The 117078-nt window shown below is 41.5% G+C and overlaps 2 protein-coding genes across 5 annotated transcripts; one reads left to right on the top strand and one right to left on the bottom strand.

The window, feature by feature from the left end:
- The first annotated feature begins 394 nt into the window (after positions 1–394).
- On the top strand, positions 395–59543 carry UBP1 (upstream binding protein 1). Of its 4 annotated transcripts, XM_054595480.1 has the most exons (16): positions 396–749; positions 12715–12866; positions 30725–30801; positions 35313–35418; positions 36172–36278; positions 37921–38073; positions 38160–38270; positions 38729–38836; positions 43730–43833; positions 45549–45603; positions 45867–45960; positions 48802–48892; positions 49651–49769; positions 51839–51981; positions 52667–52718; positions 56529–59543. In XM_054595480.1, exons 1-16 carry the CDS (start codon positions 637–639, stop codon positions 56564–56566), a joined length of 1623 nt encoding a protein of 540 aa, XP_054451455.1. In that variant the 5' UTR covers positions 396–636; the 3' UTR covers positions 56567–59543. The 4 variants fall into 4 exon arrangements, 3 of the variants coding, with proteins under 3 accessions (XP_054451454.1, XP_054451455.1, XP_054451456.1); XM_054595479.1 differs by lacking the exon at positions 56529–59543 and having other exon boundaries at positions 395–749; positions 52667–53466; XM_054595481.1 differs by lacking the exon at positions 38729–38836 and having other exon boundaries at positions 397–749.
- A 325-nt stretch (positions 59544–59868) lies between these two features.
- FBXL2 (F-box and leucine rich repeat protein 2) lies at positions 59869–101817 on the bottom strand. Its single transcript, XM_054595742.1, has 15 exons — positions 101783–101817; positions 94819–94880; positions 84139–84193; positions 83797–83871; positions 78601–78695; positions 69644–69712; positions 69448–69543; positions 69095–69221; positions 68869–68943; positions 67295–67425; positions 66019–66079; positions 65263–65307; positions 64724–64780; positions 61236–61448; positions 59869–60486 (listed from the first exon to the last, which is right to left on the bottom strand). The coding sequence occupies exons 1-15, from the start codon at positions 101783–101785 to the stop codon at positions 60379–60381; spliced, it is 1272 nt and encodes a 423-aa protein (XP_054451717.1). The 5' UTR covers positions 101786–101817; the 3' UTR covers positions 59869–60378.
- Between the last annotated feature and the right edge of the window lie 15261 nt (positions 101818–117078).

Here is a 117078-nt window from a genome sequence, read left to right on the forward strand (position 1 = left end):
CGGGAGCGCCCCGAGCGCGGGACCCTGAGGGGCGGGCCTGGGCGAGGGGCGATCTCGGGGGCGGGGCCGGGGCGGGGCCGCAGGAGGCGGAAGCGGCGAGTGAGCTCGAGCCGGAGCTGTATTGAAGCCATCGTCCGCGCCCGCGAAGCGGCGTCGGCGGGGTTGGCCGGGGTGGTAGAGCCTGGGCGGGCGGGCCGAAGCCCGGGGATCGAGGCCGAGGGTCGGGTGACGGGCGGGCTCATCTCCACGCGGTCGTCGGAGCGGGCTGAACTCCCGCCCCCGCGCAGTCCTGGGGAGGATGCAGCCGGGGGCCCCGGGGTGGGGCGGGCGGCGGCGGCTTCAGCGCTAGCGGCGCAGGGGGTGGGCGGCGGCGGCATGAGGCGCGGGGCCTGCGTCCGCGGGAGGGAGGCGCTGCCGGCGGCCCTGCCGTTCCCGCTGGAGCTCCTCGTCTTGCCCTGCCCGCGGGGCCCCGGCCGCTCTCGTCCCGGCAGCCGCCCGGGCCGCGGCTGGTGACCACTCGTCGCGCCGCCGGAGGCTTCACCCGCGCCCTCCCCCAGGACGCTCCCGCGGAGCTCTGGGCTCTTCGCCCCGCTCGCGGAGGCAGCGCTGCGTGCCGGGCGACGGCGAGTCCGGAAGATGGCTTGGGTGCTCAAGATGGACGAGGTGATCGAGTCCGGGCTGGTGCACGACTTCGATGCCAGCCTTTCGGGCATCGGGCAGGAGCTGGGCGCCGGCGCCTACAGCATGAGGTACCTGGCGCTCTGGGTTGGGCGGGGGGCGGAAGTCTGTGTCCCCTTGGGAAAGGCCTGCGGGACCCCCTGTACATCTGCCAATATGAGCTGCGATGATCGGTTCCCCGGCCTACCTGGCTTGGGGTCTGGGCCCCGCCGCGTGGCCGTCGGTGCCATGGAGCCTCGCAGGCCTCTGCCCACCCGGGTGGCGGGCGTGGAAGGGCGGCCCAGCAACCTTCGGCACGGGAACCGCGCTTGAAGGCTTCATTTTTGCTGTAAAATATGCCCGGCTGTTATGTTGGTTTGAGTTGGTGGGGGCAGGGGTTTCATTTCCTTGCAAGTGATTTACAGGCCACTTAGATCTGGAAAACATTGTGCGAGATGATAGGACTTATACTGGGAAAGTACTCTCCAAAGTTTTGGTATCAGCTCCTACTCCTGTACATTGTAGTCTTTCCTACTTGCAAATTTTAATCACTTGCTATTACAATAGTAGTTGTCTGTGGAAATAGCCACAGGGGAGAAAAGCTTATCAACTTAGTTAAGGTTTTGTGATGGTCTCCAAGCGAAATTTTTCATTTTGGGAACTACCCTTATAGATTGTTTCCTTTTAATGAAGGCTTTAAGATGCAGTGATTGCACCACAAACAATAATTTGTTTAGTCTTCACTGCCTGTACCAGCAACCATTCATTTTGTTTAATTTTGAGGGGTTTAAAACATCTTGAATTTAGTCTCTGGCCTTTCCACGGAAGCATACGGTTTGTTTGTTTGTTTTTTTTAACGTCTGTCAGCTTGGCAGCTCTTTATTTCTTAGCTTTTATGAAATATAGTTTACATACTATAAATTCATCCAGTTATTTAGAGTATAAAATTCGATGACTTGTTAGCTTTTCATTAATGCGAATTAAGTGAGATTTTCCAAATATGTTCCTTAAAGTAACGCCTGGTAAGTTTGAAGTGCCGTCCAGTTTCCCGGTGGCTGCCATGCATCTCACTTGCAGCTCCAGGGGAGGACTGGCCGGGCGCTCCGTGTCCTGAAGAAGGACTTCTGGGTCAGGGTGGGCCTGGGTCAGGGAGCTGCTCGCTGAAGTAATTCAGCTTTTAAATCTTACAAAGAAGAAAAACTCAAAAAGATGAAGGTGTTACTCAGGGTGAGGAAGTGAAGGAAAACCTTCGTTCACCAGGCTCTGACCCTGATTCGGTCTGTGCTGGTCTCTGAACTTGGCACTTCCTCTCCCTGCCGTTGTGCAACGCGGTGCTGTAAGGTGGCTTGTTTTCTGGAACAACTGTTTCAGTTGTGGAGGAAATTGAGCTGCTGAAAGTCACAGGGTCACCCCAGACGGGATTACTAGAGGCAGTGATTTCCTTGTGAAGAGGTGGGCCCCTGCTTTTCCAACAGACCTGGACACAGGAGGAAGGAGTAAGAGGGCACGTGAACCAAATTCTGTTGCTTCTCAGTTCTCTGTTATGGCAAAATGAAAGTTTGCTGCTGAGAACTTTGCTTATTGAGAATTATTTTGAGCTTTTACCCCCAGCCCCCGAATTCTGTTTGTTTTAGTGATGTGAGCCACTAATGAACTTTTGTTTACAGTTTATTCTGTGAAAAGGAAATAAAACCTTGATGTTAAACCTTTCCTTGACCTTTTTCTTAAAGTGTGATACCTTTTAACACTTTGTGTGGGGAAACTTTTGCCATTGAATGCTTTTGGTTATTGGTTATGTAGTATGCATCATTTAATCCAAATTTTCAAATATCTTTGAAAGCAAATGCCATTTTGGTTATTATTTCATCTATTCTTGGTATCAGTTTGCTCCTCAGCATTTGCTCCCTAAAAGCTAAGAGGAGCCCATGAGAGCCTTTGCCCCTTGCAAATTCAAGACCCTTTGTTTGAAATTCATATTTAGGAAATTGCAAAGTTGACTGGATCTGGACAAAGACTAGAGAAGGAAGGGGTGTCAACCTTTTGGCATTTCTGGGCTACACTGAAAGAAGAGGAGTTGTCTTGGGCCACACATTAAATACACAAACACTAACAGAAATTAATGAGCAAAAGAAAGGTTTTGAGTAAATTTACGAATTTGTGTTGGGCTGCATTCATAGCCATCTTGGGCCACAGGTGGGACACCCTTGCATGCTGGCCTTTGATTGCACTTGCATTCCCCCCACCTGGACCTAGAGCTCTGAGAGGCTGGCTGGGTCTCAGGAGTAACCAGTGTCTTTTCCTCTGGTATCAAATGGGAAGTAAGGCTGTTGATGCTTTTCGTCTTCATTTGTTCTCTGAAGTTCAAGAAGTAAACTTGAGGTGTAAACTTGAAATTATTTGAAAAGTGACTTCTTGATAAAAGTTTACTTTGTAGGCAGGTTTGCATTTTTCTTTCAAAGTGAAGTATGCATATTATATTTGCTTTTTGGATGACTTAAAACGAGGGAATTTTAAAGACTTTTAGGAAATGTTTTTGGGGGTTTGGGGGGTAGTTAACTTGAAAGAGACAGTTTCTCTCTGTAGCCTAACTTAAGAAATAGCTGCGTTAAATTGTAGGTTGATACTATTGGGATACATTGAGGCTAGTTTCTGATACTACCTTTGTTCTTTCTCTCCTTTGGCACCTTTGCCTTTGTGTTCTGTGTGTTTGGCAGTACCCCATTTGTATGTGAGGTATGAGCAGCTTCAGAGAGTCACCCAAAATGAGGCAGGTAGGTCATAAAGGGTTTTTCAGATCTTAGATACATATCAGGATTCCTTAGGTGGATGAAGAGACCTCAGAAAACCAATAGGCCATTCCTTAGGAGCGAGTAAACCTAAGCTCATAGACATTACAGTGGTCGGTTCGAGCGGCGTGTCAGTGGCACTGCCATTCCAAATGGAAGCTGAGTTCCCACTCACCAAATGAAGGCTGAATCTCATTGTAGCTTGAAATCTGGGTCATTCATTTTTTTCTGAAGTAAGGACCAGATAAAACTAACAGGGTCTTTTGGACCGCTGGTAAATTTCTTTCCATCTTACTGTTCACATGAAATTTATAATCGGTAGCAAGTTAATTTTCAGAATTTAAGAAATAATGCAACTTATTTTGATTGCAGATAAAAACTTTGATGTTAAGTCATTACCATACAAAGGGTATTGGTCTGAGCCCTGTGAAATTTCCCTATAGTATAAATCAGTTTCGAAAGTTATGTGTTACATATTCCATGAGAGGTCCACCCACAGTTTACATATAATATGCTAGATTTAAACTGTGTTGAGCTGAAAACAAATTTCCTATATTGATCAATAAAGTGTGAGTCTATAAAACTTTTGATTTCAAAGTTTAAACAATTTTTTCTGGATTTAATCTTGGCCGAAGTATAGGAAAAAATTTAATAAGTTGCTGATTTAAAGCACGTTGATTTCAGATACCATGTTAGCGTTGATGTTTAAAAATTTATTACCTTAAAATGGGTTGGCAAACCTTTTCCATACAAAGCCAGATAGCAAATATTTAAGGCTTTGCAGGCCAGAGGGTTCCCTGTCACACTTTTTTGTTTGTTTACAACCCCTTTTAAAAATGTAGAAACTGTTCTTACATCATGGTTATACAAAAACGGGCTGGCTGGATTTGGCCCTATATGTCAACCCTTGATCTGAAGGATGGACTCTAATAATAAGATGTGATTGATTGCCTTGGGGAAAGATTTGCTGAGTACTGAAATCTGTTCAAGAAGTAACTTTTATTGGGTTGGCCAAAAGTCTGTATGGTTTTTCCCATAAAATGAAAGGCACATTTTTCATTTTCACCAATAACTTCATTGGTTTGGATATTTTGAGTATGCGAGCTATCTCCTGCTATTGGTTTCTAGTGGGTGGAGGCCAGGGGTGCTGCTAAACATCTTCCAATGCATAAGACAGCCCCACAGCAAAGAATTATTTGGCCAAAATGTCAATACTACCGAGAACCTTCACAAAACACATTTGGCGCGTTCAATCGTTCAGTCACAGCACCTTCTCCATACACTACCCAGATCTTCTGCGTTTCAGTTGCGTTTTACCTTTCTTGAAATGGTAAAGCATAATTTGCCGAAAATGTTGCTTATCTTCCATCTTTAGTATTAGAATGGCTGCACAGAAATTCACTAATTTTGGTAAGTGTGATTAAAAAATGCACACATACGACAGCTGCCACAATGAAGTCTAACAAATTTGTTTCAAATGAAGTTATAGACAATTAAGCACTACTAACAGCCATTGTATGGGAAAAAAACTAAACAAACTTTTTGGCCATCCCAGTATGTAGATGAAGACCTCTCTCAACTAAGTGACACGCATTTTATTGTTTGCCCATAGATTCTGTGTTCGATTTTAAAGATTAGAGTGTTCCCTCCCCCCACTAAAAATAACACACAATACTGTTTATACCCTTCAATCAGGGCTGTTCAAAACTTGGCAGTTTATTGATATGGTCTTGTAAACATGATTGTATTTCATTACAGTGACACCTGTCAACTTGCCTGGACGTACTTAAACATTTGCTGCTGGTGGAAATACCATTTGATATCTCATCTTTGTTCGCTTTAGGTTGTGAGACTGAATTTAAAAGGAGCTCTGAAATATTTATTTTGCTTGCTTTGGGCCATAACTAATAGATGGCTATGAAATGGTTTTGTGTTGAACCTTGGTAGTCCTTTTTTGTTTTTTTTAAGATTTATTCATTTTTAGAGGGGGGGAAGGGAGGAGAAGAGAGAAATATCAGTGTGAGAGAGAAACCTAGATCAACTCCCTCTCGCATGCCCCCAGCGGGAGACCTGGACTGCAACCCAGGCAGGTGCCCTGACCAGGAATCCAGTGACCTTTTCAGTCTGTGGGATGACGCTCAACCCACTGAACGACGCCAGTAAGGACGTAGTCTTTTCTTTTGAAACTTTCTGAGGTTTTTTTGGGGTTTGTGAAATTGTTATCTTGAGATATGAACTATGACAAAACTTGTATGTATGTATGTATGTATGTGTTGGTGGTTGAAATTTTTAACTTAAATTTTTTATTTTAAAATAACTTTAGGGTTATAAGTTGTCTATTGTCTAGCAAGTTGACATGAACCTTTTACCCGGCTTTTCCTACCTCCATTGCCAGAGTACAATTTTCAAAGTTGCCTTGGTGCAGTACTGTTACATAAACTATAAACTTTGTTTAACAGTTTTTCATCTATTGTCCTTTTTCTAATTCAGGTTTCAATTTCGGATGCCATCTTGCATTTAGTTTTTGTTGCTTTGAATGATAAGTCCTTAGTCTATCCTTCTCTTTTATGACTGACAATCTTAATATGTAGTGGTCAAAGCTGTTGTTTTTAAATATGTAAAAATATTTGGAAACAAAGGTAGACTATTCCTGTGGCTACTATTTAGCTTTTAAAAGATCTATTATTTTAGATGACTGAGTAGAGTAGGGCCACGGTTGGTGTCATTTTCATTCATTTATGGATTACTTTGTCTCGGTCTCAAGTTACTTTGTCCCTGAATAGAATAGTAGGCTGTGTTTTTCTGGTTGTCCTTTCATGTTAAAGAAATTTGAAAATTTATTTAATAATTATAAGCCATTATATATTACATTTTCTACTTAAGACACTGCTTTACTAAAAAAGCAGTGAGAAAGAGAGGCATTAGCTTAGTCTTTTTGCAAATCTTTTTAATGTCTAGCTTAGAAAAATAAATGGATTCTTTTATCTGCTATTGGAATATATTGTTTTGGTTGACACTCATGAAGAAAAGCCAGGTTCATATAGAGATATGGTTGGAAAATGGAAGATTATTTTAATAGCCCTTTTAAATAATTTTGGATATTCTTTGATAAAATACCAGCACTTGACAAGTGGTGGTTTCTTAAAGTTGCAACTTGGTGTCGGCAGCCATATCGGCGTGCTTTTTGTACTGTTACATTAGAATCAATTGATGTGTCTTGGACTTTGGATCTCTTAACCTGCATAATTTTGAAATATGCGTGCATTGTTCATTAGATACAATGTTTTCCTGAGTTATGCAGATCTTCTAAATGTTGACACTTTTCACTCTGCAATATCAAAAAATCACTTTCCTTAGTATTGCCACCATCTCATCAGAGAAAGCACAAGGCGGAGGGTTAAGATTTTGTCATTGGCAACAAATGGTATTATAATTGTAAATGATGGGCTCACTTAACTCATTTTTGAGGAAATTTTTGTCAGATACCTACATCTGAATAATCATAGTTTGTCAGTTTTTCTCTCAAGTAAAACTGATACTCTGAGAGAAGCTGCTAGTTCATCTCACAGATCACAGTTACATAAAATCTTTTCCTTGAGACAAGCATTGCACTTAGGTGTGCAGCAGAATACATTATGCCTACCCAAGGACTAGTACATAATGACATTTTTATACAATGACTATTAGTACAGTTGGTGCCACTGCCTTGATTCATGCCAAGGCACCAGCAGTTTTAACCACCATTGGTTTTTGTGCCATGAGTACAAATGTCAACAAAGTAAAAAGGGCAAATAACGTGTTATTCTGAAAATAGGTTTGGCCTCCTGGACCCCCTGAAAGAATCTCGGGTTTCTCAGGATTACACGGACCACACTATGAGAATCTCTGATCTAATGTGTGTCTAGAGCTTTGACACTTAACATATTTTATTCTAGATCAAAAACAAATCCATTTAAGTAGCCTGCCATAGTGTCACTCAACAAATAATAGAGCTGGGATTTGAAGCTCCTGAGTTGGGGTTTGACCTCCACTTCATTCCACTACACCTTTTGGCTGCATACCAATTAATAACTGAGAAGTTTTCTCAAGGTACAAGAATATGATTGTTCTGGATAGGAAGACTCAGTTGGGAATGCCATATATATATTTTTTTTTCTTATTCTTGTTGTATATTGCCCTTTTTTTTTTTCCCTCCAAGTCCTTGTTGAACTTATTCTAGGTTGTATCTTTAAATAATAATAGATCTGTTTCTTCCTGTTAATCATTACATTTCATTTTCTTGCCTTAGCATGCTACCTAGGGCTTCACTGAGCTGTCATTGTGAAATCTGCCTTGGCCCTTTCTCTCTTAAAGTCTCTTTTGTGTTTTCCATCATTTTTCTCTCTCTGCTGTCTTCTGGATAACTTCCTTTTACCTATATTCCAGTTTTTTTTTATTTACTCTCTTTTTTCTTTTATTTTTCTTTATCCAGTTACCCATGGCTGTTGACAGAGGAACCAGAGCGCCCAGGGAAGCTCATGTGTGGGCACTTCCACCGTTTTCTTATTTACTCTTCATTTCTCTCTGAGCTGCTCTTAAACCTGAGTTTTTAATTTTAGCAATTTCATTTTCCAATTTTAGAAGTTTCTGCAATTTTTTTCAGTCTTGCTGCCCCTTAAAATTTACTGTCCCTTGAAGATTTTTTTTTCAGGCTTCTCTTTTATATATCTTTGAGTAGAGCAAGCATAGTTTTATAGTGTGGGTCCAATAATTCTAGCATGTTAAGTCTTTGGGGAATATCAGTCCAATCAGAAAAGTAGAAGCCTTTTAGATGTTTCAAGCAGAATTGGATTTAGGAAAGTGTTTGATCGCAAAGGTGCCAAAAGAGTTTGGGAGGAGGGCCTGTTAACCTGATTGCTCCTGGGCTCCCAGCTACTGTCTACGGCTGCAGGCATGGCTGTTGCTGCCCTGAAATCCCTGCACTGCAGTCTGTGTGGTTGCCTGCCTCGGCCCTTCCCTGCTCCCTTTTAATTTCCACCGGTGTTTCCCTTTGGAGCAACCTACCCAGACTCCAGCGGGCAAGAAGGCCTGTAGCTTTCAGGCCTCTCACTCTATGTAACAGAGGAAGAAAAGAGCTGAATACCAGCAGACAGAATCTGGAAGAGATATGGTATCTGTTGTTATTGCAGTTGGTTCTTGTTCCTCGAGCCTTGTTTGACTTTGTGTGCCCGGATATTTTGGGGTACTGGCATTTAAAGTTACTTGGAACAGTTTGAAGCCTTGAGGCTTTTCATTTGCTTGTCAGATTGCTGGGAGCTCTATGGTTTAGCTTAGTAGAAATTGTGAACTTAAATGATCTGGAGACCTCGTTTTCTATTTTAGTAATAACTGATAATTGATGCTGCAGTTGGTTCATTGATTCAGCAGATATTTGAGCTCCTTCCATGTGCTAGATGCTGCGATCAGTCAGTGAAGAGGAACAAATTTGGGTGTGTGTAACTACCACGTTTTGCCATGTATAATGTGAACTGTGTTTGCCCAGATTTTTAAGGGGAAAATAAAGATGCACATTATACATGGGTAGTACCTGAAATACCTCATCTGTTCTTGTGTTTTGTAATTATTTGTCACATAAAATTTCTTGTACCATAGTATGTTAAAAAATAAATGCTGGGTTTCCTTTATAATACAAAAAACAAGTGTCTAAATATAAATAAATAAATTTAAAAAATTTTAAAAACTTTTTCCTGAAAGTTTGGGCCAAAAACATGGGTGTGCATTATTCACAGGGGCGCTTTATACATGGCAAAATACGTTATATACCTGTGGGGAGTACAGACATTTAAGTCATGTATACTGGTTGAAAGTGACTGCTTTACTGATAAATACAGCAGGAAGAAGGAGATTGGATGTGTGGCTAGGAGGATTGCAGTTATCAAGTTGTCACCGAGGTCACATTTGAATTCAGTGAGCCAGTAGGACATGACCAGGAGAGTGGAGCCGGTGCAGGAGGCCCTGCGAAAGGCCTGGAAGGAGGCTGATTTGGCTGGGGCAGAGGGAGTAGAAAAGCAGGTTGAGTAGGGCCTTGGGAAGACCCTGGTTGAAAGTGAGCCAATGGAGAGTTCAAAGTTATGAAATGATCTCACTTCAGTTTGAAGAGAATCACTCTGGCTGCTGTGTTGATTAGAATGTGTTATCTTTCTAATTAAGTAAAAAATTAATTGGTGTCCTGGCTGGTGTGGCTCAGTGGATTGAGGACCGACCTGCAAACCAAGGGGTCCCTGGTTCAGTTCCCAGTCAGGGCACACACCTGGGTTGCGAGCCAGGACCCCAGTAGGGGGCACTGGAGAGGCAGCCACACATTCATGCGCCTGCCTTTGTTTCTCTCTCCCTGCCCTTTTCTAAAAATAAATAAATAAATAAATACCCCCCCCCCAATCAAAGAAATTAATTGGTATTTCAGTAGTAAATGATCTTTACACGTTTATTTGTTAAGTTTGTTTAGGAACCATTTAGGCCCTGGCTGGCTGGCTCATTTGGTTGGAGCAACATCCCATACAACAAAAGGTTGCAGGTCGGATCCCTGGTTGGGGTGCATGCGGGAGACAACCTGTCAGTGTTTCCTTCTCTCTCTAACCCTCCCTCCTCCCATGCTCCCACATTTCTTCTCTCCCTCCTCTTGCCCTATCCCTCCCTGCTTCCCCCAACATCTCTCTAAAATCAATAAACACATCCTCTGATGAGGATTTAAAAAAAAAGAATCATTAGCATCCACCATGAGTATATATATCCTGTGTGGATCATCCAGGCTAAATCGAAGTGAATACAGTGGTGGTTGCCTTCTAGGATCTGAAACAAATATACTTTTATTTATCATGTGTGAGTTTATTTATAAGTAGCCATTCTTACTCAGTTTTACGGGTTATTTTGATGATGTGTATTTAATGATCAACCCAAGCAGTTAGCATTGGTATTTTAAAATTATTCTCCATGTCACCTTTCGGCGTAATTAGCTAATGCTTCAGAGTCATAGCTCTCATTCTTATTTTCCTTCTCACTAAGAGGACTTTAATTGCTTACATATATGTGACATAGGAATATATATATTTTAATCTTCTGTAGAGCCATTTGGACTGCTGTGGCGGTTTTTCATAAAGACAGCTGCTGTGCGTCTTTGTAAGTCTCCTGAAAAGTTTTTAAATCTGCCACAAGGCTTTTTTCTCTCCTCCCCCGAAGTGGGATCAAAGCCCCTAAGTCCCAGTGTTGAACTCCAGAGGAGGGCTGGAGGCCATTGCTGACTGTGCTTCTCAGTTATACTGTGTGCTGAGGAGTGTTTTCAGCATTCCTAGGTATAAATGAAAGAGAAGGAGAATGAGTGATAATTTAGTTTCTGAATTATCAGTCTAGTGCTTTAATAAACATGAATGTGAGGAGGAGGGCACGCAGGGTTTCCCTCCCATTTCATCTGTTTCCACATTTGGTTTGTAAATTAAATTAAAATAGGCCAGCCAAATATCGGAGTTAGTCATCAGCTTGCAGAAAACAGGAGGGGAAATAAGCAATTCAGACAAGCCTTTGATATTGGTGTTACAGTAGTTAATCATATGGATATCTTATTTTACTTTTTCTTGAACAAACAGCAAAATTAGCAAACTGTAAATGTACAGCTTAGTGAATTATGTCAGTTACTTCATACATTAATAATGGGAATGTGATGGTGTAGCTACTGTTAAAAACAGCTTGGCACGTGTCAAAAAGTTAAAGGTACCGTATGACCCAGTAATTCTACTCCTACGTGTATACACACACACACACACACACACGTACATGCACATATACATACACATGTACATATATGCCCAAGGGAATTGAATGTATATGTACACAAAAATATACGCAAGTGTTCATAGCAGCATTATGCATAATAATCGGAAACAATCCCAATGTCCATGATCTGATGAATGGATAAACAGAATGTGGTATATCCATACAATGGAATATCATTCAGCCGTACAAAGGAATGAAGTACTGATAAGTGCTGTAACACGGGAGGACCTTGAAAACAGACTAAGAGAAAGAAGCCAGTCCCGAAAGGCTACATGATTCAATTTGCATTAAATGTCCAAAACAGGCAAATCCAGAGAGACAACTAGTTAGTGGTTGGCAGGGGGAAAGGGATGGGGCGTGACTGCCAACAGGTATAAGATTTCTTTTCGGGACGATGCGGGTGTTCTGGAAGTAGTGATGATGATGACTGCACAGCTCTGAATATGCTAAAACCCACTGAATTTACACTTTAAAAACTTGGGTTTTATGGTATGTAAGTTATATTTCAGCCCTGGCCAGTGTGACTCAGTTGGTTGGAGTGCTCTCCTGTAGTCAAATGGTTGTGGTTCAATTCTTGGTTGAGGCACATACCTAGGTTGCGGGTTTGATCCCTGATCATGGCACATGTAGGAGGCAACCAGTCGATTGCTTTTTCTCATATTGATGTTTCTTTTCCTTTCTCTCTAAAACAAGTAATGAAAAAATGTCCATGGGCGAGGATTAAAAAAATAATAATTATATCTCAGCCTTTCTTTCTTTTTTTTTTTTTTTAAGCAAAGCAAACATCCTTCCAGGTTAACAGAGAATATAGACAGTGCCCCAGAGGACCGCCCCCTGCCCCCAATCAATGCCCCATGTTATTCTTGGGAGAAGAAAGTAGTAGCTGTTTTTACTGCTGTTTGCTTCTCAGAAGAAGCCATTGTTTTAGATTAAGCATGAAGCCTTATGCTCTCAATACTTGCCAGGCCTAGCAGGAAACTTCTTAAAGTACCATTTTAATCAAATGCTCCTTTGTGATTTCATGGTGCTAATGTGACCTACCTTTGGCAGCAGTAATAGTTGCTGCCTTTCAAAACAGGTAGCTATGCACTCTTCACTTGCTCTCCTTTTGTACAAACGATACAGAATTTAAACTGTTGAAGGGATTTTTTGGAGAAACTTTTTTTAAAGTACCATCTTTACTGTTAGTCTAGTTCTCTATCAGTATTAACTATTAAATACTTATTTTATCCATCTAACCGTAGCTTTCCCCCCTTCTCCCCACAGCCACGCTAGAGATACAGGTTTAATACTGGCATTTGGGGAAGCCAGGTTAGCATTAACAGTCCTCTTATTTAACATACCATTTCTGAGCTTAAATTTGAGAAGAAACTACCCCTAAATGTTTTTTTATGCTTTTGAATATTTTAAACCCAAAGTTTTTCTTTTCTCTCTCTTTTTTTTTTCCCTTATTTTTGCTTTTCAGTGATGTCTTGGCATTGCCCATTTTCAAGCAGGAAGATTCCAGCCTTCCATTGGATGATGAAACTAAAAACCCGCCCTTTCAGTATGTGATGTGTGCCGCAACATCTCCAGCAGTAAAACTGCATGACGAAACGCTCACTTACCTGAACCAAGGTTAGTATGGCTATCTCATATTTTGATACTAGAATTTACAAGAATCCTAAATGAAAGTTTTGGCATTACAGCCTTGGTCACTGGCAGTTAATTTTGAGTTCGATTTTTTTTCCTTAAGTTTCATAGTTTCAGTTCATAAAAGTGGTAGGAATTTTACTGTGAGCCAACAAAGTTATAGTTTGTGGAAACTGATTTGCATAAAGAGGGTCTGTGGAACAAGATTTATTATAGGGTTTTTCAGACAAAATCCAAAGGAGGAGCAAGTAGGAAAGGATGTCAGTTATTTTTAGGAATAGTGGTTTCAATGTGGAACTTGAGAATGAATCAAAAGTCCAGCTAGCAAGGAACCTGGGTCTCAGGCGTGAGGCGGGTTCCTGCTGAAAATAGACGTAAGCTGTACCAAGATAGTCTGTGGCTAAAATAATTGTGTCAAATTTTGTCTACCCATACCTTGTTCATACTTTATGAGAATATTATATTTTGGTGATAGAAAAGTGAGAGTGTGCAGGATGGAAAATAAAGATGGGGCTGTAGAATTTAACATTGGGAAGTACAAGGCGTTTTTTTTCAGGTGCTCCTAGCAGGTTGGGCAGAGGCCAGTGTAACTGACCAGTGTAAACAAAAGTTCTTTGTTATACAGGAATTCATTTGTTGGGTACATATACTAAAAGTGTGTTGAAGTCTTATTTTTTAAAAAAACTTGAGTATTTTATAAAAATAGCACATACTCATTGTAGAAAAATTGGGAAATAAGTCAAGGGATAAAGCTGAAATTTGACTACAGTGCATTCCACCAAGACAATTAATATTTAGGTATATTTCCTTGTATGTATATGTTTTTCCCCCCAAAAATTGACATTAACATCTATTCACTTAAGAGTATATATTGCAGTTATCTAAAAAACTTTGATTTATCTTTTATTGATTATATTATTACAGCTGTCCTGATTGCCCCCCCTTTGCTCTGCTCCGCCCCACACCCCACTCTCAGGCAATCCCCCCACCACTGTTCATGTGCAGGGGTCATGTGTGTACGTTCTTTGGCTCCTCCATGTCCTATACTGCACTTTACATCCTCATGGCTGTTCGGAAACTACCTAGTTGTACCTCTTACTCCGCTCACCTCTTCACCCGTTCCCCCGTCCCGTACCCCTCCCATCTGGCCACCATCAGAATGCTCTCGTATCCATGATTCTGTCTTTGTTCTTCTGTTTGCTTGGTTTGTTTTTTAGATTCAGTTGTTGAAAGGTATGTATTCTTGCCATTTTATTGTTCATAGTTTTGATCTTTTTCTTAAATAAGTCCCTTTAACATTTCACAAAATAATGGTTTGGTGATGATGAACTCCTTTACTTTTTTCTTGTCTGGGAAGCTCTTTATCTGCCCTTTGATTCTAAATGAAGCTTCGCTGGGTAGAGCAATCTTGGCCATAGGCCTCTGCTTGTCATAACTTTGAATATGTCTTGCCAGTCCCTTCTTGCCTGCAAAGTTTCTTTGGAGAAATTAGCTGACAGTATTATGGGAACTCCCCTGTAGGTAACTAACTTCTTTTCTCTTGCTCTTTTAAGATTCCCTCTTTATCTTTAACCCTTGGCATTTTAGTTATGATGTGTTTTGGAGTGGGCCTCTGTGCGACACTACCCTCGTCTTTTTTGGATTCTTATTTCTTGTTGTTCTGCATGGTTGTTTTTTGCTTCTGCATGTTCCAAATCATTGATTTGATTCTCAGCTTCATCCACTCTACTGTTGTTTCCCTCTAAGTTGTTCTTTATTTCAATGAGTGTAGCCCTCTTTTCTGACTGGATCTTTTTTATGCTGTTGAGATCCTCACTAAGCTTCTTGAGCATCCTTATACCCAGTGTTTTGAACTCTGCAGTTGATAGATTGCTTACCTCCATTTCATTTAGCTCTTTTTTGGAGTTTTATCTGTTTTCATTTGGGCCATGTTTCTCTGTCTATTCATTTTGGCAACCTCCCTGTGTTTGTTTCTGTGTATTAGGTAGAGCTGCTTTGACTCCATGTCGTGTAGTGTGGCCTATTGTAATAGGTGTCCTGTACGGTTAAATGGCACAGCCTCCCTGAATGCCGAAGCTCGGTACTTGGAAGTGTACCTTTTGTGTGGGCTGAATTCACTTTCCTCTTGTAGTTGAGTCTTGGTTGCTGTTAGAAGATCAGTGGGAGGTATTTACCCAGCCCAGTCAGCCACAAGGATTGGCTGTGACAACTTACCACCAACCTATACCCTCCATGGAGGAACAGCCATGCAGAGGCATGGTGGTGGTGCTCTGACGTGATCTGTAGCTGTCCACTGGGTGCACTGGCCCTGGCGTGTCCCAGGTGGTGCAGGCCAAGGTCAGCTACCACTTGTGTTGTGCCTGGGACCGCCCTGCCTGACCTATAAAGCAATCAGAGATGGCTACTCCTTGTGCTGTGCTTGGAGATTCCCAGGTGAAGCCAAGCTGAATCTAAAGTTGGCTGCTGCTAGTGCCAGGCCTGGGGCCCACTGAGGCGGCTGTTGCTTGTTTGAGAGGATTTAGGAAGTTGTGCAGCGTCAGCCAAGACCAGCCCTTCATATGGAAGAGCAGCTTGGGTGGGCCAGTAACTTGGGTCGGGCAGAGTCTCTGGGGATCTCGAAGGCCTTTCTAACAGTGTTAAGGCAGGTTGATGGAGTGTCAGATATGGTACCAGCTTGCTGGTTCTGTGGTTCAGAGAGGGAAGGGTTTAGAAAAGGGACAATGGCGTTTGCTCACCCTGATGCCAGACACTTCAGTTTCTCCTATTTGCCACTGGTGCCTTTCAAGCTGCCGCCCTGGTGCTGGAGCTCAGGGGCAGTGAGTCTGAGTACGTGAGTCCGTATGTGGGTTCTTAAAGAGGGACTGCTTGGAGCTCAAGCAGTTTCTTCCCAGACTCAATCCCCACTGGTTTTTGAAGCCACAAGTCATGGGGATTTTTCTTCCTGGCACTGGAATTCTGGGCTGGGGGTCCTCGCTCCCAAGATACCCTTCCAAAATTTTTATCCACCAGTTGTGGGTGAGGGCCCATTCTGTTCTGCGTCTGCTCCCTTCCTACCAGTCTGGATGGATGTAGTTTCTTTAATTCCATAGTCGTCGGACTTCGATTCAACTCCATTTCTAACGGTTCTGAGTGATTGTTCTATATTTTAGTTGTAATTTTGATGTGGTTGTTTAAAGAGGCGAGCCGTGTCTGTCTGTGCCATCATCTTTTCCAGAAGTCCCAGCTTATAAAAATCTATTGTGATTATTTATCTGTTAATAAATAGAAGCTTTAATTCCTTGAACTGTTAGAGCTACAGATTTTAGACTATTTATTATACTTGTGATTAATATTCAGAAATGTGAAAGAATAACTTATTTCTAACTTTTCACTCATATATTTGTGTAGACTATGAGGTTTTATTACAGGTAATTCTGTCTGCAGCACCTGTGGCCATACCCTAACTTTGTTATTAATGTTGATTTAGTATAAGGTTGTTAGTATTTGTCTGGGTAGACATTTGGTTATTTGATACTTAAGTTTCATTTTTTGAAAGAACTTCAAGTGTTTATATGGTAGTCTGTTTTAGACCAAAAAATTATCAGAAGAAACAATGTAGGGTCAAGTATATTCATTGTAGCTTTATGTCTAATGATAATGAAGTAACCTGAAATTTTCTTACTTGGGGAATGGTTCAGTGTTTTGTTGCATGCGTACCATGGGATGAATGAGTACACATACATACGCACACATCCCTGTTTAAAGGAACACTTTGTGTGTATCTGTCCATTAGCCTGGGAAGGAGATCCGTAATTTATCACTCTTCTTACTAAGCCAGATAAAAGTAGTGCGCATTGACAAAAGTGGCAGTCTACCATCTCTAGTGATGATTTAATTGCTGGCACTTACTGATTGCTTACTGTGTATGAAGCATTGCACTAAATACTTTACTTGTGTTATCTTCCACAATAACACCAGGAAGTTTTATTAATCCATTTTACAGATTTAAAAACTGAAGCTTAGAGTAGTTGATCAATATCAATTCGGTCTAGTTTAGATCTTAAAAAAGTTATATTGCAGTACATATATAGCAGTATGCACAAGTCTTGAATGTACAGCTAAATAATTTTTACATTTGTCATTCCCTTCGAACTACTCCTTATGTCTGATATGTCCAACACCCCAGCAGGCTCCCTTCTGTTCCCCTCCAAGGTGATAGTCTAGCTTGATGCAGGTGGTTTTCTTGCACTTGACTCTGCTCACTTTAGTATTATTGATGAGTAATTTCTTGGCTGTAAAATTCTGTTCATTTATCTCGTAATTTCTCCCAGTCTTTTAAGAAAAGAAATTGATAAGTGAAATACATATGTGGACATACTTACAGGCTGTGGCAAAAATAGGTTTACAGTTCATATGGAAAATAATACAACAATTAATAAAAATTAGTACAAGAACAAACTGTTTCACATACTCAAAACTGTAAACATACTTTTGCCCCACCCTACGTAAGTCAACAATCAGTAAAAATGCATTTGAGTAATCATAAAGGAATTCTACTTTGACATACCTTTTAATTTTTTATTTTTTGACTTTGAGAGTATGTTTATTAAAGCTGCGGACAATGAAACAAGGAAGGGTGTGGGATAGAAAAAGCAACAGGAGAGAGCCTAGGCCGACCTGCTTTGGTTCTCTAAAAATGTTATAGGGAAGAAATGAGTCTAGGTGGGGCCGCTTTGGCTCTCTGAGGAGTCAGAGAAAAGGCCTTGGAGACAGGTTCAGGGTATTAGTCTGGGATGAGCTGCTTGCTGCCCGTTGCTCCCCTGGTTGCAAGCCTCGTGGAGTCCCTTGGAGTTTAGAAGAAGGAGAAGGGGGAAAGGGAAAGGCGTGGGCATGCTCCCAGGAGGGAGAGTGTACCTTTATACCTTTTAAAAAGAAACTATACCTTTAATATCAATATAATGCTTGCACGATTATCAAATACGAGGTCTGTCCAAAAGGTATATAGCCATGTACTATGAAAAATAGAGACGTTTATTGAAGATACAAGAAACATTATACATAGGACAATGACGCCTCAGTCCCCTTCAAAGTAGGTACCTTGGGACCTCACGCAGTTCTCCCAGTCGCCATCAGCTGTCCTGTCATATTTTCCTGAATCTCATGGACAGTGTGAAATCTCTTCCCTTTCAATGATGATTTTAGTTTTGGGAAAAGCCAGAAGTCGCAGGGCCCCATATCTGGGCTGTAGGGGGCACTGAATCACCTGGGTGATCTGATGTTTCACCAAAAAACTGCACAAGACATGATGCGTGTGCAGGTGCGCTGCCGTGATGCAGCTGCCAGTCACCAGGTGCCCATCGCTGTGTCCTTAGGAATCATCCCGATAGTTTCTGCAGAGGAATGTTCGAGCTTAATGTAAAATTTGATGCAGTCAAATGGTGGTGGAAACACACCTATAGGACAGCGCTAGGAGTCCTATAAAAGTATAACACGTACAGCTATGCACAGAACATAATGTGTAAACATGATAATAAATGACTTGTTGGCTGATACTGGTTTATGCAGACACTGTTTATCATTTTAGAATGTACTCTTTCTACTTGTTGAAAAAAAGAGTTTAAAACAGTATGTTGTGTTACCACGGCAACAGCCTCATACATCTCATGTTTACCATGTCTCTTAGTCATATCATTTTCTCTTGTGCTTGATTTAATCTCATGTTCTTTTGTTCCTCATGGCCTCTAAGTGCAAGATTCACTGTTGCCAGTAAGAGGCCATGTCAAGTAATTGGCCTGGAAATGAAAATAAAGGTGATTAAGGACTACAAAGGTAGAAAATCAGTGGTGGTTATTGCTCATCAGTCAGGTGTGTCTCATTCCACCATAGCTACCATTTTAAAAAACAAAAACAAAGTGACAGGCTATCAAAGGATCTGCTTTGCTGAAAGCAATGAGAATAACAGAAATTCCAGAAAGGTCTATATGAGACATGGAGAAACTTCTCATGACCTGGATTGAAGATGGGGAACAGAAATGTATCCTTCTCAGCACCATGATGATCATGACCAAAGCAAAAAGTTTATTTACTTTTTAATTAGTTGATAGAAAAGGCCCGACCCGAGCATGATGTTTAATTTACTGTTTGCTCTGGGTGGTTTAAATAATATAAAAACCATTATTTATTACATAATGTAAAAGTGAGTGTTGAGTCTGCAAATGCTGATGTGAATGAAGTCAGCCGAAGAATTTTTGGAAACTGTACATAAAGCTGATTGTAGAGGGAAATTACTTGCTAGAACAAATATTCACTTTGGAGGAAACCTTTGTACTATGAAAACAGATGCTGAAAGGACTTTCATCCATAAGGAGGCCAAATCATTGCCAGATTTTAGGGGCAGCAATCTTGCTTAGAGGCAGTGTTGCAGGCTACAAACTGAAACCCTTTGTGGTCCAGCACAGTGAGAATCCCAGGACCTTCAAGCATATTGATAAGCATACAATGCCAGTGTATGGCAGGAGCAATAAGAAGTCATGGATGACCTGACTTCTTCTTCTTCTTCTTTTTTTATTTTTTTTTTTAAGATTTTATTTATTTTGGATGGGGGAGGCGGGGAGAAAGGGAGGGAGAGAAACACCAATGTGTGGTTGCCTCTCGCACGCCCCCTACTGGGAGCCTGAACCTGGCCCACAACCCAGGCATGTGCCCTGACCAGGAATTGAACCTGCGACCCTTTGGTTTGCAGGCCAGCTCTCAATCCACTGAGCTACACTGGCCAGGGCATGGCGTCTCTTCTAAGATGCCTCCCTGGCCAGCAAAATGGAAAAGTACTATTTGGAAAATAACATACCTTTCAAGGTTTTGATTATTGTTGATAATACTGCCAGACATCCTCCTTTTGGTGATCTTCATTGAATATCAAAGCCATATTTCTCCCTTCAAACACCACCTCTTTGATCCAACGAAAGAATGAAGGCATTATAGCAGCTGTTAAGACCTAGTACCCGAGGAGGACCTCTTTCTAGGCCATGGCTACCACTGAGGAAGACACTGATGCAGTTCTGGAAGGATTACAACCTCCATGACTGCATCAGGGACCCTGCTTGGGGGGGTGTCAACTAAGGAGTGTATGAAGGCCACCTGGGAGACGATACGCAAAAAGGTTGTCCATGACTTCAGAGGATTTGCCAATGAAGAGGTTGCAAAAATCAACAAGGCTGTGCTTGAGATAGCAAACAAATTCCACCTGAGTGTGGATGGGGATGGCATTGAGGAGATTCTAGAGGAGGTTCCTGATGAATTGAATAATGAGTGTTGGAACTAGCATGAGAAGGCATAGCTGAAGAAGAGGCAAGAGAAAAGGAAACTACAGGAGAAGAAAAACAACCCCTCACCCAAGAAAATCACAGTGAAGGTTTAGCAAAAGCTTTTACAGACCTCAAAAAACTCCTTTAAATGTTTGAAAACATGGACCCCCAACACCAAAAGGTTTTCATTAATATAGAGGAATATTCATGGTGCATTACCTGCCTACAAGCAAATCTATGGTGAAAAAAAAAACTAAGCAAACCACCATGGACATATTTCTGTAAAGAGTGATGCCTACTCAAGAAGAGCCTCAGGCAGGTCCGTCGGGAGGTGTTCCAGAAGCACATTGTCACAGGGGATAACAGCTCCAGGCATGTTATGGCGGCTGAAGATGCTCCAATGGGACAAGATGTGGCGGTGGAAAACAGTGATACTGGTTATCCTGGCGCTCTGCCCCCACCCCCCTTATTTTTTTAATCAGACTTAGGCTTCATTTTATTTACTAAAGATTAATTTTAGACCACATGAACTTGAAAAACATTTGGGTTAGTTTCTATTTATGAATTTAAATTAATTTTGATAGTACCATCTGAAGGTAGAAAATTATCTCACTTTACAAAACACACACAGACATACACAAAGATCCTTTAGCCATGGGGCAAACGCACTAGTTTATAAAAGAACAGATTTTTCCCTGGAGGCATTTACAATTTATATCTGTATAACTTGACAAGTCAAGTTACAAATAACCTTCTCCCCTTTAAAAATAAGGACAGCCAATTTTATACCTTGAAGAATTGAGTTGACCCTAAATGACCTCATAAGTTGATCTATTTTTCTAAATCTTTGAAGCTTTAAGAAACCAGTCAAATGTTTTCCATTCATTCTGCCTGATTTTATAAACAGCTTTTTCTCTTTGTGTGCACAGAAATTAATTTAAAGGGATTAATTTAATACTGGGAGGTACTATTTCCCATGTTAATTTTGAGATCTGTAGAGTCAGGACAAACTTCTGGGAAACCCTGCCTTTACATTCATATCTCCAGACAAGCTAATGCGGTGAATATCCCTGTAAGACTGCTTTAAACCCTAGGGGAATTCTATTTCCTCAGGCAACCCCCCAAAGATGCTTAATCATTTAAGAAGACCTGAGCAAGGGCCACTGAGAGCTGGAACCATGACACTCTCCAAGGCATGGTCCCCCACCTCAGGCACCTTTTTCAGGGTGAGCCCATTCCCAGGTGCCCTGCCTACCCTCCTCCCTGCAGGGCCCCTGCCGGCTTCTCCAGGATCAGCTGTGCCACCACAGTGGTCCACCCTGGCACCCGTCTCCGCCACTCTGGATTCAGGGATCTGAAACAACTGTCATGACCCCATTGGCTATTCCAGTTGGGGAAACAAGGGTCCTTTCTCTTTCTGAGCTAAAGAGGGCTCAGTCTCATTTAACCAGCAAAGATTTCGTTCAGACTCTCAGTAAGCAATCCAATTAAAAAGCCAAATTAAAAGCAGCAACCCATTCTTTTTTCCTTTTTCCTGTGTTATCTCTACCCTACCCACCTTAAGGATTTTCAAAGAACAGCTCAAATAAAGTCATGGCCTGCTACTTACAGCAAAGAGGCCCCAAATTTCAAGAGGAACTCACCCGGTGGGGCACAGTGGCCTTTGTACCTAGCACCAGGTCCAGGTCTGCAGTGTGGTCCTGCGTGGGCAGCCTCGGAATCCTGCCAGTTACACCAAGTGTATGGCAACGTAAGAACATCCAAACCTGCAGAGAATTTTAATGAGTTTATTTGATCCAACCTGATGACATGCTGGGGAGCAAGATCTCAGATGTTCCCTGTGTATCTTTGTTTGTTAACAAAGAGTTTAAAAAGTGAAAAAATAAAATTTAAAACCAGAAAGAATCTTACAGGGTAAGGATATAAAAATATTTTTGTACAGTTTTACAGTGTGTTTGTATTTTAAGCTAACTTATTACAAAAGAATTGAAAAATTAAAAAAATTAAAGTTTATAAAGTAACAATGTCATAGTAAGCTAAAGTTAACTTGTTGTTGAAGAAAAAAGTTTTAAATAAATTGCTGTAAGCGAAATGTACAGTGTTTTTAAAGCCCATAGCAGGATATAGTAATGTCCTAGGTCTTCACATTCACTCACCCAGAGCAGCTTCCAGTCCTGCAAGCTCCATTCACAGGAAGTGCCTATACAGGTGCCGTTTTTTATCTTTTATACCATAATTTTACTGTGCCTCTTCTATGTTTAGATACACAAATACTTACCATTGTGTTATAGTTGCCTGCAGTATTAAGTACAGTAGCATGCTGTGCAGGTTCAGAACGTAGGTGTATAGTAGCTCTCTGTCTAGGTTTGTTTAGGACACTAATGGTAGCCCAAAGAAAATCACCTAGTGGTGCCTTTCTCAGAACTTACCCCACTTGTTAAATGACACGCATGACTGTGCTTGAAAATAACAGTGGCCATTACCAAAAGCATGATCATCCTTGTTTTCTGATGGTATTACAGCTTTAGAGGAAGTAATTATTCCTACAGTTATCTATTTAGATTATTGACTATGTTTTTTATAAAAATTTAAACCCAGAGTTTTCTGATTCCAAATTTCATTTTCTTAACCAATAAGTCTTGTTACTAGAATATTTCCTTTGTTTTCTAAGTTAATTGTAACATTTTAAATTGAGCATTGTGTTAAAGTTTTGAAAAAAGATTTTATTTATTTACTTTTAGAGAGAGGGGAAGGGAAAGAGAAAGAGGGAGAAAAACATCAATGTGTGAGAGATACATCAATTGATTGCCCCTTGCATGCCCCCAACTGGGGACCCGGCCCACAACCCAGACATGCGCCCTGACTGGAAATCAAATTGGCGACCTTTTGGTTCTTAGGCTTGCACCAAATCCACCGAGTCACACGAGGCAGAACAAATTTAGCATTTTAAATAGGTGACTTATAGTCACGGTTCATAATTGAAAAGATATAAAAGGGTATACAGTACCCTTTCCAAAAATCTCCTTCCCCTGAATCTTACTTATCTAGTCTGCTCATCTCAGGTAGCCACTAAATCAGAACGATTTTTTTCCTAATCAAGTTTTATGACAGTGATTGTATAACAAAAATATTCTATAGTTACTATTCTATTGAGTTTATTCCAGTACGTTTATTTGTTCGTGTAATGAGTGAATTATATGCTTAAATGTGCTTGTGGTGAATATAATGGTCTTGTCACCACAGGGTGAAATTTGAAAGAGAATGTCCATCTCTAAAGTGATGCCTGGTAGAAGCTATCGTACATAGTTGCCAATGAATGCCCAGGATTTATGCACCTCTGCTGCATATTGGATGTCCTTAAGCATGTTATTTAGATAACTTTATTCCTTTTCATTGTTTCAGCTAGTTATGGTTAGTAGTGATTATCAGCAATCTCTAGCCCCAGGCTGCCTATGTTTAGATGCCATTCTACCACTTGCTAGTCTAGGCAAGTTTCTTTCTTTTATTTTCTTTTTTTAAAGATTTTATTTATTTATTTTTAGAGAGAGGTGGGAAGTGATGGAGAAAGGGAGAGAAACATCAGTGTGTGGTTGCCTCTCATGCACCCCCTAGTGGGGGCCTGGCCTGCAACCCAGGCATGTGCCCTGACTGGCAATCAAACCAGTGACCCTTTAGTTTGCAGGCTGGCACTCACTCTACTGAGCCACACCAGCCAGGGCTTTTTTTTTTTTCTGTTAAATTTCTTAATCTAATACCCCAACATAAGGTAGAGAATTAAATTAACATGTGATGCACTTATTATAAACTGGCCAGCACAACATGAGGCTTTGTTGCTGTTAGTATTATTAATAACTACGTTGCTTTAATGATTCCTGATTGTACTGGAAGACCAAGTATTTAGACATTGGTTGATACATTATTTCTTGTTGCAGTTGGAGGAACAATTTTTACAAATCCTAGGAGTGCAACCCTGGGGCTAGATACCTGTGTAATGACTCAGGAAGATTGCCCAGTTTGTTGGGAAATATGATTATAATCTTTTAAATATGCCTGTAACAGAGTTTTGAACTGTAGAATGGTATGTTTACTCCGCTTAGCAACTGGTAGGCAGAAGAATCACTTCCCAGAGATGCCCACGTCATAATCCCCAGAATTTGGGAATATCTTACTTTACAGAGCAGAGGGACTTTGCAGATGTGATAATTTAAGGGTGTTGAGATGGCGAGATTATTCTGGATTATCATAGTGAGTACAGTGAAATCACGCAGGTGAAAAGTGACAGTCAGGCAGGAGAGTCAGAGAAGTTGGAGAGAGTTGAAAATGCTGTATGCAGCTGGCTTAAAAGATGGAAGAAGGGGCCATGAGCCAAGGGTTGTAGGCTGCATCATGAAGTAGAAAAAGGCTAGGAAATAGATTCTCACCTAGAGTGTCCAGAAGGAACACAGCCCTGCCAAAAGCTTGATTTTTTTTTTTTTTTTTAATCCAGTAAAACCCATTTGGACTTTGAATTCCAAAACTGTGTAATAATAAATTTGTGTAGTTTCGAGCCACTAAGTTTCTGGGACTTTGTTATAGCAGCAGTAGGAAACTAACACATCAAACAAGCAAATGTGTACTAACCAGGTGGATGATGTCCAAAGTGGTTCAGGATGAACCACTGTTAACGTGCATCAGAGTCATTCCCATAGGGTGACCACCATGTCCTCTAATAAGATTTTAGACAAGGACACTCTGCTTCCTACAGAAGTGAATCCTGCGCCCCTCTTGGCATGTATAAAATGTGTGACACTTGTATATTCAGATATGTGGACTGTGCCCCTGTAAGGTAGTGTATGTGATGTACAATCAACACATCACGGATGAAGGTAATAAATACGTGAGCATAAGTATATTTGTGGAGCGTACATAAGGAATGGAGTGAGAGCTGCCCTACACCGAGGCAAGGTGTGTAGTCCTGTCAAACAAGTGAACGCCTTGAGTGAATTTTGGTTGCTTGTAAAGGAATCATAATGCAGTGTACTTTAAACAGCTTTAGATTTACTTAGTAGTTCTTCATCTTAACATAAACAAATACTTTGAACTAAAAAGGACTTTTGAAGTCTTATAACCTGTGATACTGTGTAGTGTTTCATATAACATTGTATTAAATGAACCGTATACAAATCGAAGCGAATGTGTAATCAGCCATCCCAATCGGGCCATTTTTCTCTTTGGACGAGTGTTTATCATCACATGTCCTACAGTATTTGCTTAGTTTCTGAGAAAAGATGGTTAATTCTGTCCATTTTACTCGGAGCTTTTTGAGTATTCAGTTATTCCCAGGAGAAGGTCCTAAATGCTTTGAGGTGGATAGTATGGACTGATTGATGTTTGCAGCCTCTCAGACTTCAGCGCGCATTGGGGTCACCTAGAGGGCTTGTTGAAGTGTGGTTGCTGGGCCCCCTTGAGTTTCTGATTGAGTAGGTCTGTAGTGGGGCTGCAGAACATGCATTTCTGACCACTTTCCAGGTCATGCTGAAGCTGCTGGTCTGGGAACCATGCTGAATTTTTTATTATTTTGAATATTCAGACAAATATGTGAACTTCCCCATATCAACACTTTCTTAAGGGTTTGTTTGTTTATTTTTAGAGAAAGGGGAAAGGAGGGGGAAAAAGAGGGAGAGAAACACCACAGTGTGAGAGAAACATCAGTCAGTTGCCTTTTGCACGCCCCCAACAGGGGACCTGGCCCACAACCCAGGCACGTGCTCTGACCGGGAATCACCCAGCGACCTTTCACTTTACAGGATGATGCACAACCCCCTGAGCCATGCCGTTCAGGGTCCACTACCACCTTTTATAGACATGTTTCCTCAGAGAAGAGGGATGGCACATAGCAGGGGCTACGCACCATTATTTGGCCATAACTTGGCCACTCCTAATAGCCCCCGCTTAAAGCTCATTGCTCACCTCTGCCATTTGGGCAGCCATTACTGAAGACCATTTGCTGTTGTGTAACACCATAAAGAAAAAAGTAGATTCTGTGTGGTCTTAACTTCATCAGTGAGGTAGAAATTGGAACAAGTTTTCCAAGTTGTATTGATGCCCTTGAGGGTCTGATTTTGTACTATTTTGAACAATAGAAGTACAGAGTTTTAAAACTTTGTGTTTTCCTGGTTATGCCTAAACAGCTGTCATCTGTCCGACTTTGTGGAGTAAAAACTATAGTCCCAACATGGAAGCATAAGAGGGTGGAAAAAACCCAGCCGGCTCTCCCTTTTAGCAGAGATTTAGCTGGAATAGGCTACCCCTTGTTTTACAGCTCAGGCTGAGTCTTTGATGCTTTCACACCTCATGCAAACAGGTTTTAGGCCCTAGGAAATACATGCCTGTTGGATTAAAAATATTGTTAAATGACAGAAGCTTCAAAAAAAAATATTGTCATGTGTTTCTTAACAATGGATACGTTTTGAGAAATGCATTAGGTTACTTCATCATCATGGGAACACCATAGAGTGCACTTACACAAACCTAAATGACAGAGCCTACAACACACCTAGCCCATAAGCCTACTACTGCTCCTAGGCCACAAACCTGTATAGCATTCTACTGTGCTGAATAGTGTAGGCAACTGTAGTACAATGGTAAGAATATGTGTATCTAAACATAGAAAAGATACAGTAAAAATACAGTATAAAAGAGAAATGATACACCTGGATAGGGCACTTACCACGAATGGAGCTTACAGGACTGAAAAATTAGCGCTAAGTCAGTGAGTGAGTGGAAAGTGAATGTGAAGGCCTGGGGCACTACGGTGATGTACTGCGCTAGGACTTGGACGGACCACGGTGCACGGTGATAAGAATTTTTCAGCTCCAGTATCATCTTTTGGAACCATCCTCATATATCAGTTTGTTGTTGACGGAAACTTCATTATGAGGCACGTAACTGTCATTTTTTGTTAATTTTATTGCATGTTGTAGATTTCCTTGAGGTTAGCTTTGGTACTTGTTTTAAAGTTGTATATGAGGACTTTTAAAATAAATGCTTCGAATTCAACCAAGGTAGGGCTGTCACATCTTGGGTTCCCTGTTGCTTGGGATTCATCCCATCTGAGGAAGCTGGACTTCGGAGATTTTAGTCAAAGGTGGTTTGGGACGTGAACTCACAATGGTTATATTTCTCAACTCTGTCGGTGCTTTTGCATTTCCGAGCCAGAAAAGGAAGTGAAGAATCAAAACATGAAAGGTACATTCAGGAGATAAAGCTAAAAATAGGACTAGCAACTAGTATACTATATACATACCAAAAACCAGCTGTACACTTTAATAAAATATTGCTATTTATGTTAACTTTAGACTTCATTAATAATAGAACCTTCTTTAATGTATTTCAGTTAGAACCTAGACTGACATTTCAGGAAGCTGTGTTATTAAAAGAATTATGAATGGGGATTAAATAGAAGAGGAAATTAAACGAATAAAAGTCTAGAAGTTCACTCAGAGGTATTAGCATTGAAATTGTTGGTGGAGAGGAATTTCTAAATGAGTTGAGGACATAAATAGTTTCTAATAGGGAAATCATTTGAAGAACAAACGTTACAGGGTCTTTAAGGAAAAAATGCCCCAAACACTTGACTTTAGAATAAAAAGCTACAGTCGTTTAATACAGAAACAACAAGGCTTGAGATCTATTTATGGAAACAGATTGAACTTTATATTTTGTTAGGCTGACTAGGAAAAATAATACAAAAGACAGTAAGACCATTGATTTTTTTTTTTTTTTCCTTAATTTGACTTTTTTTCACTCCTGAGAATTTTGAGTTTTTGGAGATCACAAGATGATCCCTGTGAGACAAGATTCTGCTCCCTCCTTGGCAGCCAAATGAAAGGGCTTCCAGGACACTGTGCACGCTCTCCACCTCCCATCTCACTGGCTGCTTGCCCTTTTTTGGGGGGGGGCGGGGAGCTTATTCTTTGCCCCAGAGTAGTTTACTCAGTCCCTCTTTTTTTTTTCTCCACTCACTCCTTAGGTGATCCTCTCCTTAAATAGCTTTACCTAACAGTTGTACCCTGGGAAGCCCCCTATTAATATCTCCATCCTGGATCTCTTCTTAGTTCCATCTTTGTGAATCAACTCAGTTATCAACTTGGATGTTCAAAAGGTATTCAGGCTTAATGTATTCAATTGTACTCTTTAAAAAATATATTTATTACTAATTTTAGAGAGAGAGAGGAAGGAAGAGAGAAAGAAACATCAGTTTGTTGTTCCACTTATTTATATATTCATTGGTTGCTTCCTGTATGTTCCCTGACCGGAGATCAAGTGCACAGCCTTGGCATATCGGGACGTTGCTCCAACCAGCTGAGCAGCCTGGCCAGGGCTCAGTCGCACTCTTGATTTTCTCCACATCAACTCCTTGTGCCCTTCCCCAGGTCAAGAAATTCCTTGGCAAAAAATCTTCAGCTTTTCTCTCACACTTTATATCTGATACACCAGAAAATGCTTAGCTTAGTTAGGCTCTCCCTTCAGAATGTTCCCAGAGAGTTCCTGCCTCTTCCATTTCTTCTCTCCTGTTGTCATAACGTAAGTGTGACTGTTTCCCTTTAGCCTCCACAACTCCAACTAGAGATTTATGTTAACCTGACAGGTGAAAAATGATTTCACTGGTTTCAATGTGGATTTCTCTGATGGAGGGTGAATGTCTTTTGGTATGTTTAAGGACTGTTGGCATTTTTTTCTTTTGTTAACTATGTTCATGTCATTTGCTCATTTTTTTTTCTTCTAGGGATGATGGACATTTGTTAGCAATTTTGTAGCTTTCTATGTATTAGGGAGGTCAGCCCTTTCTTTTCTGTGTAATATGAGTTGCAAATATTCCCTTTTTTGCATTTTTTTCTTTTTGTCTTGACCGATCAAAATTTCTTAGTTGAAGGATACGTATTTAACTTAACAGGTGCAGCCAGATTGCCTTTCAGGAACACTGTATTACTTAATATACCCCCATATTTTATGTGCTTCTTTCTCTTCCATTCTTCCCCACTTGGTTTTTAATTAAACATTTTTTAATCTTACAATTAGCACAAACACTTGAATTTTTATCTCCAGAGTTTTTGTGAAATTGAGAATAATTTTAAATATAGTGTATTTTTCAAAGATATCCATATGCTTTATTTTAAAAATTATTTTTTACTGTTCTTTCTGAATTCAGATCCATTGTTAAGTATGCTGCAGGTTTAACTGTTAAAAAATGTCTTTTCCATAAAAGTGGGTTTTTTATTGTTAATCTCACAAACTTAAATAAATTTAAGAACTATTCCTTAGGAACATAGTATATATAGTTGTTTTCCATTGCCAGCCTTGGAGTGATTTTGTTGTAGTTTGATGACCCTTTCTCGTATTTTGACCCTATGATCTAGCACCCTTTGTATATATTTTTTTGTAAGCTCCATTGAAGCATGGACAATATATTGTAGTTATAAAGAGCCTCAACTTCATATGGTACCAAAAGCACTCTAATTCCTCCTGATTTTCTGCATAGCAATTATACTGTCATTTTTATTATTTAATAACAGGCAATCTAGAAATCATTTTTGTGAATTTGAAAGTACATTGTTAACTTTTGGTAGCAGCTTATTTTTCTAATTATATAGATTGGTGTGTGTATATTTATATGTGTTTTCTTATGGACACTAATTGAGCAGTGAGAAATTATGAGTTGGATTCATTGGACACAAGGGTGAAGGCTCTAGGATTAAAATTTGACTTTGGCTCAAACAAAAACCTGTACACACATATGTTCATAGTGTCATTATTAATAATAGCTAAAAAGTGGAAACAACGCACATGTTCATCAGCTGATGGATGGATGAACAAAATATGGTAATTTATGCAATAAATACTATTTGGCAATAAGAGGAATGAAGTATTAATACATGCTATAACGTGCATAAACCTTGGGAACATTATGTTTAATAAAAGAAGCCAGTTACAAAAGGCCATGCATTGTGTGAGACCACTTACATCAAGTGCCCCAAGTAGGCAAATCCCTAGAGACAGAAGTAGATTGAGTAGTGGTTGTAAGGGGCTTGGGAGATGGGAGTGATGAGTAGATGCTAATGGGTTTGAGTTCTTCTGGGGGTGATGAAAATGTTCTGGAATTGGTAGTTGTGAAGGCTGCACAACTCGGAATACAAAAGCCTACTAAAAACCAGTTGCATACTTTAAAAGGTGAATTTTATGGTACACATATTAATATCTCAGTAAAACTGTTATAAAAGTTGGTCTCAGAAAATGGATGTATGTATATTGTAAATTTAATGTGAGAGAGTAACAAATGAAAATAAATTGACAGAAACTCTTCAGTCTTCTGTAATAGTGTAAGCAAAGGATGGTATGATTTGCAGGGGAGAGAAGGATAAACCGGAATTTACTCTTAAGCACATAGTGGGGTTAAGAGTTAAAATACTTCTGGCAAATTAATATTGGGTAATGGTATGTTTCGAGAAATACTTAAAGTTTTATATTAAACAGTGATGTTCTTTACATGGGTTGTTTTTAATGCACAATTTCTTTAAATAGGTCAGTCTTATGAAATTCGGATGCTGGATAATCGGAAAATGGGAGATATGCCTGAAATCACTGGAAAATTGGTAAAGGTAAGGTCAATAAAAAGTTTATTTATTTTAACTTTAAAAAGTAATGACTACTTTAAAGCCCCTAATTTTTGAGGTAATGTGAAAGTCCTTTGGAAAGGTAACAGAAAAATTACTTGGAGCTATGTGGGCAAAGACCCACCACCACTACAAAAACTAATTTTCTCTTTAAAGGTAAAGGATAATGTGAGAAAAATCTGTTAAAATAAAAAGTCCTTTATTTCGCCTCTTAAAATTTCTGTAAATAAAATTTGAAATCTGTTCATCCTACTGATGTATCTCAATGAAGAAGTCAGTCGTTCCAGGTATAGGAAGTATAGCCATTGGCCAGCTAAGTCACTGCTTTTAGGATATATCTACAGAACTGTCCCCTCCCCTCCCATTGTCATGCAAGGTGGGTCCTTCTAGCCTCTACCTATCATGCATCACAGTTTATTATAAATTCCATAGCATTACAGGGCCTGGGTTATGGAAGAAGCTTATGTAATTAGGAAAAGGCAAAATTTCAGGGTGGTTAAATGTTAGCAAAAAAGAAGCAGGCATGAGTTCTCTTGATGCTTCCATCTCCCCACAGAGAGGCATGTCAGGTGCTGCTGGGCCCTTAGTAAGAAGAGACATTCCATTGGAAAGATTCTGCCCTCTGGATCTGCCTTTTTGGAGGGCGAGCATGTGACAGGCAGCCTTGGTAGGGCAAGTGAATACTGATACTAATGCTAACAAGTTTGGGGTATTTAGGTAAGCCAGCTGCTCAGCACCTGGATGCCTCAGAGTGGTCAGGATATTTAAGTACACCCATTCCTGGGGCGAGAAGCCCTCCATCCTGTGAGAGGTTGAGGGAAAAGATAAAGGGTCAGGTCCCCACTGGATCATTTTCTTGCCAACTCGGAGTGAGCTCCAACTTTCTCCTTCTGACTCAGGGACTCCCTGCATACTGGGATCAGAAGGCTAGGTTATTTGCCCATTCTCACATTGGTCATCTACACTTTGAGTCTGTCATGTCTGTGTTCCATCAGTGGGTTTGGTCATTTCCCTAGAGGGTGAGTCAGATGGTTGCCTTTTTTAAAATTCCCCCCTATTGGCATTCTGACCTGTAGCAAGCTCTGATGAGATTCACGATTTTAGGAAGTCATCAGCAGTGTTCTTTCTCAGGGAGCAAGCCTCATTTGGGCTGACTGGACTCGTGTGGCAAAGAACTACTGCTTGCTCCATGAGCCAGACTAACAGCTCTCATTTGCTAGTGTCTAGGAAACTTAGAAAAGTGAAGATTTTCTTGGCGTGCCCTGGTCCCAGCTGGCTTGCTCTCAGACAAAGCATTGGGCATGGGGCTTACCTTTGGACAGAGTCAACTAGTGGTATTTTTTTCTAAGGGAAGATGTGGGTGCATACCCTGTGACTGTGAAAGTTACATTTGATGACTCTGGGATGCTGACTTTTTAAAAAATCACCGTAAAAGGGTTGAAATCTGTTTTAATTATAAAAATTAATTTTAATAAAATGGAATGGGGCTTGATAGACTCATACCCAGAAAGAGAGAGATTGGTGTAATGAATCCACATGTATTTATCATGTAGTGGATGTAATAAACCCACCTGTGCCCTGGCTGGTGTGACTCAGAGGATTGAGCTTTGGCTTGTGAACCAAAGGGACACTGGTTCAATTCCCAGTCAGGACACATGCCTGGCTTGTGGGCCAGGTCCCCAGTGGGGGGCACATGAGAGGCAACCACACTCTGATCTTTCTCTCCCTTTCTCTCCCTCTTTCTTCCTCCCTTCCCCTCTCTCTAAAAATAAATAAAATCTTTAAAAAAAAAGAAAAAACCACTTGTATCATTTAGCAGTTAACAGTTTGCCGGTCTTGTTTCATCTATTCCCCTATGTGTGTTTATTCTTTTCTTTTTGCTTGACTATGAAATTTACTAATTCATAATTTTAACTCAGCTGAGTTTATCATTCATGACTATTTCATGTTCTCAGGAAAATAAAATAAACTTTGGCACTGAGATCAAAAGCCAAAATTAAGTTTCCATCAAAGCAGTGAAGCAAGTCAGTTCTGAAGCGGTGTATTATTTATCAATGAAGACAAACTGGCTTTCTAGGGCAGTTTGCCAAATAGGTGGTAAGATTTAGGAATAAGCAGTTGACAGTGAGACTTAATGTTTAAAATATTTTTGGCAACCTAGCTTGTCAAATAAACCTGGAATGGCAGAGTTAAGTAGTTGTGTGATTGCTTTTAGCTCAACTTCCTTGGATTGCATTTCAAATTAAAACTTGTAAAAATATTTAATATACAACATTAGTGCAAAGTAAGAAATTAAGGCCCTGGCCAGGTTGCTCAGTTGGTTAGAGCATTGTCCCTATATGCCAAAGTTGCAGGTTCAGTCCCTGGTCAGGGCACATACAAGAATCAACCAATGAATGCATTAATAAGTGGAACAATAAATCAATGTTTCTCTTTCTCCCCCTCCCCCTGACCATACCCCCTTCTCTCTCTTTTAAAATCAGTACATTAAATTTTAAAGAAATCAAGTAGAGAAACCATCTAGCTTATGAGGGCATTTATATTGAGAGCATTAGTATCCCTAAATAGTTTGCTTAAAAATTGGAAAGCGTTAATTTTAAAAGGTCTTAAATCAGTTTCATCTTCCACTTGATAAGTCACATGTCTGATTTTTGGTGGACATGTCAGAATCTACTCAGTTATGTCTTGAGAGCTTGCCGGGGGTTCAGAGCTAGTCTGCTACTGCCAAAGGCTATAGGATGAACTTCTGAGAATCAAATCCTTCAGCTAGTGGGTCCCTGAAGTATTCTGCAGCCATCCAGAATTTAATTTTCTGGCCCCATGATCTTTGACTCTATTGTCGGGGGAGCCTTGGGGATCAAATACTGGGTGCTTTGAAACTACTGGAATGTGCTTCACATAGTTAGTGATACGATTTCTGCTGGTTCTGTTTCAGTCTTATTACTAGGGCCCCTTTATCACTTGCTGGTTCTCTAGGTGTGTTCAGTCTCCTTTTAATCAGAACTTCCAGGTAACAACTTTTCCCTTCCATTTTCATTTAAGAAGTTTTCTTCTATATCTTGGGATTTTTAAACTGTGGTCCTCCTTTTATATTCTTTATTGTGTATCTTAGTCGGACCTTATATGGGGTTTAGTAAAGCTGTTAAATCTAATATGTATATTCTCATACTGTTTTCATCTGAATATTTAGATTTAACCTGGTTCTTTCTAAATATGGGATAATCAAAATCATTACATTTTTCTGTGTTGCGCTTTCTTCTGAGAGATCAACTTGCTGGTGAATGTGAACCTGGGGCCACCACCAGCCCATGTCACCGTCACTGAGGGCTTCGCCACCAGCAGGCAGTGGTGTGAAGCAGGTGCTGGGGGGTGGCCTGGGCAGGCCCTGCAGACATGATCGCAGGTGCCACGGAAGATGGGCACAGATCAGAGTGACGCCTGAGCCTTCTCCCACATCAGTCCTGACTGCTGACCTGTTTCTTTAATAATCTCAAATTAAAATATACTGCTTTTAAGTGGTTCCCTTCAAAATGTTTATCAGCTACATTTTGGACATTATTTGGGGAGTGGGGAAAGCAGGTGCACTAATGTAGTATTTATTTGTATTGCTGACTAATTATTTCCTATGCAAACCAGCAGAAAGTGTACTGGAAATAGGATTATTTTATTGCAGCATAGACTGGCAAAGTTATTTATAACTGTGTCAGAAACACGAATTAGTACAAATCTGGTATCCGAATGTGTTTTTGATGACCTGTTTAATCCTTTCCCTGGAATGAAAGAGTAGCTGGCTCCCCAAACCTGTAGAAGGTGAAGGAGGGATGAGAGGTAGAGAACGGCCCTGACCCAGAGTTTGTGGAGCTGAAGTAAAGCCTTTCCTTAGAAACTTGAGTGTTTGGATAGTTATCGTGCGTGCGTGTGTGCGTGCGTGTTTTCTTGCTTTCCTCAGACAACCTGGCTTTCAGGGGGAATAGCTGAGGGTGAATTTTGCATATAGGTTCTCCGGGTGGGGGCAGATCTCCTTTCTTCCACCCAGTTGACTATCTTTTTAAAGACATTCGATTATTAACAGTTACATTAAAATAACAGTTTTACCATTGTGCCTGGGTTTCTCTGTCTCTGTTTTACCACCTTTTTTCATTGTAGTAATTTCTGTGTTCATCCAGTGTTTTCTTCATGGAAATGGAACTCTTGCTTATAAATTTTGTGGGCATGTACTTTAATTCTGAATTGCAATATCAGATTTTTTAATAAAAGTTATACCTAATCAATCATTTTATTTAGGCTTTTTATATTTAAATTATAATTTTTTTGCACCAAATAACTGTATCAACAATGAAGGTATAAAAAAGTAAAACAGTTAACTTATAAAAATGTTTAAAGAAGAATTTGTTTTTGTATGTTCCTCTATTGTAGGAATGCTTAAGAAGTGAAAACGCTTCTGCATTTTAGCTGGAACGGTTTAAAAGTACTCATTTTCCCCACTTATTCCATAGAGCATCATAAGAGTTGTATTCCATGATAGACGACTACAGTATACAGAGCATCAGCAACTTGAAGGTTGGAAGTGGAATCGCCCAGGAGACAGACTTCTTGATTTAGGTACAATTGACCATCCGAAGACCATGGGGAGAGACGGGAAGGCATTTTAGCTGTGTCCGTGTTGGCACCATGTGTGATTGTGTGAAGAGTTCTGGAGCGGATCCTGTGTGCCATGAGTTGTTTTATAGTTTAAAACGTTGCCCCTTGGACAACACGGGGGTTAGAGGCCCTGACCCCCCTGCAGTCAAAAACTTGCATATAACTAGGCTCCTCCACAACTTAACTACCAATAGCCTGCTGTTGATCGGAAACTTTATAGATAATATAAACAGTCGATAAACACATATTTTGTAATACACATGTTATGCGTATTATAAACTGTATTCTTACAGTAAAGTAAGCTAGCGAAAAGAAAATCATAAGGAAGGGAAAATACATATACAGTATTTATTGAAGAAGTTTGCATGTAAGTGGACCGGCGCAGTTCTCACCTGTGTTGTTCAGGGGCTAATTGTAGTTTTTTGGCGCTAAAAGACCCTGAGCCAGGAATCCTATGAGTTTGAAACCATTTATTTAATTCTCAGTTGGCACCATCCATCATATTCTGAATAAAGTGGCATGGAAACCATGGTGGGAGAATGTATGATACTCAGGAGGTGGGTTTTGATGTTGAAATGGTTGAGTATTGGAGGATGTTGAAGAGTTCATCATGGAGGTATAACATTTTTCACTAGAACATAATTATAGTCAGTTGTAAGCTTTTAAATTATTCACAGTAGATGAGTTTCTCTGTAACTTCTTTTTAAAATACAGATATTCCAATGTCCGTGGGAATAATTGACACAAGGACAAATCCAAGCCAGTTAAATGCGGTTGAATTTCTGTGGGACCCTGCAAAACGCACATCTGCCTTCATCCAGGTTTGGATTTTTTACATCACTGGAAATAACTACTTTATTAGCCTACTCATTTAGAAGGCCATGGGTGAGACTGAATTCTTAATGTGTGATAGCATTTTTTAAAAAGCTTCTTTGTAAACTGTCTTGTAATGTCTTTTTTAAAATATACACTGTTAAATTTGAATTAATCTACCGTCATGACAAACTAACATATAAATGCAGTCTGATAGGTAAAGCATTAATCAGATGTTACTTTTACCACTGGTAGTAAGAATAATCAAATTTCCATTTTTCATAAGATGCATTTCTCTTGAACGAAAGCTGCCATTTAAGAGGATGTGATTGAAAAAAGTGTGCTCTTTTAAGATTCTCGGTTAAAAAACGTTCTAATACTGAGATTTTCAAACATCCACAAAAATAAGAGAATAATAATAATGAATCCACTGTAATTATCACATGGCTTCAAGAGTTAGTTGCTTCCCCTTTGTAAGTGACTGATGGAATACCTTAAAGCAACCCTCAGGCATTTCATTTCACCCATAAAAACTCAGTTTGTATCTCTGAGAGACAGGGTTTTGTTGTTTTTTTGGTTTTTTTTAAAATTAATATTATATATAAAATAAATGGTAATTCTAATACCCAGGATGTTCACATTTGTAGTGGTAGAATTAAAATGACTGAGTAGGTACTCTTATGTAGAAAAGGCATGTTGCTTAATTGCTGACCAGTCTAAGTAGACTATGGTTTTTGTGTACAGTGAAGAATCTGTGGTATTTTGAGTTTTTGTGACCTGGCAAATATTATCTCCCATCAATTAAGAGTCACTAGGGATATGGGTCATATTTGTTGAATATTTTTTCATATTGTTTCTCTAACAGGATAACTAGTTACGTAGTGAATGGAGGTAGAATAAGAGCTGGCCCTAAATCTCAGGTTGTGCACAGTAACCTGCAGGGATCAGTTTTGACTTTGAGAGTCCCTAGAAGGCAGGATGTGTGGCAGTCAGAAATTACCAAATCTGTTTACTAACCCTGCAAGGTATCCCAAAGCTATCTTCGTGGTGTGTTAGGAGAGGGTGCAGAAGTGGTGGAAGGTGAGTATTGCGCTCAGGACCTTTCGAAGGGTTGACAGAACAGTTCACATGCATACAGGCGGGACAAGCCATTGGCTTTCTGGACTGTGGAAGCTCCCCAGGCAAAGTACCCCAAGTTGTTATAGATAGGAACAGCTGTAAGATGATTACTGGGTAGAGCTGGGATAATGGCAGTAGAGGGCAAACAGTGGAATGAGTGATGAGGTGAGGGTTGCTGTGGACTGAATTTAGGCTCAGGACCCTGGGTCTGAGCCACCTACCATCTGAAGTGGAAGTTGGGGACGTAGACAGGAAGCTTCTGCACCGTTGTACCCTAGATGGGAGCAAGTCCTGCCTCAGAGGGGAGGCATTGGAATGGGGAGGAAGAGCTCATTGCCAAAGAGTTCAAAAAGGCTCAGTTGGATTTGTGAAAGGAAAACCAATATTAAAAGCAATCGGAGAAATTCATAATAGATACCTGGCTAAGATACGGGAGTTTGTTTTAAAGGACCTTGAATTTATAGAGGCGGTAGGACAGCCAGAGGAAACAAGTCAGTGGATAGTACTTTGAACCCATTTCGAATTGTGTAGGTACACTGCATCAGCACAGAATTTACTCCACGGAAGCACGGAGGTGAAAAGGGAGTGCCTTTTAGGATCCAGGTTGACACCTTTAAGCAGAATGAAAATGGAGAATACACAGATCATCTACACTCAGCTAGCTGCCAAATCAAAGTTTTTAAGGTAAGAGAACGAAACCAAGAAGGCCCAGTGTTGCTTGTAAAGTTGTTTGTAACCTGATAGATGAAATAACCTACTTTGTTTTTTAGCCTAAAGGGGCAGACCGGAAACAAAAAACTGATCGAGAGAAGATGGAGAAGAGAACTGCTCACGAAAAAGAAAAGTATCAGCCCTCCTATGACACCACAATCCTCACCGAGGTAATGCAGAGCAGCATTTTGGTGTCTGAAGCGAAGCGGAGGTTTGCATATTAGCGCTGTTCCTAAGGATGAGTTTCACTGCTAAAGGGTCAGGGAAGGAAGATTGGGGGCGGTGGGGTAGACTGACATAGGTTCTTTGTGAAATTTGTGGGGGAAATACTTTGTTTAAATTCTGGGATGCTAATGGATTAGTTTCCTGGGTGGGATCTTGAATGAAGATGCTGAAATCCCAATCAGGTCTCAGAAAAACAGACCTTAAAAACCTTGAAGTTGGCAAGAGATTAAGTCGGGGCCTAGAAAGTTTGATTTTTGTCACTGCTGGGGTTTTGCATTTTCTTTAACTTTGAATCCTGCTAGTCATGCATTGTTTAATCGGACTGCAGAGACATAAAACAGGGTATTAGATCTTTCTTTGTATAATGAAAACACATTGATCCCAATCTTTGGTGTTTGTCCAGATGAGGCTTGAGCCTATAATTGAAGATGCAGTTGAACATGAGCAGAAAAAGTCCAGCAAGCGGACTTTGCCAGCAGACTACGGTGATTCTCTGGCAAAGCGAGGCAGTGTAAGGGGCTTCTGCTTCTCTTTTCATTGTGCAAGAAACCTTGTGCAGTGTTAGATATAGGACCTACTTCCACTGAAAAGTAAAGCCAAATTTGTTTTTAATGTCCTTGTCTTGATTTAATTTGCTTTTGTTTAGACTTCCTGCTTTCTGTTTGTTCCTCACTAAGGAAAATTTCCTAAATCTAACACTTTAAAACAAAGTTGACCTTATTGGGTGGTTTTCGAGGGAAAAACGACACTCAGAAATGTGTTCCCTCCCTGTCTCCTTCCCTTTCTCCCTCCCTCCCTCTCTCCTTGGCGCACACACCCCTTCACGAGCACTGAATTAATTGAAAATACATTCTCGTAAAGAAGTTATCATTTTTGTGTAATTTAAAAAGGTTTTGCTTCTTCATGTGTACAGCTGATAAGAAAATTTCATGGATATTTAGAGAAATGATGGCAGCAAGCTTAACATTAACATATGCATTACTTTGTGTCACGTTTCCCTGCGGGTAGTATAAGAATGTGTGTCTGTCTGAGCTTTTAAAAGCCTATTTGGCAGCACTGGTAGAAAAAAGTGTTTGCATCTTTGCATCGGTGTTTCCTCTTGGCACTGCATTGTGAACTTACAGCTCCAGGCCAGGTTCCCCGCAACATACAGCCCCGGGATTTTTGGTTGAATATGAGCTTTGTCAGCTTAAGTATAGCAAATCCTCACTTTATGACACAACTCTTCACCAGAGTCCAGCTCAGCTATATATCCACGGTGAATGTAAACACAGAGCACTAAACCTTTTCCTAAGTAACTGTCATCGTCTGTATTAGCAGCTGCTGTGTTCATCATTGCAGTGTTCATACTCTCAAGGTGCCAGAAATGGAATTCTCGCTCTGAAACGTGTCTGGAATTATCTGTTGACTATGAAAGTCACAAGCACTATCACTAGACCTTCATTGCCACATTATTTTAAAAACATTGAGGGAAAATGTTTTAAATGCTTCTCTATGCAATAATACCAAAAATAGACTCATCTGAAAGGACATATACTCATCTGAAAGGACATGGAGCACACTCGTTGCATTTTAACTGGGCTTTTTTGATGCAAATCAGAGGTTGTGTGGAACCACTCAATCCTCCTTCCCCAAAAGCCTGCCCCTCCAATTTTGTTTTTATATCCTCTTCTGATTTCCCAGCTGAAGACTCACAAGTGGTTCTTAAACTTTTAGGGGGAAACCTTGGTAGCTCAAATAACTTTTCCCCTCTTATTAAAAATTATTTAATTAAATGGAATGGGTTCTGATCATTCATTAATCTGTTTGAGCCCAGAGCTAATCTGAAGATGGTAGAATTATTGGTAAATTACTAATGATTCTTAACTGAAGTCTAAAGTATGCAAAACGTCAGCAGTTCATTGGCCTGGGATTTCACATCTTCCTTGCGTGTGTTGCTTGCTCCGAGCTGCATTTGGTTTGGTTAAGATATTTCAAGGGGTAGTTAGAGCTCCTCTTGGAAACCTGTTTTTAAAAAGCAAGGTACAAAAGGCCTTCCTCTGTAGTCATTGCATATATTTCTTCATGAGCCAACAGAGGAAGAACAGGACTTTTTTTTTTTTTAACAGGTTTTCGATAGTCACAGTTGGCTGTCGGTAGATAAGGGATGCCAGGCTTCTCTGTAGACGTTGAAAGGTGCTGTGTGAAACGGTCCCACATTGAATAGAGGACTGGTGTTGGTTCCTAAGAGCCGCTGCAGAACAGAGCCCTTACTCATAGTGTGTCTGTTGTCTTTGCCTCTGAGCTGCATTTTATTGGCTCAAATCAGGGCTGCTAACTTCTATGGCGTATGACGGGTCATCGTTTTCTAACCCCCCTGAGGAGGGGCTTTGTTCACAGTGTACCAACACCGTGACTGTGAGAGCCCAGGCCAGGTAGCGCTGGGGCCTTAATGGATTACAGATTGTTATCAGGGCAGTGGTGTATTTCGCAGCATCGCTTACTTTTAAAAACAGGCAAGAATGACAAGGTAGGCCTTTACCGTCCTGGGTTGAGGCTGCTAGCAAAACCTATAAAACACAGGCGGGCAGGCAGGTCTTGGTGTTCCATTCTGCCTGGCCATTTAAGAACTTGGAATCTGTTGTTTTCTAAAAGTAGAGGTTTCCCCTCTACTTTTTAGAACCAATTTTCATTCAACACTAGTTTTCTACTGTTCACTGAATTGAGTCTCACATTTATTGGGCAAGTCTTACATGTCAGCTGTTAACAGCCCTACCTCTCTACTGCTAAAAGACTCTAGATATTTAAAAGTGAAAAAATAGGTATGTTTATGAAGTTTCCATCTATTTGGTGTCTGCCATACTAACATGAAGCTTTTGATGGCTTCATTTCCTTGGTAGACAGCTGGCAATAATTACCAAAGCAAACTTTGGGAGGCTTGACATTAAGAGGTTGGTATCATGTAGCTGTGCATGTTATGCTACATTGTAGTATTTTGTATCTGGGGAGGATAGTGTAGCAGGAAGTTCTTCCAGGTAGTGACTGAGACTGTGAGCATGGGACACTCATAAGTCATTCCATCTGCCAGTCGGCTCACAATGTCTTGGGTTCCTCAAACTATATAAGCTAAGGAAGTAACTACTTCATAAGGTAGAAAGTAAAACTAGGCCCTGGTGTAAAAGAATGGGCATTGTTGTATAAAATTTGTAGTGAAATTCATATGCCATGCAACATGCTTAGCAATGCTGTCCAGCCAGTAAATTTCTTTTTTTGAAAGTTGATTAGAAGAAAACAGTAAGTTCAGTCATTTCCCCCATTTTTGAAAGGATATATTTGGGTAGTTGTAAATAACATTAAGATTCAGGATTTCCGTTTTATTTTTCTTTTATCCATGCTTTCGATGGGTGTCAGACAGTTGCTTTAAGCTCCTGTGACTATTGGATAGACTTCATTTCTGTCCTCACAGTGCTTCATAGTCTCTTAGTTCCTTCACACTAGTGGTCCTGACACTTCATATGCAAAGAATTTTAAGACAGTATATTCTCCCTTCTACATTTTTAGGTTGACAACTGTAAGTTTTCATCGTACATTTAAATAGGAGCCCTGACTGGTGCAGCTCAGTTGGCTGGGCATTGTCTCATGAAGTGAAAGGTCGCCAGTTTGATTCCGGGTCAGAGCACATGCCTGGGTTGCAGGTGTGGTCTCTGATCAGATCACGTACCAGAGGCAACCCAATGGGTGTTTCTCTCCCTCTCCTTCTCCCTCCCTTCTCCTCTCTCTAAAAATAAATTAAAAAATTTTTTTAAAATGGTTCCAAGGGAGACAATTTTCTGACATAGTAAATATTTACATTTACAATTTTGAAGTGTATTCTGTGGACTCCAAGTCCCATAGCAATTTTGACACCCACCATTGTTTATTTTAAAAGTTCATGATCAGGCTCTTTCATTAAGTCTGAAACTTCACTCTGCTCTTCCTTCTTGATTTCATGTTTTCTCTCTTCTAACCCCCTTAAATAATTTCACCCTAATATGACATACTTTTATGCCTGAAAGTCTTTTAATTATCACCCTAATTAGTTCTTTATGACAAATGTATTTGTTGACAATTTTTAAAGTGTTCTGTGACCATAGGTTAAGTCATTTGAAAATTTTTTAGCTTTATAATTATTGGTACCAATTTATCAAAACAACAAATCATACTAATTTTAATGAATAATTTTTAAATGTAAAAATAGAAATGTTATTGGAAATACATTTTGAATGAGACAGAATAAAACATAATTCTAGCTTTTTTATAGATAAATTTTATTTAGATACTTATTGTTCTTTCAGCAGTGTCTTTTAGGTCTTGGAGCTCCTTTTGAGTTAATCTGACAAAAATCCCAGTGATCAATTTTGTATGATCCTAGATTATCTCAGTACTGTGTGTGAGCTGACAGTATTCTCCTGAATTGTTTTGAAAGCAAAGAATTGAAGACCACCTGACATACAGAATTTTTATTTCAGAGTTGTGTACTTTCTTAGTACCTACCCTAGTATCTTTGAATAGTTCTTTTTGCTTGGATTCAGGGAAAGCCTTATATGGCCATGGTGAGACCTAGAGGGGTTTTTGTGAGAAATAGGGGTGTTTATGAAAGGGGGTCTTTGGAACCAAGGGCACTCTCAGGCACATCAGTTTTAGAAAGAATACATGGAGTGAAGTGATTAGATCCCATTTATAGCTCAGGTTTGAAGACTTCACCTCGACACGACCCTGGCCTGCTCAGCATGCTTTTGACGTCAGTGTGCCTTTGTGTCTTTGCTCTGTCTTTGGTCAGAATTGTGCCTAGGACTAAAAAATATTTTAGTTCACCACGCCCTTTCTAGAAAATATAAATAATAAACATAATGTGGATAGATAGATATAGGCCATGCCATACACATCTGTATGTTAGTACTGGACCAGTCTCGTCTTACTTGGGGATTATTTACTCTTAGAGAAATCAAGGAAGCACGTGGGCCCTGGTGAGGCAAAAGGAGCGCTAGGAAGGACAGGCGTTGTCCCAGTCGCCATGTGCTGTCAGATGTCGCTTCTGAGTCCTTTCTTGCCTCTGCTATTCTTAAACCTTGATAGGCACCTTTTGGATAGTTGATAGAGAGAGGTGAAAAGTTCTTGAAAGCAAACTGTACATACGTATACATTTAAAATGCCTTCATAAAGTTTTGCTGCTATCATCACTTCTGGCCTTCCCTAAAATTAATTAGTGTCTAGACACATACGGCAGAAGGCAGTTTGATATGTTTCCATGAGGTCGCTTGATGAGTGTCAGGTGTCTTGTGTTTTATAGTCTTGTATTTGGCCAGACTAGAGAGTAAAATACAAAGTGTTTCTTCCATGTCCTTTTAAAAGCATATTATTAATTTATTTTTGTTTCTATCCTTAGTGTTCTCCATGGCCCGATACCCCCACAGCCTATGTGAATAACAGCCCCTCCACCGCGCCCACTTTCACGTCCCCGCAGCAGAGCACTTGCAGTGTCCCCGACAGGTATCTGCTTTGTGTCTTTGTGCGCCTGAGGCCGACTGATGCTCCTGCTCCTTTGTTTCCCGTCCTCTCAGTTTATAGCAACCTCTCCATCTGTTTATCTGAAGTGTGGAGTCATGGGAAATAGCCTCCTTGATTTCAGAGAAAAATCAGCTGTTCCTCACCCTGCCATTTGCCTCCTAGCCCCTTGTGTCGTGCACAAAGTGTGGAAAATGTGGGGGGCAGGGGCATTTTCAAAATATATTCTTTGCAAGATAAAAAGAACATTAATGGGGTTGGTGGGAAAAGGACAGTGAGATTTAAAGGTGACACTATAACTTGAATATGTTAAGATTGCGATAGTTACAACGTACATTTGTCTTCAGTGCTCACTATATCAAACAAGGGTTATTTTCTGCTCCATTTCTTCTCCCTCCTAATAAATATACATTTTTAAAAATAAGTCTTTAAAGAAAGGGCTTCCAGTTTCTGAGGACTTAGTGGTTTTGAAAATGGCAATGGTGGACTTAGTTTATTCTTTTATCTGGCCCTGACATGCTTCTGAGAGGCCGGCGCCCTCCAGGTGGGAGCAGGACTGCGTCCCGGCGTCCTGGACCTGCCGCAGCGGCGCCCGCCGGACCTCCCCTGCCGGGGTTTTGCTGAAGGACTAGTGCCAGGCAGGTCAGGCCAGGACTTTCTGGCTGTGAGGCATTTTAGGCCCCACCTCCTAACACTGTCTGTCACTGTGGGGTGAGGTTTCAACATATGATGTGGAGGGAAAATAAACATGCTTTTTCCCTGAGGAGAAGGAAAAACTGGTGAGGCAGCTAATTTTTTAAGTTGTTGCGCTTTAAGAGTAGAAAAAACAATCCTGAACTCAGGGAAGAGACCAGAAGACCAGCATGTTGCCACGCAGAGGGGCTCTTCCCGTTCCGGTCAAGTCCAGCTTGAATAATCTTAGAAAATGATTATGATATTAGAGAGAAACTGTGATTTCATGTACTCACTAGTTGACTGGATATTTCCTGAGAGGCCACTGTGTACCCAGCACTGTTCCAGGTGCTGTGATATTTAAGTGACAGACAAATCCCTGTCTGAGGAGCTGAAGTTCTAGTGGGTAAAGGAGGGTGGTAAACAGCCAACATAATAAACCCAGGTAAAGCCCCGAGTAGCTAAAGCGCTAAGACAGGAGCAAGGCCCGGGAGGGGAGCTGGCCACATGCCCTGGGGAGCTGTTTTTCATTTTACCTTTGAAACAAAAGGATAGTGGTACACGTTTGTTTCTTTTGTTCTCTTGAATTTCATCCTCTGTAATCATGGGTAAATGTATTAATTAAAAGGATATCATTTTCCATTTTGATTTTGATACCACTTATAGGTCAGTTTTCTTAAAGTAAAAATTTTTTTTTGCAGCAATTTTCAATGATCTTTCTTGGTTTTTCACATACCCCCCTCCCCCCCCCACTAAAATGAATGAGCATCCTTCATTTTCCTGTTACCCTGGAGATAGTTGGAACCCTTTTGTTTCACAAAATTTGAATCACTTATACTAAAACAGATAGAGAGGCGGCACAAATTTAAGAAAGTCTCCCATTACAGTCTCATCATATTTAATAACCCTTGACCAGCTGTGCCAACATTTTTATTGCAACTTTATATTGCTTTGTAACAGTATTTTTTAAAATTTACACACACGCTCAAATAATAACCACCTTTTCTTTCCCTCTCCCTTTTCCCCAGCAATTCTTCTTCCCCAAATCATCAGGGAGATGGAGTTTCACAGACCTCTAGCGAAGTGAGTATCTTGTTCCTAAAACGATCAGGTGCTTTCACGGCCCTGCGTTTTTAAGGCTCTGACAGGGGCTTGAGTCATTGTTTGGGTCACTGAGGAGTGAGACTTGCGCTCTTCTTGGGTGTTATTTTTCCTTCAAACTTGGAGGATTTCTGTTTTTGTTTCAGTGTCCTTTATAACATGATAATGACCCGTGAGGGGTTATTTTTTTTTTTTTGTAAGTTTGAATAGTTTCTTCTGTTTATGTTCATTTCCTTTGTTAATAGCAACTTCAGCCTTCAGCCACGACCCAGGAAACACAGCAGTGGCTGCTCAAAAACAGGTTTTCTTCCTACACGAGACTGTTTTCCAATTTTTCAGGTAAGTGTGTGTGCACACACGTCTGCATATGTATTTTCTGTGTGTCTATACTTTTCATTAACCTGATTTTTTTAAATTTTGAAGTAATTAGAGATTTATAAAAAGTTGTCAAAACATGTCCAGGGAAGTCCTGTGTACCAATCACACAGTTTCCCCCAGTGGCAATGTCTTGTGCACCCCTTGGACACGATCAAAATCAGGAGGCTGGCAGCAGCACACGCGGCCACTTCGCCAGTTCCGTGTGCCCTCATTCGTGTACAGGTGCACACAGTTCTATGCAATTTTTTCATTTATTAACTTTTTATTTTGAAATAATTTTTCCTTTACAGTAAGTTGCAAAGATAGTACAGGGATGTTCCAGGGGACCCTTCACATAATTATAGTACAAAATCAAAACCATGAAATTGACATTGGTGTACTGTGTGTATCTATATAGTTCTGTGCCGTTTATCATGTGCATCATTTTGTATAACCCCCACTGAAGACAAGGCACAGAAATACACCGCAGAACGGATTTCCCTGATGTAGTTTTACCCACCCCTCCTCCTGCCACCGCCACCACCAATCCCTAATCCCTGACAATCTGTTCTCTGTCTCTGTGATTCTGTCATTTCAAGAATGTTATATAAATGGAATCATACAGTATGTGACCTTTTGAGATTGGCTTTTATTTTTAACTCAACATAAGGCCCTTGAGTCTATCCAAGTGGTTGTATGTATCAGTTTTTATTCCATTTTATTGCCGTGTAGCATGTCAGGGTTTGAATGCACTCAGGTATGGTTTTTACAATACTTAAGTGTAATCTTGCATAGTGAGCTGAAAGAATATTTAGTGGAATTTTAAAAGGGACCGAGCAGTGCTTTTTTAGGTGGTGGGACAGGACACCTGTTTATAGGGACAATAATAGATACACCAGGTGGGGGGGTTTCCCAAATGTATTTGGCCCTCGGGCCCTTTTCCTGCAAAACACTCACAGATGTGTCCTGAGAACCACTGGGTCACAGGAGAATGGCCCTCAGCTTTCCTTTGCCCACAGAGCTGGGCAGCCAAAAAAGGGCAGCTTGAGCCAGTGAGGGGGGCGGAACATAGGTATGCACGCACCTGGCCTAGAGGAAGGCTTGATTTCACAAAGAACATGACTTCCTTTTGGGTCGGCCATGTACTGACTACAGTGTTTATGTGATGATTAGTCATTCACGTGTAGTTCTTCGTCTCTCTAAAGTACCAGATTGAAGTCATGTGCTACTAGCCACATTTTTGTATCATTAAGTAAAACCTCTTATCTGAAAAATGGGAAATTTAAAAATTTTAGTGTGTGATAGAGGGAAACGCATCTTGAACCTTCCTAAAGAAGACAGATGAAGTAAAGACAGATGAAGTAAAAACCCATACAAAAAGCTCTGACCCTTGGAACTAAGGGAGGTCCCAGGTTATGCCCGTTATATTAGACCCATCCATCTTTCCGTCTGGAGAGTTCCAAGCTCTTCCCACTGTGACCAGTGATCACATGGCTTGGCCTCTTGCCCTTACCTTGTGAGCGTCCCAATAATAGAAGGATGAGCAGGAGATTGAGTTCTTGCCCTGAGCCTCTTGGGCATTCACATTTTGGGAAGGGTGTGCACATGAATATCTGTCCAGTGCTGGGGAAGGGTTAAAGATGCCCACACACCCATCTCTGGTCACGCTGTGAGCCCTGTCCTGTTTTCAGAGGCGCAGGAGGCGTGTAGTTGGCCACAGAAGAGAGATGAGAGCAAGCCTGTCTTTGTTTAACTGACTCCATCAGTGCTCATGCCTCATGTGAAGTGTGCTTCTCTGGTCTTTATTTCTTTCACACACTGTAAAGTTACTGGACTCTCACACTCGGGCCCTCAAAAATAGAAAGGTAACCCCATTATCTTGTTACATAGGTTACTTAGGTTACATAGGACCCCCTATGGTGGGTAAGTAACCTATGTAACAAGACAAATATGACAAATATAACAATTTGTCATATTGAAATCATGCTTTAATCCCAGAGGTCATCTTAATTCTCCCAATAGACTACATTTTGAGCACTAATAAAAGGGAAAAACAAAAGATTATGGACACATTCAAACATAAAGAACAGGCAGAAGAGTACGATGGACTGGCTCCTATGTAACTGTCCCCAGCTTCAAACACGCCCAGCCTTTGGTCAGTCTGGCTCTCTACCACTCCCTCTCCCCCTTTTCCATGTATTTTATAGCATGTCTAGATATAGCATTTACGCTCACAAGTATTTGGGGGGAAATCTGAAGGTGTAATGCAGCTTTCTGCCATGCTTTTGTACTAAAACTCGCTGCTCTGACAGCTGTTCCAGAAAGCTTGACTTTACCTTGCATGGTGCAGAAAGAGGCCTACACCTAGATGTCCTCCCAACTCATGTGACTTTAGGCAAGTCTCCAAAATTCTGGACTTCATTTCCTCTTTTTGTAAAATGAAAGATTGGTCTGGGTGATCTCAAGTTAAAGTATGTGGAATCGGAGTCATGTTCATCCACACAACCACAATGCAGCCACAGAAATCCTGCCCTGGAGCAGACAGTCCTGCCAGACCCGCTCATCGGTACAGTTTACCATCTCCTGGGCTTCTGAGCTCCCCCTTCGTACAGGACGTGGAAGAGCCAGCATTTTCTTTGGTTCTGAAAAACTGTGTGTGTGAGTGAGTGAGTGAGTGAGTGAGTATGTGTACGTGTACACACAGGAGACCTGTGATGATTTTGAAAGACATTTAACTGTGTGAAGACAGGTGTCATAAAGCAGCCAGTCATGCTCGTTCCTTTTCCATTTCTTTGAGAAGAATTTCTTTATGCTGTTCTCCAGGTGCCGACTTATTAAAACTGACAAAGGAAGATTTAGTACAAATTTGTGGTGCAGCCGATGGAATTCGGCTCTATAATTCACTGAAGTCAAGGTAAAATACTGTGTTTAAAAGGAACTGTCTTGCTTGAGATAAGAATGTGCCTTTCTTTGTGTGGGGCATGTGGGCAGAATGTGCTTCCACACTAGGCGGGCGTGTGCCTGCGCGCTGTCGGGTGTCGGCAGCGTCATGCTCACGAGGAGACTGTTTTGTGTACACCCTCAGGGCAGGCCCAGATATGATGCAGGCACTGATGAGGGCAGAGGTAGACTGTAAGACTGGTAGCAATGCACATGGGCAGTACTGAGTTCTTGAAGACGACTGGGTTTGTTGCCAAGAAAACAAACTTCTCATTTAGGTGAGCTCTACAGAATCTATGGTTTTCAAGGTCATATGGCTACTACTAAACAGTTATTAAAAATGTAAACCTCTAATTGTGCATTAAAATGAAAGAACCGTAAACTGTGCTGGCTTTTAGGATTCGTTTACTGTCATTGCTATTTCTAGACTTGTGTGAAAATTCCATTAAAATTGACTGATTTTAAATTGCTGACTTAATCTTGAAACTTAAATTTACCAGCATCTGACAGACCATCTCAGTGGTTTAGAGTCTGGATCATCAGATTAGACCACCTGTGATAGTTGGTGTGAGGTGTGTGTTTTTATATTTCTATTAGTACATTATTTTGTATAATGAAATACCATTGTAAAGTTCTCATAAGGAACTAGCGCTTAGATTCCTGTAGTGTCATTTGTACATGTGGCGAAGCAGCTTTCTCTCCTGGCTCATGAGTGGCATCTTGTGATTGCAGGTCGGTTAGGCCCCGCCTAACCATCTATGTCTGCCAGGAGCAGCCGGGCAGCTCAGTGCTGCAGGGGCAGCAGCCGGCTGTGGGCCGCGGAGCCGAGAATGGCAGCGGGACCCCCTACGGTGGGTATGGGGGCGTCTCAGCCTCCCGTCACTCCCTTTCTGACACTGAGGTACCAGCAGGAAGGGCCTGACCAGGGCGTTGAAGGACTGCTGTCCCATTAGGACTGTCGAGTTGCTGCTGCGCGAGTCCTGGCAGCACTGAGCACTCAGGCCGAGTCCCATGGGGAGGAGCGAGCTAGGGGCCTGTCTCAGTTATTTCAGCCACGTGAAAGTCTTTTTTTTTTTCCCTTTTTAACATGGCCCTTTATGCCAGAAATACCAAACACGTGAAAGAACTAGCTTGCGTGCTTTGGGGTTTTGCAGCCTTTAAAAAAAAAAATTTCAGATGCAGCGATGAACATGACATTGGCATCTTGGCAAGAAAGCAGGAGGGTTTTTCTTTTTATCTATTTTACTGACTGGGGGAGAAAACTTAAAATATCACTTGTGTAAAGATGCATCTGTATGTCGGGAACTGTACGGACTTCTCTCAGGCAATCATCTGGCTAGCACTGTGGGCTCTGTGTGGTGAGTCTGGTGGCTGTCCTGTGTCGTCGTAAATAGACTGTGTCTTGATCATCTAGGACTGGGAGGGCCTCATCTTCCTGCAGGTTTTCCTTAATTAGGGCAGAGATTAAAATCCTGGCCCCTCTCCCCTCCTCTAAGTATGATCCTTGAGAGAAAAAGCCTACGTGTTCTGAGTTTCTTAACGCATGTGTGTTCTCATCTGTGAAGTGGGTATGGGGTACTCTCTCCCCTCCTCCCACATTCTGAAAAAGGGCCACACACTCAGAACTTTTCAGAGGAAAATGTAGAATTCAAAGAGGCAGTTATTTGCCCTAATACTGGATGGAGCTCTGAAAAATACTTTGTGGCACTTTGAATTTTACTAAAAAAATTTCCCAAGGACAGCATCGCTGTCCTGAGCTTCCCCATTTAGGGTTATTTTGACTGCAAAAGCTACGAATTTTAAGACTATAGATAACAAAGCTTTGGTATTAGATGCTAAAAATCCTAGAGGACTCTCCATGTATCATCAAGTTCTGTATCATGTGGTCAGGATTATAATATTTTGGAGGGTACATCCTCAAACATGAGTGTTCGTGGAGGTGTGTGTGGAAATACTGTTTTCTGTTAAAAGCCAGGTTCTGCCATTATAGTGTCAGAACCCACAGACAATTATGTAGATGTCAGGTGTGGCTAGGTCCTGATGACAGTTTACTTTTGAACAAGTGGAGGGCAAGGTTTGGCCCCCATTGGCTGTAGTTTGGTGACCCTGCTTGACATCATCTCTGTAGTCTTCCCCTAATTATAGTTCCAGATTCTAAGATTTTCATAGTGTATAATTGGCAAAGGTTTCTATGCTTATAAACACACAAGAAAAAACCCTTGTTTGGGAAAGCAGATTTCTAGCACTGATATTTCTGATCAACGTCTGGCTTGAATCACTAGTAACTGAGCTGGACCTATGAGTCAGACCCTCTGCACATATGCCTGGCGCTGTGCAGACAATGGCTGGTGCTGGGCTATGTGGTCCAGAGACACGGGACCCTAGGTAGGACGCCCCTGGGACTTCTGTAAAGTAGCAGCGGTTTCACTGTCCACATCCTTAGCTTTCCGTGTTCTGTCATTTATACTGTTTTTAATTTGGGGTGAGGAGGAAGATAGCTTTTATTCTTCAGGATAAACTCTCAGTTGTAGGATTACTGAATAAAAAACTATGACCTTTTAAAGTTTTTTTTTTTAATATATTGCTAAAAACGTACCATTTTTGAAAAGAGCTTCCTTCAGGTATAATTTATATACCGTAAAATCCTGCCTTTGTAATTATATAATTCAGTGATACCTTAGTAAATGTACAGTTTTGCAGCCATTACTACCACAATCCAGTTTACTTCCATTACTCCTGGGCACATTTGCAGTCAACTCCTGTTTTTAATAAAAATTAAAACCTCAAATCCTTTTGTACAGATATTACTGTTAATGTTTATATTTTTATTACTTTAAAAGGTGTGATCTTCCTCTAGATCCAGGTGGGAAACAGATCAAAGATTATTGCTAAAGTGCTTTTCTTGTATTTTTTGTTTCAGTTTATCATGCAATCTACTTGGAAGAAATGGTTGCTTCAGAAGTTGCTCGAAAACTTGCGTTGGTGTTTAATATTCCTTTCCACCAAATTAACCAGGTTTACAGACAGGGTCCCACTGGTATTCACATTCTTGTTAGCGATCAGGTAATGTGAACTGACCTGCCCATTCGCTTTTCCCATTCACGCTGGTATTTGCTTTTATATATATCACTGAAAAACTATAGAAAAATTCTGTGGACTCTTTTATAAGTACTCCTGGAAATCATTTCAAATTGTTGGGAATCCAAATCTGTAAGAATTGATAACCAAGAATTTCTGGCGTTCTAGTGATACAAGGAATTCACATCAAGGAGAACTGTGGTTCCACCGCACCCCCCTCTGCCCTTTAATTCAGACACTCACTGGGGGACTGCAGGTTAGTGGGGCTTCGGCCCCTCTTCATGGAGAGAGGCGTTTGGGTGTGTTTTCCTTTTGTCTACCATTTGATGACTAATTTTAAAAAACAGTAAGGTTAGAGGTAGTTTTTTTTTCTCCAGTGTCCAGTGGCAAGCAAAATAACAGAAGAGCACTTATGCAGTCACTTTTTGCCACAGTAACTATGCACAGGACCCAGCAGGAGTGCTCCCCAGCGGGTCATGTGGGTGCCTGACCCGCTCCCCGGGGACTGTCCTGCGCAGGCACTGCCGCACTCTGCGGCCGTCAGCTAAGTCCTGTGCTTGTGCGGCAATGGACAGATTATGACAGTTTCCTCTAACCGCTCGTTTTAATTTTTTAAAATCAGTTACAAAAGGATAGCTGGGTCTTAACTACATCTGCTTTCTCCTCCTAGATGGTTCAGAACTTTCAAGATGAGAGTTGTTTTTTATTCTCCACAGTAAAAGGTACTTTGAATATGGTGTGCACGTGTCTTGAAATGCTGGAGTTATGAAAAATGAGTGCCTGTAATCAACACTCACCTTGTGTGTTTACTTTCGAAATGCTGGCTTTACTAATTTTAAGTAGAGTTTGAAAAACAAATCCAGAGAATGTAGATAGATTTGTCCTCACCCAAGGATGTTTATTGATTTTACAGGGAGGGGAAGGGAGAGAGAAACATCAATCAGTTGCCTCCCATACACCCTCTCACTGGGTATGTGCCCTGACCAGGATCAAACCACAAATTTTTGGTGTGTGGGATGGTGCTCCAACTGAGCGTCCAGCCAGGACTGAATCCAGAGAATATTTCTCATGGTTATAATAGAAATTTACTCATCAAAGAGGAAGACAAGTCGATCCTTCTAGGTGACTGGGGAAAATAACCTCAGTTCACCCAGCCAACTGAGCGCCTTCATCCGACACTGTGCTTGTGGCGCTAGGAAAGTCTTAACAGTCCATGGAACTCTTACTATAGTGAGGAAGCACCCAGAAGTGGCCAACAGAGGCACATAATTACAAATATTTTCAGTGCCATGAAGGCATGGGAAAGGGCAGGGTGTCCGTGGATAAGGAGCGTCTGGGTAGAGGGACATGAAGCTGCTGGGGAAGGCCTCTCTGAGGTGGTGTCATGGGTGCTGAGACTTGAAGACTGAGGAGGAGCCAACCATATGAGGAGCATCCCAAGGCAGTGTGTGCAGAAAAAACGGTAGCCTTTTAGGAGGTTCGAAGGGTGGCCAGGTGGCTTCCACGCAGTGTGCGGCGGGTGAGTGGAGAAGATGGAGGTAGGGCCTGTTGTGCAAGACCTGGTGGTGGCAGTTTAGATTTTATTTGAAATGCACCAGGAAGCCAATAAAGTTGTTCAAACAAAGGAGTAATGTGGTTAGATTTTTCCATCACTCTTGCAACTCTGGAGACAGGTGAGAAGACGGGAGGCAGGAGATGCCATGGAGGTGCAAGGTGCACATACCCCACACGCGGACAGACAGGGTCCTGCTGGATCCACACGGGAGGGAGGAGTGGTTGTGAGTCTTCGGGGAGCAGCTGAGCGGACAGTGGTCCTAGCAGTAATGGTTGGGGGAGACGGGCCAAGAGTCCCCTCTTGGGTATAGGAGTGTCAAGTCGGCATTTAGTTAGGGCTGTTTCAGGCTGGCAGGAGAGGCCTGGGCATGAAGTGTAGGTTTGGAAGACTTCAACGCATCAGTGGTGACTCGGCAGCAGAAATCATTGAGGTCACTGAGGGAGTAGGGCTTGAGTGCCGGTCAAAGGGTTAAAGGGGAGGGTTTTTTACTTAGGGCCTTTTTTTGTTCTAGGTCCTTTAGTTGTAAAGTTGGATTATTTGGGATTTTTCTTGAGGTAGGCCTGTATAGCTACGAACTTACCTTGTAGAACTCGTTTTGCTAAATCCCATAAATTTTGAAAAGTTGTCGGTTTTTATTTTTTGTTGTAGTTTCAACATAATGTTTGATTTCTTCACTTCCTCTTTGATCCATTGATTATTTAGGAGAATGTTGTTGAGCCTCCACTTAATTGCCTTTTTCCAGTTTTCTTCTTATAATTGATTTCTAGTTTCATGCTATTGTGATTATAAAGGATGCTTGGTATGATTTCAGTCTTTTAAAATTTATTGAGGCTTGTTTTGTGGCCTAACATGGCCAGCAAAATTATATGAGATCTAACATGGGATCTATCCTGGAGAAAATATTCCATGTGCACTTGAGGGGAAAAAAGAATATTCTGCAGTCTTTGAGTGAATGGTCTTTAAATGTCTGTTAAGTTGATCTTATCAACTTAATTTTCTGACTGGATGATCTATCCAATGGTGTGAGTCAGGTATTAGAATCCACTGTACTTATTACTGTGGATTTCTCCCTTTATGTCTGTTATTAATTGCTGTATATATTTGGGTGCTCCTGTGTTGGATGCATAGGTATTTACTATTGTGTCCACTTCTTGGATTGACCCACTTAAAATTATATAATGCTTCTTGTCTCTTTTTTACATTTTTTTGTTTATAAAGTCCATTTAGACAGATGTAAGTATTGCTACTCCAGTTTTCTTTTCATTGGTTTGCATGGAATCTTTTTCCATCCCTTCACTTTTAGTCTGTGTCTTTCGATTTGAAGTGAGTCTCCTGTAAGTAGCATGTAAGTGGGTCATGTTTTTGAATCATCAGCCATCCTGTCTTTTTATTGGTGCATTTATCTATTTTATTTACATTTAAGGTAATTTTAAGTATGTACTGAATATCATTTTGTTCACTTTTTTAATACTTCTCTTTAAGAAGGCATTTTTAAATGCAAAATTATATGAAAAAAAGGTTTTTAAGTCCTGGCTGGTGTTGCCCCGTGGATTTGAGCACCAGCCTGTGAACTGAAAGGTCACAGGTTCGAGTCCCAGTCAGGGCACATGCCTGGGTGTCTTTTCTCTTTCTCCTCCCCCCCCCCCCCCTCAAAAAAAAAAAAAAAAAATTTAAAAAAGTGGGCCACGTCCTCAGTAGGAGACACACAAGTGGCAACCACACACTGGTGTTTCTCTCCCTCTCTTTTTCCTTCCTTGCTCTCTCTGTAAAAATAAATAAATGAAATCTTTTAGATTTTAACCCGTTGGAATTTTTATTCTAGTCTCATCACAAAAGCTGCATCTCAAGAGCAAGATGCCGTGTGTCACCCTTTCTTGGAAATCACTCTTTAAAGGGAGTAGCCCCAAACAGTTTTGAAATTATGATTTCACTATTTGCCTGACATGTTGCCCATGCCATTAGGTTACCTGTAAGGCTGAGCTTTAACTGTAAACTGGTTCCCTTTTATTTTCACAAACATCTTCAGCGTGATACTCCTCTGCTCAATATTTTCTTTTCAAAGCAATACAGTTTTTACTCTGCAAAATTCACATTATGTAAAAAAGGAAATTCGTACTGCAATTAATTGCAATGTTGTGTTCTGTGAAAGTGGCAGATACTCCTACTGTCAGACATCACAGGAGAGCCCTCCAGTCTCAGTGCACTGTTTTTCAGACTTTTGTCCTCAAGAAAAATTCATTTGTTCCTTGGTGAATGCCTGTACTGCTTCTCCCTATTTTTGGAGAAACACAAGCGCATCGGGCAAAAATAGTGTTACATTTCTTAAAACGTTTCTGATCTACCTCTTTGGAGTTCAAAAATTATTTCCAGCCCTGGCCCAGCAGCTCAGCTGGTTAGAGTGTAGGCCCAATACACCAAAACCTTGGTGTACACCCAAGGTTTTGGTGCATTGGGTGTCAATCCCTGGTCAGGGCATACACAAGCAGCAAGCAGTGAGTGCATCAGTATGTGGAACAACAAATCAGAGAGAGAGAGAGAGAGAGAGAGTGTGTGTGTGTGTCTCTCCCTCTAAAAATAAACACAATTTTAATTATTTCCAGAAAAGATGGATATAAGCACTCAGTTTATTTGTCCGTGTCAGGGAGAGCTGACTGTCCTACCCTGGCACAGTGGTTTCACCTGCCCCTTCTCCCCACTCAAAACTTGCAAGTGTTTAGGCTCAGGGTGCTGATGGGGGTGTGGGCCAGGCACCAAAAAGCAAAATGTTTAGAAAGGGAATGTATACATGAAGTTGCCTTAGGAAAGAGGAGCTGGAGCAAGCAAGTCAGCTTTTATTCCTGTAGAATTATTTAGTAACCTCTGAACTGGGGGCGGGGGGAGGTTATGGATTTCTGGGAATTTTCGATTTAATAGTCTTGATTTTCCTGAGTCTGGCTTAAAAAAAGCCAAACCTAACTTCTCTTTCCTTTTTCTGCAGTTGAAAATAGTGGTGGTATCCACATAATTTTGAAGTGATGTCTTACGTAGTCTGAACTATATTCAGTACCAAATAAAGTCACGCTTAAAAGTGTGTGAAGACTGAATCCAAGAAGTCTTGGGATTGGATTTTACTGTATGAAATGTTTCATATTGAAAACACAAGATGACCTTTCTAATGAGCTGTATGAGAGGCGACTCTCCTCACTGTCACTGCCACAGCCAAGCATCCTCGTGAGAGTGAGCACGTCGGGACAGCACGCCTGTTCTCGGGGCCGCGGGGCAGGCCGCCTGCCCGCTTCTCTGGCGGAGGCCAGGAGATAGAGTTCCTAGAAGCAGCCTTTGCTGTCTTTTTACACTGTATGCGGTTTGGAAATGAATGTAAAAACGTACTGTGGGCATTTACCTTTCTGTGCCAGTTGGGCCTTTACTGCCTGAACCTTCTGCTGAGCTGGGGCTGGGGGACAGTGCTGTTGTGGAGCCAGCATGGGATCTGTGTGCAGAGAGATGCCATGTGCTGACACGGGGACTGTGGTCAGGTAAGAGGCTCGGCACCTTCTCAGAAGAAATCATGTCTAACTAAGGGTGTGCGTCTCACGTAATCATGCCAGGTGGGGAGGAGCCAAGCAGGAGGGCTGGAAGCAAGCTGCATTACCCAGAGTACCTTGGCGAGAGGATCAGTGTAAATCCTAATAGGTACAAAGACTTCTCTGTTTTTGCTTTGTCACAGATTTATTGAAAAACTTTTTGCTTCTGCTTTCATTTTTAGCATTTGGTTTCTGGTTTTCATTTTTGAAGTCCCTTGCCTTTTAAACTTAAGTGGTTTCCTTTCTCTTTTTCCTCCATCCCTCTGTCTTCAGTTGCCCATCCCAACTCAGGCTACACCATCCCCTTCTTAAACATTCTTAAAGCCCTACCCCAGCATTGGAAGTAGGTGACCTTAAGCAGGAGAAAGAGTATAGTTTCTGACCTAGTGTTAAGGGGTTTTCGTTATCCACAAGTTGAAATTATTCTTGGAACACTAGACATCATAAATCAAACACTATATTGTACCATGAAAATTCCTTAAACTTCTCAAATATTGAGCTTTAGTACAATCATGAGTAGATGTTCTGGTGATTATTTAGAGGCTTTTTTATACACCACATAATAGTTTCTTTTTCTGTAAAAAGGATGCCTCTATCATAAAACCAAATGCTTATCTCAGTATACTCTTCAAAGGGAACCCACTGTTTTCACAATTTTTCCTGCTATCTTTATCTCTTCCCGTCCCCGAAAGCCTTTCCCAAAATTCATCAAGCAAGCATTTTTGAGGCCTGTAGTGTGTAGCACATCCAATTTGTTTTTAAACTTAAATTCCATTTTAATTATAGCAACTCTGTCCACTTACCTAGGTGTCTTGGTTTTGAATGTCCTATTTGATCCTCATCTTTGTTCAGGCAGAAATAGGAATGAGTCAGATTGAATTTCAAATCTTTCCCATAAAGGAGGTTGTCTGATTCCAAGCGGCACTGTTTCTAAGTATCGCCATCTTCAGTGTGACCCTTACAGACCCTAAAGCAGCAGGGCCTTCCCTTCTGTCATTCTCCCTCTTGCTTTTGTATGACCACGTTTTCTGTACCAGTCACTTGGGAGAGAAGTGAGCTTCTGTTGTTTTAGTTTTGCTTGTCTACTTAGCATTTCTTTTTGAGTCTCACAGTTTATGGAACAGTAAGTGTCATTTAATGCTGTGTGCTATATTGAACTCTTCATCATGGTTTAGAAGTGGGGTAAAAATAATTAAGAACTCATCAAACTTGAAATTACACCAAGTGGTGTTGAGCATTAGTCTGTCCAAGTGAAAAAATGATGGCACCAGCAAATTTGCTACTTTGTTTTTTTAATAGTAGGATGTATACATCTCAGTATAATAAATGTTTTCCGACTGTTTTGCAAAATGTGTGTCTCATTTAAAATCCTAGTTCCTGCCAGAGTCACAAATCAACAGAATTGAGAGACTCCTTGTGTATGTTCTGGGTTCCTACCAGTCCGAGTGTTTTAGAAGAGGCGAGGCCTGTGTTCTTTCTTTTCTGATTGCTTTCTCAAAGTTGATGCTAATCTGTTATTCCATAACTTCCACACCTGAAGCAGAAGCAAACCTGATTCTTACCAGAGGTTCTCCTATTGTGTAAGTGAGGTCACTAAGCACTGAGTACAGTAGCTGTGATAGGTTGTATCCTAGCTCAAAGGAGGTAATGTACAGAAGGCCCTGGGCATTTACATAAAATAGAAACGATCATTCATAATCACTGAAGCACGTCTGTGTTATGTTTTGTTTATTTAAATAGCGTCCTGCATCAGTCCCCCTCACAGTGGTGCAAAAGTATATTTAAATAACTGCAAAAATTTTAGACCAGTGAAGACCAGAGTATACCAAGCAATAAAATCATCAGGACTTTAATGCTTATTCTGGTGGTCCCGTTGAGTTAATTTATGGGGTTGTGCATTTATGTATATGCCCTCCCTAGATTGCAGTTGCGGCATTGTATCTTAAATGCTTCTAAAACTGTCTAACAGAAGTATGGCTAGTCATGGGAAAAAATAACACCTTGTTTTTGCTGTTTCGCCTCAGCTCCCAAGCTCTGGACTCCTCAGTCCAGGCTGTGGTTGCTAGGAAGGATCAGCTACTGTTAACACACATTCGCCGTGAAGGTGGCACTGGGTTCCTAATCTTAGTAAAGATGACAACTGTGGACAGCACAGGCAGGAACTAGGTCATCTTACCAGGTTTTAGATAACATTAGGAAGGTCTTGAATTTGGGAAATGGTTTTGCTCAGATTGATCTGCCACAGGTTATAGCAATAAAACCTTCTGACTTAAGCATTGCGATGGTTTATTCATTTTTATATTTTGAGTCTCAAAGGTGCCAACACTTCACTGATCTGAGTTTTAAGTGTGTACGACTTCTGAACAGTTTGGTGTAACTTGATTTCTAAGATTTTAAAATAAACTTGGAAAAAAATCACACCCATTCTACATGCATCCATTCATTATTTTTAATCGATCATATTATAGATAACTTAAGCCTATTCAGTTCTATTGCTTTAAGGTCCCCCCAGTTTTGTGAGATGACGTGATTAGCTTTTCTCCTATGATAAAATTGTGTGCTGTAGCATACACTAGAGCTTATAATTTCCCCTCAGGCAGCACAAATTCTGAGTTGACTTTGTTTTTGGTCCCCAAAAGTGTATGTGACAAGTTGACAGAAACAGAGGTGAAGGCCCTGCTCCACCCAGTTTAGAGTCCTCATTTCTTTGGTGTCTCATGGAAACTTCTTAACGTGCCTTCCACGTAAGTCTCTACATATAAAACTATCAGGTACTATGAATTTGCAGTACAGTCACTGACGACGTTGCTATTTAATCTTCAAAGTGGAAAAGTCCTGCTAATCAAAATGGAGCTGTCATGAATTGAAGCAGGCCGCTGTCTCAAGTGTCAGGTAGGAAGTCAACAGCCTGTTTTTTCTGCTCAGTTTGTGCTAACACTGATGGTCTGTCTGCGTGATGCTGACAAAGCCGAGGACAGAACTTGGGTACCTAGGAAGGTACACCCACCTCTTCAAGAAACCAGGTTTCTTGCACGGTCCTGGCTGAAGGAGACCGCCCTTGCTGTGTGCTTACTGACACAAGGCTTTGATTGCACGGCAGCAGAATCGAGGTGAAAACTCTCACCCACAGAAGTTACTGCAGTCCCTACAGAAGTCTTTTACCTGGAAAAGCCTTGCCCAATGGAGAATCAACAGAGTGCGGCGACGGTGGAGAAGGCAGGGAAGGCTCAGGTCGTCTGCGGCGCGGGGCCCAGGCAGCAGCTGTCAGAGGATGACACAACACCTGCACAGCCGGTGTCCGCCGCCTCCCACTGCTGTCGGCGGAGTGACAGGCGCAAAGTACGCGTGGACTTTGACATGAGGGAGCTGAGCCTGGAAATAAAAGGGAAAAGTGGAATAATCTTCACACTGATATTCTGGGGGTTATAGGCATAAACCTAGAAAAGCCTGTAGTTCTCCATGTAGAATCAACTTCACTTTTACTAGTAGGCAAATAGTTCAAAAAGAACTCCTGTTTACACAGCACATCCCTTAAAACAGCACCTTCTAAAGACAAAGGAAGGCTGATGGAGACTATGTCTGCCCAGGGGTAGTCACTGGCGCTGTGTGCACAGTGAGTGGCGTTCTCAACAGCTGCCGCACGCATCCTGGAGCTCTTCTGGGTGTGAATGCAAAGCTAAAAACTTAGAGTGAATTCAAGAAAATAATGAACTGTGTGTGGAAAGAAAGCCACATTGTATGAAGCGCTCTCACCTGGAAGTTGGCCAAGACCACATTCAACCTTCTACTGGGAATGACCTCAAGCCCTTTTCCATATAAGGGTGCTTGGTCACCAGACTGTGGAACCTGTTTTGGAAGCTGAATCTTCCAGGGTGGGGTCTAATTGAGGAAATTTTGAAGCAGTCTAAGGAGACACTTGTGTAACATTAGTTTGAGTAACTACGGGTTTAGGACAGAATGCAGAATGTGGCTGGTTTTTATTTTTAGAGAGCTACGGAGAGAGAGAGAAACATCGATTTGTTCCACTTATTTATACATCCTAGGGAGAATGCTGGTTTCCCAGCGGACCTGTTGCTTGTTTAGGAACCGCGCCGGGCGAGCCAGCTCTCACCCACACGTACCCGCATCCGCTTGATGCCCGCGCGGGTAACCTGCTGGCAGTCGTACAGCTCCAGGCGCTCCAGGCCGCGGCAGCTCTCCAGGTGTTCTAGGGCCACGTCGGTGATGAGGAGGCAGTTGTCCAGTTCCAGCACTCGCAGTCTTTCGTGGCCGCAGGCGCTATTGCTCAGGTGCAAGATGCCGTCATCTGTGATGAGCTCACAGTGGGACAGACTCTGCAACAGCGAGAGAAGGGCAGGTGTTTGCAAGGCCCTCGTGCCAAGGCTCGTGACCTAGGAGAGGCAGGGGAGCTGGCCCGTCCCAGAGCAACCACTTGCCAACAGGAGGATCAAACACAAAGCTGCCACTGGGCAGTGGCTTCTCTCACCTTTCTGACTGTTAAACCAAGTTAAAATTGCAGGGAACGCTCTGGCTCAAGATGGTGAAGAAGATCCTGAACTCACCTCCCATGAACAAACCAATCTACAGATGCGCAGGGAACCACCGCCCTGAAAACACCTGGCGACAAGCTGAGCAACTACACAAGCAGCAGGTGCGAGAAGGAGAGGCTGGGACACAATCCCGCCAAAAACGCCACTCCCAGGGCAGCGACCCCCAGTGGGAGGGACTCGAAACGGAGCTTATCCCTAAGGAGGGAAGGGTCAAAACCCCACCTGGTGCGCCTCTGACTTTTAAGACCTACACCTGAGAGGCCCCCAAAGGAACACCTTTGAAAACCAGCAGGCTCGGGGCCGCAAGACTGTAGCACCTGAGAAACAGGCCTTAACAGGCCTTAATGGCCCTCACCGGCCCCAGGCCCAGCATGGACCCGGCCAGTCGAGGGGCGCCTAGACGGATGCGGGTGAGGGGATCACTTACAGTTTGTCTTGGAGCACCAGCCTGAGGGGTGCGCCTCTGCTTAGACACCGATTTGGGGGTGTTCTGGGATGCCACCTTTGTGCACTGCAGCGGCTCTAGCCGGAGGGTGCCATTTAAACTTCGGGGCTCTTTTCCTTTCCTGCTGGCACCACCTCCCTGCTCCCCGCCTCTCCCGCTGGTGTGCACCGTCCTTGCCGTCTGGCACCCTGGAGCGCCATTCTCTCTTAGTGGGGAGCTTCACGTCAGGGAACACTACATCTCTGGCTCTGGTGGCCAGTGGGGCTTACGCAGGTAGGTCCCACAGGACTGTAACCAACAGAGGAAGAGTTCCTAAATAGCTGCCACCTCAAGGGCCCAGTAAGAGCCAACAGACCCAGGAAGCTCAGTCTTTCTGTGAAAGAGGCCTGTTAGCTGCTCATCGGAGCTCCTGCCAGAGGGGCTGGCTTTTAATTGATACATGTCTCAGGGCCAACTAATCCTTTGTAGAGACCACCAAAGGCAGGCGTGTGCTCGGTACTTGCTCTGTGCTCCCTGCTGTGCCATATGGCAGGGTGCCAGTAACTCCTGGGGGCCGGGGGGAGCTCCTACTGGTGCCGGAGCGATTAGGCCAGAGGAAGAAATAAAAGGCATCCAAATTGGAATTGGAAGTAAGACTCACTGTTTACAAAGGACATAATATACATAGAAAATCCTAAGGACTCCACCAAAAAACTGTTAGAACAAATGAATTCAGTAAAGTTGCAGGATACAAAATCAATATATAAAAACCTGCTGTCTATAGATTAGTAACAAATTATCAGAAATTAAGAAAACAATCCCATTTACATCTTCATGGAAAATAATAAAATACCTAGAAATAAATTTAACCAGGATGTGAAAGGCCTATACACTGAAAACTATTAGACATGGATGAAAGAGATTAAAGACACAAATTCCATGCTGGAAAATAAATATTGTTAAAAAGGTTCATAGTACCAAAGCAATCTACAGCTTCAGTGCAATCCCTATCAAATTCCAGTGGTATTCACAAAACAATTCTAAAATTTGCATGGAACCACAAAAGACCCTGATAAGTCAAAGCAATCTTAAAAAGAACAAAGCTGGAGGCATTATGCTCCCTTGTTTCAAACTGTAGTACAAAGTTAGAGTTGTCAAAACAGTGCAGTACTGGCATACAGACAGACACCTGTTAGAATGGCTATTATCAAAAAAATAAGTAACAAGTGTTGGTGAAGATGTGGAGAAAAGGGAAGCTTTGTGCATTACTGGTGGGAATGTAAATTGGTGCAATTACTATTGGAACCAGAAGGTTCCTCAAAAAAATTAAAAAGAGAACTATTAGATGATCCAGCAATTCCACTTTTTAGGTATTTGAAGAAAATGAAAACAGTTTAAAGAACATATATGCATCCCCGAGTTCATTGCAGCATTATATACTATTTAATAGGCAAGATGTGGGAGCAACCTTAGTGTCCATCACTGGATAAATGGGGAAAGAAAATGAGACAGAGATACACACACAGTGGAGTATTCAGCCATGAAGAAGGATCTCCTGCCGTTTGTGACAACACGGGTGGATCTGGAGGGCACCATGCTAAGTGAAGTCAGTCAGAGAAAGAGTGAAACCTTATGATCTCACATGGAATCTGAACCAATTTGGGAGTTAAGACTTCACTGGAACTATTATTGTAACACATAGATGGAAAACGGGTTAGTCAGAGAATCTGGATACAGGTAGATTCCTGACTAATCTCTGAAATCCGACCCCAAACTCAGAAGGCGCAATAGCTGTCCAGAGGCAATGTGGAAACAAGGAAACATGGTGGGGAGAGTAACTCAAGGCCAAATGGCGCTTTAACGATGTTATAAATTCTACCCTCCGAGGACGGAGCTGGCGTCAAAGACAGAGGACGCTGGCTTCCAAAAATCTGTTGTGGGCCCGGCCTGGGAAGACCGGGTCCTGTGTGGTCAGGAGGCCTGGGGCCTCTGAGCGGCTGTGTAACTCTGGGCTAGTTACCTGCTCTGAGCCACAGCTTTATTCGCCAGTTAAGTGGGGTGTCCGCAGCGAGGGGGTCGCTGGGCGTGTCTGGCTCGCCCCGTGAGCCGGCTCCCACCCCCGCCCCGGCTCCCGGTGTGAGCTGTGCGTGCGAGTGTCCGTGTTCTCCCTGCTCATGTGGATCTTCTAATACATTCTGTTTATTAATATTAATTATATAGTATGTATGTATACAGAAGAGGAAGTGTATGTATATACATATATACAGATATGAAATGCAAATATAACACAAAGCTGGAGGCATCATCCTCCCCGATTTCAAACTTACAAAGCCAGAGCAACCAGCCTTTTCCTCTCAGATGGTATCACTTTACCATGCTCATTTTCACTCCACACGACAAGACTAAGAGGAACTTGAGTGAGGTAAAGTAGTAAGGATATGGGTCCCTCTATTAGGTTCATATCCTAAAATTAAAGCAGTGACATTTAGATACCCTGCCTCCCGTGTTAGCCCAACTAATAGGTCTTTGACACCAGGAACGCAATGCATTTATAGAAAGGAAACCCAGATTCCCGCTGTGGTGGGAAGGTCCTTCCATCCCTAAGAGGTGACTGATGTCACGAAAACAGACTCACCAGGGCTTGCAGTTTAGGACAGTGGATGGAGAGCTGGATGAGTGTGCTGTCGGTTATCTGGAGAGAAACACGCTGCGTCAGTGTGGCTTCTACACCGGAATGTAACGCCTAATTATGGCTTCTGAGCACGGGAATCAAGGTGCAAGAGAGTTAACAACTCAGCTCAAGCACACTCTGCTTAGGCAGGGAGCACCTTTCATCAGCATCCTCAACTCTGCCCACTCCTGCAGGAGCAGAGCATTCTTTGGTCTCTTCTCTGGCTCCCTAAGGGGGCCTAGGGACCAGGGACAAAGAGAGGGGACAAGGAGTGTCCCCTGGGACTCTATGTAGTCTTAAATTCTGTGAAAATAAGAGCCTTTACAATGTTTGGCAAAACATGGAGCTATTCTGAACTCGGCTGTAGCTGGCTGATGACAGAGAATAGACCAAAGTTCATGGGTCCCACTGCCCTGGCCTGTGTGGGGGCCCGGAGGGTCCAGGCGACAGCCAGCCGGCACGCCTGGCCACGCCTGGCCGTCAGCGACGAGGCGTCCACTCACCAGGAGGCACTCTTCAAGGTCCATCTTCTCCAGGTCGTGGCAATTCTGAAAGAGTCCACGGACACCCCTCACCATGGGTCACTGGTAACGGCAACCCTGGTGGCTTGCCCCATGACACTGTCCAACTACTGGCCCAGTGTCCTTGTTCTCTTCCATTAGGAAATGTGCCCTGATCCTAAAGAGACCCAAGCGGCCAGCATTTCTAAGCAGGTGCCCCCCGAATCTCTCATTTTGGAAAAGGGAGTAGGTGCACTTCTTCCTCTCACCCCAGAGAGGCAGTGCCTACACCTTCACAGACACCAGCTGCAGCACAGGTTCTTTGAGGGGGTGTGGGGGGCGGGGGGGGATTCGGGGTAGGAGAAAGCGCATCAGCACTCCCAGGAGGACAAACATTCCAGCAACAGGCAGGGGTGGGGGGGCGGGGGGCAGGGGCCCGTGGCGGTCCTCATTTGCGCAGCGACGTGGGAGATGGAGCAGAGGCAGAGCCCAGCCCCGCCGGGGACGCCGCTGTGTGAGGAAGGGCACCTCCTCCCAGGGAGGCGGCCCCACCCGAGCACTGAGAGAGGCCAGACCTCTCCCGAGCCCTCCCCAGCTTTCCGACCACCTGGGAAAAATGCAAAACGCCCCGGGGACTCTCCTCTGTGGCCCCGTCATTTCCAAAGGTAGCGCTACGCACACTCCAAAAGCCCTCCAAGTCACTTTGAAGGAGGGAGGTGACTTAGAGTTTGGTTTTATCTTTTAAAACCTCCATCTTACCCGAGCTAAAAGTGTAAAACCCGCGTCAGTCAAATGGGAACACCGGGCGGCCTCCAAAATCCTGCGGTGCGGAGTTCAGGGGGGGAAAAAGAGCAACGGTTAACAGTAGACATACATGCCCCTCTGGCACACACTCTTGTTTCTGGTCTCGGCCCTAAGGGTTGTAAATGCACATACTGTCCCCACTGGACAGGTGAAGAGAGTGAAGCTTAGCAAGGAACGTGACCTGCCCTAAGTCCCACCCCAAACTCGGGACAGTAAATCCAGGGATTCCCCACAACACCAGCACATGGTTGCTGCTGCTGTTTTTAAAATAATTTTGACCTTTCTGACCAGTTTTAATCACACAGATTCCTTTTACTATGCAGAAATATCAAAATTATCTAGAATATTCTCTACAACAGTAAGACAAGTGGGCAAAAAACAAAAATAGACAATCCTTGATACATAACTGATACAAGAAATGGATCCATTTCACTGGCAAGTAAAAAAAATAAAACAACATTGTATAGAGGTTAAGACTGCTGGTTTTGAAGTCAAACTCAGCAAGTTCAAGTTCCAGTTTTCCTTCTTACTCATCGTGCGATCCAGGACAAATTACATGATTTTCTTGGAGTCTGAGGTTCTCCTCTGAGCAGTGAGGACAACGGCACCTCCACCCGAGGTGGGTGAGGGTTATGGGAGACAACGCTTAGAAAGGGGCCTAACGCAGAGCCTGGGATTCAACCGACATTAACGATGATTACTATTTGTTGCCATTATTAAAGATTTAATATTCACAGTATTATAAGGAGAATCAGAAAACACATCCCTATTTATGAAAACAAACAAAGCTTTTCTTCCACTAGGAGGTGATGAATAAGTCCACTGGGATGCCCCAGCCCCACCCACCCCCAATTCTGTCCGTTCAGCAGTTGCTTTAGAGGCAGAAACGTGACGTGGACACGGGGCTATCGCCCTGCTCACGATCGCACCACTCTGATGTCAAAGTAACGACAGGACGAAGCAAACTGGGGTGGGGGGTAAACGTGTGCAGTCCATCAAGATATTAAGGGTTCGATTCCCCGGTGGTGGGCAGCTCAGCACTGACCCCCACATCCCAAAATGCACTGGATGCCCCGCTGCAGCCCGCCTCCCGCCCCCGCAATCCCTCTGACAGCAACGCCACCGCCACTGCCACCGCCTCCAGCCCCAATTCCGCTCTCCCCCAGGAAGCCCTCGGGCTCAGCCCCGCCACACTCTGAGCAGCAAAGCCCAAGGCAGGGCAGCGACTCACTGAAGTCTTGGGCAGTTCAGGGCCAGGGCCGTGAGGGAGGCGTCCGTGAGGTTGCTGCAGCCCGAGAGGCAGAGGGCCTGCAGCCGGTGGCAGCCCCTGCAGATCTGCACCACGCCGTCATCAGTGATGCGCTGGGGAACCAAACCGGGAAGGAAAGTCAGAGGCGCCAGCACACTGAAAGGGAGCAGCAGAGACATGGGGTCTCCTGTGGGTGCGCTGGTTTAGCTGCCGGGTCCTGGCATTGCATCCCCGCGATTTAACCAAGGCAGGGCGGCAGGCGCGGCAGACGCGCATTTACGTTACTTCTGCACAGCTTTAAAAACGCAGCATTACTGAGCAGGGTGATATATATTCCAAAATTCTATTTCCCTGCCCAGATTCACTGGATATTTTTTTCAGAAAAAAATTAGTAAAATTTTATTAAAAATCAAATTAAATAAAGAGCTCGAGACCTGACTAAGTGATATATTAATTCTTGGTTGAATTTCTATAGATTAATGCTTTGGTTACCTACGGTATAAATCCTACACGTCTGTAATATTTCCTCAAATGCTTAGAACATGGCAAAATTAAATAAATCACTAAATTATTGATAAATGAACATTCAAAGTAGTATATTTAAATATACTAACTTATGTGGAGATAAACATGCACATTTATGTCACACTTCAAGTCATGGCCAGAGCTAGGTGACATGCAATTCAAGGTCCTATTTATTTATCTTTAGAGAGATAGTAAAGGAGGGAGAGAAACAACAATGTGTGGTTGCCTCTCGCATACCCCCTACTGGGGACCTGGCCTACAACCCAGGCATGTGCCCTGACTGGGAATTGAACCAGCGACCCTTTGGTTCACAGGCCGGCGCTCAATCCACTAAGCACAGCAACCAGGGCGAGATCCTATTTTGAACAGTGCAGGCCCATAAGGTCAACACGTGTCCAGAAGATAGCTTCTCCTTTACCCTCCATTCTCAAGGACTCTAAAGGTTTATGATTCAGGGACTAAATGCCAAATGCAAAGGATTTCTCTTTATTTTCCCAAAATGGACGTTCGCCTTGAGAAACCCAGCGGGAAGTAGAAAGCATCCTCTTCAATTACTAATATTCGCAATGGCAGGGAAGCAGGAACGATAGCTTTTCACAGACTGCTGCTCTGATGAAAATTAATCTTTAATGCATTTTCATATCTGTCATTCATGTACTGAGACAACGTGACAAGTGTCACCACCCCCACTTTGTAAGTAAAAAAAAAAAAAAGACACCGTGACCTTACCATGAATTGCGCGGGTCAGTGACGGCACCCCTGATAGCCTAAAATAACCTGAGACCCCGATGCCTATTATTTGTAGGGGAAACGTCAGTGGCTTTGCATTGGCTTTTCTGTTCAGATGGTTGTGTTGCATCTTGCGGCAGATGGACAGACCACAGAAGGGATGGAGGAGACCCGCCCGGGGCACTGCAGGAGGGCTGGCCCGCAGCAGGCCCCTGAGGAAGCAAACCCGGAGCAGGGCGGCGGGGTTGGGGGAGGGGAGGCGCAGGGGCAGGGGCGGTGCACACGAGAGGCACATCACTTACTGAGCAGGACTGTAAGTTGAGGCTCACGAGCTCATGGCAGTAATTCTGAATGTGTTTGAGAGCTTCGTCTTCTAACTGGGTGGACAGAGAAAACCAGAGCGGGGGCACCGGTGAGGGCGCAGTGGGGCACCCAGGAAAAAGCGGCAGCACACCCCCAACCAAGCGCCCACATGAAGCTAACTTGAGGGGAACGGCAGGGGCCCCCGGCCGTGTCCACGCCCGGTACCTGCGTGCAGCCCCGCAGGAGCAGGGCTTTCAGGCCTCGGCAGCCTCGCACCAGTGCCTCCACGCCGTCCTTTGTGATCTGATCGCACCAGGACAGGTTCAGGTACTCCAGGCCTCGGCAGCCCTCGCTGGGAGAACAAGAAGCAAAACGGCGCTGCGCAGTCCGTCCCGGAGAGGAGCTACCGCCAACCTTGAGGTTAGCGGATCGCAAGCGATCCGGGGGCGCGAGAACCTCTGCGACCTGCGTGAGCGGCCCACTTTCTGCTCCGGTGGAGCCTGAGAAGGGCTTCAGGCACAACAACACGTTCGCAGCTTTGGGTGCTTCTGTTGCCCGCAAACCACAGGCACCCTTACCTGAGTCCCTTTAAGGAGCTGTTCGTAATGGACACACAGGAGGTCAGATCCAGATGCTTCAGCTTGGAACAGAACCTGCTTAGGCTGTAACACGTGCTGGAAAAAAGCAGAGGCACTACAGACATTTTCAACTATGTTTCTCTCCTCTCTGTCTCCCCAGAGCCAGTTAGTCACCAAACTAATTCTCATTACTTACCTGTCAGTGATTTTTGTGCACCCATTGAGGTTCAAATGTTCGATGTTGCGGCAGTTCTGAGCAAAGGTCCTGAAATGAGAAAATATTTTAAAACTTCCTGCAAGTCGCTGGGCAGCCACGAGAGGGCATGAGTAACCATTCATTTAGAACAGTGCTCCTCCAACTTAAAATTTCATTTTTTGGGGCAAACAACACTTAACATGAGATATATTCGCGTAACAAAATTCTAAGTGTACAATATATTATCGCTGATTATAGGTACCGGTGCTCCTCAAACTCTAATGTGCACACGAAAACGCCAGGGTTCCGGCCCTGGTTATACACCATGATGGCAGATCCAGGCAAATCGCTCGATGGCCGGCGCTTCGCGGGAGCGGGCTCTCAGGTGAGGCCAGGACTGCTCCTCTGGGGGCCGCCCTTAGAAAAGCAAAGCTCTAGAGCAGCGGTTTTCAGCCTTTTCCATCTCATGGCACACATACACCAATTGCTAAAATTCACTTTTAGTACCCACCAAAAGATCTATTTTTGCTGATCTGACAAAAAAATAAGTATAATTTTGATTGATTCTCACCAGACGGCTATTGTTGTGTTGGCTGCTGTCATTTTTTATTTGACAATCTAAGGGAAAAGAGATCAGCGCCCATGACTAGTCAGGTGCTGCACATTTTAAAACGTCCTGGGGCTCGCCAGCGTGCCGCGGCGCACTGCGAAAGCCGCTGCTCTAGCCTGACTACGTGTCCGTCTTAGCTCTCCTTCTTCCACATCTCAGGGGTCAACTAAGAATCGAGTCCGGGCTTCCTGCTATCCTCCCCTCTACAGAAAGATCAGCTGGAAGCACGAGGGCTGAATCTTTCTTGTGCTGTGCCATGCTGTCACTTGGTTACCCTAGAGCCTTTCTGGAAAAACTGTCTCTGGCCATCGATAGGGTCAGTAGTTGATCAGTATCAATAACTGTCCACTCACTGGTGAAGACAGTGAATCATGAAGGGCGACTTCTTCAATGATGTGTGGGTGGGTGGCAAGGCCAGAAGCGGAAAATTAAACATCTCCTACTTGCCACTTAATGTTTAACATAGTCAGCAAGGTTATCTGCATTTGCCTAAAATTTAGCTTCAACATATCTTGTAAGATTGAGAACTGACTCTTCTGCGCAGTACCCGAATGCCTCCAAAAGCTGTTCTCGCACCAGATGTTGCTCGGCCTGCCCTTCGGCCCTGCTCTAGCTCAGGGAAGTGATGCCAGCTGGCGCCTGGTGGGCTCCCTGAGCTGAGGGTGTGGAGCCATAAGTCTCTGCCCAAGGCAGTTAGAGCTATCAGAAAAGAAATCAACTTTACACAGGAAAAACTTCAGAGATCTGCAGAGGATTCCCGTCACCAAAAAAAAAAAAAACAACATTAGAGGGCACAGCAGTGAGAGCTCACCCAGAGCCAGAAAGGATGCCTATTCCCACCAACAAACGGTCATAAATGTCACAATTCAGGGGGCACTGGGTAGAGTAATGAGAAGGCTCTTGTCTCAGGAGTGGAGTATTAGTAGCCCTAGACCAAATGCCACTTTGGTCCAAACTAACAAATTGTAAGAACAAAATCTGAAAGGCACTAGGTCCAAGTAACTGAAGTACTTCAGAACAAAACTCAAGAATATTGCGCTGGCTGGTGTGGCTCAGTAGACTGAGTGCCAGCCTGTGAAGCAAAAGGTCGCCAGTTCAATTCAAGTCAGGGCACATGCCTGGGTTGTGGGTCAGGTTCCTGGAGCGGGGCTCACGAGAGGCAAGCACACATTGATGCTTCTCTTCCTCTCTTTCTCCCTCCCTTCCCTTCTCTAAAAAAAAAGAATATTTATAGAAATACAAAAATATCTGCACCCAAAGTTAAATTTACAATGCCTGGCATTGAACAAAAAATTACCATGCATTCAAAGATGGAAAATGCATCTTCTTCATAATGAGAAGAAAATTCAGTCTATTGCGGCTCAGCCAGAATTGACACAGATGTCAGAGACAGCAGACAAAGGTGTTCAGTTACTATAACTGCGTTCTGTAGAACAGAGTTCTATGAGGCTAAAGATGAAACATGTTAAAAATATGTTATGTAGAGACATGAAAGATATTTTTAAAAGCCGCAACCTAAAACTGTTAGGTATGAAAACCACAATGGCTGAGATAAAAATTCGCTGCATGAGACTAAGAGCAGATCAGACACTGTGGTAGCAACACCTGGCGAACGTGAGGGAACAGCAACAGAAGCTATTCAAGATGAAACAGGGAGACAAAACAAGGGAAAAAGAACAGAGCATGAGGGAGTTGAGGAGCAGCCTCCATCCACCTCATATACATGCGAGTGGAGCCTCTGAAGAACAGGAGACAGCGGGGAGGGGGAAAGATCTTAAGAAATAATGGCCGAAGATTTCCCACACCTGGAAACCTGCAGCTGTAAGAAAAATCCCAAGCTCAAGAAACACGAAGAAAAATATACCAAGGAACATAATAACCAAATCTGTCAAAAATGGTGATAGAAAATACCTTACAAGCAGCCGAAAAAGATGTTATGCATAGAGGAACAAAAATAAGGGTGAAAGAAGTCTTCTCATTGGCAAGAGAAAAAGCAAGAAAAACAGCGCAGCAGCATCTTTAGTATATAGAAAACAAAAAACGGTCACCATCCAATTCTATACTCAATAACACTTTTTCAAAAATGAAGGTAAAAAGTTTTCTTTTTTTCAGACATAGAAGTGCTGAAAGAATTCCTGAGACCTGCAGTACAAGAAATGTTAAAGATCGTTCTTTGGGCAGAAAAGAAGTGACAGTAGATGGAAATTTGTGTCTACAGAAAGGAGTGAAGAATGCCGGAAATGGTAACTACTTAAGCATGTAAAGCCAATATTTCAGTTATTGAAATATCTTTAAAAATAATTGTTAAAAATAATTGTTAAAAATACTAACAACCTAGTGTAAAATTTATATCATACATAGATTAAAATGTTTAAGAATAATAGCATGAAAGCTGAGCAAGGAAAAATGGAATTATATGTATGGTTAAAATCTGAGGTGAGATTATAGTAACTAAAAGATGTACACTATACACTCTAACACAACCACTCAAATGACAAAACACTGAGTTATAGGTACTGATCCAAAAGAAGGATATAAAATAGAATCACAACAAATACTCAGTCCAACAGAAGGCAGAAAAAGCAGCAAAGGGAAGAAAGAATGCATGTGACAAAACAGAAGACAAACAGCACACCTCATCCATAACAACGTTAAATGTAAATTACCTGGACCAAAGAAAGCAAACCCAGCTATATACTGCGTACAAGAAACCAACTTTAAATATAAGGATACAAATCAGTTAGAAGCAACAGAATGGAAAAACATATACCATGCCAACACCAATAAAAAAAAAGTTGGATTGGCTATGTTATTTCAGAAAAAGTACACTTGAAGTACAGAATATTACCAGGAATAAAAGATGACCATGTGATCATGAAAAAAAGCACAACAATCTTAAATGTTTATATACCTAATAAATTCAAAATACATGAAGGAAGAAACTGATAAAACTGCAAGGTAAAACAAACTAATCTAAAATTACAGGCAGAGATTTCAATACATCTCTCAATATTTGATCAATTGAGAAGTCAGAAAATCAGCAAAGATACAGAAGACTGTATCAACACCCTCAACCAATTCATAGAACACTCCATCCAACAACAGAATACACATTCTTTTTAAAAGCACATGGAACATTTACCAAAATAGACCATACTCTTGGCCACAAAACAAATCTCAATAAAATTAAAAGGATTCACATCATACAAAGTATATTCTCTGATCATAATGGAATTAAATAATAATCAATAACATAGAAATCTGGGAAGTGTCCAAATATTTGGAAACTAAATAATACATTTCTAAATAAGCCATGGGTCAACAAAGAAATCAAAAGGCAAAGATAATGCATTTTGAACTAAAATATGCAAACAGCATTAGAATTTCTGAAATGCTATTAAATCAGCACTTCGGTGAAATTTATAGCACTAATCTTCTACATTAGTAAAGGAAAAAAACTTTTAAATCAATGACTTTAGCTAAGAAACTAGAAAAAAGAAGAGCATGTGAAACCCAAAGTAAAGAAGAGTAAGTAAACAATAAAGATCAGACTGGAAATCAATGAAGTAAAAATAAAACAAAAAACAATAAAATATCAATGAAACCCAAAGCTAGTTCTTTACAAATATCAACAAAAACAATAAATCTCTAGCCAGACAGACCAGGGGGAAAAGAAAGATAAACATTAACAATCTCAGAGAAATTTACTTATCTCTGCTCTTTAAAAATGCATTATTAATGCCAATAAAAATTTCAAGGACTGTATAAATTTCAATAGGCACTGTATAATCATTGTAATTTTTATTAAAAATGACAACTACTTTCATATGGTAAAAATAAAACACTATCAGGAATAAAGAGAGGTAGTATCACTGCAGATATCAATTAAATTGGTAAAAGGGTTATTTAATCAACTTTATGCCAATAAATTCAAGAAGTCACATGCAATGGACAAAATCTTTGAAAGTTTACTACACTGAAGCTTATTCAAGAAGAAATGGAAAACTTGGAAGAGTTGTATATATATATATATTAAAGAATAGAAACTGTGCCCTGGCTGGTGTGGCTCAGTGGATTGGGCGCCAGCCTATGAACCAAAGGGTTGCCAGATCTGAAACAAAGAAATAGGATTTGTAGTTTAAAACCTTCCACAAAAGAAACATGCAGGCCAAGATGGCTTCAATGATTAATTCTACCAAGTATTTAAGGAAAATAATAAATACAAGTTATAAATACGAGTTACACATAATGCTCCCAAAAAAGCTGAAGAGGAGGAAACACCTCCCAATTCATTCTATGAAGCCAGTATTACCTTGGTATCTAAATCAAACAAAAAGAAATCACGGGAAAACAATAAAACTATACCCCTTATGAATATAAAATATAAATACAACAATTTAACAAAATTTTAGCAAGTAGAATCCAGTAATATGTAAACAGTATAATACATGACAACTAAAGTAAGGTTAACCTGACAGATGGAAGGTTGTTTTAACATTCAAAAATTAACCAATGTCATTCACCATCCTAACAAACTAAGTAAGAAAAACCTATGATCATCTAAAATATACAGAAAAAGCATTTGACAAAATCTAACATCCACTCTCAAAAAGATAAACTGCAAACTAGGACTAGAAGAAAATCTTTCCAATTTGATGGTCATTGAACAAATAATCTATCGCCAGCATCATACTTAATTCTTATTCCCCCGAAGACTGAGAACTCACTAGGATGTCTATTTTCACCATATTTATTCAACACTGTCCTAGAGATTCTAGCCAGTGCAATCAGACAATAAGAAAAAGCACTGTTGGAAACAAAGAAAAACATTCCTCATTTACAGGTAACACAGTTGTCTACATAGAAAATCCAAAGTCATCAACAAAAAAGCTACTAAAACTAATAAGTGAATATATTAAAGTTGCAGGATAAAAGATCAATGAACAAAAAACAACAGTATTTCTATTTAGTAACAAAAAACAATCAAAATTGAAATTAAAAGACAGTAATATTTATAGCAACATTTCATAAAACTTAGGAATAAATATGACAAAAGATGTGCACAACCCATACACTGAAAACTACATGACACACTAAGAGAAAGTTTAAAACACCTACAGATACGGAGAAATATATCCTGTTCGTGGGATGGAACACTCAATGTTGTTTCAACATCAAGTCTCCTCCAGTTGTCTATGGATTCGATATCAGCCTAACCGAGATGCCAGCAAGATTTCTCATAGAAATTGACACGGTAATTATATAATTTATATGGAAATGCAAATAGAAGAACCAAAACAACTTTGAAAAAGAACAAAGTTGGAAGATTAATACTACTTAATATTAAGATTTATTATAAAGCTACAGTTATTAAGATAGTATGGTTTGGTGTAAAGATAGACAACTGTATCAATAAAAAATATAAACAGTACACTAATAGTCCCACTGTTATTTGGACAACTGATTTTCAACAAAGGTATAAAGACAATTCATTGGAGAAAAAGTGATCACTGCAACATATATTATGAGAACTGGACATCACAGGCAAAAAAATGAATTTCAATCTATATGTCATACCACCTACAAAGACCAACTCAAAATTTGTAGGTCTAGCCTACAAAACCTCTAAAAACACAAAGAAAATCTTTATGACCTTGGGTTAGACAAAGACCTTGTCTGTAACACCAAATGCATTGATTCGTAAAAGAAAAAAATGACAAATTGAACTCCATTAAAATTAAAAACTTCTCTTCAAAAAACAGTTAACAAAATAAAGAGATAAGCCTCAGACTGGGGGAAAATGTTTACAGAACACATATCTGATAAAGGACTTGTATCCAGAACATATTCAGAACTCAAAATTCAGTGTAAGACAACAAACAATCTAATGAAAAAATAGCAAAACATTTGAACAGACATTTCAGCAAAGGAAATATATAGATAGCAAAAGCTACATGATAATGCTCAATAGCATTAGTTATTAGTGAAATCAAAATTACACCCACAGCGAGACACGCACACAGCCGTTAGAATGGCCGCCATCAAGAAGGCTGACCGGGCAGCACTGGCAAGGACATGGAGGAGCTAGAAGCACTACACGCTTGCAGCAGGGATGTAAAATGTACACAATGATCATGAAAAATGGTTTGGAAGTTTCTTAAAAATCAGACATGTAACTTCCAAATGATCCAGCCATTCCATTCCTAGTTATTTACCCAAGAGAAACGGAAACATCTGGCATTCAAAGTCTAGTACACAGATGTTCATAAGCAGCTTTACAAGTAATGGCTGAAAACTGGAAAGAATCTGAATGTCCATAAACAGATGAATGAGTAACTAAATTGTAATAAATCCATACTCAGCAATAAAAAGGAATGAATTATTGAGATACACATAGATGAATCTCAAAACAATTACATTGCGTGAAAGAGATCAGGCAAAGAAAGAGGACATACTGAATAATGACATATGAAATTTTAGAAAATGCAAACTAACCTACAGTGACAGAAAGCAGATGAATGGATGCCCAGAGATGGAGCAAGGACGGGGGTGGGAGGAAGGGAGAAATTACAAAGGCACATAAGGAAACTTTTATAGGACCCGTGTTCATCATCTTGACTACAATGTCGGTTGCGTGGGTATATACATATGTTGAAACTCATCAAATTGCACACTTCAAATATATACAGCTTACTGGATTTCAGTTATATCTCAATGAAGCTGTTAAAAACCCACAGGACTTAACATACAATGATAGAGCAGGATTTATAGAGAATATACAAACATGATCCAATACTACTGGGATTTTGACCTGCCTTGCTTACTACTCTATCTCCTTTGCCTCTATCAGTGCCTGATATTGTAGGTGCTCAATAAGCATTTATAAATAAATAGCTCTCCTCCCACCAAAACAATATACACACAGGGGCAGAGGTCAAGGCTAATTTGTGGTGATTAAAATAAAAAAATTGGAGGCATAAGAAAGTTCTTTGAGTCACAATTCTGCTTATTATTTCTAAGTATTCTTGTCACACATATCAAAAATTTATACAGATGTTAATTAAGGCTTACACTCTAAAACTTATGGTAAACCAATGAACATTCTTAGCTTTGCAGGATGGTTTTGCTAGTATATATGGCTTTATTCCAATTACCAAGATAAGAATGTATTTCTTTGCTATTCCTCACTGGCAATCCAAATCACATTTATATTACTTTCCACTACATTTATTTTAGTTTCTAAAATAAATGGAACCACTATTAGACTTACGTTCTCTGTTGTAAATTACTGTAGGCCCTACTTGGTGCACTTAAGCTTCCTGTTAAAATAGACTCAATCTATTCTACTGGTTTACAAAGCTTTTGAAGTAGCAGAAAATTTGGTCTGATGATCTGAATTTGATTTTTTTTTAAAAAATCACTTTGTTCCATAGCATTTAAAGGGAGCGTTTCAAGCCTTAAAAGATGTTATGAATCAGTTTTCGTAGCAACGGTGTACCAGGTGTTTCAATTACAAACGCTAATGTCTGCACTCACTGCATAGTGCACATTCTTACTGGCGGCTCACAGTCAGTATGCACTGCAGTAACACTTACGAGTCTGCAAAGGACAAGGTCTGCTCGAAGGTTCCAGGGGGCAGTATGTGTCCTAATTAGCCAACCTCAAAGAATACCAGAGGCCACGAGGACAACAGCATAAAAGTTTTAATTATGTCTTGTCTCCAGCAAAGCTCAAAGTACATTAACATTGGGTTGATAAGATTTCCAACAAATAATGGCTGTCCAGTAAGAGGTGGGCATGTGTACGTATCAAGTTGGACAGGATATATTGCTAACTATAAAAAAATGAGTGTAATAATCACATCTCATTATGGGTAAGCAACATTCCAGGTTATGCTAAGGAATTACTTTGTTAATTAGCGTCATTTATATGAAAAGGTAGCCACTATTACGAAAAGGAAACTAGGAAGATGGGAAAGTGAAGAAGGGAATAGGAGACAGGTGAGCTAATATTATATTATCATTATGTGCCAGGCACTTCATACACGCTGTTTCATGTGATACTCTTGACATTCCCATACAGGTAGGTGCCTCCACGTTGGAGAAGAGGAACTGACACTCAGAGGGGAAGTAATTCCTCCCAAGGTCACATCCCAAACAGCCGTGGAGCTCAATTTCCAGTCCAGGCCTGCTGACTCCAAAGTCAAGGTTCTCTCACCACTCTATGCACATTACCATTGAAAGAGTTTCACAGGAGAAGAGCACATAACATGCATGGTTCATTTTTGCTGAGGAGCACGTCAGCTGCAGCCTGCCACGGCAGAGTGAGCCGCTGTGGTTCGACTTACTTCAGGGAGGAATCCCCAACTCCAATGCAGCCTCGCAGGCTGAGCTTCCGCAGGAACCCACCGCATCTCTTTGAGATATTTTCCACCACTCGACCCTGGAATCGAGAAAGTTGGAAAGAAATGTTGTTTTCCATGCTGCTTATCTAACAGGACAATAACCTGAAATTTAGGAACTGAACATATTTTTCCAAGGGTGAGAGAAGATATTTTGGAACGTTCCTTCAGTACCCCACTTCTGTCCCTGATGCATGAAGGGGCTGCACACATTGAAAAGTGTTTTCAATTGAAACATTATTTTTTTAAAGCGAACTATGGTTTGAAAGCTGTAACTCTAAAATCAGGCCTCCTTGCCCAAGGCTCATAGCTACTTCACCGATCACAAGGCTTTCTGAGGTCAGCTGCAGAAACCCTGGGCTGCTGGGCAGAGATCTAACACAATGTTGCTTTAAAAAAAGAAATATGAGCCCTGGCTAGTGTGGCTCTGTGGACTGAGTGCTAGCCTGTGAACGAAAGGGTCACTGGTTCAATTCCTAGTCTGGGCACATGCCTGGGTTGCAGGCCAGGTCCCCAGAGCGGGGGGGCATGTGAGAGGCAACCACACACTGATGTTTCTCTCTCTTTCTCCCTCCCTTCCCCTCTATCTAAAAATAAATCAATAAAATCTTATTTTTAAAAATTCTATTTTAGCTAAACATGGTCACTCTAAAAGTTTAAAAATGGATCATAAAAGTTTCTCCTCATCCTCCATAGCAATCACCTATTTAAATACATTTGTTTTGAAGGAGGAAGTGTGGCTGATAACTGGCAAATAGAGGAGGAAAAAAGAAACTGAACATTGATGAAGCGCTTTCACTTTTCCAGACACCATTTTAACACTTCCTTGTATCTATTATGGCTCATTCAATACCCACTCCAACGTCCTGGACTACCACTTCACATTCAAGGAAAGGAACGTCATGTCTGGAATACAGCGGATCCTTCAGATGTCCCTCAGCATTAGCAGGCCCTGTGAGTAAAGGCCATGGGAAACTGCCAGAAGCCAATAGAGGCAGGACCGCCGATGGCCCACACACTTCCGGAATGTGTGTGGGTCACTCCACAAGGACCAGTGGAGGCACTTGCTGAAAACAAGGGAATCCAGGCTGCGTAGTTGAAGCAAGCAGTTATAAATTCCTACTGTGACCATGTGGCCAGTTCCGGAGCTCTAAAGACTATAATTGTCATGGGCATTTCCTTCCTATTTTGTTATAAATATGCGTGTTTGTGTATATATTAAGCAAATATATTTGTTTTCTTTCCTCTCTGGTTCCCTTCTCATGCAATATAAGATGTACTGACTTTACGTGATAGCATTTAAATTCTCTTCATTCTACATCATCGTATCTAAGATACAGGACGTCAAGGAGAAGAGTAAACATCCCGTAAGGGCTTTATTCCTCTTCTGAAGGAGGGGAGCGTTTTTAGTTGTACAATGGATGGTTGTATCACATTACGTGGAATTACGACCTTGTTACTGTCTTTAATATTTAGAGATTAAGTATGATTTAGGGAGATGCATATGGATTCCAGGTTGACAAGGAGTGATCTTGCAATGATCAATTTTATGTATTGACTTCGCCAAGTCGCAGGGTGCCCAGACATCTGGCCAAACACCATTCTGGGCGTATCTGGATGAGGTTAACATTTGAATCCGGAGACTGACAGCTCTCCCTCCCTAGCGTGGGTGGGCCCCTTCAAGCCCACTGAAGACCTGACTAGAACAAACAAGACTAAGATGGAACACCCCCTGCCTGCCTGACTGAGCTTGAACACTGGTCTTCTCCAGCCTTTGGACCTGCACTGAAGCATCAGCTCTTCTTGGGTCTCGAACCTGCCAGCTTTCAGACCGGAATTTTTACCATCAGCTCTGCTGGTTCACAGGCCTTCCGACTCGGACTAGACCTACACAGTGGCTCTCTGAGTCGCTAGCCTGCCAGCTGCAGATCTTGGGACTTCTCCGCCTTCATAGTCACATGACCCAATTCCTTATGATCTTTCTCTCTCTATATCTATATACACACATATCCTATGGGTTCTGTTTCTCTAGAAAATCCTGATTAATTCAGATTAAATCCATTACCTTCATTTTGCAAATAAAGAAGTTAAATAATGAAATTGCCATGGTTACACTTTCATGAGCTGCAGAGTTGAGGTTCTAACGGGTTTGTCCAGTTCTTCAGCCTGTGTACTCTGCTCAACTCCTACCTCCACAAGGAAGGAAACACTGAAAAGCATTGTTTTGCTTTGCTTTTAATACTATTATTCTTACTTTATAAAATAGTAATCTTGTCACTGAACTGTAAGCGCTAAGAATCAGTAGGACACACCAAACCACAGGACCACAGGACCAGGATTCACATGTAGTGTTGCCTGGCTAACATCTTAATTTAGTAGAACCTAAACTCTGATATTGCTAGTAGCTTTATTTATCCTTTCTTGAGTATTACCTAAGTTAATAATTAGTTTTTGAAACAAACTTCCAGACAATGATAAAACAAATTGCTGTCATTGGTGAAAAATGATTATGACTTGGAAATTCAAGATAAATACTGAAAAAAGAAAACAAGGCTCCACACCAATGTCTACAAATGGAGCACACAACGTATTTTTTTCCATTTCAATTCAGTCAAAATTATATAAGCTTTCTACTCTTCCTTTCTTTGAAGCAAAAGTTTTTGTACTGGAATAAAAAATTACATTCAGAATTTTCTGCTCCATTATTTCCAACTAATAAAAAAAATAAGCAAATCCTTTCCACATGAAAAATTCAAGTCAACGACTCTATTATGTATTAGATAGTACACTGTAGGTGTGCTTTTAAAATGAAGGGCTTTCGAGAAAAATGAGGCTTCAATGGAGGAACCCATTGAAGTTATGACTTTTAAATTAGCATACTACTCAGTTATTTCTCCTTTTTTGGCCTGCCAGGATCTTTAGTAACTGTGAAGACACAACAAAATGTCCAACTTTTAAAGGCATGGAAAATGCTTAAACATCAGGGAAACAACAAGCTATCAGGAAATGGTAACTCTAAAGGAAAGGCACAACCCCCACGTCCTCTGGCCGCTTTGTCCGGCCTTTCCTGGAGATGCCAGCCATGCAACCCGCTGCTAAGCCATCTAGCCTCTGGAGGAAGCTCATCAAACTCTGCGTGCCTCCGTCTCCTCAGCACAGTGCTCCTGAGACAGTCAAACGGATACATGTGAAGTGCAGAGAGTAAGTGCCCAGCAGAGAGCAGATATTATTAGTATATTCATCTTGATTCTCGGCACCTCCTCTCTTCTCTCGACACATCCATTAGTCACCGTTTTCATCCCAAAGACACGAACCTGAGACCATCAGTCTACCCGTGGAACGTTTCCAGGGGCGTGCCCAGGGAGTCCTGTTCGGACGCGGTGGGAGTCCCCCCCCACTTGGTTTATAGCCCCACCTGGCTCTGAGGTGCCAGCCCCCAGGGGGAACTAAGCAGCGTGGGCTAGACTGGAACCCTGCTTCGGGTTCCCACATGCCCTTCTTCACGGAGTTGGCGAAACAGGCACTGCCCTCCCCTTTCACAGACGTGCCCTTAGGTACCTCTGCAACGCGTTTACAGAGCTGCAGTCGGCCAAAAGTTTGAAATCAAATAATGCACAACATGGTGGTATTTACTTGAAACAGTGGTTTTAATATCTGCATTCAAAAGCTTTTCAAGTGCCTTCCAAAAAGGTGTATAGTTTGGAAAAATCATCAAAGGACCACTGAGGAGACAATAAGAACCACAGTAAGAGAAAAAAAATTCCTGAAAAATATTTTTAAAACAATGACTGTCCATTGGCCAACAGAAATCACTACATTTTGGGGAATCTAATGCCCTTCTCAGTATCACTAAGTAAAGACTGACTAAAAATCTAAAAATCAGTGTGAAGAGGGATTACGCGTCGGCACGTCTGGGTGGGGCACCACCACAATCACTGCTACCAAATCTGGAGACGGCGCCGGGGAGAGAGCCCCTGACTCAGGGACCACAGTCCAAGCCAGGGACTGGGACTTATCTTTCCCGGACAGGCCCTGAAGGTCCCCGACCCTCTTCCGAGCTCAGAGCGCCTGAGAGGAAACCCGCTGCGGGGACCCCGCACGCAGCCCCGCTCGCTGTAGGTGCTCTGCCCGCTGCTTTGGGTGCGACCGAGACGCTGCGGCAGCAAGTAGCCCAGAGGAGGAGGGGAAGTGCCTTCACGACTGGCCCTCGGTTCTTCCAGGTAACCCAGGAAAAGGGACTCAAAGGCAACCGGGCTCATTTCAGCGTTAAACACGTTCATTTTCTTAACCATTAAAAAGACACAAAACACACACTTGCAAAAACGCTGGATGAACATGCTATCTACATAACTGAATTAAAATGCATTTCCACCGCTGTAACTGAGTTGGCTAAACTAGAACAAGATTTTACTAACACTGGGTAGACAATAAACTTCAGAATCTCCAGATCCTTAAAACAGCACTCCAGACAATTATCATGGGCAATGTTCTCTGTTAATTCCCTCTTTTGGAGGGGGGGATTAGAAATTGGACTTAAATATTAAAGTTGTTTTAAAATAAACTTTTCTCACTTGGTCAGGTTTACCACTTTTAAGTGGAGATACACCTATTTCCAGGTAAATACACCAGAATCCTAGAACTATAAAAGGCTTTAAAGATTTTTTTATAGAAAATAACACTGAAGCACTGAGAAATTACTTGGCTTAAGTGGCCGAGCTAGAGGGACACCTCGGTGACACCTCCTGCCTCACTCCTGGGTCCCTGCTTCTGCCGCTTCTCCATTCTTGATGGTGAATTAGAATGCTGACTAGATCTTTCTGACAAATATTTGTCAATAGTCTGCTGCTACTAAAGCACGGAAGCAGGCGTTAGCGAGGCAGGTGTGAGGCTTCACAACGCTGAGGAGTAAAAGTCAGATTATAAACATGAACAAGGGGGGCAAGTCATCTGTTACTGACACAGAGCAAAGTAAAACACGAGCAGAATTTTGTCCCGATGTATGAAAATGCCTTCCAGGTTTCCTCCCTCTCCGTTCTACCGGGCCACCTTACTATTAAATCTAAATGCAGCAAAATAAAAAGGCGGGAAGGAATGAGCGCTGATCTTTTTAAAAAGTCTTTGTCTAAAACAAGGTTAACTTACCTCTACATCTGTCTGGAAGTTAAAAAGGTCTATTCTTTGCCAGTTGCTTCCATCCAGGGCTAGGACATTCCACGCCTGGGAGATGGGCAAAAAGGAGCAGGGGTTAGGGTGAAAGAGATGCATTTACTGAGGCCATTAAATAAAGTCTGATACAGCCTTTGTATTTGCAAACTTTTATTCTTGGTATACATTAAGTTGATCATCAAATATGGAATTATAACAACATTATTTTGTTAAATATAAAAAGACATTTTGATTTTTAACTGTTTACTTGAACTAAAATTCATCCTCATTCTAATAAAATTTGATATTTACTGATTAAAAATTTGGTTTATACCCTACCTTGGAAATCTGTGCACATCGGCACAAAGTTACTATATCCAAGAAGGAAAATATTCTAGGAAGAAAGGGGAAAAAAACACAAAACATGAGATGGCGTTGACATTTCAGGATATTTATAACCTGAAAGATGTCACCTCACGCTCCATCTGGATACATCATGAGTTTTTTTTTGTTCAAGACTTTTCACTTTGCAACACACAAGTGTGCTGTAATTTTACATGCCATTGTGAAATATTAAATGTTCGCACACTCCCAACATGTTCTGGACACACTACACACATCCCCTTAAAACAGAACTCATTAAACTTTTATTTCCTTTGTTCTAGGCATGGACAGGAGACAAACCATAACTTGTACTGTTCAAAGACCAAAGGCAATGTCCCAAGAAGTAAGCCTGGTGAGAGCCAAATTCTTCTCATCCTGGTGCCCCCAACACACAGCACAAGCCCCTCTTTGGGTGGCAGATGCTCTAAACAGGCTCAGGCGCCTGAGCCTCGCACAACATGGCCAAGAAGAGCTCGATGATAAACCCATTTGGGCAGAAAGGTGGAGCTCAAGGTGTCTAAGTGACCAGTTTTTTGTGAGCAAAAGCCAAGAAGCCGTAGAAGATGGGAAAGATGAGGAAAAAGAAAAGCAGACGGAAGCAAACAGAAAGCTTGGCTGACAGCAGTAATGCCCCCAGAGGAAGCAGGGGCTGTCACGGAGGGCGTCTGAGCCAGGCCCTGTCACTGGAGCCTTGGAGGAGATGAGTTGCTGACAACAGCAAAGTGACATGCCTCAGTCCTGTGTAGTCACAGCTGAAGACAGACAACATCTTTTCTGTGAGAAGACAGGCGGATGGGATGAGATCAGGGACAACAACAGGATCTGAATTCTTACGGTCCTGGAAGGTAAACGTGAGAGTCTGCCCTGTGCATGGAAGGAGGAGAAGCGGGAGACGGCAAACAGCCACCTGCAGGTTCTTAAAAATTCTTCAGAGTTAACCACAGTGGTGAGCTGAAAACCCACAGGCTCGGGGGGGAAAGTAATAAAAGAGCAGAGAGCTGCACCCTCTGATCACGCACGCGCAAGCAGCACGGCAGGGCTGCTGTTAGCAGACATGCTATTCTCTCAGAGAGGCTCTAATCATTTTCCAGTAAAAGGCAAAGGATAGGCACGTAACAGCTGCACTGGCCTTAAAAAACTCAAGAGAACTTTGTACACAGGAAAATGCTAGTGGCTGAAAATGTGTACTTAAATGTGTGTGTGTGTCTATGTACTTAAACACCTGCACTGCCTCTGTGGGAACTCACCTCAGCCCCCACCCTGCAAGCTCTCCTGCCTCATGTGTCCATGGTCTGTGCCCACGACCATTCCCCAAGGAGCCACAGCTTACCGGCAGCTCCCCAAAGGACCAAGGACCAGACAGAGAAACAAGTATGGTACAGCAGTCGCATTTCCTGTTGCATGCTGGGGTTGGGTTCTACAGTGCACGCTGGAGGTGAAAAGGAGTGAGCTAAGTTTTCCTTGAAAAGCCCTGATGAATGAACTGCACCTTGGAAACCACATACTCTATCATCTCTTGGTAGAATAACAATAACAACGGTTCACACTGATTATCTACTTCCTAAGTGTTAGCCATGGTTTATGTTAGTCATTTAATTGTCACAACAATGCTAGCTCCACTTTACAGAGGAGGACACTGAGCACAGAGGGGTTAAGTAACCCGCCCAGGCCACGCAGACAGCAAGAACGGAGCTGGGTTTGCACCCGGGGCAGTCTGGATGGAGGGCCTGAGCCCACGACCACTTTGCAAACCGCCCTGAAGTTCAGCGCAGCTGTCCCTCAGGATTGGACAAGATGCTATTTCTTCCACTGAGCAGGAGATGAGGTAGTCTGTGTGCAGTGAGCTTGCTGCATGAAAAACATGTATCTTTAAACGCTGGAATCACAGTAACTGAAACAAGATGCTCACACATTCAGACACATGTAAGAACCAACAGCTGGAACACAAGTTCACATTGCTTACTACCCTATTTTATGGTTACTGAATGAAAAAACAGATTGGCTTTAGTATTTACATTCTTTTCCCTCTCCCCAATGCCCTCATGATTCTATGTGGTTGAATGTGCACCCCAAACGGCCAACCTTCAGCCTGAGCCAAATTCCTGGATCATGTTTCAATGGATGCCCTGGCTGACAGAGCCTGGGACCCCGGCAAGACAAACAGAGATGGCAAGCGGAGTCAGAGGAGTGGGAGAGTGAATCCTGGCCCTTCCAAAACATTATTTTCGAGCAATAACTTCACCCTGAATCAGGAAAGCACCACAGTGGCCGCCGGGTTATCAGCGCACACACGCAGGGCTACGCAGAGAAGACGTGCTGCTGGACTCCGTGCTCTGCTCCACTGGTCTGTGCCCATTAGGCCCTTTGAACTGTGGTGCTTTGTAACAAGTGTTGACATCTGGTAATGTAAATCCTTTAACTGTGTTCTTCTTCATCAAGATTACCTTGGTTATTACTGGCTAGTCATGGTTCTCAGAATCTCCACTTGTGTTTTAGAAGTAGCCTATCCTTTTCCACAGGAAAACTTGATCCATTTTTTAATGGGATTTCACTGATTTATAAGAACTTGGAGAAGAATTGAGATCTTGACAATAGTAAGTCTCCCAATCCAGAAATGTACCAATAACTAACGACAAGAAAGGAAACCCACAGACCATTCTCTCTTGTGACTGTAAAGCAGAAATCCTAAACAACATATTAGTAGATCAAATCCAGTGGTATATAAAAAGATTTAACACATCATGGTCAATTCAAACACTGATTTAATGTTTTTAATCAATCAGTGTAATTCATATTAATAGAATTAAGGAACAAAATCTAGTCCTATCTCAAAAGATGAATTGTAGAGCAACTGTAAAAGATGTAACATACAAAGGGGGACCCCCCCCAAGAAAATGGAATTTATACAAAATTGTGCATTTATTCTTACATGTTTAAACTTCAGCGATCTTCAAACTACTCTGCATTTGATGCAATACACCTACTGAGACAATTTTTCCACTGCTCAGTTTTTGAAATGTCTTCAGTGTGATGCCTTTTAGTGCTTTTGCCTTTTTTTGTTTCACCTCTTCCACATTGGCAAAACACTTCCCCCTTGAGGACTTTTTTGATCCAGGGAAACAAAAAAAGTCACTTGGGGTGAATTCTGGTGAACAAGGAAGGTGGGGCATGGGGGTCATGCCGTTTTTGGCCAAAAACTGCTGAACACTCAGCGTGGTGTAGGCAGGTGCGCTCGTAAATCACCCATCATGATATGGGCAAAGGTGCTGAAAGAGTCTTCAAAAAAATTTCATGAAGCCGAAGGCAGCCTCTCACAACAATGCCAGCTGGTGCACTGATACAGATGGGTTCTAAGAATGCTCACCTGGTGGGGGAAGCCTACTACAAGGGGCCCGCCCTCCAGAAGATAATTCTGATTTTTTTGGGTCCCCCCTTGTACACCTAATGGCAAAACCAGAAGAAATATTTGAGGCAATAATGGCTGAGAAGATCTCACAAAAAAAGAATTGTAATTACACATTTCAATGGCTTTGTGGAGTAGTTTAATATCCCTGTATTCAGTTTTTTTTAAATAATGTTTTTGATTGCTGACACTATTACAGATGTCCCCATTTTCCCTGCCTTTGCCCCCTCCACCCAGCCCCCGCACAACAAACTATAGATCCAAAGGCTCAGAGAACTCTAATCATAATCAATAATGGATTGTAATTTACCTCTTTTTAAAATAACATCCTCATTTAGTCTGGTGTTAGGGTAATACTGGCCCCATTAAACTCCCTTTCATCTATTCTTAAACTTTTTCAGGGATAACTGTAATATAATAACGATAAAAAATGATTAAAAATTTTTTTTTCAGTCACTATATTCCTTGTCTAATTTCCTTCACACATACATTGCATCATCTAATCTCACCTTCTGGGTCTCTCTTAACCTTTTCTGTATTTCCATATTTTTATCTCTCTGTGCTGAATTATGTATAAATTTCCCATCTCTGTTTGCCAGTTCTCTCATTTCCTTTTCAGCTTCATCTAATAGATGTTTATCCCTTTACTGATCCTTATGGTGGATCATTTCCTTAGGTACCTTGCAATGGTTTATCATGACCTCATTTTCATCTGATCATTGATTGATGTGCAGTAAGCTCATGCATCTTGGTTTTTGAAATGTCCCTATAAAATGTTTTTACATTTGATTCTGACAAGTTCTCCCAAAGGTTTCATCTTTTTGGCATAAATTTTACATTAATTTCTAAGCTTGGAATCTTTAAATCTCGTATATATGAGATCAGATTTCGCAAGACTTTTTCGCCTTCGCCGAAAGCCCTAATCAGAAATGAATTTTTTGTTTTCTGGGTTTTTGGGGGGTTTTCTACAGGCCCATCTTACACGGTGAAGGGAACTTCCCAGGGTCTCCGCCTTATGCAGAGGTCACACTCAGGTCTCCGGCTTGTCCCTGCAAGGACTCACCTCCTTTCCCCAGGCCGCATTACTATCCCAGCCGCTGCGGGTTTGCTAACCGCTCCAGTTATGAGTCCTCTAAAGTTATTTCCTTCTTGAACTATGTATCTACTTTTTTGTTTTATCTTATTATAATCATTGTTTGCCCTTGTGTTTTCATGGCAGCCCGACGATAAGGTTACAGGATCCAGAAGTCAGGTGCTCCTTTTCTTTGAGGGCTCTACTGTCTTTGATGACAATTAACAGTATGGTATACAGAATGTTCTACAGTGTAGAACATCGACTATCCTTCACTTCCATTACTGTACCAAAAAACAGAACAAAACTACATGAGCTATTGTGCTGAAAAATCCGTTATATGCCTTATCTTTTATAGGTAGATATGTGAGGGGTTTCTGGCAGATTATAAGACTAATATTCTGCAAACAACTTTTTTTGACTGAAAAGCAGTAAGATACAGAAGGAAGAACAGGAGGTTTAAAATAAATAGGCCTTGGCTGAAGTCTCAGACCCACACAGGCCCTTCAAACTCCAGATACCATATTTTTAACAATTGTGGAAACTTGATCAACTCATTTAACCTTTGAGCCTCAGATTTTTCATCTATAAAATGAAGATGATTAAAACTGTTCTATCATCAAATGATGATAATGAGATTGCTACAGGGTATTCAGGAAGCATTCCTCTTTTTTTCTCCCCACAATAATAATCAGTAGTAAATGTTAGAGTGAAGGGGTCATACACACTGAGAACAATTTCTAAAAAATAACAGTAATCCACAGAAATGCCAACAGTTTCTCTCAAACGGGAGGCAAAACCTAAACAAAACTTTAGGAATGTGTGGGCAACTTGATCACATGAACATCAGTTGTTCTGCTAGAAATGGCTGTGGGTTAAGAGGGGCAGTAAGGCCCAGAATATGATGACTCCTGGCATTTCTGTATTTGCATGCTTTCTCCCTATCCTCAGATCATCAAAATGTGATGCCAGGTCCTCTCCCCACTCTTCAAAGAACTATCTGCTTAGAGTGATAATCCCAGAGTTGAAAATAGAAGCTCAGTTCTTTTGTGCAAATGTGTCTGAAGTGTGGGTACAGGTAACAAAACTGTTCCTAAAGACCACGAAGCCTGTGTTCACACACCAAGGTACATTAGTGAACAATTTTGTCCTTTAAGCAAATGTTAAATTTGAGGTTTCAGAGTATCGGTTTAGTGGTGTTATCTAAAAGAAAAAAAACAAACTTCAACTCCATGGGTCTTCTTTTGAGGGGATCTCCAAAGAACTCAACTATGAGACAAACATGTACACTTACGTGAAACTGTCGAGATGAAGAAATTCTGAAATCAAACCACCGCTTTTTCTCCCTACAGTCTAACCCATCAGAACTACACAATGCAAAGGCACATTTTATGAAAGGAAATCAGACAAAACCTTACCATAACTCTCATTGAATAGTAATTATGAGGTAGCCCTACAGAGTTTACCACTTCAGAAATGTTTCCAAAAGTATAGATAGTATATACACTTGTCATCTGAGAGTGTGAGAGCTGAGGTGTGTTAAAGGGAGATTTCTCTTTTATCTATGCATCTTTTTATTATGTCACTTGCTAAAACTATCAAGCTTTATAATTTAAAATCCAATTAAAAAAAAAGATTAAAGAAAATGACTCCAGAATAGCAAAACTAGCCTCACATGAATGTACAGCCTCTCTTTGGTCTGGACTCTCCATATTTTGAAAAGAAGTTAAAGCTAAGTTCATTAGGCCATTATTAAGAATGTAACCATTACATGTTCTGGTAAAGAACAGATATTTTATGGCCAGGTTCCAATAATTCTATTACTAATTTATTAATAAAAGTTTCATCATAAATATTGAGCACTAAACAGTAACTAAAACACCATAAAAGGAAATTAGAGCCAGCTTCTGACTAAATTTATTTAAAAGACATTTTAAACATGAAGAGTGTAGTCAAAAGGAAAGAGCAATGGCTTCACGCAGGAGGCTGAACCACTGATGACTCTACTTCTGCCATAACGTGATTGATGTTAAAGACTCCATAATCAAGTTTCTAGAAGACGACAGATTTGATTTTTTAAAAAGAAGTCAATTGATGTACTACAGTAAATTATTTAACAATCAGGTTCTTCACTGAGATATTGTTAGCAGTAGCATATGTTAGGGTCCATATCAGGACACTCACTTTTATCAGTTGTTTGCATTAAAATTGACTGCACTGTCAAAGAGCACAGATTAAGTATTCAGTCCTCCAAAACTGATATTCATTAATAACAATAAGTGAACATTTAGTTAGTATTTATTAAATGCCAGGTACTCTAAGAGCTAGCAACAATACCACAAGGTAAAAATAGTAACATTCTTACTGACATTGTTGCTAGCTCTTAGAGTATGTTCCTATTCTTACTTTGTTACTAACTGTTACTATTGCCATTTTATAAATATGTGAAATCATGGTCCAGAGAGTTAGGTCACTTTGTGATCACAACTAGTAAGCGGGGAAAGCTGAAATCTCAACCACGTCTGGCTCCAAAAGTAACACAAACGGTAACAATGAAGACAAACATATGTAATAATGACACAATTCACTAACAGATATGTCGATTACAACAAATTAAATATTCCCATAGAACTGACTCCGAAGGAATAAAATTACAAGCTGTACTGTAGAACTGTGTGAGTCAAGGGTAGAGAGGGAGAACTGGGATACCTTTAATTTGAGTGACAGCTGGGTAGAAAAAGCAGAACTGTAAAAACTTGTTGAGTAACAAACTAACAATCAGCGTAGAAGAAATCCATAATAGTATTGGGTTGTCTTAACACTAGGGTTAAGATGTTCAGATGGACTGGAAAAAGAAATCAAAGATTTTCCTGAGTGATTCAAAGTGACATAAATAGGCGAAAAGCAGCACATAATCCCAGGTTATGCTTGTTAATGGTCCCAAAGCAGCAGCTGAGGCTTCACTTGCTGTAATCAGCAACGGGAGCAGCAGAGGGTGGAAGAGGGTGGTAACAGGCGCAGGCAGAAACGGCAGAAGGGAAGTGACCTCGGCCCCAAGCAAGGGAGGCGATCATAGAGTCCAACGCTCACACCTGCTGCTGACGGAAGACTGAAGGTGAATAGGAACTCAACAAGAATAGGCACAAGAGTCTGTACTGTCACAAAGAAGTCTACCATATGAAATAAAAATGTAAGCCTAGGACAGACCGAAGGTACAAAGACATCATTTAACTGAGCAAAAATAATCCACACCGAAGCTCCAGGAAGGAGGCAGAGGCCGCTGCGCGCACTCACCCCCCTGCGGAATGAACTTTGGTAACCTGGCTCAGACCTTCCAAAGTTTGCTCGGAAAGGTGGGCTAGGCAAGAGGAGAGCTACAATCACTGAGAATGTAAAGTCTGAGAGTAAAATGGCAGAAATCATTTAAAGGCCAACAAAAATTAAAATTCCAAGACTGGCTAGAGTTAATTTTGAGATTCGCAAGCCCGAGAAGACCCACAGTGGCAGTAAAACTAAAATTCCCCTCGCAGCCTCCAAAATAAGAACAGAAGTGGGAATGCAAACCTATGAATAGATACATTATGCGTATTTGCTCTCAAATGGCAATTCTTTTTGAAAAATGATCTATGTATGAGCCTTGTGGCACAATTCAAAAACTCTGACTCTGAGATTCTTAACAGCTGGCTCCATCATAGATCTTTAAAAGAACTAAAATTTCTAAAACAGCAGTTCAGAAATCATATTAGCATAGAAAGTGATATAATTTCCTTTTTTTTTTTTGGTCAATAGATAGAAACTGTTCCATGGTTGAGTACAGTGTAAAAGCTACACCTACCAGAAGGGAAAAAATATTAAGTTAGCAGCCTTGAGTCACAGACAGCAGCGGTATTCAGGAACACGGTGTTTAATCACACCACAGTGCTCAATGACTAATACGGGTCTGCCTGGAGCTGGTTACGATTCCCCCGAGTAAGAATGACACATTCGTACTACGGCTTGAGGGCTGTGCTAAGACATGTTCAGACCAAGACTGAAACCTTGCAAGTTCTAGGGCACACCTCCATTCGCTAGCCTGTTGGGGACGGCGCCCCCTACAGTTGCGCTGATAGCCTGCCCACCCTAACCCAGTCATGTTGGTTCTAACAGCCTATCATGCTTAATCAAGACCTTGCGTGTTTTATGAAAAACATTTCATTCCTTCCTTGTTACCAGTTGCTTAGCTTTCAAATGGTCTAAAGGGCCAAAAATACTGTCTAAGCCAAGCAAATATTTGTGTTATTGAAATAAAATATAATCGGTGGATTTTTCTCAGGAGCATGTCATGAGTTGATTCTCTTTTATTCGCTGAGTAGAATGAGCTCATGACAACAGTGACCACACCTCATGACTCATGACACACCCTCTGAAGCCCCTGAAACGTGATCACCACCACAAAGAAGCTAAGTCCTCACCCTGATTCTGAGGACAGCGGAGGTCAGGAATCTGAGGCCTTCACAGAGTGACTCTGTGGTGGACTCCAATATGTAAACAAAACTCATACTCATTCCCCCAAAGCTAAAATGAGATGTAACAGGCCAGGGAACGGAGCACCTAGTCATTCTCTTATTGTATGCCAGCCTTTCCTCAAATTGTTTCCGTGGAATATTAAAAGGGTTCCATGGTAAGTTTAAAACACCACAACTAGCCATCTGGGAGCATCACGAGGCCTATCAGCTTACCAAGGCTCTGAGGAGTCACGCAATAAAGAAATCAGTTTTGTTCACCTAGTGTTTCCCATACTCACTTGTGCACAGAACCTGTTATTTTTGTTTTCTGGGGTTTTTGTTTAATGTAACATTAGTGTATTAGGTTGGCAAAAAAAAATGTGCTTAGTTTTTTCCATAAAATGAAAGACACATTTTTCATTTCACCAGTAACTGCACTGATTTGGATATTCTGAGTTTGTGGGTTGTGCCCCGCTATTTGCTTCCAGTGGGCAGAGGCCGGGGCGCTGCTAAACATCTTCCAGTGCCTAAGGCAGCCCCACAGCACAGACTTACTTGGTCAAAATGTCAGTAGCATCAAAAAGCTTTGCAAGCCACTTCTGACACATTCGATCAGTCACAGCACCTTCTCCAAACACTGCACAAATCTTTTTCTGTACTTTAGTTGTATTTTTACCGTGCATTTCACGGTATTATTACCATGAAATAATAAAGCATAATTTGCACATCTTCTTCTATCTTCAATATTAAAATGGCTACATAAAAATTCACCAATTTTGGTAAGTTTTTAAAAAATGCACGCTGATATGACAAGCTGTTACAATATTATCTAACAAAATTGTTTTGAGTGAAGTTAAAGACAACTAAAGTGCGACTACAGCCATCATATAGAAAAAAACTAAATGAACTTTCTGGCCAACCCAATATAAGAAGAGTTTGGGAAATGCTACACAAAGATTACCTTATGTGTATGTATTAATTATTTGTAAACTACTAAAATGTAACATCCAAAACTAAAATAAGATTTCTTTGATCCCTGCGGAGCACTGAAGGAAATTACCATGCCTCGGGGCCCATGACTGCTGGTGACAGCTTCATTTGGTAAAATGACAAGGAAAATACCCTTTACTATAGATTCAGTGATGCCAAAAACAAAGGATAAAAAGCCTATTTGATATAGTGTTTACTGTCACCTAGCACATTAATTCTCATAAAATGGATAAAAACATATCAATATTTGGGCTGAGAGCATTTTAAATGCTCAGTAAAAACACAACTGTACTTATTTTAAAATCCATTTATCAGAAAATAACTAAAGGCCTACGACTTCAGGATCTCATAACCTTAATAATAATCTCTCCTCACATTATTGACATTGAGATTATCTACTGATACCAAAACCATGGCACCTACTGAAGATTATTACAATACTTACCACATTACAAAAAGAATCCAGACCAATGTTATGTACATACTTAGTACATTCTGGATTAGACCAAGTAAAATTTAACAACAAGCTGAACAGCATTCTATAAAACAAAAACAAAAAGTCGGTTAGGCTAATTCTGTCTGTTTGTCTGTGCTATGGACTCACAGTGAGAAAGAAGACTGTCTTGGAATTTAATGATGGAATCAAATCTGAATTCTTTATCTAAAGCTTATCTACATTTACTTACCTTAAAAGGAGTTCTTTTGGTAACTTTTTGTTAATAAGGCCTTCATCATTATTTGAGAAAACCTAAAAAGAAATAAAAGGGAAATTGTTAGTGTTCCTCAGTCAATTAAAAAAAAAAGTTACATGTTTTTTAGATAGGAACACCCCAGTCACTGTCCTACAGATATGACACTAATTTCATGAAGCCACCACACTTCAATGTGACATATTTAAGAACAATTCATATCCTATCACTATTCTATTTTTAAAATATGGCAACACACAGCCATTCCTATACTGTATTGTACTGGAGATTCTAGCTGAGGTTATTAGGCAAGAAAATAAATAAAAAGCATCTTGAGGGGAAAGGAAGATGTAAAACAACCTTTATTCGCAGATGACAATCTTGTATATAGAAAATTCTTTTAAAAATCACAAAAGAATTTATTAGAACTATTCAAGGAGTTCATCAAGGTTGCAGCATACAATATACAAATATGTAATACATTTATATAAAAATAAATTTTATTTCCATACATTAGCAATGAACGACCTGAAACTAACATTCAAAAAATGATCTCACTTACAATAGCAGTAAGAACAAAATACTTATGAATATATCTAAAGAAGTACAAGACTTATATATTGAAAAGTTACACAAAGTATTGCTGACAGAAATTTAAAAAGACAAATATACTCATATCCCATGTTCATTCTCAAACTGATCCATAAATTTAATGAAATCTCTATCAAAATGCCAGCTGCCTTTTTATCGAAAAATTTAAAAGCTGACCCTACAATTCATGTAGAAATGCAAAGGACCCAGAACAGCCAACATAAAGTCAAGCACTGTATAACGATGTTTCGGTCAACGAAGTACTGCATTTACAATGGTGGTCCTGTAAGATCATAATGGAGCTGAAAAATCCCTATCGCCCTAGAGGTGGTGTGGCCACCATAACATCGTGCTGCCAATGCATGATGTTTATCTAGTGCACAGCAGTGTCACAGTAATGCCCTAGGCCTTCACGTTCATTCACCATTCCAACTCACTGACTCACCCAGAGCAACTTCCAGTCCTGCAAACTCCACTCCTGGTAAGCGCCATATACAGCCATACTGTTGTTATCTTTTATATTGTATTTTTTAAAGATTTTATTTATTTATTTTTGGAGAGAGGGGAAGGAAGGGAAAAAGAGAGCGAGAGAAACATTGATGTGAGAGAGAAGCATCGATTGGTCGCCTCTTGCACGTGCCCCAACCAGGGACCAAACCTGCAACCCAGGCCTGTGCCCTGACCAGTAACCAAACCAGCCACTTTTCACTTTGTGGGACAATGCCCAGCCAACTGAGCCACACCAGTCAGGGTTTTATCCTGTATTTTTACTGTACCTTTTTCATGTTTACATATGTTTAGATACGCAAACACTACAATTGCCTACAGTATTCAGTACAGCAGCATGCTGTACCAGTCTATAACCTAGGACCGACAGGATATACCACACAGCCTAGGTGTGAGGTAGGCTGCAGCACCTCAATCTGTGTAAGTGTACTCTATGCGTCCACACAACGATGAAACTGCCTAATGATGCATTTCACAGGACGTATCCCATCATTAATCAATGCATACCTGTAATCTTGGAAAAGAAAATGAAGTCACACTTCCTGATTCCAAAACTCACTGCAAAACTACAGTAATCGAAACACTGTGGTACTGGCATACGGACAGACATATTAGATCAAGGAAATAGAAAAGTCCAGAAATAAACTTTTCATTCCTGGGCAACTGATTTTCAACGCGCATGTTAAGATAATTCAATGGGAGAAAGAACAGTCTGTTCAGCCAGGACAACTGCTATCCACATGCAAAACGAAAGAGCTGGGCCCTACCTCACATGATACAAAAAATAGCCCAAAAGTGATCAAAGGCCTAAATAAATATATGAGTTAAAACTACAACCCTTAAAACAAAATGTGAGCATAAACCTTGGTAACCTTGAATTATGGTTTCTTGGATATCATACCAAAAGTACAAGCAACCAAAGAAAAAACAGGACTATGTGAACATTCTTTTTTCTCTATGGTTTGCCTAGAATGCCCAAAATTTTTCTTTTAATTTCATGCTATTGTGGGATACTCCATATTCTCAGAAGTTTCTCACACAATAAATGTGAATATAGATACATTACTAAGGAATTTAATTGAAAATATAAATAAAACTAAACATAAAAAAATGAATTTTAATAGAAATGATGTTGAAATTGTATTTTTCATGTGGCTAATCAAAAAGTCAACTGTCAGCTGTAAAATTAAAAACAAATGTAGTTTAATGTTAAAGAGGAAGCAAGAAGAGGGAAAACCAATGCAACTTTAAGGAAAATGTTAAACTATATCTACTATAAATTATATCAAAATGTGACCCATAATAGTTATATTAACTTTTGAAGAGTTATCCTCGTAAGAAATCATTATGGATAGAGACATCCGTAGGCAAGAATCACCGATAGCAGATATGTTTTTGTACTAGCAAGGGAGAACAGTGGGGAAAAAAAAAAAGAAAAAAAATAAAGAAAAAACAGGACTTAAAAATCAAAAACCTCTGTGCTTCAAAGGGTATCACCAAGAAAGTGAAAAGAAAACCCACAAAACAGGAGAAATATTTGCAAATCACACATCTGATAAAAGGGCTGTATCCAGAATGTACATAAAAACCTCTCAAAATTCAACAATAGAAAGATAAATAAACCAGTTTAAAAATGGGTGTGGAATTTGAATGGACATTTCTGCAAAGATATGCAAATAGCCAATAAACACATTTTTTAAAATGTTCAAATCATTCATTAGTCCTTACGGAAGTAAAAATCAAAATCACAAAATACTTCACAGCCACAAAGATGGCTAAAATCAGACAGATAACACATGATCAGGAGAATGTGGAGAAATTAGAACCCCCACCCCATGCTGGTCAGAACATAAAATAGTTCCAAAATAGCCACTTCGGAAAACAGTCTGGCAGTTCCTCAAAGGTTAAACAGAGAGTTATCCTATGAACCTGCAATTCCAACCATGGTAACTACCTAGAAGAAATAAAAATGTATCCATACAAAACTTTGTACATGAATGTTCATGGCAGCAGTATTTATAATAGCCAAAAACTGGAAACAATCCAAATGCCCATCAGCTAATGAACATATAAACAAAATGTGGTCTGTACATATAATGGAAAATGATTCACCAATCAAAAGGAATTAAGTACTAATATATATATTACAACAGAAACAAGCCTTAAAAACACTATGCCACGCAAAAGACGACACCAACAAAAGGCCATATTGTATGATTCTGACTCCACAAGCACGTCCCCAGCGACCGCTGCGCTGCTCTGCTTCCTCAGCTGCCTCTGCCCCAGCCCCTTCTCTCTCACAGCCACCCCAGCGCTGGAAGGGGCAGTGGCTGAGGCAGACACTACGGGGTAGAAGTGAGGCACAAAATGACGCAGGGGAGACAGAGGTCAAAGTGCAGGTCAACCCACGGCTGTCCGTACCTGAGCTTTGGTTGTCTGCACTTGGGGGGAAAAGAGCCAAGTAAATCCTTCAGGGTGTTGCTGGCACAAAAAAAAAGAGTTTGTCATAAAAAAGAGCTTCCTGGCTCACCCGGTAAGACACTGAGGCTCTTACTCTTGGTGTGGGACAGATGCCCTGGGCACAGCCTTCGGTCTGAGAAGCTGCCATAGTGTGAGGGCTAAGAAGCCAGATGTTGAAGACACACTGGTTGAGTTCAAATCCTGGCGCTGCCACTCGTCAACTGTGTGACCCTGGGCGAACTGGCTCATCAATCTGAGAGTGTTGAATGGGTGTATGTCCAGGAATGCCAATCTCCTAGGAATGTTGGATGGATTAAGTGAAATGTGAAGTGGTCAGCCTAAAACTAGGCACAGAGAAAGGCTCTATGAAAGAGAATTACTGTTAAAATTAAGTACTAAAAATGATGTTCCAACCCCAGTGCAGGCAAAAGGGAGACCAACATTGTCAAGGGTAAAAAAATTAATAGAGAAACCTCTTCTTTCCACAATCTATTAACATAGATCTCATTATAGAGGCTTTCTTGATTATGTCACATGATGGCAAATAGACCGAAACTGTCTGTAGACCTTCGGCATACTTTCAAGTTTTTCCCTCACCTTGTGCTTCCTAACGCTGTTATAGAAAGGGAAGTGCCAAAATAGCGGACATTCCAAGAGGTGAATGAAAATGGGAAAAGTGTATGATACTATGTTATTTTATATTTCCAAAAAAATAAATCTCCCTTAAAAGTTAAAGGAATGGAGTATTAAGCAATAACAAAAGCCTAATAGCAGTAAGTATCCTAATGTATATTTTGATCCACATGAGTTAAAGTTTAAACAATTATTTGCTGTCTTTTGGGAACAATTTTAGAACATACAACTAAAGTAAATGCAAAAAATTAATATTAGGGAAAATCTCAGCAAATAGTATTTTATTTTTTAAAGTTTCATCCCCCAAGTCTAAATGGTTCTCTGTAAAGCACTGGCCTTTATGATTTACAAAAAGCAGGCGTCGATTCCTGAACACAAACTGAAGTGACAGGAGAAATTTTCAGGGCTATTACAGCCATGAGTATGAACCTTAATCTAATAACCTGTCTTCGTCCATTCTTCTTCATTTCATCTCTGCGAAAGAGGAGGGCGGGCAGGAGGCTAGGATGCCGACTTTGTTCTGTAGCATCTTGTCCAGTGCCGGGAATAACAAAATAGAAGTACTCACAAGTGCTCAAAACATTCAAATCCAAATCAGAAAACTAATTTCCTAACAGACATATGCCACATATATTGGGGAACATATGATGACACACTATACATTAGTTTAATCCAGTGTTTACATAAGTAGGGTCTGTGACAAACTGCCTGATTTTGAAATCTGGCTCCAATTATCTGGCTGGGTGACCTGGGCAAGTTACACTACCTCTCTGAGGCCTTAATGTCCTCATCTCTAAAGTGAGGAGATGGTATTTTCTTCATAGGGTTGTTGTGATAGTTAAGTAAGACAAACAGGTGCTTAGAAAAAAATGCTTCATGCATAGAATTTCTAAAATAAAGGCCAGCTGTCATTATTGCTACAGAGGCAATAGAAACAAGTGGCTCAATTGAAGAAATTTTCATAGAGAAATAAAGAATTCCAAAATTCACGTGCAAAGTCATTTACATCAACTGCTAAAGCTGTATGTCTAAATTCAAGCACTTAATGAAGGGCAATGTTATCATCTCGAATACAGTTCCAGGGATTAATTATCCAGGCAGCCTCCTCATGCCCCCTCCTACACCAGCACCCATTCATTCCCCACCTCCCTTGGAGCCCAGACATCAGCTTTTCACTCAGTTGAATCCCTTCCATGAAATAAATTCTTAATGCTTAACGATACACAAAAACAAAGCACTTCTAAGTTCAGCAAAACAACCACTAGCGTACAACTACAGTAAAATACTTTAATTTTAGAGTAAATAAAACTCCAAAATTCACAAGTGAATCAAGATGGACTGTGGGTCAGACTGGAAGGGGTGGAGGAAAGAGAAGAGAAAGAAAATGGGCGACAAGAGGGATATGAAATTCCAGAGAGCTGTGAGCATTAATTCCTGAATATTCTTCCCTTCTCCTTGCTCTAACTCTAAGGGCTTTTCTCATACGTAACATGTAAGAGTAAGTCATTGTAATATTTAAAACACGAGTTTTGCAAATTTCACTTTCTCCAACTCTTGCTGGCTCCATTAACTTGTCACTTTAAAGCAGTTCAGAATTAAAAAGAAACACAGAAAATAAAGACGACACTGCTGTTATTTGTGGGTGATGTTCTTTTCCTGTTATCAACAAGCCATACACCTGGCAGTGGTCTTTCCGGAGTCAGTGAGAGATACAGACTATACACCTTCTCTTCCTAAGATGCCTCTCCCTAGTTCATAAGAACGGGCAGAGCCAGCCAGGGTTCCCAACGGCAGGTTTCTCTCTCCAGAAGGCCAACAGGCACTTGGGAAGCACCCTGTATTTTCAACTTAGTGCCTCCACTAGTCTACATTAAATTACTAATGGTTATTTTAAAAAAAAAAACAACAAACCTGTTTCTTAAAAATAGCCATTTCCTTATTACCCACCGCAACGCCTCTCAAATATTCTATGCCAAAGGTGTGTCCTTAAGTGGAGAGTCCAGCTCCAGTCTCCTTTTATACCCTTTGGAGGCCTCTGGGGAAAACACACCTTTGGTTGGCAATTTCCTGAGTCCTATTTAAGTCAACATCTCAGCTGAGTCTTCAAGTCAGATTTTAAGGAACGAGCTTACTGGGGGCCAGGTGGCATGCCCACTCTCAAGTTTACTGAATTAAGGTGAAGTGCTATGACTTCCTGAGGGTGCAGCATCCAGGTAAAAATCTCCTGCCCCCATTTTTTTTAAAAAGGAGGCGGAAATCTCCAAAATTACAAATTTAAATTTACACATGCTAAAAAACCTGCCAGAGGGATGAATTTGAAAGAAATGCACATGTATTATATTAATTTCTATACATAACTGCAGAAACAAGACAGGAAGCATATAGACTGCAATCAACACAGTGCTAATATAAATACATGATATCTTTTTTTGTTGACCACACCCTCTCCGTGGCTTCCCAGGCTCGCCAGAGCCAAAGAGCGTCACGCTGTCCGGCGGTGCACTGCGAGGGGGGTCCCAGCAGGGACCCAGGCATTCAGCGGCAGAGAAGGCTGGGTCGCGGTCGCCAGGGACAGGCGGGCGTTCCGCGTCCTCCAGGGTTCCCTCCCCGGGGCCCGCCCCGCCCTGCCCAGCGCGGCAGCCCCGCAGGCCGCGGCCCGGCCTCTCCGCGACCCTGCGCCGCCCGCGGTAACCCAGCAGGCGACCGCCCGGGGACTCCGCCCGGGCCGGAGAGGGCGGGGCGGCCGGGCCGGCGCGGCCCCCAGACTCACCATGGCCGAAGAGCCGCCAGCGCGCCCACAGCCCGAGTCACACGGCGCCGGCAACGCCCGTTGTCCTGGTGACGCCAGCTGGGCGCCCCGCCCCGTCCCCAAGGTGGGCTCGGGAGACTGCCATTGGCGGGCGGCGATCACGTGACACAAAGGCGTGGTGCCCCCCTGGACAGCCCTCGTGCCCCCCACGCCTTGACTCTTGGGCGGGGTCTCTTCGCTTTCCCTAGTTGGCACCTGGTCCGTCATCGCCCAGATCACCTTGGCATCCCTCACCTGACAGATAACCGAGCCCTTTTTTATGGATTCTTTGTTTTTAAGAAGCATCTTACACAGGTGAAACGAGAAAAGAATAGAACCACGCTCGATACCAGCACCTGAGCTAACCACTGCTTACATTCTAGTTTATCTGTTTCCAACAAAATACATATTACATTATATTGTATTCTTAAAAATGGGAGCACACCATATGCACTTTTATAATCTACTTTTTTCAATTAAAAATGTGAATGTCAATTCATGGAATAGCATTCTGCATGTACACTCTTAATTTCTTAAATCAATTGACAATTTGTCCAGTAGTTCTAATATAGTTGAAGAGAAACTTCAAACCCAGCCCATTAAATCTGCGAAGAAGAGAAACAATCAAGAGTTGACCTGACATTTCCCCTTGAATGTCTAAGAGGCATCTCAAGCTTAATAAAGCCCAAATAACACTTTTGGTCCAAGTTTCATACTCTCCAGTCTTCCCCATCCCAGCAAATGCTCCCACTATCCCCTTAGCTGTTCAGACAAAAACCTATGCATCACTCTTGACTCACTCCCTTCCTCACACCGCACATCCAATCCCTTAACAAATGTTCTTGACTCTAAAAAATCCTGAGTCTGTTCATTTCTCGCCCTATCCACATCACAGCCACCATCACCTGTTGTGTACCTGAGTCTCTCTCCATGCCACCTACCTTCCCTCCTGCAGTCTACACAACAGCAGCGTTCCAGTGGCTTCTCATGGCACTTAGGAAAAAGATCCAAACTCTTCCATGGCCTACAAGGTCCTCCATGATGGGGTCCTCGCCTGCTGGGCTAACCTCATCTGCCACCCTTCCCTCGCACACTCCATACTAGCCATGTCTTATTTCCTGAGATTCCTCAAACACGTCAAACACTTTTCCACCCAAAAGCCTCAGCAACAACTCCTTCCTTTATTTGGAATAGTCTTCTTTATTCCTTCACTTGATGCAAGTCAGTTATCTTCTCAAATGTCATCTTCACAGAGGCCTTCATTGACCACTCAGTCTGAAGTCTCTCGCCCCAGTTACTCTTTCTCACCCCAGTCACCCTCTCCTAATAACTGCCTTGTTTTCAAAATATTCACTGCTCCTTGAAATGACCTTGAAAATGTTTTGATGTATGAATTACTGCCTGTCCCTTCACCCTGGAATACAAGATGTCTACCTTGTTCCACCTCTGTGCTCCTAGTGTTTAGAACAGTTTCTGACTCACAGTGCATGTTTAATAAACATTGATGATAGATCGACTGAATGAGTGAATGAACATGGACCCTAGGACTGCGTGGTCAGTTTCAAGATACAAATCAGAACATGACCTGTTAGAGGAGGGGGTGTAATAGAAGAAAAACTGTAATTACTGGCAGCTCTTACCTGCTTTATTATGAGATAAACATAAAAGTAAAAAGATAGTAATGTACAGTTTTTAAAAGGTGAACACCTACATAAACACCATCCCGTTTAAGAAGTTGAACATTTTTTGCCAGGAACCCAGAAGACCACACGTGTTCTTTCCTAATATTAGCCCCCCTTTCCAAGTGACCACTATCTTAATGTTTATATAAAATATTTTCTTGCTTTTTAAAATAATTTTTGTAGTTCATTCATTTTAATTGCTGTAAGTATTCCACTGAGTGTAATATAAGAGTATGTCGATTCACCTGTTGATGGGCATTTAGGTTGTTTGGGTCACTTCCTGTTCAGGATCATTATAAACAATGCAGTTATGAGCATTCTCCTTGTGCATATGAGCACTCATTTCTCTAGGTGAAGTTTTCTCAGCCTTGGTGATTTTGACACTTAGGGCCAGATGATCCTTTTTGTAGATGGGTATTGGGGGACCATCCTATGTATTATGGGAGGTTTAGCAGCATCGTGGCTTTACCCTCTAGAAGCCAACAGTATGTCTCCACTTGTGAAAACCAAAATGTCTCCAGGCATTCCCTAATTTTATTGGAAAGGCAAAATTGCCCCAGTTGAGAGTCACTGCTCTAGGGTAAAAAATGAGGAGCAGAATTGCTGGTTGGTACATTTTCAGATTTACTACGCAGAACCAAACTGCTTTCCAAAGAACTTGCAACAGAACTGACATCATGGAATTAGCAGAGCAGGGAACTCCAAGAATTGATCCCTTGCAGGGATTGGTCCCTTGTAAGAATTGGTCTTCCCAGCAAGAATTAAGGTGGAAAAAATGGACAGAATTAACTTTTTGGAGCTGTAGAATCTAATAAAACACCAGTGCTTAATGAAGAATATTCATTCTTTATCAGGCAGTAGAATATGGCTAAGAAACATTACATACTTTTTGCTTACCTGCCTAGCATTCCCTAATCCCCAGCGCTCAGCAATCTGTGGACAATGGCCTACATTCCTGATACTGTTTACAGGTACCAGGGAAATCAATATGGACCTTGTTCTCAAACACTGTTGTCACACATTTGACCTGTCTGGTGGTTCCTTAAGGGATCAGCACAGAGACTGACTTTATTTCTCCCCGTCAGGTGGGAGTGGCTTTCTGGGTGGTATCTGATGAGAACATTTAAAAATATATGCTACCCATTGCTGTTTGGGGCAAGAAATGAAAGATGAGACAAACAGGCAGACCCAAAAGCCTGGGTACGATGAGGAAGATTCTTGGGGGAATAAAAGCTATAAAGGGATACCAACCACACCGGGGAATCTGGAGTACAAGATGAATACCCATGGCAAGACACGTGCTTAGAAAAGACATGCAATGACTCAAGACTTACACCTTTGGCTGATATTTGGATTGCACAATAAGCAGGTAGTGTAGGCTAAGGCAGAGTTGTAGTCAGCTTGGCTTAGTATTGAAGGAGTATCCTAGCTCACAGCTAATACGCAAAGACTAAGGGAGTTTTTTTCTTTTTTTTTGGTCTCCAGGTATTTAAGAAAATATCTTTCAGTCATTAGCTAACTGCCAAGTTAACAGAACAGAGCCTTCAGTAAACACACATGAGGAGGAATACAATCTTTGCAAAAGTTGTTTGGGAAAGTCACTAAATGGACAACTGCAGCCCTCAACAATCAACAAGAGAGAGCCCTGCGGAGGGGAAGGGAATCTATAGACATAGGAAGTAAATTAGTTCTATCATCCCCAAAACACTCTTGTTCTCCCCTTTTATAGTTGCCTCCTCTGCTGCATCCACCCCCTAGCAACTACTGACGTATTTTTCATCTTTATAACTTTGTCTTTTAAAAAATATCATATAAATGGAATTACACAACAGGTAGATTTTTGGATCTTTCACTTAGCAAAGTGCATTTGAGACTCATCCATGTCGTTATGTGAATCAATAGTTCTTTCCTTTTTATTGCCAGGCAGTATTCCACTGTATGGACATACCACAATTTGTTTATCCATTCACCTGTTGGAAAACATCTGGGTTGTTTCCAGTTTGGGGCAATCTTGAATAAAGCTTCTATAAGCATTCACATGCAGATTTTTTGTGTGAACATTAACTTTTAACTCATTTGGATAGATAACCAGGACTGGGATTTCTGGGTTATAGGGGGAAATCACTCACTATCTCTTCATTAAGCATGATGTTAGCTGTAGATTTTTTTGCAGGTGCCTTTATTAAGTCAAGGAGCTTGCCTTTTATTCCTAACTTGTCAGAAAATGGTTTCTTTTGTTGTTGTGTAGTGTCTTACTGAATATACAGAAGTGGGTAAAAGTAGGTTTATAATACAAATAAATAATATGATCATTAATAAGTAATGATACAAGAATAAACTCTGTTTTGTGTGCTCACAAAGATAAACCTACTTTTGCCTACCCCTGTATATTAAATTCTATCCAGTGCTTTTCCAGCGTTCTCTCATACTTGTTTTTTCTGTTATGTTCACAGTATTTTGTTGAAATAAAACATAGATAGCCTGTAGTAGACACACTCCAACTTGGTCAACATCAGATGTCCTCAAAGTCTAATCTTAATTGATACTTCCTCCTCCCATCTTCATCAGCTTGAATGCACTGTAACAAAGTCCCATAGGCGGAGTGGCTTATAAACAATGGAAATTTATTTCTCACAATCTATTTCTTCTAGTTCTGGAGACTAGAAGTCTGACATCAGGGTGCCAGCATAGTTGTGTTCTAATGAGGGTCCTCTTCCACATTGCAGACTGCTGTCTTCTCTTTGTATCCTCACATGGCGGAAGGGACACAGGGAGCTCTCTGAGGTCCCTTTTATAAGGGCACTAATTCCATTCATGAGGGCCCCACTTCTATGATGTAATTACCCCTTAGAAGCCCCATCTCCTAATACCATCGCATTGGGGGTTTGGATTTCAACATTTCAGTTCTGGGAGGTGGGAAGAAACAAACACTTGGTCCATGGCAAACCCCTTCCTGGACAATACAAATGCCTTAAAACATCTTAACTCCATTTTCTCCTTCCAACTTATATGCCGTTTACCTGTATTTTAGTTCATTAAACATTTTAAACCCCATTAGATCTTGTTGTTTTATACAATCAATAATCCTCTATATTTACCTATTTATTAATATTTATTCTTTCCTGTATCTCTAGTATCATTTTATGGATCATTTTCCTTCTGCCAGAACAACACCTTTGGTATTTCTTTTAACGTGAGTATGCTGGTGTTCTGCAGCTTTTGTGTGTCTGAACACAAAAGGTCCTTATTTTGCCTTCCTTCAAAAAGGGTATTTTCACTGAGCATAGGATTCTATGTTGGCAGTTATTTTCTCTCTGTACTTGAAATATATTGTTATTTTGTCTTTGGATTTTCATTGTCTCTATGAGCAATCATCTGTAAGTTTTGTTGTTTCCCCTTTGAAGGTAATCTCTCTTTATTCTTTAGCACTTTAAGCTTTTTTTTGGAGGGAGTAGGAAGGGCTTTAAGTTTCAGCAGTTTTACTGTGAAGTGCCTAGGGATGGCTTTCTTTGCATTTGTCCTTCCTGGCTTTGTTTGTCTTCTACTATTTGGGGCTTGATACCTTCTATCAATTGAAAAAAACTCTCAGCCATAATCTCTTCAAAATGTTTTCTGCCCCATTCTGACTCTCCTTCCCTTCTAGCATGTACATTTTCGTATGTTTGATCTTCACACATTCTTTATATCTGTAATTTCCTTTTTTATTTTATATATTCTTCCTTTGTCTCTTTATGCTTCATTCCAGATATTGTCTTCCAACATATGTTTCAACTCCTTAAATCTCTCTCCAGAAATATTTAATCTGGTATTAAAAATATCCACTGAGTTTTTCATGTCAGTTCTAGTTTTTATTTGTAGACTTTACATTTTTGAAATTTTTATAGTTTCTGGTTCTCTGCCAGATTTCTCAGGCTTGTCTTTCATCTCCCTGAATATAATGAATAGAGTCATTTTAAAGTTTGAATCTGACAGCTCCAATTCTAGTTTCCCTGTCTTATTTTTTTTAATCATTTGTTGTTTCTGCTTTTGTTTTTTTCTCCTTTTTTTAATTTTTATCTTTTGCGTGCCTGTTTAGTTTTAATTGTAGTCCAGATATGTATTTGCAAAATTGTTTGTGGAGTACTTTGTTCTCCAGAATGATGTAGTCTTCCTCTAGAGAAATTTTTATTTATTTCCGGTAGGCACTCGCCACATTTTGCCAGATACTATGTATGAGTTAACCTTCAGCCAAATTCAGTGACTAAAATGATTCAAAGCTGAGCTGCAGTTTCTTCAAGAACCTGCCTTTTCTAGTATAACCTCACTACCAATGTGGTGTGCTGAGGCCCCAGCACAAAGCAAAGGAACGCCCCTTTTTGGTTGAACCATCAAGTTCCTCTGTCCTTGCCCGACAGAGCTATCCAAAGAATCTTCCCTTTCCCGTCCTCTCTTCAGTCCCCCCTATAATGAGCCAATTATCCCCAGGGGAAAAGAGCTTTTAATCACTAGGATCACCTCTCTGAGCCCCTGCCCTTCCATGGGTCCTAGTCTAACAATTATTTACTATGTTATTAGCTGTTTGAGGCCTTTAAGTAGATGTTATCAAGTTTTGTACAGATTTTTAAACTGTTTTTCTCTTCAAAATTCACCATTCCCAGAAATGAAAAGTCCCTTAAACCTTTTCTATTTATATCCTATAGAGAGATGAATATCATTAACATAAATAGGATATAGATATAGGCACAGTCTAAAGTATATTTTTTACGTTAACACTCTCATAATGTATATTCACTAAATTTCTTTTTCTCCTTACTGCTGTTCGAATAATACCCACTAAACTCATAATGATGAATATTTCTGGTAGAGTAAAGGTATGTCTTTGATTCACTTGATAGTCAAAGGGTACCTCGGCTTTTATATATCGTTTCTATTTTTTAATAAGGTGAGTGAACTAATGTTGACTTATATAATTAAGAATTTGAAAAGTAAGTAGAATTATACTGGTGAAAAGAGCATTTTGGAGTAGGAACGGAAGACCTTCGGGTGTAAGTGTCATTTTGCCAGACAACTCCTTTAGCATTGGGGAATTATTTTTACCATTCTGCATCTATAATAGCTTTATCTCGGCAGCATTTCAAAAGGTCCTACTGCTCCTCCATGTTTTCCCAATAATTTGGTCAATCTCACTACCTAATCAATCCATAGAGTGCCCTCCTTTCACTGGTAACAGAATATTTTACTCTGAATACTGAGTCATTCTTTCCATACTTTTCCCCCTTTTGCTTCTGTAGGCACATATTGTGCATTTTTGTGGGACTTGGAGAAGCTGAAGTTGAGAATTTGTTTATTTTTTTATATGAATAAAGATAAAGTTCCTTAAAAACCAAGTCCAAATAGCTACAGAGCAATCCTTTTATTTGCTCATTTGCTCTTACACAGACTATTTGGCAAGGCCCTGTGAAAAGTCAGTAGACAGGAAAATATGCTCTCTTAAAATATAACATAATGAAAAACAGTGGGCTTTTAATTATTCTTTCAAGGCTATTTCTATGCTTTTCAATAAATCAAAGCAAGCTTGGCCACCTTTTTCTGGATAGCATAAAAAGTAAACAAGGACGAAGACAGCAGATAACATGCCTAGCAGTCCAAGGCTCTCAGACAATGCAAGTCTTCCCAGGGAGGGGATACCCTTCCCACAGGGTTTAACTGGACATTAATTCAATGTCTGGGTCGGGGGCTCTCAGGGGCTATATGCCTCTACATTATCTCCCATGTGCTGTGGCTGCTCACTCTTAATCCCAACCCAGCTTCATTTTTAAACTCTACCAGTCAACCAACCTCCTTCAACCTGACTGCTTCTCCACTTCTTGTTTCTTCATGAGTTGTTTGTTGAATGAATGAATGAATGAATGAATGAAAGCTAAGCAATTTGTTCATGGTGACAGTATATGGGTTGGTGCGTTGAACAAAGGGGATGCATGGATTGTGAGCAAAGCACAAGTTTATTTTTACCTCCTATAGTTCCTTCAAATATTATTTAATGGGGATAATTGTCCCTGTTCTCCAACTCCAAGTGCGTCCATGGTGTTTTTTTCCACCTTAACGTGTGGTCCCAGCACCACTTAAATTTACAGATACAGTTTTGTTTCAGAAATTGGCTCTAGACACTTAACTATTGAAATGCACAACTTTGCTCTGCATTAAGTCACCTCCTCTCCACCTGTTTGAGCTCCGTTGTCCCTTGTGGATGCATCTTTATTTTAGGATCCCTTATAGTTCTTTGCTCAGCCCTTGGGCAGCTTACATAGACCACTGCTCTCTTCCTGCTGAAGTCTCTTTGCCTTTCCAGACGGCCTTGTGCGACATGACCAAGACAACCCCATGACAACTCTCCTTCCAGTAGGGTCCACATTTGGTCCCATGCTCTGACAAATTTTGGAAGCATGTGGTAGAGACTCCAGCTTAGACAAAAGGAGACATTCTAAACACAGAAAACAACTATGCATGAGGAAGGGGGCCATGGGATCCAAAACAAATAATGAGAGTCTCCTTAGAAGTCATCTGTGCCTTGCTGAGCTTTACGGAACAAGAAATGAAGGGCAAAGGAATAATTAACCCAACAATAGGTTGACAATAGACCAAGAGTAGAATCCAGTTTCTTAATGGCCAGGAGTCTTGGGCCCCTTTATTATATTACTTCTCAAAGTAAATTTTAAAATATCCATGTCTTGTTACAATTCAGTAATAAGCAAAATCAACATATGAGCTAAGATGAGAGCTATTTATGATGTCACACATTTAGATTAGGTTTTTTCTTCCTTATCACTGTATCCCATGTACATGACAACCATTCTTCCAGGAACAAAGATGTAGGTGCATAGCTTGATAAATACATGTATATACCCATGGGTACAATGGGACTGTCTTATTATTAATATGTGGACGGTGTGAAGGAGATCTGGGATGAATAGTCCCCCAGAATAGCAACCATCGTGTTTAATGGCTGTGAGTTCCACAGGGAAATTAGCAGAGGTGGTCAGTTTGCCCTGCTTATCATAGGTGCTCACAAAAAAGCAGTTTTCCCTGCTTTTTGAGAGCAAAAGGACATAGTTAAGTAGTTACTCTAAGATTTTTAAAGAGAGGATCTTAATGGTAAACATGATAGAAGACTGGAGTATAGTTTTCCTTCTTGCTGATGTGAATTAGCCTTGCTCAATTCACCTCCCCTTTATTGGCCACCTGCTCTGCACCATGTACTGAGCTAGAGGCTAGATGCAAAACAAGGCACAGCCCTTGCCCTCAAGTGGCTCACAGAGCAACGTGATGTGCTAAGGCACTGTGCATGTAGAAATTAGTATGGCTATTGTCTCATGTGTAGAAAGTTTTTTGATTTACAAATTCCAGTCTCAAAAACCCTGCTTGTTAGGTAGCACTATCATCCCCATTTTATAGACACAGGCACTGAGGCCCAGAGTTGTAAAGTGGTGTGTTCATGGTTCCATAGACAGGAAGCTGCAAAAAATCATATTTGAACTCAGTTCTTCTGACTCCTTTGCAAAGTTGTCCCTCTGGGTGGCATCTGCATCTCAATAAGGACCAAAGTCTTCAGTGAAACCTGCAGGACTCAAACTGGGGACTGCAGAAAACATTTGGGAGATTGAAGCCCTGGGGTCCTGCCAGGGTCCCTGAAAAGCCAGCACAGAAGCAACCTGTGGCTAACACTCTCCTGGAAATGTCTTACCCTGGGGGGTAGGGCTGCAGCCCCGGTCCTTGGCTGCCCTGAACTGCCATGCGGCCAAGTCCAAAGCCTGTCTTTCTTTGTGGCCAGAGCTTCTGAATTGCTTTCTGAGGGCTCATTCCTACTTTTCATTAGATTAGGTGCAAACACTCTGAGTAAACAAAAGTTCCCTACCATTGGCAGGCCGCTGCTGACTCCCACACCCTGGATGGTTTTCTTTTAGTTAATAATTCAATTGCAAAAAAAAAAAAAAAAGAGGGGCTTGGCAGGGACTTGGCTCCAGCTGCAAATCAACTTCAGACCCCAGAGGAACTTGAAAGAACTAGCAGCGCCCACAATGGCTCTTCAGTGCAGCCTCTGTTTACTCGGGACCCAGCCCATACCCTCCGTAGCCCTGAAGGCAGCCTGCGTGTAAATGCTACATTGTGCAGTGATTTTTCAGTTTTGTGGCTTCAGACTGGTGGCAGATGATTTGTGAGACTGCTTTAGATCCATCAGGTTTGAAATTCTACATGGGCTGGCATATATTGCTTTTGAGGTTCATTTATTCCTCCTTCCATTCATTGAGGCTTACTGTGTGTGCTAGGCACTGTGCTAGCCCCCAGAGGCAGAAAAACATAAAAGGGCAGGGTCACAACCCTAAAAAGAAGATACTAAGAAGAATTCCATGCCACCCCTTGGCAAGTCCCTTATTTTATTGAGGGCAATACCATGACCCTTGATATGCTTTCTCCTTGGGGTCCTTCGATGAGTTAAGCCAACAGATCGGGGTTAATTTTCTATTCATCAAACATAGGTTGTCAACCTGCTATGAACCAGGCACTTCTCAAGGCACCAGAGATGACAAACACAGAAAAGCCATGATCTCTGTCAAGGACATTCAGACTAGTGGGACAGACAGATCTGCAGAACAATAGTTCCTAACACAGCTTGTTCACCATACGGTGAAAGCACAGAGGAGACAGTGGAGAGAATAGACTGAATCACAAAAAAGACCTCGCAGAGGAGACGATGCTAGTATTGAGTCAAGAAAGATGAGTAGGTGTTCAACCAGATGAACTGTGGGAAGTGGAGTGTCCACAGTACCATGGGAAATGTCTCACTCATTCATTCTTCAGACATTTATTGAGTACCTATGATGCGCCGAGCACTGAGACAATGGCTATGCTCAACACTGGTGAAACGGAGATGGTAAGACCCTGCCCCTACTCCCACAGAAAGGGACAGACCCATAAACATATAATCACAACACAGTGTCCCAGGCTAGATGGTCACAAGGTGTTCGAGAGGTTACTTATGGTTTCTTTCTCACACCTGGACATAGAATGTCAGCATAAGATTCTGCCTTTCTAGAATTTACACCTAATTTAGTAGGAAAAAGTGCTTACAGGGCATCTAGAGGCAACATGGTGTGAAGATAAGAGTAGAGACTTTAGCATCAGATAGAGGTGGGTTCAAATCCCACCTTTGCCATACTAGCTGTGTGACCTTGGGCAATTTGCAGAATCTACATAGAAGAAAGCTCCATTTCTCATCTGAAAACTGACTATAGAGTTGTTGTAAGGACTCCAAATAAAAATATAGATTAAAGTTCCTTGTTATCATGGGTAATCAATAAAAGGTAATTACTTCTTAAGGCAAACATTGTGAAGTAAGCTTCTAATTCCAAAGTACCATAAGTTTACTTAGAACAACCACTATCCATTACTTCAGTGCTAAAATAACTACGATCAATATTAAGCCTTCTGACTCTATATGCCCAGGAGAAATCTTGACATAATAAGATATAAGTGAGGCCAGCTAGGCTAACTAAATTTTGAAATCCTTATTGATTATAGCAAGAGATTCTACTTAATGATCCAGGCCAATAGAATCCTTGGTCAGATTTTAGATAGAAAATCAACTTTCCCTACAACTGAGAGACCACGTTGGACAGTATAGACTGGTCTGTAGATTGTCTAGGGAGTTGAGAGTAGCCAACATCACTTCAGATGAGTGAACTCTGAAATAATTTAACCAAAGCAAAATCTTTTGAATACAAATAATGGAACTCTCAGGTATAGTCTATGCTCGCTCTATATGTCATTTACACATTTAATCACCATGGAACATTTATGAGGGTTGTTTCTGTATTTGATGATGGGAAGCTAGGGGAGGAGGGGAACTGAAAAGGGGATGAATTTGGGAGTGGGACAAAGTTGAGAAAAGAAGAGGGGGGAGGAGAGAGCAACAGAAGATGACCACGGAAAAGGGTAGAGGGTCAAAAGGACTGCTAAGAATAAGGAAGTCTAATTCAGTAGTTACCTCTGATCCTCAGCAGATGCCTAAAACTAGATAGTACCAAACCCTATATATACTGTGTTTTGTCCTATACATACATACCTTTTCACTTAAAGAAAGCACTTTGTGGCTTCTCCTTGGCCTACCCAGATTAAGTAAAACAAGGGTTACCTGCACACAAGGACCACAACTCTACCATAGTCATCTGATAACGGGGATGGCTGCTAAGTGACTCACAGGAGGGCAGCACACACAGAGTGGTTACACTGGGCAAAAGTAAGATTCAAGTCCAGGGCAGGATGGAGCACAATGGTGCAAGATTTGATCATGCTACTCAGAACTACATGAAATTAAAGATTTACAAATTGCATACTGGTCAGTGTGGCTCATTGAATTGAGGGCTGGCCTGAGAACCAAAAGGTTACTGGTTTGATTCCCAGTCAGGGCACATGCCTGGGTTGCAGGCCAAGTCCGCCATAGCGGGTACATGAGAGGGGCATCCACACATTGATGTTTCTCTCCCTCTCTCTCTCCCTTTCCCTCTCTCAAAAGATAAACTCTTAAAAAAAAAACTTGTGAATGGCTTATTTCTGGAATTTTCAATTTAATATTTCAGAACACAGTTGACCATGGACAACTGAAACCATGGTACTGGGAACCATAGACAAATGGGGACTACTGTGCTCAGTTTTAAGTTGTTTGCATTTACACAAAAAACAAAAACACTTTTCAAAAACCTTTAATAAAAGACTGTTTCATCAGTAAAAGCTTTAAATGAATAGAGTTTTAGTAAAGTTTGTTTTTTTTTTTTAAAGGTACTCCAACAGGAATTCACATTTGAGTGTAGCCCGGGGTGGAAACAAAGGGAGGGTCACTTTCTGTAGAACCAGAAGTAGGGCAGGAACTGGGAACCCGAGTATCTCAAAAATTTTGAGACCCCTTTGGGTAGACCATGGGCTTTCCACAGAATATTGTGCCTTTGTTAAATTAACATTTGTTAATTAGAGACACAGAAAAAGGGAAAGTGAAATAGAGAAATGTCTTGCTTACAGGTACCTGGAAGAGGTGCGTGGCGCGCTTGGAAGGGCCACGTGGTTGAGGCTAAGGCAAAGTGTAGGCTGAAAGGGCATTCCTGGGTGTTATTTATTTTCTCCCCTATTTTCTGCTGCTTTGTCTTTCTGCTATATTTTTCTGGTACATTTTCTCAATTTTATCTTCTAACTCATATATTGAGTTTTCTGTTTCTGATCTCATGTTTTCATTTCCAAGAAATCTTTTTTTTTACTCTGAATATTCCTCTCTGTCTCTCTTTTTTTGTACATCAACCTATTCTAGATTTTTTAGTGCAGTGTCTTCTCTTATCTCCATGAGGGCAGTAAGATTATTGTGTTGAAGTTTTCTTGTTGCTGCATCATCTCTGTCTGTTCTAGGTTGTTCGTATTTCCTGTTTCTTTAGTTAGGTCTCTATCACATTACAGGTTTTCCTCAGATCTCAGGTCATTCTCTACACTTCAACATATGAAGTCACCAAGAAATACGTGCTGTGATAAGACCTACTACACACAATGAGTCATCTGAGTCACGACATATCTCCAATTTCTGTTTAGATGTTTACATAACTTACATGACATTTCTAGGCATCCATGCCACAGAAATCCATAGATCACAGAGTTGTTTACCATTAGCAAACCTAGACAACCAGGTACAACCTACTAAAAGCATTCCAAGGAAAGTCTCCTGCTGGCAAATACCATTAGTTTGTTTGCTAGAAGTCCTGCCATTAACATGTTTAAAAAGGCATTTGACTGATCACCTTCTTTCTCCCTTGGTTGTGTTTCCCAAGTAATAAAGAGAATGAATTGTAGACCTATTGCTTAGCCCATTATTCACTGTGTTTACAATGTGCTGGGACCTCTCACTGAATCACAGCAAGAACTCTGTGGAGCTGGTATTATTATCCTCATTTAATAAACAAGGATGTGAGGCCCAGCACTTAAATTGTTTCCCCAAGGTCATGACATCGGGTGAAATCAGGAGGGCCTCAACTGGCGAACCTCAAGGGCTCCTCCCCACTGTACTCCCACCGATAAGGCCCCCTCGCCACACAACCCTTCTTATCAGGGGGGACCAGGCACAGTTTCTGCAGACCAGGCTTCAGTTCCCCACCAGCCTGAGAAATTATTCAGACAAGACAATCTCATCCTCCCACGGGAACCAGAGGCCACCTGACCTTGTTACTGCAAACGCTCTATGTTCCATAGCCTGTTCCCTCTGTCCCCAAGTGCAGCCCCTGAGCGGCCCTGCGCGGCATGCAGTGTCCTCCTCCCCTAGGCTGGGCCTATAGGTGACTATTAAACTGCTGTCGGTCTTTTCTGTTCTTGTGTTGGGTGTCATGCATTCGGCCATCCTCATGACCCTAGGGAGAAAAAATTAAAATACTGGAGAATGATTCCAGGAGGCTGCAGCAAGATAAAAGTAGACAATAGGCGCCGCTCCTGGGTGAGTCCGTCAGCAGCTCTTGTCTTCCTGCCCCTGCTTTCCACTCTCAGCAATGATCAGGCTTTAAAAGGTCTCTCAAGGGGAAGTCTCACCCCTCAGGTTAGCAGCAAGCTGTCAGAAGAGAAGTAGCCAAGTCAACTCATCGACACGTAGGTGTGAATGATTGTCAGGCCTCGCTGCAGTTAACACCCTAGAGTATCTGCGTCTTTAAAAGCAAAATTTTATTTTACAAAGAAATTAATCCCTAGTATTAATAGTTTTGCAGTTGAGGTTTGGCGAGGAAGAAGGCGAGGAGATGGCCTCTCTCTACACTTGAAGTGATGTGAGCCGGAAAATGACACCTGTAGTAAATCTGGGGGTTCACATCTCAGTTCTTACCTTACAAAGGACGTAGATAATCTTTCAATGTCTGCATCCTAGATCATTCTTACGGGCACAATCATCTGTTCTTTTTAGCACTGATCACTTGTTCAATCTGCCTTATTTAAGTGTGAGCACTTTGGGGGCAGATGATAGCCTCACTGGGGCCTAGAACAGGGGCAGGGACGCTGTGGGCCCTCAATAGCTATTAGCTGACCAGTACATGAAGATGGAAGGGATTTGTAAACTGCAGAGCGCCACGGGCGTCCCAGTTATAACAGTACCGATCTTTATTGCTCTACCTGTGAAGAAAGCAAATCCTCCTTCCTTCCTGGAAGGACGCTGATGCTGGGAGACAGGACGGGGCGAGATGGAAGCTGGAATCAATCCATGGCAGGGACCCTTACAGCAGAATTCAGTGGGACCCTTGTTTCGAATGTAGTTTGCCAGCCCAGACAGAAAGAATCCGAATCTCAGGCTTTCTCCAGGTCCGGGAGCCGTGGTTTGAGAGGTGTGATGGCGGTGCCAACCCCACCGGCGCTCTCGGTGTTCTTTGAGAAATGTTACCCCATACCTGGAAAAGTCGCGAAGGAGACGTCCCCGAAGCTGCCCCTATCTGAATGACTTTCGAGTTACGCTTTTAGGGAGGAAGAGTCTCGCTATTCCGGGCGTTTCACGTCTTAGAGTGAGGTTGGCAAGTCTGATTCTTCTTTTTCATGACAATGTTCCTCCTCTATAGG

This window comes from Pteronotus mesoamericanus, unplaced genomic scaffold (genome assembly GCF_021234165.1).
Source record: "Pteronotus mesoamericanus isolate MK-2021 breed Mesoamerican mustached bat unplaced genomic scaffold, CSHL_Meso_final scaffold_54, whole genome shotgun sequence".
Classification (NCBI taxonomy): Eukaryota; Metazoa; Chordata; class Mammalia; order Chiroptera; family Mormoopidae; genus Pteronotus; species Pteronotus mesoamericanus.

Bases quoted from the DNA above. Each gene is read 5' to 3' on its own strand.
- UBP1 (XM_054595479.1), top strand. From the start codon at position 637: ATGGCTTGGGTGCTCAAGATGGACGAGGTGATCGAGTCCGGGCTGGTG. The intron at 750-12,714 runs GTACCTGGCGCT...TTTGCTTTTCAG, and splicing joins GCCGGCGCCTACAGCATGAG to TGATGTCTTGGCATTGCCCA. The intron at 38,271-38,728 runs GTAATGCAGAGC...GTGTTTGTCCAG, and splicing joins ACACCACAATCCTCACCGAG to ATGAGGCTTGAGCCTATAAT.
- FBXL2 (XM_054595742.1), bottom strand. The intron at 69,544-69,643 runs GTAAGTAATGAG...GCTTTTTTCCAG, and splicing joins TGCACAAAAATCACTGACAG to CACGTGTTACAGCCTAAGCA. The intron at 66,080-67,294 runs GTGAGTCGCTGC...TCCGCACCGCAG, and splicing joins CTGAACTGCCCAAGACTTCA to GATTTTGGAGGCCGCCCGGT.